At 35.9% G+C, this 102,856-nt stretch overlaps 4 protein-coding genes and 1 non-coding gene across 7 annotated transcripts; 3 read left to right on the plus strand and 2 right to left on the minus strand.

Annotated features, from left to right (window-relative positions):
• The first annotated feature begins 19,468 nt into the window (after positions 1 to 19,468).
• On the plus strand, positions 19,469 to 20,084 carry rmi2 (RecQ mediated genome instability 2). The gene is made up of 2 exons (XM_087809503.1): positions 19,469 to 19,749; positions 19,823 to 20,084. The coding sequence occupies exons 1-2, from the start codon at positions 19,476 to 19,478 to the stop codon at positions 19,975 to 19,977; spliced, it is 429 nt and encodes a 142-aa protein (XP_087665629.1). The 5' UTR covers positions 19,469 to 19,475; the 3' UTR covers positions 19,978 to 20,084.
• A 1,037-nt stretch (positions 20,085 to 21,121) lies between these two features.
• On the minus strand, positions 21,122 to 37,375 carry zc3h7a (zinc finger CCCH-type containing 7A). Of its 2 annotated transcripts, none has more exons than XM_087808929.1 (23): positions 37,202 to 37,375; positions 36,188 to 36,293; positions 34,556 to 34,595; positions 34,271 to 34,474; positions 31,941 to 32,099; positions 31,009 to 31,089; positions 30,880 to 30,936; positions 30,758 to 30,797; positions 30,365 to 30,687; positions 27,286 to 27,538; positions 27,178 to 27,206; positions 26,962 to 27,106; positions 26,725 to 26,883; positions 26,265 to 26,470; positions 25,303 to 25,403; positions 25,046 to 25,227; positions 23,874 to 23,947; positions 23,664 to 23,797; positions 23,485 to 23,590; positions 23,311 to 23,419; positions 23,121 to 23,254; positions 21,964 to 22,127; positions 21,122 to 21,894 (listed from the first exon to the last, which is right to left on the minus strand). In XM_087808929.1, the coding sequence occupies exons 2-23, from the start codon at positions 36,253 to 36,255 to the stop codon at positions 21,705 to 21,707; spliced, it is 2,958 nt and encodes a 985-aa protein (XP_087665055.1). In that variant the 5' UTR covers positions 36,256 to 36,293; positions 37,202 to 37,375; the 3' UTR covers positions 21,122 to 21,704. The 2 variants fall into 2 exon arrangements, with proteins under 2 accessions (XP_087665055.1, XP_087665054.1); XM_087808928.1 differs by lacking the exon at positions 37,202 to 37,375 and adding an exon at positions 36,373 to 37,191.
• A 2,337-nt stretch (positions 37,376 to 39,712) lies between these two features.
• pla2g10 (phospholipase A2 group X) lies at positions 39,713 to 44,130 on the plus strand. Its single transcript, XM_087809433.1, has 4 exons — positions 39,713 to 39,815; positions 41,313 to 41,475; positions 42,916 to 43,022; positions 43,812 to 44,130. Exons 1-4 carry the CDS (start codon positions 39,779 to 39,781, stop codon positions 43,958 to 43,960), a joined length of 456 nt encoding a protein of 151 aa, XP_087665559.1. The 5' UTR covers positions 39,713 to 39,778; the 3' UTR covers positions 43,961 to 44,130.
• A 4,747-nt stretch (positions 44,131 to 48,877) lies between these two features.
• trnat-cgu (transfer RNA threonine (anticodon CGU)) lies at positions 48,878 to 48,949 on the minus strand. Its single transcript has one exon. It is a non-coding gene; the product is annotated as a tRNA-Thr (tRNA).
• Positions 48,950 to 51,598: 2,649 nt separating this feature from the next.
• axin1 (axin 1) lies at positions 51,599 to 87,607 on the plus strand. Of its 2 annotated transcripts, XM_087808913.1 has the most exons (13): positions 51,599 to 51,835; positions 54,611 to 54,784; positions 56,802 to 57,320; positions 58,950 to 59,870; positions 66,644 to 66,769; positions 68,598 to 68,694; positions 69,262 to 69,393; positions 76,193 to 76,635; positions 79,274 to 79,420; positions 79,489 to 79,722; positions 79,784 to 79,891; positions 84,105 to 84,251; positions 85,187 to 87,607. In XM_087808913.1, the coding sequence occupies exons 4-13, from the start codon at positions 59,041 to 59,043 to the stop codon at positions 85,311 to 85,313; spliced, it is 2,391 nt and encodes a 796-aa protein (XP_087665039.1). In that variant the 5' UTR covers positions 51,599 to 51,835; positions 54,611 to 54,784; positions 56,802 to 57,320; positions 58,950 to 59,040; the 3' UTR covers positions 85,314 to 87,607. The 2 variants fall into 2 exon arrangements, with proteins under 2 accessions (XP_087665039.1, XP_087665041.1); XM_087808915.1 differs by lacking the exon at positions 56,802 to 57,320.
• The last annotated feature ends 15,249 nt before the right edge of the window (positions 87,608 to 102,856 follow it).

A 102,856-nucleotide genomic window follows, 5' to 3' on the forward strand; every position in this document is an offset into this window, starting at 1 on the left:
GAAAATGCGTAAAATGTCGTTTTTTGAAGGCTTGAAAAAAGGTCTAATTCGACCGATTTTTTTTTCTCAAACTTTAAAAAATGGCACAAAATCGACGTGTCCGAAAATGGAAAAAAAGGTCGGAATACTTAAGTATGATATCAGAAGCACCATGTGAGCGCAAAAGAATTTTACGGAAATGCGTAAAATGTTGTTTTTTGAAGGCTCGAAAAAAGGTCTAATTCGACCGATTTTTTTTCTCAAACTTTAAAAAATGGCCTAAAATCGACGTGTCCGAAAATGGAAAAAAAGGTTGGAATACTTAAGTATGATATCAGACGCACCATGTGAGCGCAGAAAATTGTTGCCTAAATGCTTAAAATGTTGTTTTTTGAAGGCTCGAAAAAAGGTCTAATTTGACCGATTTTTTTTTCTCAAACTTTAAAAAATGGCCCAAAATCGACGTGTCCGAAAATGGAAAAAAAGGTCGGAATACTTAAGTATGATATCAGACGCACCATGTGAGTGCAAAAGATTTTTACGAAAATGCGTAAAATGTCTTTTTTTGAAGGCTTGAAAAAAGGTATATTTCGACCGATTTTTTTTTCTCAAACTTTAAAAAATGGCCCAAAATCGACGTGTCCGAAAATGGAAAAAAAGGTCGGAATACTTAAGTATGATATCAGACGCACCATGTGAGTGCAAAAGAATTTTACGAAAATGCGTAAAATGTCGTTTTTTGAAGGCTTGAAAAAAGGTCTAATTCGACCGATTTTTTTTTCTCAAACTTTAAAAAATGGCACAAAATCGACGTGTCCGAAAATGGAAAAAAAGGTCGGAATACTTAAGTATGATATCAGACGCACCATGTGAGCGCAGAAAATTGTTGCCTAAATGCTTAAAATGTTGTTTTTTGAAGGCTCGAAAAAAGGTCTAATTTGACCGATTTTTTTTTCTCAAACTTTAAAAAATGGCCCAAAATCGACGTGTCCGAAAATGGAAAAAAAAGGTCGGAATACTTAAGTATGATATCAGACGCACCATGTGAGCGCAAAAGATTTTTACGAAAATGCGTAAAATGTCGTTTTTTGAAGGCTTGAAAAAAGGTCTAATTCGACCGATTTTTTTTTCTCAAACTTTAAAAAATGGCACAAAATCGACGTGTCCGAAAATGGAAAAAAAGGTCGGAATACTTAAGTATGATATCAGACGCACCATGTGAGCGCAAAAGAATTTTACGGAAATGCGTAAAATGTTGTTTTTTGAAGGCTCGAAAAAAGGTCTAATTCGACCGATTTTTTTTCTCAAACTTTAAAAAATGGCCTAAAATCGACGTGTCCGAAAATGGAAAAAAAGGTTGGAATACTTAAGTATGATATCAGACGCACCATGTGAGCGCAGAAAATTGTTGCCTAAATGCTTAAAATGTTGTTTTTTGAAGGCTCGAAAAAAGGTCTAATTTGACCGATTTTTTTTTCTCAAACTTTAAAAGATGGCCCAAAATCGACGTGTCCGAAAATGGAAAAAAAGGTCGGAATACTTAAGTATGATATCAGACGCACCATGTGAGCGCAAAAGATTTTTACGAAAATGCGTAAAATGTCTTTTTTTGAAGGCTTGAAAAAAGGTATATTTCGACCGATTTTTTTTTCTCAAACTTTAAAAAATGGCCCAAAATCGACGTGTCCGAAAATGGAAAAAAAGGTCGGAATACTTAAGTATGATATCAGACGCACCATGTGAGCGCAAAAGAATTTTACGAAAATGCGTAAAATGTCGTTTTTTGAAGGCTTGAAAAAAGGTCTAATTCGACCGATTTTTTTTTCTCAAACTTTAAAAAATGGCACAAAATCGACGTGTCCGAAAATGGAAAAAAAGGTCGGAATACTTAAGTATGATATCAGACGCACCATGTGAGCGCAGAAAATTGTTGCCTAAATGCTTAAAATGTTGTTTTTTGAAGGCTCGAAAAAAGGTCTAATTTGACCGATTTTTTTTTCTCAAACTTTAAAAAATGGCCCAAAATCGACGTGTCCGAAAATGGAAAAAAAAGGTCGGAATACTTAAGTATGATATCAGACGCACCATGTGAGCGCAAAAGAATTTTACGAAAATGCGTAAAATGTCGTTTTTTGAAGGCTTGAAAAAAGGTCTAATTCGACCGATTTTTTTTTCTCAAACTTTAAAAAATGGCACAAAATCGACGTGTCCGAAAATGGAAAAAAAGGTCGGAATACTTAAGTATGATATCAGACGCACCATGTGAGTGCAAAAGATTTTTACGAAAATGCGTAAAATGTCTTTTTTTGAAGGCTTGAAAAAAGGTATATTTCGACCGATTTTTTTTTCTCAAACTTTAAAAAATGGCCCAAAATCGACGTGTCCGAAAATGGAAAAAAAAGGTCGGAATACTTAAGTATGATATCAGACGCACCATGTGAGCGCAAAAGAATTTTACGGAAATGCGTAAAATGTTGTTTTTTGAAGGCTCGAAAAAAGGTCTAATTCGACCGATTTTTTTTCTCAAACTTTAAAAAATGGCCTAAAATCGACGTGTCCGAAAATGGAAAAAAAGGTTGGAATACTTAAGTATGATATCAGACGCACCATGTGAGCGCAGAAAATTGTTGCCTAAATGCTTAAAATGTTGTTTTTTGAAGGCTCGAAAAAAGGTCTAATTTGACCGATTTTTTTTTCTCAAACTTTAAAAAATGGCCCAAAATCGACGTGTCCGAAAATGGAAAAAAAGGTCGGAATACTTAAGTATGATATCAGACGCACCATGTGAGTGCAAAAGATTTTTACGAAAATGCGTAAAATGTCTTTTTTTGAAGGCTTGAAAAAAGGTATATTTCGACCGATTTTTTTTTCTCAAACTTTAAAAAATGGCCCAAAATCGACGTGTCCGAAAATGGAAAAAAAGGTCGGAATACTTAAGTATGATATCAGACGCACCATGTGAGCGCAAAAGAATTTTACGAAAATGCGTAAAATGTCGTTTTTTGAAGGCTTGAAAAAAGGTCTAATTCGACCGATTTTTTTTTCTCAAACTTTAAAAAATGGCACAAAATCGACGTGTCCGAAAATGGAAAAAAAGGTCGGAATACTTAAGTATGATATCAGACGCATCATGTGAGCGCAGAAAATTGTTGCCTAAATTTTTTTTTAAATGTTGTTTTTTGAAGGCTCGAAAAAAGGTCTAATTTGACCGATTTTTTTTTCTCAAACTTTAAAAAATGGCCCAAAATCGACGTGTCCGAAAATGGAAAAAAAGGTCGGAATACTTAAGTATGATATCAGACGCACCATGTGAGAGCAAAAGATTTTTACGAAAATGCGTAAAATGTCGTTTTTTGAAGGCTCGAAAAAAGGTCTAATTCGACCGATTTTTTTTTCTCAAACTTTAAAAAATGGCACAAAATCGACGTGTCCGAAAATGGAAAAAAAGGTCGGAATACTTAAGTATGATATCAGACGCACCATGTGAGTGCAAAAGATTTTTACGAAAATGCGTAAAATGTCGTTTTTTGAAGGCTCGAAAAAAGGTCTAATTCGACCGATTTTTTTTTCTCAAACTTTAAAAAATGGCACAAAATCGACGTGTCCGAAAATGGAAAAAAAGGTTGGAATACTTAAGTAAGATATCAGACGCACCATGTGAGCGCAGAAAATTGTTGCCTAAATGCTTAAAATGTTGTTTTTTGAAGGCTCGAAAAAAGGTCTAATTTGACCGATTTTTTTTTCTCAAACTTTAAAAGATGGCCCAAAATCGACGTGTCCGAAAATGGAAAAAAAGGTCGGAATACTTAAGTATGATATCAGACGCACCATGTGAGCGCAAAAGATTTTTACGAAAATGCGTAAAATGTCTTTTTTTGAAGGCTTGAAAAAAGGTATATTTCGACCGATTTTTTTTTCTCAAACTTTAAAAAATGGCACAAAATCGACGTGTCCGAAAATGGAAAAAAAGGTCGGAATACTTAAGTATGATATCAGACGCACCATGTGAGCGCAGAAAATTGTTGCCTAAATGCTTAAAATGTTGTTTTTTGAAGGCTCGAAAAAAGGTCTAATTTGACCGATTTTTTTTTCTCAAACTTTAAAAAATGGCCCAAAATCGACGTGTCCGAAAATGGAAAAAAAAGGTCGGAATACTTAAGTATGATATCAGACGCACCATGTGAGCGCAAAAGAATTTTACGAAAATGCGTAAAATGTCGTTTTTTGAAGGCTTGAAAAAAGGTCTAATTCGACCGATTTTTTTTTCTCAAACTTTAAAAAATGGCCCAAAATCGACGTGTCCGAAAATGGAAAAAAAGGTCGGAATACTTAAGTATGATATCAGACGCACCATGTGAGTGCAAAAGATTTTTACGAAAATGCGTAAAATGTCTTTTTTTGAAGGCTTGAAAAAAGGTATATTTCGACCGATTTTTTTTTCTCAAACTTTAAAAAATGGCCCAAAATCGACGTGTCCGAAAATGGAAAAAAAGGTCGGAATACTTAAGTATGATATCAGACGCACCATGTGAGCGCAAAATAATTTTACGAAAATGCGTAAAATGTCATTTTTTGAAGGCTTGAAAAAAGGTCTAATTCGACCGATTTTTTTTTCTCAAACTTTAAAAAATGGCACAAAATCGACGTGTCCGAAAATGGAAAAAAAGGTCGGAATACTTAAGTATGATATCAGACGCACCATGTGAGCGCAGAAAATTGTTGCCTAAATGCTTAAAATGTTGTTTTTTGAAGGCTCGAAAAAAGGTCTAATTTGACCGATTTTTTTTTCTCAAACTTTAAAAAATGGCCCAAAATCGACGTGTCCGAAAATGGAAAAAAAGGTCGGAATACTTAAGTATGATATCAGACGCACCATGTGAGTGCAAAAGATTTTTACGAAAATGCGTAAAATGTCTTTTTTTGAAGGCTTGAAAAAAGGTATATTTCGACCGATTTTTTTTTCTCAAACTTTAAAAAATGGCCCAAAATCGACGTGTCCGAAAATGGAAAAAAAGGTCGGAATACTTAAGTATGATATCAGACGCACCATGTGAGCGCAGAAAATTGTTGCCTAAATGCTTAAAATGTTGTTTTTTGAAGGCTCGAAAAAAGGTCTAATTTGACCGATTTTTTTTTCTCAAACTTTAAAAAATGGCCCAAAATCGACGTGTCCGAAAATGGAAAAAAAGGTCGGAATACTTAAGTATGATATCAGACGCACCATGTGAGTGCAAAAGATTTTTACGAAAATGCGTAAAATGTCTTTTTTTGAAGGCTTGAAAAAAGGTATATTTCGACCGATTTTTTTTTCTCAAACTTTAAAAAATGGCCCAAAATCGACGTGTCCGAAAATGGAAAAAAAGGTCGGAATACTTAAGTATGATATCAGACGCACCATGTGAGCGCAAAAGAATTTTACGAAAATGCGTAAAATGTCGTTTTTTGAAGGCTTGAAAAAAGGTCTAATTCGACCGATTTTTTTTTCTCAAACTTTAAAAAATGGCACAAAATCGACGTGTCCGAAAATGGAAAAAAAGGTCGGAATACTTAAGTATGATATCAGACGCACCATGTGAGCGCAGAAAATTGTTGCCTAAATGCTTAAAATGTTGTTTTTTGAAGGCTCGAAAAAAGGTCTAATTTGACCGATTTTTTTTTCTCAAACTTTAAAAAATGACCCAAAATCGACGTGTCCGAAAATGGAAAAAAAGGTCGGAATACTTAAGTATGATATCAGACGCACCATGTGAGTGCAAAAGATTTTTACGAAAATGCGTAAAATGTCGTTTTTTGAAGGCTCGAAAAAAGGTCTAATTCGACCGATTTTTTTTTCTCAAACTTTAAAAAATGGCACAAAATCGACGTGTCCGAAAATGGAAAAAAAGGTCGGAATACTTAAGTATGATATCAGACGCACCATGTGAGCGCAAAAGATTTTTACGAAAATGCGTAAAATGTCGTTTTTTGAAGGCTCGAAAAAAGGTCTAATTCGACCGATTTTTTTTTCTCAAACTTTAAAAAATGGCACAAAATCGACGTGTCCGAAAATGGAAAAAAAGGTTGGAATACTTAAGTATGATATCAGCCGCACCATGTGAGCGCAGAAAATTGTTGCCGAAATGCTTAAAATGTTGTTTTTTGAAGGCTCGAAAAAAGGTCTAATTTGACCGATTTTTTTTTCTCAAACTTTAAAAAATGGCCCAAAATCGACGTGTCCGAAAATGGAAAAAAAGGTCGGAATACTTAAGTATGATATCAGACGCACCATGTGAGCGCAAAAGAATTTTACGGAAATGCGTAAAATGTCTTTTTTTGAAGGCTTGAAAAAAGGTATATTTCGACCGATTTTTTTTTTCTCAAACTTTAAAAAATGGCCCAAAATCGACGTGTCCGAAAATGGAAAAAAAGGTCGGAATACTTAAGTATGATATCAGACGCACCATGTGAGCGCAAAAGAATTTTACGGAAATGCGTAAAATGTTGTTTTTTGAAGGCTCGAAAAAAGGTCTAATTCGACCGATTTTTTTTCTCAAACTTTAAAAAATGGCCTAAAATCGACGTGTCCGAAAATGGAAAAAAAGGTTGGAATACTTAAGTATGATATCAGACGCACCATGTGAGCGCAGAAAATTGTTGCCTAAATGCTTAAAATGTTGTTTTTTGAAGGCTCGAAAAAAGGTCTAATTTGACCGATTTTTTTTTCTCAAACTTTAAAAAATGGCCCAAAATCGACGTGTCCGAAAATGGAAAAAAAGGTCGGAATACTTAAGTATGATATCAGACGCACCATGTGAGTGCAAAAGATTTTTACGAAAATGCGTAAAATGTCTTTTTTTGAAGGCTTGAAAAAAGGTATATTTCGACCGATTTTTTTTTCTCAAACTTTAAAAAATGGCCCAAAATCGACGTGTCCGAAAATGGAAAAAAAGGTCGGAATACTTAAGTATGATATCAGACGCACCATGTGAGCGCAAAAGAATTTTACGAAAATGCGTAAAATGTCGTTTTTTGAAGGCTTGAAAAAAGGTCTAATTCGACCGATTTTTTTTTCTCAAACTTTAAAAAATGGCACAAAATCGACGTGTCCGAAAATGGAAAAAAAGGTCGGAATACTTAAGTATGATATCAGACGCATCATGTGAGCGCAGAAAATTGTTGCCTAAATTTTTTTTTAAATGTTGTTTTTTGAAGGCTCGAAAAAAGGTCTAATTTGACCGATTTTTTTTTCTCAAACTTTAAAAAATGGCCCAAAATCGACGTGTCCGAAAATGGAAAAAAAGGTCGGAATACTTAAGTATGATATCAGACGCACCATGTGAGTGCAAAAGATTTTTACGAAAATGCGTAAAATGTCGTTTTTTGAAGGCTCGAAAAAAGGTCTAATTCGACCTATTTTTTTTTCTCAAACTTTAAAAAATGGCACAAAATCGACGTGTCCGAAAATGGAAAAAAAGGTCGGAATACTTAAGTATGATATCAGACGCACCATGTGAGTGCAAAAGATTTTTACGAAAATGCGTAAAATGTCGTTTTTTGAAGGCTCGAAAAAAGGTCTAATTCGACCGATTTTTTTTTCTCAAACTTTAAAAAATGGCACAAAATCGACGTGTCCGAAAATGGAAAAAAAGGTTGGAATACTTAAGTATGATATCAGCCGCACCATGTGAGCGCAGAAAATTGTTGCCGAAATGCTTAAAATGTTGTTTTTTGAAGGCTCGAAAAAAGGTCTAATTTAACCGATTTTTTTTTCTCAAACTTTAAAAAATGGCCCAAAATCGACGTGTCCGAAAATGGAAAAAAAGGTCGGAATACTTAAGTATGATATCAGACGCACCATGTGAGTGCAAAAGATTTTTAGGAAAATGCGTAAAATGTCGTTTTTTGAAGGCTTGAAAAAAGGTCTAATTCGACCGATTTTTTTTTCTCAAACTTTAAAAAATGGCACAAAATCGACGTGTCCGAAAATGGAAAAAAAGGTCGGAATACTTAAGTATGATATCAGACGCACAATGTGAGTGCAAAAGATTTTTACGAAAATGCGTAAAATGTCGTTTTTTGAAGGCTTGAAAAAAGGTCTAATTCGACCGATTTTTTTTTCTCAAACTTTAAAAAATGGCACAAAATCGACGTGTCCGAAAATGGAAAAAAAGGTCGGAATACTTAAGTATGATATCAGACGCACCATGTGAGCGCAGAAAATTGTTACCTAAATGCTTAAAATGTTGTTTTTTGAAGGCTCGAAAAAAGGTCTAATTTGACCTATTTTTTTTTCTCAAACTTTAAAAAATGGCCCAAAATCGACGTGTCCGAAAATGGAAAAAAAGGTCGGAATACTTAAGTATGATATCAGACGCACCATGTGAGCGCAAAAGATTTTTACGAAAATGCGTAAAATGTCGTTTTTTGAAGGCTTGAAAAAAGGTCTAATTCGACCGATTTTTTTTTCTCAAACTTTAAAAAATGGCCTAAAATCGACGTGTCCGAAAATGGAAAAAAAGGTTGGAATACTTAAGTATGATATCAGACGCACAATGTGAGTGCAAAAGATTTTTATGAAAATGCGTAAAATGTCGTTTTTTGAAGGCTTGAAAAAAGGTCTAATTCGACCGATTTTTTTTTCTCAAACTTTAAAAAATGGCACAAAATCGACGTGTCCGAAAATGGAAAAAAAGGTCGGAATACTTAAGTATGATATCAGACGCACCATGTGAGCGCAGAAAATTGTTGCCTAAATGCTTAAAATGTTGTTTTTTGAAGGCTCGAAAAAAGGTCTAATTTGACCGATTTTTTTTTCTCAAACTTTAAAAAATGGCCCAAAATCGACGTGTCCGAAAATGGAAAAAAAGGTCGGAATACTTAAGTATGATATCAGACGCACCATGTGAGCGCAAAAGATTTTTACGAAAATGCGTAAAATGTCTTTTTTTGAAGGCTTGAAAAAAGGTATATTTCGACCGATTTTTTTTTCTGAAACTTTAAAAAATGGCCCAAAATCGACGTGTCCGAAAATGGAAAAAAAGGTCGGAATACTTAAGTATGATATCAGACGTACCATGTGAGCGCAAAAGAATTTTACGGAAATGCGTAAAATGTTGTTTTTTGAAGGCTCGAAAAAAGGTCTAATTCGACCGATTTTTTTTCTCAAACTTTAAAAAATGGCCTAAAATCGACGTGTCCGAAAATGGAAAAAAAGGTTGGAATACTTAAGTATGATATCAGACGCACCATGTGAGCGCAGAAAATTGTTGCCTAAATGCTTAAAATGTTGTTTTTTGAAGGCTCGAAAAAAGGTCTAATTTGACCGATTTTTTTTTCTCAAACTTTAAAAAATGGCCCAAAATCGACGTGTCCGAAAATGGAAAAAAAGGTTGTAATACTTAAGTATGATATCAGACGCACCATGTGAGTGCAAAAGATTTTTACGAAAATGTGTAAAATGTCGTTTTTTGAAGGCTTGAAAAAAGGTCTAATTCGACCGATTTTTTTTTCTCAAACTTTAAAAAATGGCAAAAAATCGACGTGTCCGAAAATGGAAAAAAAGGTTGGAATACTTAAGTATGATATCAGACGCACCATGTGAGCGCAGAAAATTGTTGCCGAAATGCTTAAAATGTTGTTTTTTGAAGGCTCGAAAAAAGGTCTAATTTGACCGATTTTTTTTTCTCAAACTTTAAAAAATGGCCCAAAATCGACGTGTCCGAAAATGGAAAAAAAGGTCGGAATATTTAAGTATGATATCAGACGCACCATGTGAGCGCAAAAGATTTTTACGAAAATGCGTAAAATGTCTTTTTTTGAAGGCTTGAAAAAAGGTATATTTCGACCGATTTTTTTTTCTCAAACTTTAAAAAATGGCCCAAAATCGACGTGTCCGAAAATGGAAAAAAAGGTCGGAATACTTAAGTATGATATCAGACGTACCATGTGAGCGCAAAATAATTTTACGGAAATGCGTAAAATGTTGTTTTTTGAAGGCTCGAAAAAAGGGTCTAATTCGACCAATTTTTTTTCTCAAACTTTAAAAAATGGCCTAAAATCGACGTGTCCGAAAATGGAAAAAAAGGTCGGAATACTTAAGTATGATATCAGACGCACCATGTGAGCGCAAAAGAATTTTACGGAAATGCGTAAAATGTCGTTTTTTGAAGGCTCGAAAAAAGGTCTAATTCGACCGATTTTTTTTACTCAAACTTTAAAAAATGGCCCAAAATCGAAGTGTCCGAAAATGTAAAAAAATGTCGGAATACTTAAGTATGATATCAGACGCACCATGTGAGCGCAAAAGAATTTTACGGAAATGCGTAAAATGTCGTTTTTTGAAGGCTCGAAAAAAGGTCTAATTCGACCGATTTTTTTTCTCAAACTTTAAAAAATGGCCTAAAATCGACGTGTCCGAAAATGGAAAAAAAGGTCGGAATACTTAAGTATGATATCAGATGCACCATGTGAGTGCAAAAGATTTTTACGAATATGCGTAAAATGTCGTTTTTTGAAGGCTCGAAAAAAGGTCTAATTCGACCGATTTTTTTTTCTCAAACTTTAAAAAATGGCCCAAAATTGACGTGTCCGAAAATGGAAAAAAAGGTCGGAATACTTAAGTATGATATCAGACGCACCATGTGAGCGCAGAAAATTGTTGCCTAATTGCTTAAAATGTTGTTTTTTGAAGGCTCGAAAAATGGTCTAATTCGACCGATTTTTTTTTCTCAAACTTTAAAAAATGGCCCAAAATCGATGTGTCCGAAAATGGAAAAAAAGGTCGGAATACTTAAGTATGATATCAGACGCACCATGTGAGCGCAAAAGATTTTTACGAAAATGCGTAAAATGTCGTTTTTTGAAGAATCAAAAAAAGGTCAAATTCGACCATTTTTTTTTCTCAAACTTTAAAAAATGGCCCAAAATCGACGTGTCCGAAAATGGAAAAAAAGGTCGGAATACTTAAGTATGATATCAGACGCACCATGTGAGCGCAAAAGATTTTTACGAAAATGCGTAAAATGTCGTTTTTTGAAGGCTCGAAAAAAGGTCTATTTCGACCGGGTTTTTTTCACGAAAACGTTAAAAAATGGCCCAAAATCGACGTGTCCGAAAATGGAAAAAAAGGTCGGAATACTTAAGTATGATATCAGACGCACCATGTGAGCGCAAAAGTTTTTACGAAAATGCGTAAAATGACTTTTTTTGAAGGCTTGAAAAAATGTCTATTTCGACCGATTTTATTTACTCAAACTTTAAAAAATGGGCAAAAATCGACGTGTCCGAAAATGGAAAAAAAGGTCGGAATACTTAAGTATGATATCAGACGCACCATGTGAGCGCAAAAGATTTTTACGAAAATACGTAAAATGTAGTTTTTTGAAGGCTCAAAAAAAGGTCTAATTCGACCGATTTTTTTTTTCTCACACTTTAAAAAATGACCCAAAATCGAAGTGTCCGAAAATGGAAAAAAAAGGTCGGAATACTTAAGTATGATATCAGACGCACCATGTGAGCGCAAAAGATTTTTACGAAAATGCGTAAAATGTCGTTTTTTGAAGGCTCGAAAAAAGGTCTAATTGGACCGATTTTTTTTCCTCAAACTTTAAAAAATGGCCCAAAATCGACGTGTCCGAAAATGGAAAAAAAGGTCGGAATACTTAAGTATGATATCAGACGCACCATGTGAGCGCAGAAAATTGTTGCCTAAATGCGTAAAATGTTGTTTTTTGAAGGCTCGAAAAAAGGTCTATTTTGACAGATTTTTTTCACTCAAACTTTAAAAAATGGGCAAAAATCGACGTGTCCGAAAATGGAAAAAAAGGTCGGAATACTTAAGTATGATATCAGACGCACCATGTGAGCGCAAAAGATTTTTACGAAAATGCGTAAAATGTCGTTTTTTGAAGGCTCGAAAAAAGGTCTAATTCGTCCGATTTTTTTTTCTCAAACTTTAAAAAATGGCCCAAAATCGATGTGTCCGAAAATGGAAAAAAAGGTCGGAATACTTAAGTATGGTATCAGACGCACCATGTGAGCGCAAAAGATTTTTACGAAAATGCGTAAAATGTCGTTTTTTGAAGGCTCGAAAAAAGGTCTATTTCGACCGTTTTTTTTTCACGAAAACGTTAAAAAATGGCCCAAAATCGACGTGTCCGAAAATGGAAAAAAAGGTCGGAATACTTAAGTATGATATCAGACGCACCATGTGAGCGCAAAAGATTTTTACGAAAATGCGTAAAATGACTTTTTTTGAAGGCTTGAAAAAATGTCTATTTCGACCGATTTTATTTACTCAAACTTTAAAAAATGGGCAAAAATCGACGTGTCCGAAAATGGAAAAAAAGGTCGGAATACTTAAGTATGATATCAGACGCACCATGTGAGCGCAAAAGATTTTTACGAAAATACGTAAAATGTAGTTTTTTGAAGGCTCAAAAAAAGGTCTAATTCGACCGATTTTTTTTTTCTCACACTTTAAAAAATGACCCAAAATCGAAGTGTCCGAAAATGGAAAAAAAAGGTCGGAATACTTAAGTATGATATCAGACGCACCATGTGAGCGCAAAAGATTTTTACGAAAATGCGTAAAATGTCGTTTTTTGAAGGCTCGAAAAAAGGTCTAATTGGACCGATTTTTTTTCCTCAAACTTTAAAAAATGGCCCAAAATCGACGTGTCCGAAAATGGAAAAAAAGGTCGGAATACTTAAGTATGATATCAGACGCACCATGTGAGCGCAGAAAATTGTTGCCTAAATGCGTAAAATGTTGTTTTTTGAAGGCTCGAAAAAAGGTCTATTTTGACAGATTTTTTTCACTCAAACTTTAAAAAATGGGCAAAAATCGACGTGTCCGAAAATGGAAAAAAAGGTCGGAATACTTAAGTATGATATCAGACGCACCATGTGAGCGCAAAAGATTTTTACGAAAATGCGTAAAATGTCGTTTTTTGAAGGCTCGAAAAAAGGTCTAATTCGTCCGATTTTTTTTTCTCAAACTTTAAAAAATGGCCCAAAATCGATGTGTCCGAAAATGGAAAAAAAGGTCGGAATACTTAAGTATGGTATCAGACGCACCATGTGAGCGCAAAAGATTTTTACGAAAATGCGTAAAATGTCGTTTTTTGAAGGCTCGAAAAAAGGTCTATTTCGACCGTTTTTTTTTCACGAAAACGTTAAAAAATGGCCCAAAATCGACGTGTCCGAAAATGGAAAAAAAGGTCGGAATACTTAAGTATGATATCAGACGCACCATGTGAGCGCAAAAGATTTTTACGAAAATGCGTAAAATGACTTTTTTTGAAGGCTTGAAAAAATGTCTATTTCGACCGATTTTATTTACTCAAACTTTAAAAAATGGGCAAAAATCGACGTGTCCGAAAATGGAAAAAAAGGTCGGAATACTTAAGTATGATATCAGACGCACCATGTGAGCGCAAAAGATTTTTACGAAAATGCGTAAAATGTAGTTTTTTGAAGGCTCAAAAAAAGGTCTAATTCGACCGATTTTTTTTTTCTCACACTTTAAAAAATGACCCAAAATCGAAGTGTCCGAAAATGGAAAAAAAAGGTCGGAATACTTAAGTATGATATCAGACGCACCATGTGAGCGCAAAAGATTTTTACGAAAATGCGTAAAATGTCGTTTTTTGAAGGCTCGAAAAAAGGTCTAATTGGACCGATTTTTTTTCCTCAAACTTTAAAAAATGGCCCAAAATCGACGTGTCCGAAAATGGAAAAAAAGGTCGGAATACTTAAGTATGATATCAGACGCACCATGTGAGCGCAGAAAATTGTTGCCTAAATGCGTAAAATGTTGTTTTTTGAAGGCTCGAAAAAAGGTCTATTTTGACAGATTTTTTTCACTCAAACTTTAAAAAATGGGCAAAAATCGACGTGTCCGAAAATGGAAAAAAAGGTCGGAATACTTAAGTATGATATCAGACGCACCATGTGAGCGCAAAAGATTTTTACGAAAATGCGTAAAATGTCGTTTTTTGAAGGCTCGAAAAAAGGTCTAATTCGTCCGATTTTTTTTTCTCAAACTTTAAAAAATGGCCCAAAATCGATGTGTCCGAAAATGGAAAAAAAGGTCGGAATACTTAAGTATGGTATCAGACGCACCATGTGAGTGCAAAAGATTTTTATGAAAATGCGTAAAATGTCGTTTTTTGAAGGCTTGAAAAAAGGTCTAATTCGACGGATTTTTTTTTCTCAAACTTTAAAAAATGGCCCAAAATCTACGTTTCCGAAAATGGAAAAAAAGGTCGGAATACTTAAGTATGATATCAGACGCACCATGTGAGCGCAAAAGATTTTTACGAAAATACGTAAAATGTAGTTTTTTGAAGGCTCAAAAAAAGGTCTAATTCGTCAGTTTTTTTTTTCTTAAACTTTAAAAAATGGCCCAAAATCGAAGTGTCCGAAAATTGAAAAAAAGGTCGGAATACTTAAGTATGAAATCAGACGCACCATGTGAGCGCAGAAAACTGTTGCCTAAATGCTTAAAATGTTGTTTTTTGAAGGCTCGAAAAAAGGTCTATTTCGACCGATTTTTTTCACTCAAACTTTAAAAAATGGGCAAAAATCGACGTGTCCGAAAATGGAAAAAAAGGTCGGAATACTTAAGTATGATATCAGACGCACCATGTGAGCGCAGAAAATTGTTGCCTAAATGCTTAAAATGTAGTTTTTTGAAGGCTCAAAAAAAGGTCTAATTCGACCATTTTCTTTTTCTCAAACTTTAAAAAATGGCCCAAAATCGACGTGTCCGAAAATGGAAAAAAAGGTCGGAATACTTAAGTATGATATCAGACGCACCATGTGAGCGCAGAAAATTGTTGCCTAAATGCTTAAAATGTTGTTTTTTGAAGGCTCGAAAAAAGGTATATTTCGACCGATTTTTTTCACTCAAACTTTAAAAAATGGCCCAAAATCGACGTTTCCGAAAATGGAAAAAAAGGTCGGAATACTTAAGTATGATATCAGACGTACCATGTGAGTGCAAAAGATTTTTACGAAAATGCGTAAAATGTCGTTTTTTGAAGGCTCGAAAAAAGGTCTAATTCGACCGATTTTTTTTTCTCAAACTTTAAAAAATGGCCCAAAATCGATGTGTCCGAAAATGGAAAAAAAGGTCGGAATACTTAAGTATGATATCAGACGCACCATGTGAGTGCAAAAGATTTTTATGAAAATGCGTAAAATGTCGTTTTTTGAAGGCTTGAAAAAAGGTCTAATTCGACCGATTTTTTTTTCTCAAACTTTAAAAAATGGCCCAAAATCGACGTTTCCGAAAATGGAAAAAAAGGTCGGAATACTTAAGTATGATATCAGACGCACCATGTGAGCGTAAAAAAAAGTTGCCTAAATGCTTAAAATGTTTTTTTTTGAAGGCTCGAAAAAACGTATATTTCGACCGATTTTTTTCACTCAAACTTTAAAAAATGGCCCAAAATCGACGTGTCCGAAAATGGAAAAAAAGGTTGGAATACTTAAGTATGATATCAGACGCACCATGTGAGCGCAGAAAATTGTTGCCTAAATGCGTAAAATGTCTTTTTTTGAAGGCTCGAAAAAAGGTCTATTTCGACCGTTTTTTTCACTCAAACTTTAAAAAATGGGCAAAAATCGACGTGTCCGAAAATGGAAAAAAAGGTCGGAATACTTAAGTATGATATCAGACGCACCATGTGAGCGCAAAAGATTTTTACGAAAATACGTAAAATGTCGTTTTTTGAAGGCTCAAAAAAAGGTCTAATTCGACCGATTTTTTTTCTCAAACTTTAAAAAATGCCCCAAAATCGATGTGTCCGAAAATGGAAAAAAAGGTCGGAATACTTAAGTATGATATCAGACGCACCATGTGAGCGCAGAAAATTGTTGCCTAAATGCTTAAAATGTTGTTTTTTGAACGCTCGAAAAAACGTCTATTTCGACCGATTTTTTTTCTCAAACTTTAAAAAATGGCCCAAAATCGACGTGTCCGAAAATGGAAAAAAAGGTCGGAATACTTAAGTATGATATCAGACGCACCATGTTAGCGCAAAAGATTTTTACGAAAATGCGTAAAATGTCGTTTTTTGAAGGCTCAAAAAAAAGTCTAATTTGACCGATTTTCTTTTCTCAAACTTTAAAAAATGGCCCAAAATCGACGTGTCCGAAAATGGAAAAAAACGTAGGAATACTTAAGTATGAAATCAGACGCACCATGTGAGCGCAAAAGATTTTTACGAAAATGCGTAAAATGTCGTTTTTTGAAGGCTCGAAAAAAGGTCTAATTCGACCTTTTTTTTTTCACTCAAACTTTAAAAAATGGCCCAAAATCGACGTTTCCGAAAATGGAAAAAAAGGTTGGAATACTTAAGTATGATATCAGACGCACCATGTGAGCGCAGAAAATTGTTGCCTGATTGCTTAAATTGTTGTTTTTTGAAGGCTCGAAAAAAAGGTCTAAATCGACCTATTTTTTTTCTCAAACTTTAAAAAATGGCCCAAAATCGACGTGTCCGAAAATGGAAAAAAAGGTCGGAATACTTAAGTATGATATCAGACGCACCATGTGAGCGCAAAAGATTTTTACGAAAATGCGTAAAATGTAGTTTTTTGAAGGCTCAAAAAAAGGTCTAATTCGACCATTTTCTTTTTCTCAAACTTTAAAAAATGGCCCAAAATCGACGTGTCCGAAAATGGAAAAAAAGGTCGGAATACTTAAGTATGATATCAGACGCACCATGTGAGCGCAGAAAATTGTTGCCTAAATGCTTAAAATGTTGTTTTTTGAAGGCTCGAAAAAACGTCTATTTCGACCGATTTTTTTTCTCAAACTTTAAAAAATGGCCCAAAATCGACGTGTCCGAAAATGGAAAAAAAGGTCGGAATACTTAAGTATGATATCAGACGCACCATGTTAGCGCAAAAGATTTTTACGAAAATGCGTAAAATGTCGTTTTTTGAAGGCTCAAAAAAAAGTCTAATTTGACCGATTTTCTTTTCTCAAACTTTAAAAAATGGCCCAAAATCGACGTGTCCGAAAATGGAAAAAAACGTAGGAATACTTAAGTATGAAATCAGACGCACCATGTGAGCGCAAAAGATTTTTACGAAAATGCGTAAAATGTCGTTTTTTGAAGGCTCGAAAAAAGGTCTAATTCGACCTTTTTTTTTTCACTCAAACTTTAAAAAATGGCCCAAAATCGACGTTTCCGAAAATGGAAAAAAAGGTTGGAATACTTAAGTATGATATCAGACGCACCATGTGAGCGCAGAAAATTGTTGCCTGATTGCTTAAATTGTTGTTTTTTGAAGGCTCGAAAAAAAGGTCTAAATCGACCTATTTTTTTTCTCAAACTTTAAAAAATGGCCCAAAATCGACGTGTCCGAAAATGGAAAAAAAGGTCGGAATACTTAAGTATGATATCAGACGCACCATGTGAGCGCAAAAGATTTTTACGAAAATGCGTAAAATGTAGTTTTTTGAAGGCTCAAAAAAAGGTCTAATTCGACCATTTTCTTTTTCTCAAACTTTAAAAAATGGCCCAAAATCGACGTGTCCGAAAATGGAAAAAAAGGTCGGAATACTTAAGTATGATATCAGACGCACCATGTGAGCGCAGAAAATTGTTGCCTAAATGCTTAAAATGTTATTTTTTGAAGGCTCGAAAAAAGGTCTATTTCGACCGTTTTTTTCACTCAAACTTTAAAAAATGGGCAAAAATCGACGTGTCCGAAAATGGAAAAAAAGGTCGGAATACTTAAGTATGATATCAGACGCACCATGTGAGCGCAAAAGATTTTTACGAAAATGCGTAAAATGTCGTTTTTTGAAGGCTCAAAAAAAGGTCTAATTCGACCAATTTTTTTTCTCAAACTTTAAAAAATGCCCCAAAATCGATGTGTCCGAAAATGGAAAAAAAGGTCGGAATACTTAAGTATGATATCAGACGCACCATGTGAGCGCAGAAAATTGTTGCCTAAATGCTTAAAATGTTGTTTTTTGAAGGCTCGAAAAAACGTCTATTTCGACCGATTTTTTTCACTCAAACTTTAAAAAATGGCCCAAAATCGACGTGTCCGAAAATGGAAAAAAAGGTCGGAATACTTAAGTATGATATCAGACGCACCATGTGAGCGCAAAAGATTTTTACGAAAATGCGTAAAATGTCGTTTTTTGAAGGCTCGAAAAAAGGTCTAATTCGACCATTTTTTTTTCTCAAACTTTAAAAAATGGCACAAAATCGACGTGTCCGAAAATGGAAAAAAAGGTCGGAATACTTAACTATGATATCAGACGCACCATGTGAGCGCAGAAAATTGTTGCCTAAATGCCTAAAATGTTGTTTTTTGAAGGCTCGAAAAAAGGTCTATTTCGACCGATTTTTTTCACTCAAACTTTAAAAAATGGGCAAAAATCTACGTGTCCGAAAATGGAAAAAAAGGTCGGAATACTTAAGTATGATATCAGACGCACCATGTGAGCGCAAAAGATTTTTACGAAAATGCGTAAAATGTCGTTTTTTGAAGGCTCGAAAAAAGGTCTAATTCGACCGATTTTTTTTTCTCAAACTTTAAAAAATGGCCCAAAATTGACGTGTCCGAAAATGGAAAAAAACGTAGGAATACTTAAGTATGATATCAGACGCACCATGTGAGCGCAAAAGATTTTTACGAAAATGCGTAAAATGTCGTTTTTTGAAGGCTCGAAAAAAGGTCTAATTCGACCTTTTTTTTTTTCTCAAACTTTAAAAAATGGCCCGTAAAAAGGTCTATTACGACCGATTTTTTTTACTCAAACTTTAAAAAATGGGCAAAAATCGACGTGTCCGAAAATGGAAAAAAATTTTGAAAACACAATTTTTGAAAATTGGAAATAGAATGTTTCCTTTTGTCCTTTTGAAATTTAAGTTGCATGACACATAACTTATATCGCAGTGAAGGAACTTCGTTTATTAATACAGCAATTTCAAACATAGAAGGTTGCATAAACAGCTTTCCTAATTTCCCTTCAATATAAAGTTAAAGCTAATCTTTGGAACAATCTTCCTCTCTCTTTGCGCTTGAAGGATCTACTGACTCCTTTAAGAAACATCAAGCGTTTTTATTTGTTCAGGCTTTTCCTTGATTTTCTGGAACTCCTGTTGTGTTATCAGTTTTATCTTGCCCTTTGAAGTATATACTTTATCGAGTATTGTTTTGTTTGTTTAAGCGCTTTGTGACCCTGGTCTGGAAAAGTGCTATACAAATAAAAATTACTTGCATACTTATATCCAACTATTATTAATTATGACAAGAACTCACCTGAAGAACAAAATACAGTGACTAATGTATTTATTTGTATCAATCTGCCTGACTTACACATTTTAAAAGGTTTAATGTATTAATAGTATTTATCGTTTTTATAACGAATATTATTTTTGACGCGGAAACGCAGTTGCGCGTTGACAACTTCCGGTGTCGTAATAATGGCGGGAAAGTCCAAACCTCCTTCCTGTACTCGCGGTTAATGGCGGCCGCCAGTCATGCAGAGACCGGACAGCCAGAGCTCGGACAGGAAGCGTCCTCCGCCGGTGAAGCTGCTCTCCTCTCAGCTGAGGACCGCGGAGATGGGCGGCGACGGCTGCGAGGTGCGGCTGGGTCGCGGTAAACGGCTGCGGGTGTCGCTGGTGTGGATGCAGGGCACGGTGCTGGAGGTCCAGCCGGACCAGGACTCGCTGCTGCTCATGGACGAGAGCGGCACGTTCGTGGTTCAGGGGGTAAAGGGTGTTCCTCGAGGGAAGCCATGTTTGTCTCAAGGTCGAAAAACGCAACTATTTACCACGTGTATGTATTTATATTTAATAATTTCCCGCGTCTAACTGTGACGTAGGTAAATACGTCATGGTGATGGGGGTCGTCCAGAGCGCGTCCCCGGAGCCGCTCGTGCACGCGGTGAAGATGGCGGACCTGTCGGATCTCGCCGCTCTTCACAGGCGGATGTGGAAGCTGGAGGTGCAGGAGCTGCAGGAGATCCTGTCGCCATGACGACGACAAACCATCTCCATTTTCACTAAACTTTCATTGTTTAAAAACCACGTTTGTGAAGCACTGACACAATATTGTTGTTGTTCGTATTAAAATGTTCAAAAATGTCTTTACCTTGTGGAGGGTTTGTGAGCAGATCCATGGGATGATCTTGTAGAACAGGGGTGTCAAACTGGTTTTCACCAGGGGCCACATCATCATAATGGCTCCCCTCAAAGGGCCAGATGTAACTTATAAATGTAACTAAATGTAAGCTAATGTAAAATAAATGTAACTACTGCTTAATGTTAAATGACTTTGAATTTATTACTTGAGAGGGGGCATAACTACTGTAAAACCAACAATTGTGAGCTGCTAAAAACATGTGTGATGTAGTATTTTACAATTAAATAAAAATGGCTGCACACAGCCTTGCATGTGGTGCACTAAATAAGATATACAAGGTAAGGCAGGCGGGCCACATAAAATCACATGGCGGGCCACATTTGGCCCGCGGGCCTTGACTTTGACACATATGTTGTAGAAGGTTTGCTAGGAGAAAGCATTAATACATGCATCTTTAAGACAAGGTCCATTAATTACACATTTTAAATGAACACGTAAGATACGTTCTTTTATCCAATATTTTATAGCTTAAAACAATGCAAGGTGTAGTACTTTGTGCAACAAACACACACAAGTAACATATCCATAGACCTATGGATTTATTATGTTTTTTTTATATTCGTTTGTATGAGTTGCTGATGAATACAATTTGAAATGGCAATAAAAAGGTCTTAAAATGAACTTGCATTAAGCTGTAGGAGCCTGACATCCAACATTGTGGTTGACGGAAGACATGAATTAAGCCAAACATTCACACACATGTCACACTCAAGGGGGTCTGGACTTTATAGGGGTCTCAAAAAATCCAATCAGATCCATCTTTTCATGGTGATCTATGAAGAGCAAATTGTGTTGTCAACTATTTTACAGACTATTAATAAGAGTTCAAGTTATGATGAAGGAAAGAAAGTCTTAGACCGAATATTTTCTATATTTGTCTCAAGCGAACAGTTCTTGTTATTTGTGTCAAACAAAAAACATTTTTATATAAATATATGAAAACAAAATTGCCTTTGATCCAAAAAGAATAAGTGAAGTGAAAAAAGTTTTGAATTATTTTATTTAAAATGTTTTTGCGTTTCCCATTGAATAAAGAAACGACCTAACCACACATTTAAAGTGCTTTACATTAGCATTGAAAGAAACAACGTTGTTAGCATCCTTAGCTCACGTTTAGCATGTAAAGCCAGATCAAACGTCGACGACTGGATTCCAAAAAATGCTTTATTTGGCGTGGTGTCGATTAAATTGGTTATATAGATACCTGGAGGATGACAACGCGAACGTATGCTGATGCTTTAAAATAAAAGAAGAATTACTCATTTCCATTTCAAACTTAAAAACCTAGTGACAGGGTAAAAATGTACGATTTCCGTCCGTCAGGAAGCGGGTCTTGTGGGACTCGTGTGCGAGCTCGTCCACCGGTTCTACGGAGCGGTGAGTAGCAGGGTCTAAGCACGAGGGGTTCCAAGCCCCTGCTGATCAGATGAGAGTAAACCAGCCACCAGTCGCTTTTAAAAAAATCATGCTTTGATCTGGAGACTTTTCACCAGAGATCAAGTCATGTCTGAATCAAGATTTTTCTTTTCTTCTTCTCACAACTTAAGAATCATGGCGGTTAATTATTTAATGTCTTTAAGGAGAAAACTGTATTTTCCAAAATCATTGTCATTGGGGGCTATAAGGTGATCTTTTCTAGCTTTGGCAAGTTTCATCAAAAGGAACTCCCGGCGCTCCATCCACTCCTTTAGCTCCTGCTCGCCGTGAGCCAGCTTACACAAGTCGTCCTCGGTGCAAGTCCCTTTGAGGAACCTGTGGAAACACGGGGGTCGTGATGAGAGGCTCTGGGGTGAGACGGTTGTCATGGGGTGGGGGTCTTACCTGTCGCACACTTTGAAGGTGCCGGTGGGGAAGCGGTACTGCCAGCAGTTCTGATCGTCCTCGGAGTTGAAGACGCGATCCTTGTGTTTGTCTGACGTGATGTGCTGCTGCCACTGCTTCTCGCTGTTGCAGTTCTTACCACAGAGCCAGCAGTGGTTACCGGCCTGAGCAGACGGACACACACTTGTCATGAGCAACACACTTTACACACATGCTTGTTGTATTTAGATGCGTTTGTTTATATTCTTGTGATTATTAAACTCCTTTTATTTACCGTTTTTTATATTCAACAGCACAACGAGTCAATGCTTTCACATAACTGGCGAAAAACTACTGATGGTCTGATGAAGCTTCATGAAACGGTCATTATTTTCAGTCAACCAGATGGCAGCATCTGCATTATTTTCTGTTCTAATAAAACATGTCATTTTTAAACTGATGGCGCCACCTACTGACCTCTAAACAACATGACATTTGCTTCATGAAACTTCATCAGCCCATCGCTAATAAAAACATTTTAAATGTCGATAATGTTTATTATCGTTCACATTTTAAACTTTTTATTTATACATTTATTACCACGATTTTTTTCCTTCCAATTTATTTAGTATATTATATTTAATTTTATTTTTAATAAATATTTTTATTTAATAGTGTTTCTGCATATTGATTTAAATAGACTATCCGTTACATTTCTATGTAACATTTCACATTTTAAAAATAAAGACAAATACAATATAATTTAAAAATACATTTCCTTTTTTTTTATATGTCATTTTAACATTTTAATTTCTTGAGTGTATTAAATAACATTTTTATCATTACTTATCTAGATATTTCCTTTCATTTGAATATTTTTTTAAAACATTAATATTGGCAATCTTAAATGTTTCCATATTACAAAACAAAACCAAAAACATAATTACAACATTCTTTATTTATGATTCAATGCATCATATTATTGGTTACCGTTTTGTTCAATCATAACAAATAAAGGCATTTTCATTTTATATATATTTTCTCCATATTTTTATTGACCTTTACTTAACAAATATATTTTTTTTAAATAAAAATCGAATTAATTATAATTACATAAGTTGATTTTGTTTATATATCTGGTATCCCTGAATGACTATGTTACGGGTACGTTCACTGACCAACTCCTCAGCGTAGTCCGTGGGCATGTGGATCTGCTTCCCGTTCTCCCTCACAGAGTTGATGGACATGTCGTCGCTCCAGCCGGGCTTCTGAGACAGCAGCCACTGCTCGTACAGAACTTCCATGTCTGGAACTGAACGGACCGGGATCAGCTTGAGGCCCGCCACGCCGGACCTCGGAGGAACTTACTGTTGCTATCCTTCATGAAGGTCCAGAGGTCGCGCTCCTCCGCGCTGTGGGCGAAGGTACAATTCCCGATGTACTGGCACTTCTTGCCGGCGGTCACGTGCATGCAGATCTGGAGGTGGAGACACAAACGTGTCAGACAAAAGTGACGAGGAGCGAGGAAGATGATTAACGGACCTCAAACTGGGACGGGATGGGTTTCTTTGTGGGGAGGGCTCTCATGGCGATCCACTTTTTCCTTTCGTTGGAGCTTACTAGCACCACACGTCTGTCCTTCGCCCACCTGCAGGAGTGACACGGTTAAAACTAGTCCACCTGGGCTTTGCTGCCCTCTGGTGGTCGCTCAGTAGACTCACGTGTGCCTGGCCTTGGCTGAACAGAACTTCTTGCTCTTGTCGGCTTCATTAAGTTGCCCGTTTCTCCAGCACTGACTACAAACAAACATCATCTTCAGATGCGCAGGCCCGAATCTTCTCTGTAGGTTGACCAGCTGTGGAGAGATGTCAACTTTAGATTAAAGTGTTCATGGCTACGTAAAAAAAACAAAACTAAAAGGATCTACTCACTGGAGCTCCCTGCATTGACGACGCTCCATTCCAAATCTTTTTGGCTTCTTGAACTATACCTTCATGTGTGATGCCTGCATGATATAAATAACACTTAATTCAATATTTTCCAGCAAATATTTAAGCTTTTATACCAGAGTTGGGCAATAAAATGTTAGCGGCTGTTGTGAGGGGCCATCAAGCATAAATAAACAAACGGAAAGTATAAAACCAAGCCAAATATGCTAAAAATAATTATACTATCGTATCTTATATACATTCTTTTTATGACAAGAATATATATATAGAAATGAAAAATACAACCAAATACAAAATAAAATTCTCATTTTCTACATGACCTTTCATGAGGACCACAGCAATACGGACAGAGGGCAGCATGTGGCCCCTGGGATCTATACTGTGTTTGGACTCTATTCTATATTGAATCCCATAATTGTTGTCTTTGTACTGGGAAACTTAACAGGCAGGAGTGGGAAATGAAATATCCAAAGGTGCCACATAATACTTTTTAAGGGGCTGAAATAGAGAATAAATTATTTGATATGAATATACATTAGGGCTGAACGATTATTGAAAACAATATAATAGCGATTATTTTCCAAAATATTGCAATTGCGATTATATATACACACGATTATTTTTTTCCCATGTCCTGCCACGCATCTCAATTCAAATATATAAACCGATGTCAGGATGTTAACGTGTTGAAAACACTTTATTCCGTTTCTTTCATTCATCTGTGCTGCCATCATCCTATTGGTCGAGTGGTTCGTGTGTCACAACTCACTAACTATCGTGTTGAATCGAGTCATACGGAGGTTTGAGGGTTTGGTTGTGAGGCTGATACTACATGTTGTTCCATATTGTTGAGACACTGGTAGCATTTTAACCACACAGTTGTCATAAACTGCTGCTCTTTAGCTTCTGTTGACTAGGGATTGACCGATAATCAGCCGGATCGATTATCGGCTTCGACAGTCGGCATTTTGAGGCATATCGGCGGCCTTTTTGATAATCCTACGGCCGATAAGAGATCAATTTAAAACTGTTATTTTGGCTCTGATGTAGCTCTGCTGTAAACTCAAGAAAAGTGACTTTATGAGTGCTCCACATCTTTTCTGTTTAAGCTCCTTCAGACATTGGTGGAGACGAATGTGGTGAAGGAATCTTACCGAGCTCATGCTGCAGCATCCACACCTTCAGCTCGATGAGACTGTGGGCATAAAAACACTCGTCCTCCCTCACGCAGCCGTATCTGACTTCATGGCGACAAAGGTCCAGTTGGCACAGTGGCGTCAGAGCTCGGATTTTGGAATAGTGGACTGCATTCTCCTTCAAAATGTGGACCAGGCACCTGAAAGAAGAGTGGCAGCGAGCGTCAGCGTCAAAGTGTGACGATGAATGAGAGGATTGAAAGTAAAGGTCGTACTTGTGCTCCTCGAAGTCGTGTTTGGTGACTGGATGAGAGCAAAGTGAAGGGTCGTTGTTGTTGGTTTTGCTGATGATCCGAGGTTTGTGGTCAAAACAAATCTGTCAACACACAGAGTTATTGTCATTCAGCAGACGACACAGTATCTCCAGTTTTTCCTTCAAATTCCTTCCACTGAAACCACATTATCACCTGACGCAAGTTGAATAATAACAAAAGTGAAAGTTGGATCAATGTCAAGAAAGATAAATAAAAGAAATTAATAAGAGCAGGTTGGGAAAAAAGCAACACACACACACACACACACACACACACACACACACACACACACACGTTCGAACACAGAAAATAATGAAAATAAATCCACAAAAACATGTACAATCTTCTCTGTAAAAAGGTGACGGTCTATCATCAGTAATGTCATAGTGAATACCAGTTCAATGACACAATAACAAAAAATATTTGTAAATAATCATGAGGAAAAAAGCAGCATGTTCCCCCAACACCAGCTTGTCCACATACACAAGAAATGTTAATAGGCTAGTAAAAATAGTAAAACCTTTTAAAATAACTAGAAAGACTTGCAAATTGGAGTGAAACAAACACTCCAGTTGTTAAACTATTCAACAACAAAAAATTAAAATGAACATCTTTATTAATTGAATAATTAGTTGAATTGTCTCTAGACTCCTGCTGCCCAAATCTCTTTTCTCTTATTTATCCTCCCTCTTCCTTTTCTCCATCCATGTCTACCCTCAACTCCTGTTCCCACCCTCCCAGCTGCCACAGCACTAGGTCTGGCTCTGCTCAAAGTTACTCTTTCTAAAAGGAAGTCACCGTCACACTGTGTGTGATTCACTCATTGTTGATTTACTTATTGTGGTTCACTGCAATCTTTTGTTCTTTTCACCTACAGTCTTACTCTTAGATAACTATGTTATGACTTGGCACTTGACACTTACCCCACAAAGAAACATGAATATCCCTCGGTGCTCTAGGAGGATCTTCGGTACCGTCAGCCTCACGTTGGAGTGACCTCCGAAGGGATCGAAGAGGTTCTCTCGAGAGATAAAACCTTTACGCTCCAGACTCCAGACATCAATCTCTTCTTGGCAATATGCAAACGTACAGTGTCCGGGATACAGGCACTCTTTCCCCACCGCCACCTCTGCAACAACAAGCTGACATTTAAGGACCGGCCGGATTATTCACGACACCGAAATAGATATGATGACGAATGAACAGAGAGGCAGGTAAAGCATGACAAATGCATCCTGTTATGCAAAAATAAGATAACGCTCGTTTTTTTTTAATGTTGGAGGAAACTGGAGTTCCCAGAGGAAACCCTCGCAACAGAGGTGACAAAAAAACAAAACAACAATCGGCATTATTTTCCACTTCTTTCATACATCATCACTTTACCTTTACAAATGTAATACGGTCCTACATATTGGGTTTTTGTGGGTCTTGGGCGAATCATTTTCCATGTTTTGTCTGGCAAATGTTTAAGTCGACCCAGTAAAATGTCCTTTTTGCATTTATGCTCTTCACTATGAAGCGTGAAATCCAACACACCGGAACCTGTGGGTGTGAAAAAATAAAAATGATTAGATGTGCACAGGCAGCTTTTCAGAAAACTCTCCATCAAACTATGCGCACCTGTTCTGACATAGCAGACCAAACATGCTTGTTTGAAATCGTGTGTGTCAGCTAAAGGATTTTTGGATGAATCCACAGCGACGGGCGAGCTCTTCAGGTCAGGCATACCCACCGCCATGCCCATGGGAGTTTCTTTGTGATTCAACTGAAGCAATGAATTAGGGATTAGAAAACTCTAAAACAGGCCAAAAGTAGTTTAAAAAAAAAAGAACCTACCCGTGGAATGAATGAGTTTCTAGAATAATCTAGAAATTAAAAAAAAAAAAAAAAAGCTTTTAAAAGTCAAACATTTCACACACGCTGATGTTTTCCAGTCCAACATACCTGTTCTGAAGTCCGCCATGGAGAGACTATCCAGCGAGTCCATGCTTGCTGGTAATGTGTCAAAAGTGTCCAGGCCAAAATACTGGCTGGATCCTGACTGGTGGTAAAGTGGGGGCAGGTTGACAGTGCAGTGCTGGGAGCTGTTGTGCATGAAGGGGCTGATGTGGGAGGGCATGAGGAATGGACTAGACAAGGAACTGCTCGATGAAATACTGGTTGGCAAAGGAAGAGGTCCCTTCACTGTAGGTATGACCTGAGAAATAGGAGAACATTATGTTATACAAGACATTTTAATTAACATATGGAGCTTAAAAAAATAAGAAAATAATCTCAAAATTACTTTAAAATAGGTTTTGGTTTCACATGACGTTGGAGAAAGATACAGACATGTTAAATGTAAGACTAGCACAGTCACTGTATGAAGTATTTAGCCACATTAAATTACATTTTAGGATGTTCTACAGATAAAAACGTGCGTCTAAGGGTGTGCGATATGGACAAAAAAAAAAATCGACATTTTGGAGGATTTTGGTGAAAACGATAATTAGATGACATTCTTTAAATGCGTTTGTTCACAAATGTATGTTTTTTAACAGACGATACCAGTGTTACCAGAATATTAAATGTTGTGTACTACTGTGAAATAACACTGGTCACGCTTTAAATAAAAAACCACTCTTTTTTTTTTTTTTTAATAAATATAAACTTGGTAAATCAGTACAATTTAACTTTATTCTTCATGCTTCATGTCGTCTTTATCTAAACACCGTTTACCCAATAAACTGCAAAAAATGAAGATGGCCTGTGTAACAATATACTATAAGAAAGTGTGCAGCTCATTAAGAAAACACTTTAATTCCAGCACTAAAGGAAATTAACACTTTTGTCGAATAAAGAATAGGGAAGGAAAATGTAGTGCAACAGTTGGTGTCTAAAATGATCACGGGTATCATTATTATCATGGTATTGTTGCAACATACAGTGGGAAAATGTTCAACGGTACTGCTTCAAATATGAATAAGGGTTTGCAAATAAATGTAAATTAAAAATACAGCCAGAGATAATCATATATTAGAACAAAAAAAACGATTTAACAAATCAAATAAACTACCACGTCTGAGTGAGAGGGAACTCACCACATGACATATTTCTGTCCCCCAAACTTGAATCATCATCATTACGTGATCAACAAGTTAAGACAGTAGGGTTTGACGTTGTAATGAAAATAATAACATTTGTCATGTATTTTTTGTTAAGTTCATCATTGAGCTTCGTAAAGTTATTCGATTAAGATGAAAAAAGATACGCTGGAAGCTTCTGTCGTCTCTGCGGGACAGCAGAGTTAACTTTCTTTCACGTTTCTTTGATCTGCTCATAGTTTTGAAGTGATGCTAAACTGCTTTTTCAACATTACCCAAAGTCATTTGCATATTAAATAAAAATTAAATAAATGTATATATCACTAGAACAAAAATGGATAAATAATTGTGAACGATATATACCGTCCACCCCTAAATGTGTCACTAAACAAAGCAGACTCTTTTTTAAGCAATTCGCATATTTAAGCAACAAACACCAATACAATTGCTTGATAAATCAAATATATTTAAAGGTTTAAATATACAAGTTCAATAATGTGTTCTGAAGGAGTGCAAAAGTAGATGCCGTGTCCATCGCTCCTCTTTGGCATTGTCCTCAATTCTTCAGCTTCAAGCAACTATTAATAATCAAAGATCCGATAATATTTAAGCCAACAGCGGCATCTACCGAGCGTGAACAAAGATGAAAGTGCTAAATGAAGTTTCATCAGCCAATCACTACCAAAAACTATTTAAAAAAAAAAGGGATTCTATAAAATTATAAAATGTCAAAAAGATAGCTCACCAAAGTACAATTTTGCTAAAGAAATATTTTCGATGCATTGCTTAATTTTAAGCAATCCCCTTTACACTGCAAACATAATAGTTTTATTCTCAAATACAAAAATAAATCAATTAAGATTTAAGAAATGTATTGTTTTAAAATATACTTTTGAGGAATTGAGTTATTGGTTTTCATTTCATTTTTTTTCCATTGTGTTGTGAAAGTAGTAAAGTTATCTAGAAAAAGAAACCAGCTGACAAATGTTTGTATCAAACGCAAACCAAAACTTAAAATGTGTTAAAAACCTTGTATTCACTTGACTTCACTTTAACTCTGCAAATATCCTCAAGTGCAGGGGAAAGCCGTTTTAAATACAAACGTATAATTTTTGAAATCTTGGTATTTTTTAAATGCTCTTTCACTTAATTAAACATTTATGGTTTATCAAATAAGTTGATGACATTTTCAGTAGAATCTTGATTCTACTATGTACCACTAAGATTTTATCTTTAGAAACATTTTTCAATTTCTTTGTTTACATTTACTTGATTATATTTTTTAAAGAGGCTCGCAGCCAGTTTCTAGCCCACAGCTTGGTAAAACTGTAACGTCATTGTAAAATGCAAAGAAAGATTTTCTATTAAGAATAAAACCCAATTTAAACGTTTACATTCTGTGATTGTTAAAAAACATCTTGATTTAACAAAGTTTAAATTATGGATGTTTTCTTGAAATGATGTCTTCTGTTTAAGCTCCTTTTTTATATAATAAAAATACAAGTGTGCACAATATAAACAATTAATTCACCAGATTAAAGCTTAAATAAGACTGGGAAGTAACTAAGAAATCCATCAAACAAGATTTTCATAATAATAGTAGTAGTGGAAGATAACAAAACAAATCAGTTAAGTCAGTGTTGCTTGTGAGTGAAAGAGGTGGCACATGATATTTTAGGTAGATGACTTATGTCTTAGACATTCGGGCCTGTGGTTTCTTTATCAAAGAATCAAGTTGCAGTTTCGCTTCGTCAAGAGAAGTGATTCAGACACGCATGTTAGGGTCACCAGGCCAGCTTCAAGTTCCTAATTTATGTCTCTAACATATATGACGGCCAACATGACCAGGGACAGAATTCAGTGATCAACGAGCATTTGGAAATGTATGTAATGTTTTTCGTAGCAGGCAAACCGACTTGAATGAAAAGGTGACCTCTTACCATGGAGTCATCTGGCCCGGTTTGGTCCAGGAGGTCGTCCAGGTCATCCCCGATGATGTCTGCGTCAAAACTTTGAGCGCTCTCGAGCAAAGAACAAGGCGTCATAGTCCTGCACCCGTTAACAAATGTGGGCACTGGGAGGGGGACTGGCGTGGGGACAGACTCGAACCCGGGCGGCTCAGAGGGGATACTGTTCTTCTTGGGAAGGTCGTCCAACACAAGGTCATTTAAAGGAGGATGCACCAAGGCCGGCGGGGGCTGGATCGGTGCTGGGATCGACACTAAAACACTGCCATCCTGTATCTGAGGCACTTCAGTAACACCTGAAACAAAGTTAGATTTTTACCAGAAGGTTCTCCGTTAACAAATCGTAGTCTCTGCAAGTTAATGTACCTGTTTCTATTTCTTCAACTGAAGAGAAGCCCGAAGGAAACTAAACAAGTTAAAAGGGGAAACAATTATTTTAGTTTAAGACTCTTCAGATCTTTTCAACCAGGAAGTTGCTGGGTCATTACCTTATCATCACAAGAGGAGTCTTGATAACTAGATCCTCTTGAAACATTCAGAACCGGCTGCAAAGGACCACGGTCTGATAAACGCAAGTTCCTAAAACGAGCTTCATATGCATCATTTTGCATACATACCTTAGTCCTCACGTAAGCCTTGCGAATTTTTAATCCTAAACTTTTGGCAAGATCCTGAGTAAGCTGTATTACACTTGGGTCCTGAAGGGAAATGGAAAAAAAAGGGTCACATTTCTGAACATCAAGTCCAGATTTTCTATATTTTAGGATTTAAAAATAGAATCACCAAAAAGTATATTTTTGGCTGATAATCATTTGTACAGTATATCTGAGAATATAACTATTATTCAAGGCCAATGACCAAAAGTGTTCCTAGGATTTTATAAAATCCTGGATAATTTATTTAAATAGAACTTTTATAGAGACATTGGGGACAAAATAATCGAACAAAACATAAAATATAAAAATTTATGATATATTTATGATAATATGAATTTACCTTAAGTTAAAACAGCAGCATTAAGAACTGACAATGCATAAGGACGGAAATAAAAGTTATTGATTCCGATTCTGATAATAGCTTCCATAGGATATTAATCATCATAAATCTGTGTAAAATATCTCAACAAGCTTATAGTTAGGTGCGGCCTATATGTTCACATTTCTTTCACTTCTAAAAGCTCTAGAAGTCAATGTATTTTGTTTTAACTGAACTGGTGTTTTGTTTCTTGTATTAAAATGTTATGATGTATATTAATTATTATAGTTTTTATCATTCTAATGCCCTGTTCTTGGTCAAGAATCTATGCCAACCAAATTAAGAAGCATTTGCTGGAGATAATGATTAAAGAAATTATTTGATAATAAACATTTACCTCCATTAATAAAATGACTTTCTCCTACTTCTTAATGGGTTACAAGTATATCCAACACCTCACAAATCAACTGCAAATTTGACACATCAATGTTGAACTTTGCACAACTTTTCAAATTTCTTTTTTTTTTTTAAAAAGGGAGTATTTATAAATTCTGGATGACACTTTCAATCTCACCTGAGGCACCGCTAGAGAGCATTTGGCAACGGCCTCATAGGCCTCTTTATGTTTCCCCAACTCCTTCAAAGATTTAGCTTTCCGGAACAGTGCCTTGTAGTTACCGTCGTTCAGCTGGAGAGCTTTTTCGCTGTCTTCAAGGGCTTGATCATAGAGTCCCTGTGATGAGAACATTAAACAGTCAGAGACTGGATACACAAGTGTCCTATTTGGGAGACGAGTAGGTGGTGCCCTCAGTTTACTAATGAAGTGAGATTTCAATAGGATAGTCGTTTTAAAATAAATAGATTATAAAGCTGAAAGTGACATTGCATGGTCTCTAAAATGCAGGACAATGCTTCATGAAGCTCCACCAACACGTCACTTATAAATGTCCTTAAACACAAAGTCACAATCGAGCGATTCAAATTGAAACAAGATGGGGAAATTATAATAATGCTTAGGTGACTCATCTAAAAAAAAAAATGAGGCGGTTAGGTTTTGCTACTGATGAAATAGGCTTGGCTTATTTTCTTGTTCGTTAATTGATGGGTTTTTTTAAAATATAAAACTTTTCATATCTAATTATTTACAAGCATGTACATCAACCTCACATGACACGGTTCAAAGTTGAGGAGGAAGTTAAAACATGTTAAATCAAACAGAAGAACAGGTTCTTTCGAACACAGAAAAAAAAAAATTACATTTCACCAGGAATTGTCATTTACGCTCTTGCTAGTGATCCAAGTAGAGGAGAAAAGCTTAAGGGTGGCAACACAGGAACCTATTGCACCATGTGTTAGCCAGAAACCATAAATATAGACACGACTTACGCACCCTGGAAAGTGGAATGGACTCATCCACGATATTAATACCTCCAATTAATCACATTTCATGTGACAATGTACAGCGCCTTCTTATGACGCATAACTACACTACATAAACTACACACCAGACTTCATAAAATGAAATCAAAGAAATAACAAAACAGAACCAATGTTATTCGACAGGGACACCAAATAAAACATATAAGCAATTAATAAAATCTAACAGCACTTTTGGTTACCGTAATTACGTTTCAGTAGTAATTTGGTGATAATTGAGTTTCATTCGTTTGCTGTTCAACAGAGACACGCCCAAGTATGACATCTGTGTTACGTGCCGTCTTCAGGGCTTGACTCATTGTCAAACTGGAAGTGCAAAATGTGCCCGGGACAGTAAACTGTAACTCTCACATACTTTTTTTTTTTTTAAATGTATGCTATGGTTTGACAGCAACAGATGTACAGACTCACCGTCTAGTGAGGAAACAAGTTATTATACAATAGAAAAACTGATTAAGCGCTCCATTCCAATGAGCCAGGTAATCGTTTACATGACGTGAAAATGTTGATTTAGACTCCATACAAATATGACTTTTGTGGCTCATTTCTTCATTTGCATGAAGCCACTGGTCCACTCAGACTCATTTACATGAATGACAAGTCTTCACCTGCTCGATATACGGCCTGTCAATGTTCCATTGCAAACGTGGTAAGCTTGTCATCAAAGCACAAAAGCCTCATGTAGGATGACCTTATTTACATTTTAACCAAAACATTAGTGGAAGGAACAAGTAATCCATCACGTTCCTGGGTCTGTCTGTCGCCCCATTATTCCGTTACACACCAGGAAAAACCTCAGACGTGACAAGGTGACTGTCAAAACACGCTCTCAGAATCTCAACCCACTCAGTAAACAGACAAACAAAAGAGCAGATGCTCGGGTGTCTTAAGTGCAAATCTGACAAATGCATGAATATTTACATAACACACACCCAATTTAGAAATATTTAGATATACATCACCCCTCAGTTCATGACCCCGAACTAACGACTACAAGTTAAGGTGACAGGGTTTAATAATCGCAATGCAAAGAATTGTTTTACTCCAGCTAAAAAAAAAAAAGTTTAATATAATAACAGGAAGACACCAGCCAGTACTAGGTTTCGTAAAGCAACTGGAAAAAGCAAAGATTAAGGTACTTATTATTTATATTATATTATATTATTAGTATTTACCCAACTATGGCCAGAGGAAGGCAGTAATTAATATTGTTTGTAGCATTTATTTACCTCAAATAATATCAATAATAATCAGTGTGAATGGCTTAACATCTCTTACCTATTAATCCTTTATCCCAGGTTTATTACCAGCAAGACGTGGTAACAAAAACAGATGATTTAAAATGTACACTTCCTTTAATCTAAACCAATCCCAATTTTAATTCAAGCATACGTTGCTTTTTCTTCTTGTGTTAAAAAACCTTGAATTATATTGTTCTTCAGAGTTGTAAAGTATGGTGTTACTTACCGGAACAACGTTAAGGTAAGCAGCAGCTCGATTGGCGTACAGATTTTCCAATAGACTTCGTTCCATGAAGATGTCTTCAGAATCTGCGTATTCTGCTATACTCAGAGATTCCGTGTACAGCTCTATGGATTTTGTCCACTCGCCCTCTTTAAAAACATCGTTTCCCTCACCAAAAAGATTCAAAACAAGCTCCTTAATGAACACCTGCGATGGTTGGAAAAAACATTGGCATTAATGCACAGTGAGAGTAAAATCCCTTTAAGTCTTTTGGGGGTTTGCACTTACTTCATACTGTTCTGGACTTCCAGGAAAAGGAAGAGTTGATCTGCAAAAATAAGGTAAAGAGACATGTGACACAAGGTGAATGAAGATAGTAAAAGTAGTTTAATTAAGAATGACAAAATATGTAGAAAAAACAAATGTAATGTGATAATTTTAGCCCAAACTATACATCCCATTGCACATATAATAAAGTCTCAATTGGAAAAAGCTTGGAGTTTTGAATACTTTATTTTGTTGAATGTATTTTAAGTAATGTCAGGGAAACAATACGTGGCTATGTATCGGCATGTCGACTTGTTCTTGGGGAACATTTGAGGGAACTTTAGAGTGTGTCCCAAACACAAATAATAATGATTAACATATTTATATAATTCAGAAAACCACATTTTGTTGCTGTGACTTCAGCTTTTACTTTACATATTTGCAGTTTTAGTTCTACGAAATAAAAACCAAGATTGTGCAGCTCGTTCTTAAACTATGTCACACCTACTATCACTTTTGTTTCTACTGAAAATTATTTGTCACAGCTTTTGGAAGCTTGAACCTCATCGACAACCTGCTGATGCTGTCATCACAGGAAGATAGATGTGACCCTGGTCTAGAAAGGCGCTATATAAATAGAGATTATATTATATATTATATATATATTATGTTATGCAAAGTAAAGAACATTTACTTTTTTGGAGGATTTTCAAAGCGGGTGAACAAACCCGTGTTCAACGATTGGCATCTGTGTATTGAAATTACACCCCCTTATTTTGCACATTTATTTAAACTAATTAATAACAAAAATCAATTTAATGATGATGCCAAAACAGTTGGGAACTGTGTCTTAATTTGTTGCTTTAATTGAATTTGAAAAATGCATATACAGAAACAGAATATAATTAATCTGGATTGTATCATTCTGTGGATAATATGTTGGTATATTGATCAGTCACCGCTGTAAACATGTGCACATCAGAGGTTGACAATTTAATTTCCTCAGGGTACACATCTTTCTTTTGATGGACCATCAAGCAAAAAGTATATCAAGTTATAAAATAAAGCTAGAGTAATAATGTTATTGTACATAATACAACTTTTATTCAAAATTGTTAAAAAAGCACCGATTTCCAAAATGATGTTTTGTATTCTCTAAAATCTTTCGGGGGAAATAAGGAGGGCAAAAGACCTGAAATGGAAAAAAGAAACAACCTTATAGTTAGAGACTATTCGTGAAAATATTATTAATTATTATCCCTCCTGATGGATCAATAAAGTTCTACCTAACCTAAAAATAAATGCTCAATATTGTTAGTTTCTACATAATCTTTGATCTCGTGAACCACACTCTGCCCAGGTCTTGTGTACACAATACAACTTTTAATAAGATTAAAAACTCATTTTGTAGTGTGGAGAGGTGGTATATTTAAACATGACGCATGTAAGTAAGTAATTTTTATTTGTATAGTGCTTTTCCAGACCAGGGTCACAAAGCGCTTAAACAATCAAAACCATATTCAATAAAGTATGTGGTGCTGCTCTACATTATAAATAGAAGCAAGTAAACGCTCTCCTTATTCACCGGTTTGCTAAATGATGATGATTCAATATGTACTAAGTGGGATTAAAAATTAAAAATCACAAACTTACTGAATAAACTGGAGACCCTTTTCGATGTCCTGCCAGCGACGACTTCTGTCCTGACATGCTCCCGACATGTTGGCGTATTTTGATGTCCACTCCTGGATTTCAGTGCCTGAAAATGTAACACAAAATCTTAATTTCTTTTCATTTGAATCCACCACAACAAACCGACAGCAAACACAAACACACACCTTCTGTGTCGTTGATGTGGATGTGAAAATTGTTCAACCGGTTGACAGATTGACTGTTTAGATTAAACTGCAGTTTTTCGTTGAAAATCATCATCAGCTCCATTCTCCTGGACTTCATCGCGTACATCTTCCGCATTTAGAAGTGACGACAGGCGTGTAGTTCCGGAAATAAAAGTTGAGCTAATTCTCATTAGCTTGCGAAGTAAATATCGTCGATAAAACGAATACTTCTTCACCTTAAACTGAGTTACACGTGTCCACGTGTAATACACACGTCGGTGGCAACCGAGTGTGTGCTTGACTGGAGAATAATATCAAATACAAGTGTGTAAAATGTGATACTTGACGGAGGGAAAAGTAGCTTCTCGTGAGATTGGAAGAGATGTTTTTTTTAAGATCTTTTTTTTGACGCGATACAATATATTCGGCGTCAGTTATAGCCACAACTGTTTGGCAAGGGTTTGTCAAAAGTTTTAATTTATAATATAAACGCAGTGATGTCATAAAGCGGGCGGTGACGACACGACTTTATTCGAGCCTTTGGCTTTGTTCTTCCCTTTATATATAAAGTTGAGTCTCGCGCTGAATAAACATTCGTCCGGACAGAAGCGACATTAAGTTGTTTTTTTTCAAGGAATCCTTTTAAATAACGTGTTTTCTCTTGAGGTGCGTGACATTTAACGCACATGTGCTACATTCGCTCGGGGAACCTGGAGTTATTTTTCTCGCACGTTAGCCAACGTACATTTTAACAGCTTTGACAACAAACGTGAGGCAAACTTGACAACACGACAGTGATGCCGTCACGTTAAGCGTGGTTTGTACTCACGTGAACGGGTCTTTATTCCAAACAAACCCTTCGTTTCCACATGTGAATGGAGGGGAAAGTGTTTTTCTTTTTTCTTTTTTCGTTTTCGCTACAATAACTGAATGTGCTTGTACGGCTAAAGGCCGCCCTTTACTGCTTCTTCTCTGGTGGTGAATGTATGGGATGGACACAATGGTGCTGCCACCTACAGGCGAAGGTCGCGCACTACCAAGGAAAGTACAAAAAACTGTATTTTTTTCTTCATATATGTACATAAATAAACAATTTAATAACTCACATTACTTGTTTTTTTTTACTCCAAAAGAAGTGGTGTATAAAACTAAAAATCTCACTGGATTTTCGAATATCTTTTCAATAATTTAAAGTTATCTTTTCCTTTTTTTAAATTAATAAATAATTCTGTTCTTTCTTCTCCGTATTTTGGATATTCAATTATTACTTGTTTAGGCTTTGGGTTTTTGCTGTGTTTATCATTGTTCCAATTCGCTTTTGTATAGCCATGTATCAGTCCTTTCTTCTCACCAAAGTTTTCCATCGTTCTTTCCTTATCTTTTGTCTTCATTTCTCTTCTAGTGGAATGATAATGTAAGTTTTACCTTTCGTTGTTTCCTTCTTCACAATTTTGTCATCTGTTTTAATTTCCCTTAACCCTACATAAGATGCCCTGGACCCCTTTCAGTTTGCATATCACTCTAACCGCTCGACTGATGATGCCATCTCCAATTTCATTTATGCTGTATGTCTTAATACATGCATATTTGACAATAACATAACTTGACTTGACTTGATAAGCTGGTATCCAGAGAAAAGCTATTATTATGTCTGTTTTGTGGATGAAGTACAGTGGTCAAACCAAATTGAATGTAAAATAAAAACGAGTTTATTTTCTTTCAAGCAGTTCATTTAAATTTAAATTAGAATTAATTTTATTATTTAACTTAAAAGCTTAACATAATAATTAAATAATTGGGAATTATTACATTTTTATATGTACCCTTTAACTTACTCATTTTATATTATATTATTTTATCTATTTATACCATTTAATTTATTAAAAAACAGATTGGACTGGATTTTTTTAGCAATACTGGTAATAATCGTTTTCTGATTCTGCGCACAAGTGCATCTTCCAATGTTTAGTGTGTAATCGGAAAAAATCAATTGCTAGAAACATTTTTCGAGGTATAGATTTTGTTTTGTCGTGCAACTACTCCAACAACAACTGCTTTTTAAATTTAAAATAATAAAATAAAATAGATGTTAAGAATCATTTGACCTGGACACCCTATTAATATAGCCATGGTGCGAATATTGAGAATGTGGGCCTGGAGCTCCATCTAGGCCACACCTGGGCGAGAAAGCAGTCCATATCTAGCCCCATGAGGTCAGAATTGTCAAGTTTTGAAGTTAAAAAATGTAGTTTTTAATTGCCCACTTTCGTTAATTGGTGCCCTCTCTAAAACAACATTCATTATTAGTAGGATTATTATTATACATTTCACTATTTCATGATCCAATTCTAACTATGTTGTCGCTTGTTTTTTTTAACTTTTCAACTGATAGCGGAAAATAATGATATATCTCAATTTAATTTATGTTTTGATATTGTTTGCTCTGATGTCTCTGACTTTGAAAAGTAATTTTGAAACAAAAGTGTGTTTTTAAAAATTAGACTGATTTTTTTTATTTTTTTTATATATATATATATATATATATATATATATTATTCAGTATTATGTTGTAAAATCAGGTTCTTTGTCTGAATGAAGGAAATTCAAGGTCAGGTTCATACATAGTTCAAAAGAAAAGATCGTACCAGATCCCACATGAAACTGATAAACAGATAAAATATAAGATATTATAATATCTTTCAAGATTCCCTTGTTTTAGTAACCAAGATGTCAGTAGGTTTGTTGCACGACTTCACCACTAGAGGGCTGTAGCTCATCTTCTAATTTTACCTTTGAAAAAAACTACATTTTCACTTAATCTTGATTCTTACCTTATTTGTTTCTGATTTAAAACTTAAAAAGTAGTGAATTTCTGAAAAATCTTGTGCACCAGCACCGGTTTCAGCTACTCTGTCCAATTGAAATGTATCAAAACAATTGTACCTAAAAACAAAAAGCCTTAAGATTTAAAACTAAACTTTTTATTTTGGAGAATTGAATCACACTAGCTCTGTTGTCAAAGCCCAAACGCCTGATGAGTAACTGTAGTGGAGGGTGTAACAAAAGATTCTAAATAATATGACATCTATCGAAGCCAAAATGTTTAACTGTGACTCGAAAAATAACCGCTTTGTCAAACATATCTGAGGCAAAAAAAAACTATTCCTTGCTATAAACACTCATCATGAGATCCTCACATTCAGACTAAATTACAAGTAATTTACCTTATCTACACAATTCAAGTTATTCACAGACTGTGCTCCTCCTTTTTCCTCCAGGGGAAAGCTGGGAGTGAACGTGGCGGGATTAGCTCACAGGCCGATTATTTAAACACCCTCTAAAAAAAGCCAACAACACACACCAACAGCAGAGGAGCAGCACGTGAAGAGCCGAGCAGCTGGATGAGATGAGCATGTTTCAGTGGATACTTCTGCTTCTGTCAGGTCAGTCCAGCCACCGCCAAGTATTTTAATGATCTTAAAGTACTTGGAAAGGAAATAGTGAGATCATTTTTTTTTTTGCATAAACAAACATAGAACTATTTTTCTTAAATGACACATCGGGAAGTGTTTATTCGTCATGATCACATGACCACACGAGCACATAGATGCAGTTTTACATGCAGGAAGATAAAAAGATTAATGAATACGTTTATATTACTACATAAAATAAAATAGTTTCGCCTTCTTGTAAACCATAATTGTGATGTTGAATGTGTCTCTTATTGTAAGATACAACAATATTAAGGATAAATAAACCACCAGTTGAGAACCCCTGCTGTGAAGCATCACTCTTTCTGTTACTCTTATAGACTTTGTTATATAAACTCTTCTCACAGTCTTTCCACCCTGACTTCACTCTCTTCTTAACCTCCCTCATTTCCAGCATCATCATCACTTTCCCTCTCTCTTGCCTCTACAGAATCAAAATCTGAAACAAAAATGTCAGTATTGTAAAAACAACACAGGACTTTGTATTCTGATGTTTTGGATACAAAAATAGAATTAACGAAATACAATAAAGTGAAATAACATGAGTTGATTACATAATATAAAACTTATATATATCACAAACACCTTTCTTGACCCAGAGATAACACAAGGGTTTACCTACCTTGATTCTTGTTTCTCATTCCGTTCATTTTGACACACGTTGCCTCTACAGAATCAAAAACAGAACAACTTTATTGCTGTTATTTATTAAAAAAAAAAAATAGAACACATGTAATGTTTTGCTTTCATAAACATAGAAATAAATAAATAAATTAGGATTAAATTAAATAAATAGATGAAATAATATCAATTAAACCTATCGGCTCACATAGTAGTTAACAGTTATTTAAATAAAATAATTTCAATTTTTATTATATAAACAATATCTTATAGACTCTCCTCTTAGTCATGTACATTCTTTCCACCCTACCTTCACTCTCCTCTTCACCAACGTTGATTCTTGCATCTCCACTGTTTCTTATTCCTCTAGTCCAAGAGACATAATCAGGAGAAGTTTATTTCCATTATTGTAAACACAACACAGGATTGTTTTAATGGATAAATTACAATCTAATAAAACGGGTGACGCATATATAAAAGTTTACACTAATTTAAATAAAATAAATTATATCTCCCAAGATGCTAATGTTTTATTTAAATCAAACGAATAATATATCTTCAATTTTTAATACAAACTATAAATAAATCATATCCTGTTTAATGGAATTTTAGGAATTTTATAGAATTTTACACACTTTAACTCCAAGTTTTTGTTGAATAACTTTTAAAAATGTGTTTTGTGTGACTATAAATAATAATGTTTAAATCATTAAAGTTAATTATATTTAATAAAACAGTAATTTGCATTTTACTCTTGTGGTACATGTTCATCCTGCTGTTTCTAAAAAATTCTTGTTGACACGCTCTCTGTGTTGTCGTGTCCTGCAGTGTCGGCGGCGGCGCCTCAAGGGCCACAGCGCTCCAAGAGGGGTCTTCTGGAGCTGGCAGGAGCCATCAAATGCAGCACCGGCAGATCGGCTCTGTCTTACGCCGTGTACGGCTGCTACTGCGGGCTGGGAGGTCAGGGCTGGCCCCGGGATAGAGCCGACTGGTGAGGTCAACCCGACTGTGTTTCTAGAGTTGACACCCAAATATAAGAGCCATACATTATGTGGCAGAAGGATGTTGTTGAAGCTACATTTCTGAGGCGACCCTTTTCTACTTCCCGTGTAATTTCATGTTGGGCGTCCGTGATCTAATGAAGGCTTTACCTCCAAAAGATTCCACACCTAAATCCTAATTTCCTCTCTCGCCACGAAAAGTTCAAGCCCGCGCAAACCACTTGACTTTTAAGTATCTGTTGCGCCTGCTTTAAAATAGTCACGCTGCAGTTCTGACCGCAGAACTGCTTCCATGTCTGCTCCCAGTTTAGTTTAGTCCAGAACAAAACATGCTTCCACACGCTCGCCTCACTTGTTTATCTGTGGACAGAAACAAACTTGTGTCATTCATCCACCCATCATCTATCATCTATACTTTTATCTATTTAACTGTCTATACTTTTATCTATACCGTTATCTATCCATCTATACCTTTATCTATCCATCCACCTATACCTTTATCTATCTATTCAACTCTCTATCTATTTATCTATCCATCCATATATACCTTTATCTATTTAACTGTCTATACTTTTATCTATCCATCTATCTATACCGTTATCCATCCATCCATCTATACCTTTATCTATCCATCCATCTATACCTTTATCTATTTAACTGTATACTTTTATCTATCCATCTATCTATACCGTTATCCATCCATCCATCTATACCTTTATCTATGTATTCAACTGTCTATCTCTTTATCAATCCATCCATCTATACTTTTATCTATCCATCCCTCTATACCTTTATCTATCTATCCATCTATACCTTTATCTATCTATTCAACTTTCTATCCCTTTATCCATCCATTGATCTATACCTTTATCTATCTATCTATCCATCTATACCTTTATCTATCTATCCATCTATACCTTCATCTATCTATTTAACTGTCCATCCCTTTATCTATCCATCCATCTATACCTTTATCCATCTATTCAATTGGCTATCCCTTTATCTATGAATCCATCTATCCATAATGAATCTATTCTTCCATCCATCCATCTCTAATCCGTCTTTCATCTAACGTCTGTCCATTTATACATTTCTTCATACTTAGATTTATCCATCATCCATAAATCTATCTTTCCAGCTATTATCTATCTATCCATTCGTCTATCCAACCATCATCTATTGATCTGTCTGTCTATCCATTAACCCATTTACCCATTTACCCATCCATCCATCCATCCATCCATCCATCCATCCATCCATCCATCCATCCATCCGTCTATCATCTAGTTAAGTCAATGTTCTTCACCACTGGTACTCGCAATCATCTTTCCTATGTACGTTTACGTATTTATCCTAAATAAACAGATTTAAAAAAATGGTTTATACACTTATGTGGTGAATGTCATTTTAAAATCCACTGCTGTGTTCAGGTGCTGCCACAAACACGACTGCTGCTATGGAGATGCCGAAGCTTTCGGCTGCAGAACTAAAACCGACCGATACGAGTGGACATGTGACGACAGGACAGCAGAGTGTGGTATGTAAATATCAATCATTGTATTCTCCTTACGCCAGCAGCCAAAGGTACTTTATTAATAATAAAACCAAACATTCAACTGTTTTATTTTGTGTGTTTTATCAGTTTTATCTTGCCCTTTAAAGTATATACTTTATTGAGTATTGTTTTGATTGTTTAAGCGCTTTGTGACCCTGGTGTGGAAAAGCGCTACATAAATAAAAATTACTTACTTACTTACATAAGTATAGCTCTTACACTACTCAAACCAAATTGCACAAGTCCTTCACGGGTGTGACTCTCAAAGGTTTGACAAGTTTGACAAAATCTACATGATCATGGACTCTTAGCAAATCAGAGATCCATCGCAGAGACGTCGTCGACGTGGTGGTTGTGGAAAGTTACCGCAGTTGTTTTCTTCTAGAGAGAATCTGTTCCACAGATGACTTATGCAGTCTGTCCTTGGGACCAGAAACTAGCTGGCACCATCAAGAGATTGTTTTATTTTTCTCAGTGTAAGTGTAGGCCTGACCTGACCTGAAGAACAGCTGAGCACATGGAATTTAATGCAATGCAATGATTATTTAATGTGAATTAAACGTGAAAGGTTATCAGTTAATCAAGTGACTTTTTAATATATACATATATATTAAATATTATATATATAAGTACAAATTACTTACTTACTATTCTAAATGTCCGTTAAATCTAGATGATCGACACAGTAAAACTTGTCATTTTTCAATTTCCGAACAGACTGTCGTGACGTCGCAGTGATAATGTCTCATCATGGGCTCTTTCTCACCACAGATGATTTGAAGGACAACTGTGAAAAGCTCTTGTGCAAGTGCGACAGAGAAGCTGCCAAGTGCCTGAGAAAAGCCCCGTTCATAACCAGATACGCTCTCTGGCCAGACTTCATGTGTGGAAGCAAAGAGGTGATGTGTAATATATACTGATGGCTTTTACACTCTTTTTCTTTTTTACTGATACAGCCACAGAAATATGGATGTTTTTGTATTTTTTATAAAATGAAGAGCTTTGTAAACAAATTGACTGTATGAAACTGTATTTTTTTTTTCCACAACAGTTGTGCAATAAAGAGATTTATACATTTGAATAAGTTGAACTTTAAGGTGTGAATGTTCTTGATTTTGTTTCAATTTGCTTCATCCTTTCAGTGTTCAATTCATTCAAAATGTACCTACTTCTACCTCTGATACTTTCTTTTTGAACTGCACAATTGAACCATGGGCTCGCTAGTTTAGATTTTTTTGTTCTTCTTCTCACACTTATTTTTACCTTTACCTCTAGATTTTTATGCAATTGTGATGACATTTTATGAGGGAGAACATTCATCCAGTAGGGCGTAAAAATTCTAAATTTTCTTTCCAAAACAAATAGTTGTAGTAATAAGCAGATTAGTTAAAAGTAAAAAAAAAAGAAAAATACGTACATTTCAATATTGAACTATAAAAATCACTATGATTGGAATATCTTTTAAAATTTTAATGATAACAATATTCCAACTTATGTTTTTTTTTAGGGATTAGCCACTTTTCTTAAGCCTTGCTCGAGATTGTTACCGTTTAAAATTTAAGCAAATACCTACAAAACACATTTTCTTTGAATTCCCAAACAGACCAAGGGTGTGTTACTTGTAAATACTTTGAATTTAATTGACATTTATTCAATATATTATTATTTAACAGCCTCTGGATATTCATGTCGCCATTACATAAAATATGAAGAAAAAAAAAATACTAAGAAATGAAGTAACTATGTCAAAATCTTTAAAAACCCATCAGGAACTCGCTTGCAAAAGACAGCATTTTCATCATTTGCTAACAAGGCCATAAACATCTTAGAAAATAATTTGATTATTGTGATTAAATCCAACATGTAATCTCCAAAAATGTGTTTTTGCATGATTACATTTATTGTTTGTTATCATATAATAATATATTATATATATATATATATATATATATATATATATATATAATATATATTATATATAATATATTATTATCATGATTTACATGTATCTGTTTTGAATTTTAGTTTTGATTTATTTCATTCAAAATGTGATATTACTAACTTTAAATAACATGAATTATCCATAATATTCAAATACTTTCTTGAGAGGGAACTAGCTTAGAGCGTCACAATCCCACCCTGAGGTAAAGAAAATACACAATGAAAGGTAAAAGTCACAACTACTGTTAGGTTGTCGACCTCACACACTGACGACACTTTTCTAAAATAAATGAGAATTCTGAGTCACAGATGACTCACAAACTAAAAAAAAGATTTTTCTTTTAGAATCCTTGACTCTCTTCAGGGACGGAGACTTGGTAGCAAACAAAAGGAAAAGTTGTTTTTCAGTCCAATTATTCAGAAAAGGAATGTAAAAATATATAACTATGTTTTGCTTCAATAAACTACTTTGAAATATACACGGCAATTAAAACACGTCTCAAAGTCACTTTCCTCTCTATAATCATAGTCAACAACACTCCCCCCTGGAATGATTCTGCAGTTTAGAGTTCCTGCCCTCGTTTAATTCCACGGCAGAAACACACAGCTTCTTTGTTGACCGAGCTCATGCGTGGACTGAAATGGGAGATGATGCCGTGGTGCTGTGTCCGAAGTCCCGTAAATACGTATCTGGGTCACGGCCCACAAACACTTGCCCGATTGTCCGCGACCTTCGGTGTACAGGAGCTCGGAAGTTCCAGGAATCATAGAGTGCATTTCCTTTTTGGATGCATTGATTCAGTCATTTGAGATGAAATATTGATATTATATATCACGGTGAACTCTTGAGAGGTTACGAACACTCATCGTGGCCCATTAATGTTATGTTTCAGGCATGTAATGTATAGCTTGAGCTATGTAGTATTTAAAATATTATGTATTTATTCTATTTATAACATATTAGCACTATTGTTAACTCATTTATATTTATACTTTATATACATCAATGATTATATGCAATACTAATAAGGTTATTTATTTATTCTGTTTATACTATATTGCACTATTTTTAACTTATTAATATTTATACTTTTTTTATATACATCTCTCTGCTGTGTTTTTTAACGGTTGCCAAGCAACGAAATTTCGTTGCCAGTTTCACTGCTGTGTTTTCTGTGCAACGATAATAGAAAAGAAAGTCTATTGTGCCATTTCAGTCTTTGATATTTGAACAGATTATAAAGTCACATGGTTATTTTAAGACAGTGGTGAGCAATTCAATTTTCTCAGGGGCCGCATTTTATAACAATGATGGGTTTGAGGGGCCACTACGCAAAATCAAAGGAGCGAAAAGTGTAAAATCAAGTAAACAGAATTAAAGCTAAAATTATCATTATATCATACTTGTGCTATATAACTTTTTTATCTGCAGCGAGAATTCTGACAAGCTCTAGTAGAAGAACTCACATTTCTCCGATCCTTAAAACTCTTCACTGGCTGCCAGTTTCTTTCAGGATCAATTTTAAAATACTTAATTTCAGATCTATTCATGGTCAGACTCCTCCTTACATCAGTGATCTGATCCAGACTTACACCCCAGCTCGGGCTCTTAGGTCTGTGGATCAAAATCTACTGATAGTTCCTGAACACGGTTCAGGACCAGAGGAGAGAAATCCTTCCAGGCTGTTGCTCCTAAGCTTTGGAACCATCTTCCAAGACATTTTTATTTGTGCTTTTCCCTGATTTTCTGGGACTTCTGTGTTTGTCTTATGTGTTTTGATCTTTTAAAGTATATATTTTAACTGTGTATTGTTTTATATTGTTAAAGCGCTTTGTGACCCTGGTCTAGAAAGGCACTGTAGAAATAACCATTACTTACTTACTTTTAAAAATATATTTTAATGTTCACTTAATTCTTTTTTAAGGGGGAAATAAATACAATTCAAAATTACAAAGAAGGGGAACAGTCATAAAAAAAAAAACTTACAGTCATATTTAGCTATCAGTAATGAATAATAGAAATAACTACAAAATACAATTGTTAGTTTCTACATGATCTTTGACCTCATGAGGGCCACACTTTGCCCAGGTATGTTCTAAGATTACAATTTCATTTTAAGCTCTTTTTAATACTAAACTTTTATAAAAAATATTCATGGTTATATTTTTTTAAATATGTCTCATAATGTATATTTTGATCAGGGAAATCAAAGAGGCGTCGCAACATGTCTGCCTTGGTCCTTGGTTCTGTTTTTCTATTTCTTATTATGTGTGTTGTCTTGTTTCATTTTTGATTCTGTGCCGGCACCACAAACAAGCTTATGTAGTGTTTACTACACTGGCAATAAAAGTTTCTCATTCTGAAATATATAGAGGATTTTTTTTCAGCTTACACACTTCCCTACATATTCAAAATATAGGTTAGGTAAGGTAGAACTTTATTGATCTAAAGTAAATCGTTTTTTCCAATTAGACACAGCAATACAGCAATTATTCATAAGAATAAGAACAAGAACAAAGAGAAATAAAGAGAAAGAACAAGATGATACAATCTAAGGCTAAAGATAAAGATAAAGAACATAGATCAAAGAAAAATAACAAAGATAAAGGATACAAAGACTAACATAGAACAGAACATCATGAAACTTTTACTCCACTCCTGCCCCCGAACTCACAATTGTAAGTAAGTAATTTTTATTTGTATAGCGCTTTTCCAGACCAGTACAAACTAATAGTCCGAGGAATGAATGAGTCCCTGAGTCTACTAGTTTTGCACCTGGGAAGGAGCATTCGTGCTCCATCTGCTTCTCTGCTCACTGATGACAGTGTTCAGAGGATGACTGTCATCATCCATGATGGACAGTAGTTTGTTCAATGATCTCCTCTCAGCAACTGTCACCAGTGAGTCCAGCTTCATTAACCGTAACCCTCCTGATCAACCTGTCCAACCTGTTGAGACTCCTCTGGGACACATTCCCACCGACACACCACAGCATAGAACATGACACTGGCCACCACAGACTGGTAGAACATGCAGAGGAGCTTCTTGCAGATGTTAAATGATCGAAGCCTCCTCAGAAAGTACAGTCGACTCTGAACTTTCTTATATACATGGTCTGTGTTGCAGGACCAGTCCAGTTTACTGTCCAGCCTCACGCCGAGGTACTTATAGTTGTCAACTATCTCCACCTCATTGCCTCTGATGGACACTGGACGTGGTTTTGTCCTGGACCTCCCGAAGTCTGAAGTGTAGATGGTGAAGAGGAGAGGGGCCAGTACTGTCTTTGTATATATTGTATATAAATAAATAATTCAAATTATTGAAGTTAACTGATATTACAAGGTTATAGTTACATTACTTGACGCCAATCTCACGCATTGACAGCTTTATTTAATGAGTTTTATCGTTACATTTATTTTAAAGATGGATGAAAAAAGTCTAAAAGAAATTGGAAGAAACATTTTTTCAAACCAGATTATATTACTGGAATCCTACCAAAGGATGACACACACATCCCAAAGTTCCAGATAGTTGTTGAGCAATGTTAAGAAAATAAGTCGACGCCCTTTTTTCACTATAGGGTGAGACTTTCTCACCTAGTCCAGAAACTTTATTATGGTTTAACCACGACTGAATCACACACACATAAGTGGTGTGACCAAACTTAACACCTCATATCTTGCATTTTACCTTATTTCAGATAATATATGATAAAATACAATAGTCAGCTTGTACTTTCAAAAACATTCTGTAGCTTGTTTTAAAAAAACAAACTTATCAAGTATGTTTGAAAGATGACGTGTACACTCACCAGCTTTGATCTGGTTTTCATTCAGACCAACTTAAAGTCGTGAATCTGTTGCAATCTAAAGAATGTTTTGTCTGACTCGACAAAAGGCACGGACGGGGTTCGAACCCGCGATCTTCGGTTTACGAGACCGACGCCTTACCACTTGGCCACCGCGCCTGCGCCGATGGGAGCAACGATATGGTTTATGTAGGTTCACCTTTTACAGCATCTTTGTTTTTAAAAGACAATGATGTTGTTGTTGTTAGCTTATATCAACTTAGATTCACTTGTAGAGTCTGACGATCTCTTAAAATACACAAGAAGAGAAGCGTACATCGTTAAGATCGGAAGTAGTGACGTGATAAATCCACACGAGGACGCTATTCACTTTACACACCTGGCGGATAACAAGAAACCACGTTTTTAGAACCGCGTTTTGTATATTAATATATAATATTTGTACAAAGCAAATTATAATCAAGTTTAAAAACAAGTCATGTATGTCTTGCAAAAAAAAAAAAACTAAACCGGAAACCGTTGGTCTACATCGTTTTATTTTGACGGGAGCTCCAGGATCTTCACCAAAAACATGCTAAAACTTTACCTCATTGTCTAGTCAGATTAAATTACCTATTTGTTTTCTCTCTTTCTCCAAAGCTATTGGGATCATATGTGTACTTTATACTCTGATTCCTAAAAGGAAAAAACGAGTTAAAACTCTTGCCAGTTTTTTTTGTCGGGGAGGAACAGGGGAGATGAGAAAACCCTCAGGCTGTTTGAAAAATAAATAAGACTCCACTGGGAGTGTGTTCACAGAGGAAATCACAGATGTGGAATTTTATAGCTTTATTCGAGAAAGAGTGCAGTATGAAGGCCAGCATGAAGAAGTACATTTTCTTATGAAGTCCATCCAAAAAGATCGTGTTATATTTATATGGACGATTATTTAGAGTTAAAACGTAAACTAAAAGAGCTTTAAACTATATCTATTGTTTCGTTAAAAACATTTTATGTGCATTTTAATTTTGGGTACAACTTAAGGTATTTTTACTTGGACAGATATAATAGAAAAAAGAAGATATAGATAGATATTATTTCTAATTTTGTAAATAATTTGTATATTTTTAAGATCGTTTTTATTTTATTTTGTATTATCTCTTGTACTATTTCTTTCTCCTTGCACTTTATTTTCTTCCAACTGCGCTGTTGTGAAAGTGTGTTTCCCCTCTGGGGATGAATAAAGCCTTTCTATTCTATTATATTCTATTAACCACTTAATTTATTACTTTAAAATCTATCGTACGGACAACTTAATGCTTCTAGGCATTCCATGTTTTCTTTCCTGTCTTTTATTCACATGATACACACAAGTAACTATTTAATGAATTACTATTGTTTTTATAATTAGTTTTTATAATTAGCTTAATTTTTTTTCCCACAATGTTCTTTTTAGTACTGCTTACTCCAAACAATGTAATTTTTATTTTCTGTCATCTTTCTTTAGATATAATGCCAATGCTTGTAGCTAAAATCAATGTAAAAAATCTAGATATCAGAAGTTTCTTCCCTTAAATATATAATTATTTTCTTGAAACTAAAACAAATGTATGTTATTTATATTAAAAAAGATGTATTTAGGTAATGAATGTAATATCTATAAAAGTTAACTTAAGTACAGTATTCAAATTTTCAGATCATGTATATCAGCACATTTTGGATATAAAATAAAATGTCAAACTTTGCAGAGTCATCATGTCTGATATGTCAATACACATGACTCAGAAATCAGAAACTATTATTTCCAGTGTTGTAAACACAACACTGGGATTGTTTGTGGTGACATTACACCAGAATAAAATAATATGAATACAATTAAAATAGATTGATAAAATACATGGAGATTTAATAACAGATATATCATATATATCAACAAAAAAATAGCATATGCTGACATGACTGATTTCTAAAATTCAACAATTGAATATTCTTGCCTCTGATTCAAACATGTAATACTGGACAGTAATAGTGATCGGTAACAACTAAGAAACGGTGCACCATGTTGAAAATGACAGTATTACTTTTGAAGGAAAAGTATTTGAAAGCTCCAGAGCTCGGGTTAAGATTACCCGTGGCCAACAAAGTGGGTGTAGCATGGGGGGGGGAATTGGTTATTGTGCGAGGGGTGTCTGGGATCTGACCCTGCTCACAGGCAGACGGGCGAGTGTGAAATCCATTTGAGAGGTAAGCAGCTGATAAAGCCTGTTAACAAAAGACAACATCATCTCTCCGTCTTTTTCGAGTCCAATTGCTTTTTTGCGGATTGGTCTGTTGCCATGGCTACATTGCAACACGGAGCGAAGACGACTCTCCGTCGAGTAAGTACCAAGAGTGTGAGAAAGTAACGCCGGCGGGGCGGACACGGGATACGAGGAGATGCACGCCAGAAATTCAACTCCATTCATTGTCAATAGAGAGAGAACAAAGTCCTGAGTACGTCGGGATAGGTAGAGGTGAGACGAAGAAACAGGATATTAAATACATGGAAAAACCAGCATGCAGATGGAGAATACTAGCTTGAAACAAGGCACACAGTTCAAGTTAGGAAAGTACTCGATGAAGTACTCCCAGTCCCATTCGCTGATACATCAGAAAACTTGTTAAAATCAAAGGCCTGAGAAGTTGAAATGTTTTTGTGGGCTAATATTATGAGGGAAAATAAATCCGGTCAGTGAATCGGCGGGCTCGGGAAAAGGACAGCAGCCAATGCGGCATGTTCAAAACACCCCCCCCTGCTGGGCGGCCCATGAGCCCGTCGATACGGTGGTTTGATGTCGGAAGGAGCAAAAGAACACCCCCCACAACAAACACAGAGAGGGCTGGAGCACAGAAAGAAGGCTAGAAACGGAGAGAGGCATCGACAGATGGACTCTGTTGTGATTAAAGATGGCGGCGTTCTTCACTGCAGACGTCGGAGGAACAATTTGGAGCCGTAACACAGCGGTGGGAGTAGTCTACCGCGATGAACCACCAAACCGAGAACCACACAGTGAGATAACCCAGCAGGTACGATGATACGAGTCTGTCGGCGCGAAAACACCGCTGCTACCACTTTCCATTGTGTTGTTCGTCCATCTGCTTTTACCGTTATCTTTTCTTTTTCTGTGACACTTCTGTCGTCTCATCATAAGCAAACCACGTCATTCCAGATGACCTTCTAATCTCATGATGAAAACCATGATCCGAGGTCGTCGTTACGTGGAATTTGTATATATTTTTTTATCGGTGCGATATTCCCCCCTTTTTATCGAAGGGCCTTTTTATCTTGTAGTTTGGTAAACACCAACTAAATGATGAATCGTGGCTCACTATAGAGGACGTAATCCAATCGAATGCTTTTTTAGACAAACAGAGGCCGGGACAAAAGACACTAGCAGAACTCCGGAATATATTTTCCGGTATATTTATCAAACGATAAAAACTCTTGAGGTATGAAACGATTATTAAAGATATCGAACCACTTATTTATGTGTTTTTTTTTCATTTCAGAAATCAATTGCTTTAGACTTTAAGTGAAATATAAACCAATTTTTAAAGAAATTGTCAAACATCTTAATATTCTTTTGTTGATCACAGACTCCTCAGTAGACATAAGCCTGTTTGCTGCATGGCCTTATGGGAGATCCACACTGACAGGTGGAACAAAAGAGCAACGCCTCCATCACGAGACATAATGTTGTCTGGTTACAACAGAGGGAAGATAGAAATATATTTGGGTGAAGAATTTGTATGCTAATGCTAACTCATAGGTTGGTAATAACCAAAAAAGTAGGTATTTTGTTGGAAAAAAACGAAAACAACCAAAATTATTGATCAGAAATGTTTCTGGACTCCACCCGTTCCTAAAGTCAATACAAGCTATGCATGAGTTTACAAAAGGAACTATTAGCTGAAAGACTTTAACCATGATGGTAATGTTCAAAACACCCAAAAAGACTATTGTTATGATCGACTTGTTGTGGGATGATTTGGAAATTCAGGAGCCAAGGTCTCAAACTCACAAGTTCCTACAGAAACTGAGTTGATTTCATACTCTTCTTAATAGTCAGGATGCATTACGCTCGACTTTATACACAATAATGCTTAAATAATAGTATCTCTTTTAAAACTGTAATGTAAAATTAAGGTAATTTTAAAGTCACTACTTGTTGGTAACAGTGCTAGGTTATATAACACTTACAACCTATGTTTAACATTGTGTATATTGTATTTGTGGCAAAATAAAATAAAATAAAAGCTACTATATTAAAAACTTACATTCAGTAACCAGTCCAACACGAAATTACAGACAGAAAGGGAGGAGGGAAAAAAACTATATTCTGAAGACGTCATAAAGTGGATTTTGTCTTTCTTTTGGATAAAACGACCAACGATATTTGATCAAAAATGTTTGTACATTAATCCACTAAGTTAAACCAGTAACGAAAGTCAAGCTATGCATGGATTCACTTTGTTTGGTCTTGTCTTGGATTCACATTTGCAACAAAAAACAATATTTACTGAAAGAAACATTTCTAACTGAACTTCTGTTCAAAACACCCAGAAAGACAAACTGTATGATCAACTTGAAATGTTGTTGTACGATATAGACATTTTCTTGCATTCATCGTTCAAAAGCACGGATCAATATATTTTTCTCCTGATGTATTTCCAAGTTAAAAACGAATTTATTCAGCCAAAGAACTACCTTGAGTGAAGTATAACTACAGAGTACTGACTCAGATGGTCCTAGTGTTTGTTTTTATAGCAGTCGATAATCCATGGATCTCCAGTCGACTTTGACGTTAAACCCACTTTTTTTTTTTTACCTGTACGACTCACTAGCTGGAGACTAAAAAGCTTAAAACATAAGAGCATCTAATATTATATTTTCTACTAAACATGACACAGGCTACTATTCCATCACTTGTTCAACCATCAATCCTTCTAAAAATAACCTGCATAAACAAACCCCTGAGTATTGACCTGCTCGACTTAACCTTCCTTCACATAGAAGACGTCAAATCCCCACAGAATGATATGGAGATCACACGTGTCAACCTCAAGGCTGGTTAATGTTCATGTTGATATGTTGACCTATAACATCCCGGTGTTGAATATGTGTCAAAAATTATACAGATGTAAATAAAAGTAAAACTGACGAAGAAGTTGTGTTAAGAGCGATCGATGGAGAAGGAAAAAGACAGAGATCATTAAGATATATCGAGACTCTATCAAGAAGAGTAAAAATATCACAACCGGACTCATAATTCCTGGTTTATATAGATGTCTTTCGGCCCAGATCGTAGATATGTTTGAAATCCCAAATGGTCCTACTGTGATTAGTAGTTGAGCAACAACTACGCGTTGATAGAAGTCTTACCAACCAATAATTCTGCCTTAATTTTACGTTACTAGACACATTTTAAGTAAAACACTTAATATAGTGAATTACTATTTCGAAACATCTTCTAGTCTAGACTTTCCAAATTCAATTTGAGAAGGAATTCCTGAACTTTTGGCCTGACCTGATCTATGGGATGCATTTTCTAAACTGCTGATGTATAAATCTGAACATTCCTTGTTAATTTGGACAGAACGAGCATTGTCTTGAAGGGTCTTTTCCTTTTGGCTGCTACAAAATATTCCAGCGCTTTTACTAGTGGACACCAAAACCAAATTTCATTCGTTATCAAGTCTTTCACCAGAAGAAATTGAGCAATTCTATCCACAATTTCCCCAATTTGGTACTGACTTTAACATATTGTTTAAGGTCTTACTCAATGTTTTTGTCTTCCTCAGGATCAAATGGAAGGAAAAGAAGAATTGCTCAACACATTTGTTCATTCCGCGGAGAGCTTTGATTTGTCAATGGTGCTGATCTTCTATCCAAACTGGCGGAGAGACTCCGCGATGGAACCACCAGAGACTCGTTGTCCTGCAGCCAAGAGCAGGTGCAATGCATCCAAACTCCAGGTAAACTTTTTTTTGCAAAACTCGCATCATACAATGAAGCGTAGAAACACAACGCTTTGAAACGGTTCCCATTCTATTTTGGGAACTAATTACATTTCTTTCAGAGTAGACCATTCCAAGCCACTTCATACACACCTTTATGTGTGTGTGACTCTTTGATAATGATTTACTTTAAAAGGTATTCAGGATAATTATTGAGTAAATCAGATTTTTATGATAGTACCAGAAATATACAATAACAATAGACTCTTATAATTTAATGTAACAGAGCTTAGCGTAGCATAGCATACCTCAGTGTAGCGAGCATAACATAACACAATAATGCAATTATCATTACACTTGAAGGAGGGACTGAAGAGCGAAATAAAATAAATTGGTGTTAAGTTGAAGAATGACGTTTTTTTTAAGGAGCCAAGGTCTAAAGCAGGCAAGTTCCTACAGAAATTGATTTGACTACACACTCCTTTTAGAAGTCAGTTAGGATCCATTACTCTAGACTTTTTAAAACAACAATGCCTAAATATAAAGAAGCTGTCAACTGTTTTTTAAACTGTAATGTAATATAAAGATAATTTTAAAGTCAATTGTATTTAGAAAATTATATTTTTGCAATTCAAAATGTTTATTTTGCATTTTCTGTTTAAATAATGCAATTTGTAACAGAAACCACGGGCCATATGAACACTATTAAAGGGACAGAAATTCCCGCAAATCACATTGTATTTTTTATCATATTTCTCTTATGGTATCATTTTCTTTTCATTTTGGTGTTGCATTTAAAGTTCCGGCCGCTAGGTGGCAGCAGTCATTATGTCCTCCCCAGCTAAAGAAACAATAAAATCCTCTGAAATCCCAGAGTTGACTGAGGATGAACCAAAAAAAGGGTGAAATAATAAAATTCCCCTAAAATTGTTCTGAAAATTGCGTGTATCGAAAAACAGTATATTGTATTTAGTACTTTGGCAAAAATGTGTGCATTTAAAAATGAGAAAAGAGGTCAGGCACTAGCTGAGATTCAAATAACTTAAAAAATAATCCCAACTGCAGCCGACATGAGAGTGAGTAGAAAATGAGTGGAATTCAATTCGGGAACTACCGCTTAAACTCTAAATACAACTAGTTGATAGTGGGTAGTTGTCCTGAAAAAAATTTCCAAAAACTATTTCACAGGATGAGCCTTCAATACCGGAGGGATATTACAGAAAGGTCTGTGTATTAGCAAGAATCTGGCAATGCGATACATATTATTATACATGTGTGACGATACGATATATTGAAAAATAATGGGATTCTGTAGAAACAACGATCGTTTCTTTTAAAAAAATAAAAAAAGTAAATAAATGTACAAAAAACATCATATAGCATAGTAAACAATAAATTATATTACATGCTTAACATCAGACATATTAGATGCTCATGAATTACAGTCAGATGTACACAAAATCCTTAACTCAATATTTTTGTGGAGCCTAGTTTCATCAGGCAAGAGGCGGGGGACACCCTGGACAGGACGCCAGTCAGTCACAGGGCACACAAAGACACAGAACCATTCACACACAATCATACCCACGGACAATTTCTCCAAGTTATCACAGTGCTATTGTATATCGATACAATATCAGGAAAAAATATTAGGTACTTTTAGGTACTTTAGGTAGAACTTTATTGATTGAAATTGTTTATTTTTCCAATTAGACACAGCAATACAGCAATTTTTCAAAAAAATAAGATCAAGAACAAAGAGAACTAAAGAGAAAGAACAAGATGATACAATCTAAGTCTAAAGATAAAGATAAAGAACATAGATCAAAGAAAAATCGATATTTATTAGTATTTTCGATGTGTTTTTTTGTGATAAAAAAAATTGATCTCTGTTCATAACTACCACTTCAATGCAGTAATACATACAAAATAAAATGATCAAAAACATTCCCTACACGTTTTATGCGAACGAGTTCTACTCATGACATCAAGAGGGGTCACATTGCAGATGAATGGGTTTTTTTTTTCCCACCAGCTCCAGGGTGAGATCAAGAGGGAGGGTATGAAAAAAAGAACACCCGTTTATTACCATTATTATCCTCATCCCTCCATCACCTGCGTCTTTACACTACACGACCACAAGGGCGTCTTTTTTGTCCGAACCTCGTCATTATCAGGGATGGAAGGAGAAGGTGAGCCTTCCTCCTTTTCCTCCTCCTCTTCCTCCCAATCCTCCTCCTCCTCCTCTCTCTCCTCCTCCTCCTCCCTCTCCCTCCCTCTCCTCCTCCTCCTCCCTCTCCTCCTCCTCCTCCTCCTCCACGCGAGCAGCGGCAATGTGAGCGCTGAACGGGCGAGGCGCTGTGCATCCTCGGTGAGAGCAGCGGCGAGCACCCGTCATGGAGACGCGGAGGACCAGACGCTCTGCTTTGTTATCCCTACAACCCGGACGCTTTTTTCTTCTCCTTCTTCTTCTTCTTCTCCGCGCGACCATGACACGCACGCTAGCGACAAGTGTCGAGCTCAACCGCCCGGAGCGGCGACAACATTCCCGCCGGTGAAGTATTTTTTCACTTTTTTTTTTTTTTTCTTCTTCTTCTTCTCCCACCACCTTCTTGTCGGGAGAGATAATAATAAACCCTCGTTTGTTATTATTGCTATGTTCCGGGGAATTATGCTAGGTTATAGGGGGATAGGGGGGGGGGCGTTTGTCCGCGCGGGTTAGTGCGCGGAGGCAGCGCGGATATTAATAGGTGAATAGTGTGACAAAGTTGTTGCACTTGCTGAGAGAGAGAGGCCTGCTGCCCGGAGTTTGTTTCTGGGCTCCCCTCCCCCCCACACCAGCACCCCGCTCTTGCTGTTCTTCCCGGACACAACCATGGAACGAGGGGTCCCACTTTCCCCCCGCTGACCTCCACAACTAGTCCTTCCGCGCACACCTGTGACCGCACAACCGTTATACCCACGTATCACTGCGCCAGCTGCGCGTCCAACCCATTGTACTGTCATCTGCTAATACTACAACCATTTTTAAAAATTTTTTTTTTAAATTTTCTGACGCACGTGCAGCTCACACCCCAGGACTGCGTAGAAAAAGAAAAAAAAACAGTGGTTGCCATTTTTATCTTTGTTCAATCAGAGGGAACATGTTTTCTGTGTATTGGACAAGACAAGGGAGTGGGTGTGCCCTGCAGGGACAGTGCAAGCAAACACCAATAGCATAGAAGGGATCCTCATTGTTATGGCTCATAACTTATCCATTTGAGTGGGTTTTTTTTTTGCATCGGACACTCACAGGGCTTTGTTGTGGCTCGTGCTCGATGAGGTGGTAAAGATACATCTTTTCATCGTGGGAGTATATTGCAATGTTACTGCCATACATTTTTAAATTATTTTTGATCTAATCTGAAGCCGTATTCTGTCAATAAGTGCAGACATTCAAACACCTACTGTATTGGTTTTGTACGCATTCAATCCAGATTTATAGAAACGGGAATATACAAGTTATTTATAAGTAATTCTAAGATAGATAGATCATTTATTGATCCCCTGAAGGAGAATGTGTTTTGCACCAATAACACAATCATCCATAAAGAAAAGAAACCGATGAATTCTATAAATACATGCATGCTTTATTTATTTTAAAACTATTCAATGCTTTCCTGTGAAAATGTCCTTCATTTTGATATGTTATTTAATTGGAGATATAAAGAATCTAGTGTCTAATCCATAGAATATAAACGTGTTACAGGCTTTAGCATAAAAAACCTTTAGTTAACCTTGCTTTGCTTTATAAGGCCCCGAAAACTAGCAAATAAATGACGTCAAATTGTGTTGAAATGTGCTCCTGCAAGTGTTTATTTGCAATGTCTTTTACAGAAACATTTTCTCTATGATACCCAAAACACGTTAGCACCAAATGGTTGGATCTTCAAGAATCATTAATTAACACGTTTTATTTTAGTTTATGTATGATTTTGTTTTGTTGGAATATGATATTCCAAAATTAATATTATAAATGCTAATTCATCATTCATTCACATTGACATTAACAACTTTATTGAAGCCAATTTTATTCAATCGTTAACATGTTATTATTGTTTATAAACCTTAATTTGATAATTTGACTAGTGATTTGACATTTTTTCTCATTTTGGCTAAAACATTATGTTCTTTTTCCCTACAGGAGTTTACTTGCTGTGGTGTGAATCCAGGTCAACATCTTATAATCGAAGCGTTTGGCCTTTTTGGGGTCGTGGTAATTGGATGCTGGGACTATGAGCATCAGCGACAAAGGGGGCTTCACTGAGCATGCTCCCCGACCTCCAGTCCCTGGTGAAGAAGGCGTGCTGGTGTGCAGCGATGGACGCCAGCCCAGCGGTTTCTCTTTGAAAACCGAGAGCCACAAATGTGAGGCCCCCGTCGCTACGCCGAGGAGGCCCGACCTGGACTTGGGGTACGAACCCGAGGGAAGTGCCTCCCCGACGCCGCCTTACGTGAAGTGGGCGGAGTCCCTCCACTCCCTCCTCGACGACCAAGATGGCATCCGACTTTTCCAGACTTTTCTCAAGCAGGAGAAGTGCGTGGACGTTCTGGACTTCTGGTTTCTGTGCAGCGGATTCAAACTGGAAGCTTACGACAGCGACGAGGACAAACGGGTCAAGCTGGCCAAGGCTATTTATAAGAAATACATCCTGGACAACGGTTGCATCGTCTCCAGGTATATCAAACCTGCCACGAAATCCTTCATTAAGGACTGCGTGCTCAGGATCCACATTGATCCCGCCATGTTCGACCAGGCCCAGACCGAGATACAAGCTCTGATTGAGGAGAACACCTACCCTTCCTTCCTGAAGTCGGGCATTTATTTGGAATACGCTCGGACCGGAGGGGAGAGTCCTAAACTGTACAACGATGAAAGCCACATCTCCGAAACGGGTCTCTCGGGCTATTTTTCACCTCTGGAGGAGGATTGGAAATGTGACCAAGATCCGGATAAGCAGCCTCAACCTGAACCCACAACCAGCCACCGGCTCACTCAGAAGCTGCTCATGGAGTCGCAGTGTGTCGCCAACAGCGCGAGATTGCAGGAGAGACCAGAGTTCAGGTAAATTCCCCAGGCGAGGTTTAGAAAAAAAACTTCATCAGTCGTACTTCATAACTTCTAGCTGCGAGCTGCTGAATTAGAAATAAACCTGAGTCCTCCTCACCAGCATGAAACGCCGCCTGAAGTTGAAACTGAAATAAGTGCAGCACGAGAGACAGCAGAGATAAGAGGAGGGAAGTGTCTGAAGTAGTTCTAAGGAGTTGCAGCAGAGGTGTTGAGAAAATGTTAGAGGCGGCAAAGACTTTTTTTTTTTCCCACGTATTTTACAAGGTTGCCTCTGTGTCGGGTTTCGCTCAGAGACTTTCCCTTTGGACTGGGTGTTGTAATGAAAGAGCTTAACTTGATTTTCACAAGGGAAGCAAATTCATTTCCTGTTGAATGGATAATTATGGCTGTTGCCTTCTTAGTATTCTTGTTTCGGCTTTAAGTTCAGCCTTTAAAATAGCGGAGATCAAGTCGATCTCCGATTGAGATCAATCACAGATCGACTTTAAAAGAAGATTTCAAGTGTCAACTGATAAGGTTTGGATGTTAATAACATTTTATCTCCATCATTATCAGTTAATTGATGTCACATTTACAGTCAGGAGGAGGAACACTTGAAAAATTCTTAAATATTCTCCCTAGTATGATGGATGGTTCTACACAGTTGGATAATAGTAATGGTAGATGTGTATTTGCTATACACCATTGGTCCGGGGGGGCATTTGTTACCGGGCAGCACAGAAATAAAAGTAAAAAGTTTTATTCATTTTTACTATTAAAACAGATTTTCTCTGAAATAATAATGGTATGTGTCTCTTGACTATTAAAAACATAAGCTTCAGAAACAAAACTACAACTTCGAAGTCGTAATTCTATATAAATAATGCCTAAACACAAACATTCTCACACATTTGCAAAAAGTCTCTAAAAGCGAGGAGACACACACATACAGAACACCATTGTCGGCATACAATCAAATATATGTCGATAAAAATATACAAACATCTTTTTAATGCACTTAATAGAATTTCTTTTTTGGTCCTGCCATTGTATTTTCACTTTTTTCTATATGAACGTCGGTGTGAATATAATCCTGACTATTAACGGGGCCGAAGTACAAAAAAAACTATTTAAATGGTTAGCATCCGTATCTTTAGCAGAAAAGCTTTAGCACCAACGCACATGTACTGCGGGCTCATATTGGTTGTACAGTGGCTGAATCATAGCACTTTTAATTGTGATTTTATTGATTTTGTGTGTGTTACTTCTAGTGGGAATTTTAAATGTTGAAATCTTCTCTCTATTTTCAACTGTTTTCGGTACCTTATTTATTTCCAAAGCGCAAATGCATATATGCACATATATCCTTATTTTTGGCAGTTTTCACCTAACTTTGTCTGAAACAAAATGCAACGAAATCTTCTATGCACTTGTGGATACTTGAACAACAATAAATTACGTCCTAGTCTAACTCTAACTAAAAAACAATATTGAGTCTATAAGTATTCAAATCTAATGTGGAAAAAAAACCCTAACTGTACTTAGACAAATAAAAAATATATAATGAGTAAAGTAAGTAAAGTAAAGGTTATTTGTAAAGGGCATTTCTAGACCAGGGTCACAAAGGGCTTTACAACAAAAACAATATACAGCTAAAATAAATGGCTGGATCAGATCACTGATGTAAGATCTGAAAGTAAGAACCAGAATTTTAAAATTGATCCTGAAAGAAACTGGCAGCCAGTGAAGAGTTTTAAGGATCGGAGAAATGCGAGTTCTTCTACTAGAGCGGGTCAGAACCGCTCCCTGCAGAGTTTTGTATAAACTGCGGGCAAGACAGCTTCTTCTTGTTTAGACACGAAATTAAACTGTTACAATAGTCTAAACGAGAAGATACAAATGCATGGAGGTATAATAGAATAGAATAGAAAATATAGCTGAATATTCTATACCTCAATATTCTATAACTGCTTTAAAGCAATTACAGTTCTATATTACTATTAAGAAATACCTGCTTAGATGTAAACTATAAATTATATATATAAAACAATTTTTTATTAATGACAAAGAAACATGAAAAAGAAAACAGAAAAGGAAAAGAAAAGATTGTGGACTGAAACACACACTTATGGTAGTAAATAAGAAGTGGTTTGAATGATAATAAAAATGCAAAAGTGTATATTTATGCAGCTCTCTAAATTCCCAGATGGTATGTGAATTTACAGGCATACGTTTCCTCAATGTATGCATAAATATCAATAATAATCAAGTAAGATACATAAATTTAGCATAATTTAATCCAATAATAATGCATCCCCCCTCGCTGTCTTATTATTATTTATCTGATCAACAAACGTACATAGCTATAGAGTATTAAATACAAGGCTTACTGGATTTAAGTCTTTTTAAGTGTAAACGTAGCCAGTATTTGTTTATCTCCTAGAGGGAAACCTAATCTCCTAATTTGTGGATTAAGATTAATGCAGGATAAATCAAATATAGCAATTTACCAACATATTGAGATGAATTTAAATCCATCACATTGCAAGTTAAAAACTTACAAATACATCCTGATTGAATGAACATCTTTGGTCTGTGGCTCTTGCTTTCTCTTCCCTCCAGTGTCTGGAGAAGGAGATTATTGTGCTTCTGTGTACGGTAGAAACATAGGAGATAACATCTGAACTTCAATCAGGGACCGACTGTGATCTGTGTTTGATTGTGAACAGGCTTTAGGTGAAACAAGGTGTACCGTGGCTCACAGTCTGCTGCTGTCTCGCACCTCCAGGTGTAAAGATCATTGCTGATAACATCATTTTAGTCTCTTCCTAAATAATAAAGGACCTAGAAATATTCTTATAAAATCAGCAAAGAATTAAAAGGTAGTCGTAGGACATTTGGTGATTTATTAAATTAATTTACAGACTTCATGGTATTGCAGACTGTTGTTACAACTGTCTAAATTAACTAAATTATGATAAAATTATGAGGCAAAATAAGATATTTATTGGGGGAAAATGTGTCCGAATAAACAATCGGTCTCAAGCAGCTTTAGTGTGTTTAAAATAGCAAATTCAAAGTTAAACTTTGTTAGTAACAAATAGTTTGAAAGCTTGGTGGCAAAGCTTATTACAACTTTTGGAGTGATCTATTACCAACAATATTCCAGTCTCCAGGTTAACACACTGTCAAAAGTCCAGTGATTATTTTTAGTCACATCCTGACATTTCACAGTGAATTCGATCACTTTTTATTCCCATTTCAGTCTATATTTTCTGTGCAAGTTTCTGTCCTGTGATGATATTAAGGTGTTTTGCAAGGCTATCAGATTCATTAGCATTATGTTAGAAACTAGCTAAATTAAAGTACCACAGTTTAGTCATATGCTACATTTTTACAAAAGTTAGTATTTTACATGAAAAAGATTTTGGAAGGTAAACTAAATCTAGGGTGACCATATGTCCATATGTCCTATTTTAACCAAACATGTCTATCTATCTGAAATAATCTGTGGTTATTATTAAGGTCTTTTTGTGTTACGGCTGCAGTAGCAGACCTCCGCTCTCTAGGCTCTTATTTTTATTTAATAAAGGTATTTACTCTGTTTACACGACTTATTGAACAATATTGTTATGGGTAACAGATGTGCAAGAACTGTTCTCCAAACGATGAATAAAAACAAATGTTAAACAATACATACTTTTCTTTTTGTTCAGTTTTGAGTGAAATTTCCCCTCTAAGGACTGATAAAGGAATATTATCTTATCTTATTGTGAGTTACAGCAAAAAGTAATGACTTCACTTAAATTAGAAACTGGTTGCCATGGAGGCAAACTTTCCTCCATTCGGACCCCTTGTTGTAATAAAACTGATCGATCGAGAGATCGAATAAATACATTGCAACACATATGAGCTAGTTGTTGTTTTATTTAATTTCTAATATATATTTTTTTCTATCATTTTTCTATTTTGTAATAATACATTTTTATTATTATTGTATCATTTGCTGGCAGCGACTGGTAGAGATGCAAAACTGAATTTTTATTGTAAAGCACTGTCCAAACAATGTTATACTTTCACATTAAAGAGATTTTATTCTATTCTTTTACCAAATTAGAATCAATAAAAAACTATTAAAGTCCATAATCCCTGCTGATAAATGTGTTGTGTAATGCTTCAGATAAACAAGTATATATTTTTTAAACCAAATAAATTCAGAATATGCATTGGATGAAATTAGAAATACATTAAAAAAAATCTTCCTCCTTGCGTAGTAGTCATAAGTAAGTAAGTAATATTTGTAGAGCTCTTTTCAAGACCAGGGTTGTGTCCCCTTTGCGGGGATTCAAAATGGATCCCTCTGTTAAATAGGATTAGATAGATAAATAGATAGACTTTACCAATCCCTCTCGAGATCTCCTTTAGGAAATTGGGTTTTCACTTCACAGCAGACTATAGTTTCATAAAACCAAAAACAACGTAAAACTAAAAAGAACAAAGTGCAAATAGAAAAAAAACATGAATCAAAGGAAATAATGCAAAGAAAAGCTGCCCCCAAACTCAGAATTATACATTCTAACAGCACAAGGAACGAATGAGTCCCTTAGTCTATTAGTGTTGCTAAACTAAGAGTTATTATAACTGTCTTTATCTTAGCCTTTGAGTGATACTGCAACAAGAATCATAACAGCAGTGTTGACAGTAAATACCATGCTAGCTCATGTTTGTTTGCTCAGCAACTGCGCTGCAACGACAGCTGCCGTCGTGACCCAGAATATACGGCGCAAATCTAAAGCTGGAAGCAGAATATATTGCTAAACAAAAAGCCAAATAAATCATCATCTCTGTCTGATACTTCCTGCTGGAGAGTGGAATAGCGTTAAATGCTAATGCGGTCACAGAGGGCTCCTGCATTCTAAACAAGGAACACGCTGGGGATAAATGCTTCAGGGAACTCTGATTTGAATTTGCCTCACATCTATAATTCATGGCTGTGAAGTGTGATCAGCAATGTCAATGACTGACAACGTGAAACGGCTGCTCCATCATTCCGCTCGTGCTCACAGGCAGATGTGGGTCAGGAAAGATGCACACCATCAGGGCTGAGAAGACACTGTTGCTTAAGAAGTGTGTATTTTAAGAGGATGATGAAATGGGTCAAACCAATTGCAGAAAGTGGCACAAAAGAGTTCATACCAAGCAGAACATCATTGGATTAAGATTTAATGTTCCGTGGATGGATGAAGCAAAACAGTTTGAGACAGTCGAGAATGAAGAGTTTATTTACTTTTACCCGAGGCTTGATTTCAACGTGAAATGAATTTACAAAATAATTTAATGTAAAATACATTAGCATTTCTCATCCTCTCTTTGACTCTTGTGTTTGTCTCTGTGTTGTCTTGACCTTTTTAAGTATTTATTAGGGGTATTTTTTTTATTGTTTAAGCCCTTTGTGACCCTGGTCTTGAAAAGCGCTCTTTAAATACTAATTACTTTCTCACTAATATGTTCAGCTTTCATGGACAATTATTCTACTTATTTTCTCTCACGTACAGAAAGAAACCCATTAATTAAAAAAATATATACATTTATGATTAGACGGTTTGTAGTAGTTATGTTGATGCTGATCAGAAATAAATTATTTACCAACATCATTTTTTTAAAACTACATTAGCTCATGTTGATATGAGTTCAGAGTGAAAGGCTTGCTTGCGGATTGCATGTGATTAACTAAGATAGGGGCAATTAAAAACAGTTGTATAAGCGAAGCCCATTTGAAGAAAAGATTATGGAGGTCCTGCACTAAAATAATGAAAGTAACAAAATAAATGACAGGGAGTGAAGTGATCCTTCGCTTCCCACCCCATGTACTGACAAAACAGTGAACTAAAGGGCAAATAACGTGTTAAAAAAAACAAACTCTCCTGACTCACTCACATGTTTCAAATGTTGAATTCCTCCTCTCCAAAATGCAGTAAGTCACTCATCATAACCATGTTTTGAACATATTACTTTATAAGGTTCTCCCCGGTCTGAAATCTGGGCGAACAAGAGGTTACGAAAGCGGAGTCCATTATGACATAATAATGTCTTCACTCCTCCTCCAGCCAGCTGTAATCATGCCCCGCTTTGTTTATACAACGAGTCCCTTGGAGGTGGAGACTTCCAGTATGGATGACGTGCGGTGACAAACCTAGATGTTTTAACAATCACAGCAGAGTGGGTGTGGTTATGGTAAACAAGATTTAATCTCCAGATAAACAAAGTGTTTTCAGTGGGCGGGGCTTAAGCACATTTTCTAATGTAAATATTTCAAAGAAAAGAGAGTTTTGTACAAACAAACACATACTTTTGAGTAAAATAGAGTCCAACATTTATTTAAGACAAACTTAGATCAAGCTGCTCTTCAAGGTAAAAAACAAAGATGTAAAGAAATATATATATATTAATAAAAATAAGTTGTTTCTAAATATGTATTAAATGTTTAAATATGGGTCCTCACTATAGTTCAGTGCTGGCTGAGATACATCCAAGTATACTTGAAACCATTCAAAATTCTTAAATAGTTGATAGGGAATTAGATAAATAGATATATAAATACAGAAATACACATTTTTAGCACCATCAATTAAATACACTTAACAAAAGGGATACAAGTAAAAACAAAAGTATAGTCTTGTAATAGTACTCGCTACAGTTATTCTCCCACTTGCCTGTGAACTCAGATGTATTTATAATGGAATGTGCTTCCTTATTCCTAACAGCATTTCTTATTGTCTGTGCACCAGACAGGACTCGTGTTCAGAGCCAATCCACCCGTTCTGCGTCGCAGCTCCAGCCACCAGCACCAATGACAGCGAGCAGCAGAGCATGTCCAGTGATGCCGACTCGCTCTCTCTGCCTGACAGCAGCGTGTGAGTCGACCTCGTCCTGCTAACACTCACACATCTGAGTTTCTAACAACCTTCAACTGAATGTTATGAGTTTCAGGCTTCAAATAGTAAATATATATTTTAGACTTATAAGAAACGTAACATTTCAGAATTTTTAATCAAAGTTTGGAAAAACCTGAGCTGTAGCACAACCTTCCATCCTTCCATTATCGCCGTCAGCACACGATATGAAATAATGAAATAAAATATCAAATAAATGAATAAAAATAGAAATTAAATAAAATAAGAATAGAAATAACTGACTAATATGTAAAATATGAAAACATCACATTAAAATTAAAAAGAAAAATCATTTAGAGTAATTAGTTCAATTGTAATATCACTATATTTGAAGTACACGTCATTACTTTATGAAATAAAGTCTTATTTTTTAAGTAAAACATGTTTTAAAACTGCTGAACATTTGGAAGTATCGCGTCCATATTGCAAAGGTTGTGGTATAAGTCGGGGGGAAAAAAGGGTAAAAAATAACAACCCTCTTGTCAACCATATTTTTTGCTGACTTTTAAGTGAATAAATGAGGACAGCAATTACAAGTTTACGGATGTTAACATTTGCTCAGATTTTTCTCTCCTTAGAAAACCTGGAAAACAAGTTTATATGAAAAATAAACCAATAAAAACTTGAAAACTTGAATGGAATGACAGGTATGCAATGAATAGAAATGCCAGTTAGAGAGAGTTGTACTGATATAAACTATATGACATATGTAAATACAATTTAGTATTTAATATATATTTTCATATTTTTGTATATATTAGGGCTTTAAATGGAACCATTTTATTTTTCTGTTATGTTTTTTCCGTTTAATTTGAATTTATTTTCTCAAGAATATAAAGGAAAATTCTTTATCTTATAAGTTACAGCGTAAAGTAATGACTTTATTAAAGTTAATTGACCAAATCTGGTTGCCATTGAGGCAAACTTTCCTCCATTTCGACCCCTTTGTTCTTAACCGTGGTTTTATCTCGGGGTCATGGTGACCCGAAGGCCCCCAAAAAACAAATGTGTCCGTGGTATCCCTTGTGTTGAACCCCTGGCGCTGCCATAAATACATATACAGTAGTGGAGGTCGTTCAGCTTTACCCAGAGACAGAACAAAGGGATACCTCAAACACTTGTTTTCTGGTCCTGAGATAACGCAAGGGTTAAAAAAAAACCATTGCAACACATAAGAGCTTTTTTAGTTTTAATTAATTTATATTCTTTTTTTTTTAAATCTTTTTTTGTATATTTATTCAATTTTTATTTTTTTTTAATTTTAAATTTCATTTTTTGTATTGTTTATTGTGTCGTTGTAGCAAAGAGAACATCATCGTACAGCGCCGTCCAAACCATGTTGTACTTTAACATTGAAGAGATTCTATTTTATCCCCAGTTTAGAAAATCAAAACAAAGTGACGTCACGTTCATAGAGTCACGTCAAGTCACGTCTTCCTTTGATACACGCGCGACCTTTGTTGAAAGATGAATAAATAGCAGTATTATCATTATATAGAATCAGGACACGTCGAGGTGCCAGAATGTCAAACATAAGGGTCAAGTACATACAGACCTCTCAAGATAATCTCTCACTAAAACAGTTAAGACTACATTTGGCGCAGCGTAAACACACAGGAATCGCGACTCCTGCTGTTCCGACTAATCGACACTTAAAAAGATCCTTTTTTTTTTTTTCTCCTTTTTTTTGATATTGGAAAAGGGAGCGAAAAGCCTAGGAGTACCGAAGAGGGCCTGTGATGATTATTCATGAGGATGGTTCAGTTACCGTCTCTGTTGTCAATTCCAGAGATGGGGTTCCACCCTACAGAACCCACAAACAGCCTCGCCGGGAGATGCACGAAGGCGCCAAAGCCAACGGGCGACTGCGGCTGCCTCCCTTGCCAGTGAGTCGATCTCTACCTTTTTTTTTTTTTTTTTTACATTTCTGCTCCACAAGTCTGTCGGGGAATATTTTAGCGGGTGCAAGAATAGGTGCCGAGAGAGCGAGAAGGAGGAGGAGGGAGGAGGGAGGCTGTCTAAATATCAGCGTGATGCTCTGCTAAGCTGTGAGTGGTGAAGGTGAGCAGACACAAAAACCTCTTCCCCTGTGACAGCCTCCCTCTGAAGACCTGCTACAGGAAACCCCCCGACTCTAATTAGGCCTGGGAGTCAAATTAAAGCTCCACATGCAGCCCCCCTATTAGGATGCAGGGATTGACTGCACAAGTCTCAGGAGCGCAACCCGAGCGATTCCCTGCCCCGACAAATGAGTCATGACCTCGCTCCGGTATCAGCCGCTAATCCAACGCTGCCTCTTTTTTTTTTTGTTTAAACCTCCACTATTTTGTGTTGAACTTTGAAATGCAGGTCGAACGTGGTCACAGATCTACGCCATCATTATTGTGATCGGGTATTCTAACAATGCGCCGCACAAAAAGCGTGAGAACAAAAGATTTTTATTTCGCCGACAGAAGGAGAGAATTCCCAAGAACATCCAAGTGGAGCCGGAGAGGTTTGCCGCAGAGCTCATCAGCCGACTGGAGGGGGTTTTGAGGGAGAGGGAGGATCGGGAGAGGCTGGAAGAGGGACTGCAGACCCGCCTGGTACGTTCACTTTCTTCATACTATTTATTAAAGAAAATACTATAAATATTTTGGCTATTTCCTCAATAATCAGCATTAATCATAGCAAAAACAGCCTTAAAAATAATGTTTTAAAATTTAAAAATGGTTGTTATTTAACTGTTAATATATACAATTATTCATATATAACACTAATAGACTCAGGGACTCATGCATTCCTCGTGCTTTTAGTTAATCTTTGTACCGATTGTTTAAGCGCTTTGTGACCCTGGTCTGGAAAAGCGCTATATAGATAAAAATGACTTACTTACTTTTCCTTCCATCTATGTTCTTTATATTTGCACTTTGTCATCCCTTGCTCTTTGTATGTATTGCAAAGTATGAGCTGCTTTATAGTAATGTATTTTACTTTATTGAATGTATTGTATTTTATTAATCTCATTTAATTTAAAATATTTAATTTCTTTATTCTGTAATGTCACCTCAAATAATTCCTGTGCTGTGTTCACAACAGTCACAATAATATTTTCATTTATTTTCTGAATATGACTGTGAACAAAACATTGACTATAAAAAGGGACTTTCTTTTGATCTTTTATGTTTAACTTATTCCGATGGGCCAGAAAAAAAAAAAAAAAATATATATATATATATATATATATATATATATTTTAGTCCTTAACAAGGGACTCTTAGCACAAATATAAAAGGATGAAAGTCAAAAACATTCTAAAAGAGAAAATTCAAATTTTTCCTCAGACCTACGGAGCACTGCAATAATGCAGTCGAAGGGTCTCATGAAACCGGCTCATACAATGTTAAAAATGTCTCTTAGATCAGGGGAAAAATGCTTTCATGTGTTTAAATGTTCAATGTTTTGCTGATTTTTCCTTTCTATTATTCATCATCCGATGTTTTGGCCATTCGGTTGGGAATATCGTTGGCATTCTGGGTTTTCAAGATCTCAGTGACAGTAGTTCTCAAATGAAACACAGCCATTAATACTGTCAAATATTTACCGTTATTAAGTAAGTGAAGACAGACCTCGGCCATGCCAGCCTTGGGTTTTTATTCATATATATAATAAAACATACTAGGCTACGCTAGTTAGCATTTGAGTAGCATTCCCTCCCCCAAGTAAGACCAGTAGGTTGCCTTAGGTTTAAAAACTAGTGATGCTTGATACCAAAAGGGCAACAGGTCTTACATAAAAGGTCAGATTGAAAAAAACAGCTTCATTTTAGGGCTTAAGTTACACTTTGGTTTTTATTTTCAATAAATATTTAACTGAAAGACTAACATTGAACATATATTTACATTTAATAGTCATGTTGAACTAGCAGCCAGAAAAACATACAGGTAAAGATTGTTAACTCTATAACTAGTGTTATCTCAGGGTCAAGGTGACCCGGAGGCCTGAAAACAAATGTGTTTGAGGTATCCCTTGTGTTGTCTCTGGGTCAAGGTCAACAACCTTAAACTTTACCTTAAGATAAAGTTCTACCTAACCTCCCTGGCTTCCATTAATACATATGCAGTGGTCTTGACCCAGAGACAACACAAGGCATATCTAAAACACATTTGTTTCCGGGCTTCTGGGTCACCTTGACCCAGAGACAACACACAGGTTAAATAAAAACTTTGAAAATAATCAATTAAAACAAGAAAAATCTGTAGAACCATGAACGATGAAGTGTTAAATTCTTTAAGGAGGCATTGGTGAAGCACTGGCTATGTTTCAAAATGTGTGGTTTCATTGTTTGTATTGAATAAAACCTAAACCATGGGTGTCCAAACTCCTTTCAAGTAGATTGATAAAGTGAAAAAAACAAAACAAGGGCCAAATGTGAACAATGTTATAATTATACCAATAATTATCTCATTCAGGACTTCAAAATAAAAGCTCCCGTGTCTTGGATCAGAAAGACAAAAACATTTTCAGTGTTTAAGCCTTTGGTATTTTTCCCAAGCTTTTATGCTTGTCTGACATTGAAAGATATCTTACGGTTAAACAATATATTGTACAAAGAAGATATAAACAGCATGTTGTTCAAATCTGCAAGCAAAGTTTACAGATAAAAATAATTTTTTTTTACTGTGACGCAAAAATGTTTTTGTTACCTTGATAAAAACAATTGTGAGGCTTATCTTTCATTAGCCATTTTGGCATCCTGTCGGTGCAGGTATCTGCCAGCAGCACCGCCTTTAATGTAGGCTGTGATCGAGCGACTCGGGTCTCGGGGGTCAAAGTTGACGGTGGTATTTAAACCCTGCTCTATAAACGAAGGATTAAAGATTAGAACGACAAATGAGACTTGTGTCTTCCTGCCCTCAATGAATCAATTTTTTTTTTTTTTAGTCTGCAATGACAAAAAAGCCACAACAAAACTATTATGAATCGCTTGGAGAACTCCGGCGTTGGCGCGACAGCGATCTGGCGTCGCCCATGAATCGGATGGCGCACCTGCACACTCGGCCTTTTGAAAGCAGGGAACAGTGTGACGCCGCTTTGATGCCACTTGAACGGCGATGAAGCGATAACCGCCATCATAGATAAAAATCAGCCACAGAACACGGAGCCAAGCTTGAAGTCTCCGGGGAGATGAAAGACAGATGAAAAACTAATTTAAACCGTGTAAATTCGAAGAGAACGAGCCAATCGCAATAAAGTGGAGCATGAGTTGTGTTTTAAGACTTGAGTCTGTTTGCTGCTGTAAGAAAAAAAAACAAAGCGGTTGTGCGAGGAGTTCACTTGTGGTCACGGCTCTGCCACACTTCCTGCTGAGAATAGAAATGTGGCTTCTCTCCTTTGGAACAAAAGGCATTGTGGCCCAGTTATGAACAGATTAATCGGAATACAGAGGAGCTGCAGCTTGCTATTCATAAAAGTAAAAATTCTCATGTCAGCTGGATGGTCATCACTTGTCCGAATTGAATGCTTATTTGGTGTAAACATGATTACGGAGCACGCAGGCGGAGAGGAAAGAATAGTTCTCTTGTTCTTTGTAAATCGCATCTACTTCTTAACCTGCACAGGATCAAATATCAGCCCAACACTAGCCTTTTATTCGCTAAATCCAGTTAAAAAACCTAATTACCAGAAGTTGTTTGATAGTTAAAATAAAGTATATTTCATTCTAATACAGTTTTGGTCTGTAGATAAGCTATCTTAGCAAACACAAGGAAACCGGTTTACCTAAAGTAAGTAATTATTATTTGTAAAGCGCTTTTCTCAGAGCTTAGGAGCAACAGCTTGGAAGGATTTCTCTCCTCTGGTCCTGAACCGTGTTCAGGAACCATCAGTAGATTCTGATCCACAGACCTTAGAGCCTGAGCTGGGGTGTAAGTCTGGATCAGATCATTGATGGAAGGTCTGACCATGAATGGATCTGAAAGTAAGAACCAGAATTTTAAAATTGATCCTGAAAGAAACTGGCAGCCAGTGAAGCGTTTTAAGGATCGGAGAAATGTGAGTTCTTCTACTAGAGCTGGTCAGAATTTTCGCTGCAGATTTTTGTATAAACTGCAGGCGAGACAGCTCCTTCTCGTTAAGACAGGAAACTGTTACAAGGAGAAGAAAAAAACGCATGGATTATAAGATCCAAAACGTGTTGTGACACCATTTTTGGTCTTGCTAAAACGAATGAGGTCTTTTAAAAGAAGTTAACTGGCTGTTTGTTTGCACTTTGGTCACTTTTGCTATGCATCGCGGAGTGCGTTTGTAGCATTAGCTACGAGCTAACCTGCTTACGTGTTCCGATACCCAGTGACATCAGTTTTTCACAACCATCTCCATTTGTTGGAAGAAGGGTTTAGAAATAAACAAAAAAACCGACAGCAAAGTGGAGATTGTTCTTTTTTAGACATTAAGGGTCCGTCCCATTAATCTCCTTATTCCTCAAATTTGTTCCTCATTCTCAAAACCTGCGCTCCTGGTTATTGTATTTAGTAGGTAGTTAGAACTTTATTCTACCTACGTAACTTTGCTTTATTTACTTAGTGCAAGTAAATTGTCCAAATAACTTGGTTTCTTTAGTTTTCTTTATTTTAAAAAAGCAGTTTAAAAAATAAAAACAGGTGATCAGAAAAAGAGTATAATAATTCTACTTTTCTTGAATTCCGACAGTTGGCTAAACAATACTTTTTACAAAAAAGTCTTGACATATTTTAGCAGACTTGCACTCTAGGACAGTTGTTTCAATATTTGACATCCCTGTATCCATTTTCTTTTTTTTTTCCAAATCACATTTTGCGTAACCATAGTTATTTTTTAGTTTATAGATCAATGAGATGTGTGTCCATTTTCGTGTTGCAATTAAACTTCTAACCGCTAGATGGCAGCATCCATTACAAACTTCACATTTAGGTTACATTGACTTTATTAATCCCTCTGGAGATCTCCTTGATGAACATTGAAATCCCACGAGATATCTGCTATGGCTGAGGACAAGAGGATACTGAGAATGAGAGGATACAGTCGCTCGACTTATAAAGCTGATGTTTGGACATATTTTGGTTTCAAAACAAATGAAAGCAGTAAGGACTTCGTCAAGAGTCATGTGGTCTGTAGATTCTGTAAAACCAGAGTCAAGTACTCGACAATACTACACATATATCCTTGTTACTACAGTGTCACAATATATCACAATATATCATATCTTCGCCTCTGTATCGTGATGCGTATCATATCATCAGATTCTTGTCAATACACAACCCTAATAGTCCTGTCTTTGTTTTACTAAAATAGTGTCTCCAGCCTAGATAACCCTGCCTTTGTCCCATAGAGTATAAGTACCCTTTATGGGATGTGCACGATTACGACAGCACAAACACAGGTTACATAATGTTGTCATTCATTGTTTTGACAATGGCCTCCCCACAGTTATTGGCATACCATTTTGATTTTTGCGTTTTCAGTAACACCATTGTTGCGGGTCTTGCTAAAAAAACCCAATGACGTCTTAACTCCACACAGAACCTTGTATGCAAACTTTTGTTTGACCTCCGCCCCCTGTGGTCGTGTCACAACATTTATCCTCTTTGGAACTCCTTACGAAGTCAAGCGACAAATAGTCTTTTGAAGGTGAAAAATCATAACTCGCGGGACAAATCTACCAAGACCACTTGAGGCTTTAAGTGATCTTGATTTGTATCGTGACCAAAATGTATAATAGAAGCTCTCAATATATCATCGGCATTTAGAGTAGAAATATTGAAATGGTTTTGAAAAGGGAAACCTGATGAATAAAAAAAATATTTTGGTCAGATTTCAACAGTATTGAACATTAGTGGGATTTTGGATTGGCCAGATATAAATACTCCCCCTTGTGGTCGTTTTAAAAGGACTCATGAGATCAATGCTTGACTGCAGTATATTGAACTATTTTTTTTATTCCACTAACTCCCCTCGTTCAGCCCAAAAAAAAAAAAACGCATAAAATATTAAAAGCAAATGGCTGCACTTTTCAGTGTTGTCAATTAAAGGAGGCAGCGGGAGTTTTGGAACAGACAGAGAAGCTGTGTGATGCTTTTTTGACACGATTGAAGCAAATAAACGATGAGCGCACGGCAGAGAGAGAGTTGCAAGCGATTGGCAGCTCATGAGGGCAACTTTATTTCATTATTAACGCACACTTTAAAGGAATCCACTGGCAGGAAACTAAAGCCGGATCCCCACTGTTGTCTTTCTACCAAAATCTCCCTCTGTTGTTCCTCTCGCAAAAGTTGTTCTGGCTCCTCTCGCAGCGAAAAGGAAAACTCCCCGCCGTGATGAGAAGACGATGGTGGATATAGTTGGACTTAAAGGACGACCGCTGAGTTTGCTATTGTTTGCACAGGGTCACAGATTGCACCGTTTCTTCACTGCTGGCTAAGGAAGTGTAACTACGTGGGAGTTTTTTTTGTAATCAAACATAAATAATAATAATATTAATAATAATGCATCATATTTATTGAGACACAAAGACGCTTTATAAACAAAGGACAAGACTATAGTAAATAAAACAAAAAAAATACGAGTAAGCATTTTTTGAACCTCATTAAAATTAAAACAAATAAAGTGTAATATTGTGTTGTCAAGTTTTAATCAATATCATGGAAGAACCTTTAATCTTGAAAAAAGTAACCGTGAAGGAAAACACATCAACTTAAATGTAAGATTTTGTCTCCGATTGACGTATCACGTTAAATGCCGCCATCTTCTGGTTGAAATTGACAATCGCACTTTTTAAATCCAATTTTATTTCAGTTTCATTTTACTGCTCAGCGTGGTAATGGTCTGAAAAAAAATTGGACTATGTAGTTTTTTCGCTCAGTGTTTCTTAATTTTTGTATCTAATGACTTATATTTAATCTTTTTTAAATGGTGTTTGTCTACATGGAAGATCTATAAATGTCTTACTTACAGTGTCTAGATCCGGCTCTTGCAGTTTAAATGGGACAATTCTGACAAAGAAAAATTATAATGGGACATAATTTACCCATTAAATGTATATATATATATTTTCATACATTTTGAATTATTAGTTGATTGTTTGATTGAATATATATTGTTGCTGGAAAGTAAAGAGTTAATTATAATATGTTATATGTTATTCTCAGTTTGTCTGTCAAGGTTGTCATTTCCTCACCTCAATTGTTTTACATTCTTATTGCTTTTCGAAACCCTTTCAAATGTTCCGCACTCATTTTGAACAACCTTATTTTGAACTAAAAGGGGTGATATCACACAAAAACAAAACAAACATGGAAAAATTGTTAATGCCCTCTGAATAACCTCGCCTTCGCTGAATCATGTTACTTAACCGTCAACTTTCTACAGGACGAAGGAGGTGAAATCTTGCCCACTGCATCGTTGCTGCCTTGCATCATCAACCCCTTCCTCAAAGACAGCCACGAGGAGAACCCCGAGAACATACTGGACGACCACGTCCAGCGCGTCATGAAGTCTCCCGTCTGCCGGTCCCCGGGAAATGTCCCTCGACCCCGCCCGCTCGACGGCGGCGTCGTCTCGGGGGTCACGGACGCGGCTCCCTGCTGGGGTCAGGGTAAGCCGCAGTCGTGGAAGCGCGAGGGCGGCCACCATCACAAGCAACAACATCGCGGTCACCACTCGGCGTCCGTGAAGCCCAAAGAGCAGGCGGAGTGCGACAGGGCCGGTTGGATTCAGGAGAACATCCCGTGGGGCGCGAGTCAACACGGGTCGAAGACTCGCTGTTACGCCGATGGAATGGGATCTACCTTCGTTGAGAACGCAAATAACGGGTGAGTTGTAACATTTGTCGCTGTCGGTACCAATGATGGTAGTGTTTTCACGGTCGAGTGTTTCAAGGCGTTCGCTAGATCAGTGTTTGCCAAACTTTTTGAGTGACATGATACACAAAACATTTATGTATCGGCAAGAATTCGGCGAAACAATATGTGTCACGATACAGGGACAAAGATACAATATATTGCGATACTTTGCCATACCCTAGGACTTGGAACAAATAATAGATTTGTAGTATTGTCCGAGTACTTGACTCTGGTGTTGCAGAATTTACAGACCACATGACTCTCTAGACCAGACCTGGGTTCTAATGCATTAGCAAATGTATTTTGTATTTATTATTCATTTACATTTTTGCACTTATTTACATTTTCCCTCTTTTCTTGAGTATCATTTTTTCGAGTATATATTTATCCCTAAAAACATTTTTTTAAGTTAGTTGAAGAAATGTTTTGAAAAAAACTCATATATACAAGAATAAAATTGCAGCTTATTTAGCTTAATAAATGTCACGGCCTAATGACAAATGTCCTTTTTTGAGGGATTTTCTCGTCTATCTTTTTGCTTGGCGGCCCCTAACAACATTCACAGAATTGAATGTGGCCCTTGAAGAATTATAACTGCCCACCCCTGCTCTAGACAAAAGTCGTAACCGCTTTCATTAGTTTTGAAACCAAAATATGTCCAAGCATCAGCTTTAAAAACTGCAGACAGTTATGTTAACTTTTTATTTACCATCCAGGAGCCGGACAGCATGGAATATATAATCTTAAATGATGGTTACTCCATGAAAGTATAAGCCATCTAGAAAAGTCATCATATCGGTAACCGTCGGTAGAAATGCAGGACTAGATAGAGTAAGAGTAAGTCGATTATTAGAAAAAGCAAACGGTTACTGAGTTTAACGAGTGGGAGTGTTGGAGTGTTTTTAAAACTATATCGACGTTAAAAGTTTTTAACCTTGGAACGAGTTAGAGCAGGGGTCTGCAACTTTTTTTGCGAGCTACTCTTAAGGGCATCATGTGAGCCGAGTGTCTACCATCAGTTTGTTACACACTTATGAAATAACTTGTATATTATCATGGATATGAAACCCGGTATAGGTACAATTTCGGTCCCCCCTAAAAATTCTGTCCCCCCACTTCCTACGTGATGACGTCACGTGGGCATATCCGAACGTCTCTTTAAATGTTTTTTATGGGTTAAAGAAACGTCAACAGAACGTTTACATGATACTTTTTACCTCATTAAACATTTATATTGACAAGAAGACGATCTTCGTCGACATGATCACTTTCCGTTCATTCATCTCCTGGTCTGACGACACACGTGACTTTGAGACCAACGGAAGTGACCTCACTACATGAGACAAAGCCGCTGATTGGCTGAAGCTGTTTTACTAATAATAACGCACAACTGTACAATGCAATACAAACTTTCGAGTTCCGAAATAATTCGCTTATGTACATTTAATAATTGAATTAAATCGGGAAGAAAAAAAACCCAAATGAAAACTAAATAATTACCGAGGTGTTTATGAACAGGTAGAATGAGTTATTGAAAGGGAAATATTCTAACATTTTTGTTATTTGAAAAGCGAATTATTTCGTAACTCGAATATTTGTAATGCATTGTACAGTTGTGCGTTATTAGTAACAGCTTCAGTCAATCAGCGGCTTCGTCGCATATAGTGCGGGCACTTCTGTTAGTGTCAAAGTCACATGATCGACCAGGAAATGAAAGAACGGAAAGTGATCATGTCGACGAAGATCGTCTTTTTGTCAATATAAATGTTTAATGTGTGGTAAAAAGTATCATGTAAACATTCTGTTGACGTTTCTTTAACCCATAAAAAATATTTTAAAAAGATGTTTGCATATGCAGCGTGTGACGTCATCACGTACGAAGTGGGGGGACAGATTTTGTAGGGGGGACCGAAATTGTACCTGCACCGGTTTGGACAGGAGGCTCCTGCGATCCAGTAAGAACATTGAACCACACACACCACACGGGTTCCCCTCACACACGTGCACCTCTGACCAAGGATTGAATGGACTCTTGGGTGGGACCCTGAGTTCATCTCATTGATGATAAATCTGATTTGGTTTTCTTTTCTTTCTTTATTTCAAACCTGAGTGGTTGAATTGTTTATTTTTGATACAATTGTATATTGCCTTTAACTTTGGTTAGAGGAAGTTTTTTGTTCATATTTGTCCGTCTAAATATATAGTACTATTGAAACTGAAATATGTTATGCGTCTTCCATTCCTGCATCTCCTCCATGAGCTGAGCTAGACTTCTGATCCATCTAGCACTTTCATAAAACTAAGAGTAAGCGTATATTCTAAACATGCTACAGATACACTAATCACAATATTGATCCTCCAATAATAACAACCAGTAAAGGAAACACAAAATAAAACATAAGATGCTTCAACCTTTGGTCTGCAGGCTATCTGGTGCCTGTGGGTCCCACAATGGTGACCCCTGAGTTAGCGCCTAGTATGGGAGCTTCGTTTCACATTTTTGATACGACCAGTTACACCAAGAGCGCTAAAGGGCGACTATAACTCTGATAATCCTTCTGATTAAGATGTCATTTGGTAAATTCATGTAGAATCATTTATGCTGCAGGATTAAAGGCGGCCCACAGGGTGGTAAGAGGTCACTGAAGAAGGGAGAGGACGTCCCGGCACCTGTAGACGAGATGGAGAAGAACCACAAGATCCTTTTGTGGCTCATGGAAGGACACAAAGAAATGGTCCGTCACAAGAGGAACGGGTCAGTGATTCACTCGCTGTTGTCGATGAGAAACTTTTTATGTGAACCTGCACTTTTGTATTTGTCAGAAGTACCACCGGGTCCAAGAAGGTCCCGGGCCTCGAGGGGAGCTGCCCACTAGAGAGACCCAGCTCGCACCTCCTCTGCACCACCTCTCACCCGCGGAACAACGTGCAGCCGTCGCATCCCTTCATCCAGGATCCCACCATGCCCCCCAACCCGGCTCCCAACCCCCTCATCCAGCTGGAGGAGGTCCGCCGGCGCCTGGAGGAGGAGACCCTCCAATGTGGGCACAAGCAACGGTGAGATTACCATCGTGACTCTAAAACCCACACTCGGGTCTAATCGTCCGCTTTCTATCAGGTACGTGATGGAAGTCATCCAGAGGGGGCGCACTGCAGTCAGGGCTCCACAGATCCCTCCGCAATCAGTGGTACCCGAGGTCTCCGACAGCGAGAGTTCGGATTGCGAGTGAGTCCAAAATACTTTTGTTAAGTGCCGGCTATAGTTGCGTCAAACCTTTTACAGCTAAAAGTGTAATTTCCTGCATTTTATTTGTAGTAGTAAAAGGAAGTCTCGTGATTCTGGAAAAAAAAGCAGATGGTGGGGAAGAAGAAAAAAGTGAAGGAGGAAGATCAGACAATGACAGCAATACAATCCCTTAAATTACACAATGACAAAATTAATCCCCCCCAAAAAAACAAAAAAAAACACAGCCTTTTTTGGATGACTCTAAAGAACTAGAAGAAATTGACTAGTTTTGCACATCTTAAGACAAACAAAGGTTTATTTTCCTGCATCAATGAAAATCCTTGTTGGCAAAAGTTACAAAATATGCTTTTGATTTGTAAATAGCTTTCATCACCAACTGTTTGCGTCAAAATACACAACTGTGGAGCTTTGCTTCATAAGAAATTGGCAAGAATGAAGTGTTAATCCCAACTATTTTTGATTTTGTGAACACAAAACTAAGTAAAATAAAAAGAAAGTTACATCGAAAGAAAGTATATAGTGCACTAGTATTTTCAGTATCCGTTTTGTGTTGATATGCATTCAGATTTTAAATGTATTTAAGTGTACACAAATCACGTACACCCAAAATAACCAAAAATGCACCATTTTTCAGCCATCTTTCTTGTATTGACTGATCAAATAAATGTTTAGCTCACACTTGGTCTGGTGTTTCTGTCACAGCTACAGGGAACAAGTAGACCAGTTGAAAGTCTTTCCTTCTCCTCTCAAAGGAGCTAAAGTTTCAGGGAAAATACTTTTTTTTTTTTTTAAATGTCAGAAATGTTTCGTCCTGGGCTACCGAGCAAGTGGAAAAGGTCCCAGTGGGTTTTCTTGCTTGTAATGGCAGATGAAAAGAACTTTGGACGCCCACAGGATGAAAGTTGAGCTCGCTCTGTGAAACTCGGTGCGTCTCCCAGTTTAGCCCGTTGTGAAGCACAGCTGAAGATTTGAAAGTCAGGCGTTTCAAAAGATGTCCCCCCCCCCGATCTCACGCCGATGACAAATAATCAAAGGCGGTTGAGTCATACGAAGTCGGTTAGATTCTTTCTTTTTTAAAAAAAACATCTGGGTTATTCTTTGTAGTCTGTGCCTTTCATGAGATCTGAAAATGCGTCAAAAATGTATTTAAAAGTATAGAAAAACCAGAAGAACATTTTGTACAATGTCCCTCGTTTATTGCGGGGGTTCAGTTCCAGAAACCCTCGGCATTAAACGAAATCCGCAAAGTAGCGACTGCTCAATTTTTGACTCGTTTAAACTAAAAACAATTATTTAAACTTCAAATCTTAGCATTACATATGAGGTACTTTCCTTCTAAAAAACCCTCTTAGTAACTGGGATCTGAACGGCTTTTTAAAATGCTTTGCCGCCCAGCCAACCAATCACAGATATGAATAGAGTCGAGTATCGAACTTCAGTTCTTAGAGTATCGAAAACAATCTTTGTCTTTCGGTGCCAAATCAAATCAAAACTGAAGAGAAACTTGACAAGTGACGAAGGCAGTGAACATAAGATTGATTTTACACTGGTTAGCAATTTTGCAGTGGAAAATCGCATGTTATTTATTTTATTTTATTCTTTTCAAGAATTGTACTAGATGTAATATAATTTTCCTTTTTGTTAGAACTGTAACGTATCAATCAGGAACCGGTTGAAGTGAAGATATCAGTATCAGTCCCGGTACAGAACAATTTGATCGACCCCCAGCACTAGCTATGGGATCACTGATAAGTACACAGTTGTAGAGCGTGAATACAGTATTGTAGCGACCAATCATCCGCCACTAATAGAGCAGTGTGTATAACGGTATCACGGGAGTTCACTTGTTTTGCTGGCACCATAAGTAAAGTGTGTGCGATAATGAGTGCCTCCCACTAAGTTCTGTTGTGGTATTGAAGTTTATCTGTTGTAGATAAAGTAGTAAAGTAGATCACCTGTAACAGTGTGAACGATGACAAGGAATTTTGTAGCTTTCTACAATGTATGCAATATGGCGAGGGACCAATGTACCTCACCAGATCTTTATAAATACCCACTAAAATCCCACTGTTGATACTATCCTGTTATTATACCACAGTATCATACATGATAGACGATAGCATCACTCACTAGTGCAAATGGCTAAAGCTAGTAAGTTGATAGGTAGTGATTTTTACACTCTTTGTTTGCAGTTAGCCAGGGTACCCAACATTGAACTTCAACTGAAATAAAGTTTATTTTCAACTGTAATGTTAGACGAGGAACACTAAAATTAAAAGGTATACTTGCTAGCTTAGTTTAGCTTTATGGTTTTGAGGAGATGAAAACAAAACCCGGGGGCCACAATAAAAAGGACAATCTTATTCGGTAGATTCGTATGTGACGTAATGTGAGCTTTTTAAATTAGCAAATAAATCCAAGTAGAAATGTGCTAAAGATCTCATTGAGCATCAAAAATATCCAAAGAACATTCCTGGGTCAACGCAAAAAAAAAAGCTCATGATATCTGATTTCTTTTCAGTCGACGCGGGTGACAACACTCTTTTTATCGCTGTTGTCAGATCCCCGGCGAGTTGTTTTTGTCCGAGATCAACAATCACGAGCGCTCGTCTGCTCACTGGTCTGTCATAATCCAGCATGTCCTCTCCGCTCAAAGCAAAGTATTAAAGCCACGCCGTGAACCAGAAAACAAGAGGACACCAGTTCATACGCTCACTTTCTTTCCTCACACCCTGAGATTAATTAGAGAGGTCAGCTGACTGACTTCAGATCAGCCCGACATCTGCGTCACGGGGCGGCTCTTTTTTTTTCTGTGTCGGGGTCGGGTCAGGATACTGCAGAAAACAGTTGAGAATAGACGGGCTTTGTTTGGTTCACACTTTTCTTTCTGCTGCGCAGCCTGTGAAGCGTCGCTAGTTTGTTACCATTTGCTTTTTATTCATTTCCTCGCAAATCTTAGTGAGGATTTCACCACTTGTTTCACTAAAAATGGGCTTCAATGGTACAAACCAATTATTTATACTTATATTTTGTCAATTTTTCTTTAGTAATATTCTTTAGAAATAAACTGTTTATCTGACAAATGAATATAATAAGTTAAAAATGATCATAGTCTTATATAAAAAGAGAAGATCAATTACATAATTAAAGCTGGATTATGTATCTTTGTTTGCGAAACACAAATTTGAACCATTACACAGTAGAGTTGTCAAAAGTATCAAAATTGTAAAAAGTATTGATGCTAATTTTTTTTATTTATACTGACTCTTTTAAGAAACATCTTAAGACGTTTTTATTTGTTCAGGCTTTTCCTTGATTTTCTGGAACTCCTGTTGTGTTATCAGTTTTATCTTGATCTTTAAAGTATATACTTTATTGAATATTGTTTTGATTGTTTAAGCGCTTTGTGACCCTGGTCTGGAAAAGCGCTATACCAATACAAATTACTTACTTACTTACTTACTTATCTGTGTACGATACTCATCACTTCATGTATGCATAATTGCATCCTTAATTTAATTTAGTTGTTTTAGGCTAACTGGTCTTATATTCAAACTATTGTTTTAATTGTTATTTATAGTATTTTTTTTGGCCAATAACTAAAAAAAAATTATTTTACATTTCTATTGCTAACAAAAGTATATTTTTTAATTTGGGGATACTTGTTTTATTGTTTTGGCATCGAAAATTGAATATTTCTCTAAAAAGAATTAATCAAGTTGAAATTTTTAGTATCATTACAACCCTATTACACAAAAAAGTAAAAATAAAAATGTAGAAGACAAACTAAAAATATGTTAAAATAAAATAAAGAATTCATATAATGTAAAAGTAAAAATTGATAAATAACCATAAGTTATACTACTATTACAAAAAATAGGAATATTATGGAAAAAAAAGTGTATATGTTATAATGTAAGTAATGAAAGTAGTAAAGCAGTGGAAAAAATATTGCAAAGACGTACAAATGTAAATAAAGTAATCACATATCGGTACTAGTAATATTTAAAAGATGACAGAGGTTAAAATATTAATTTGTTTAGTTATATTTTCTTACTTCCACTTGTTAAATTGCCGCTTCATTTTTGTTTGAGCTGGTGCCTCCTGCTGGTGTTGTAGGGCGTTTGTCACGTAGATCATCTCATTTGAGTGTAAAATGTTCTTATACAAGATTCTTGTTCTTTGCTTTCAGACCGAAGGCGACCAGAAAGCCGTCATGTGACATCACGGTAGCGTACTACTTCTGTGGCGAGCCGATCCCGTACAGAACGTCTGTGAAGGGGAAAATAGTCACTCTGGGCCAATTCAAAGAGTTACTCACCAAGAAAGGAAATTACAGGTGAGTTTATCGTCGGTGCTGCTCTTTTGATTCAATAAAAAGTTGCAGGAATCAATCGTTAAATTATAGTAGAGACCCTGTGTCTATGTATTCTACCTTTCTACCCCTAAGAATTTACCATTTTATCTTTTAATTTATAGTTTACAAAGATGCTACCTTGAAAAAATGGCCAACAAGGACTACAAAAATGTCCGATGCTATGGGTTCCTGATCGATTTCAAACTTGGCTACTCCCCGATTTTTCTAGAGTAGCTTTCAACCAAAAGTGTTCATAATTATAAAACTTTTGCAAATGTAACATAAGATGGCTTTGCTGTATTTTTTTGGGGGCAGTCTTGATTTAGAACATAAAGAAAACTTTTTCAATGCTAATAATGTTCTCTTAAACGTTGAACGTTTGTCAGAATTTCCTTAAATATTTTCTTTAATGGAAAATCACGTGCCACAAACTTATTAAAAAAATATATACTTTTCAAGCTTAACCATTTTTTCACTTTACTCTAGAATTGGTGGTTTATTAACATTTGTTGACAATTGTCACGTTAGCTAAAATAATTGATGTTGTATTTGGCAAAATACGTTTGCATTTATCCAAATAGGAATATTTTATACCTTTATTTAGTTTTTTTTTAAATGTATTTCTTGAATGAGCTCTTACTCTACTCTCTTTCCAAAAAAAGTTAAATTTAATTTATGTTGAAATTGGCAACAGCTTGAGTGACATTTTACGACCTTTCACTGTTCAGACACCAGGGGGAGGCAGAAACAACTTTTTCAATCTTGTATACTTGAACCGGTAGATGTTTAGTCAAAGGGTTACAATTGTGATAGGTAAGCAACAGAATGGATTAAACAAAGAATGTTTTTTTTTGTTTAAGTTCACACAATTTTGACTTAAAAATAGCGAACTGAGGGAAATATGCGTCTCTTCACAGGTACTTTTTCAAGAGGGCGAGCGACGAGTTCAAATGTGGAGTGGTGTTCCAGGAGGTGCGCGAAGACGACACAATACTGCCCGTCTTTGAGGAGAAGATTGTCGGGAAAGTGGAAAAGATCGACTGAAGCGTACGTCGAAGAAGAGGACAAGTAAGTGCAAGACTGAAGAGGAAGTTGCGGAAGAGAACTTTGGAGTGTGGACCAGAACTCAAGACCTCATTCGCTAACGGAAGTGCGATGTAGCCAACTACAGTGACTCTTGGAGAGAAAAAAAAAAGTGCTATTAAAGCTGATTATTTTTGATATGATGCATCCATGTGTGATCACACTTTTTTATATGATAACAGCAGTGTACAGTTTGTGTTAAATGACAAATTTTATATCTATTTAAGTATTTAAAAATGCTCATTTACAATCCTGTTGATGATCAACGCAGCTTTTTTGTTCGTTTGTTTACCTGTGATGATAATTTATTGAAAGTTCCTTTTGATTTTGAATGCCTGCACTTGATTTTTTTTTATTTTTAATACGACTCAATGATTTTAGCGATTAAGCAGAAGGTCGTCCCAGTACTTGGACATGCTTTTAACATTTTCCTAATCAAATGTGATCTTAATAAGTTGTTCCACTGGCAACAAACTCCCAAGTTCTGGAATGAAACCCTTTAAAAAAGTTTTCTATAACTTTATTCACCAAATAATAATTGTAGGTCGCTATTCATGTCAAGAATAGGTCTGGTTGCCTTATCCGTGTCAAAACAATTCAACTAAAATATTGTATAAAATAATAATTTAAACAATTTGAATCATCTCAAGAGAAACTATATTATAAATGCACTCAATTAAATTGGAATGCTATTACTCCAGTAGCTAATGTTAGCATTTTTATGTAGCACTTCAGTCAAAGCTAGCTAGCTCTTTAGCATTTTAGCTTTGTTAGCACTCAAGGGAATATTCAGAAGTAACAAAAATAACAAGAAGAATCCATTATTAAATTGAAAAAAGAACTTAAAAGAGTATAAAATTCCCAACCATATTTTTTGTTTGGTATATTAACATCATGCTAAACAATACACTGCATTTATTTGAGCTTAGAAGCTTCTCATATTTAACTTAATACATACTTTTATTTATGAAATATTTATTGATCAGTGTTCATTCCATCATGCCATAACATCAGCAATTATACAGTATTATTGGCTGGTTAAAAAGTTTTTAAAATTTAGATAAAAAATACAAACAAACTCGAAGTCAGTGATGATGTAAAAATATTAAAGTAATTAATAGTTTATAACATACACACAAATATAAAATGTACTCTAAATGAGTATAATGCTAGCATAATTTCAAATATTTTTTAATATTTGATATTAAATTAAGAGAATATAACAGTATGCTTGTAAAACTGTCAATATAATTCTCATTTATTTGAAATAAAAAGTCACCGTTTAGATTTTTTTTTTTCCAAAGGTGGGATATTCAAGTACTCATTTTTGTTTATATCGATATACATTTAAAAAAATACTTATGATTTCCCAGCAAATTACAACCAGTTTCATGCAGTAAAATCATTTGATCAGTGTTTCTTGAAATTATATCAACACTGAGCACTAAAACAAGGTCAAAATGTAGCAATAATTGATGAATAAAGACACATTTTTCATCGTACCTAAAGGTTGTTTGAATAAAACTACAATCCTAGAGTTGGTCATTTGGACAACGTTGCATAACTCTTTAAATTAAGATGATTTTCGGTAGCGATACAAACCCCGGAGTTGAGCAGGACTGGAAGGAGCAGGACTGCTGCAAGGGATCAATGATCGCCGTGGACTGAATGCATAATTCTGATCATTAACTCGTGTTTTCGTGTGTATTTTCATACATTCGATGAATCGCTGATTGACGATCGGTTGCCTTCTTGTTCATCATCATGTGCCTGCACAGATTGAATATTTCTTCCACCCCCACGAGAGAAGATGTTGATAAAAGGCTGATTTAGAAAAGAAAAAAAGATGGAGGTAGAATATGGACTGGGTTTGTGTTTCGACATGTTGCTCAAGATCAACACGCGATCGACATGTGTGCGTAATAGCAGTCGTGAAATGCGACCTTTTATACTCAAGGCTGCTCTCGTCTGCCGGAACAATAACATGCCCTTGAGCATGACAACAGTAATGGAACCCGTCATCATTTCTCTCCCGGCGACAATGTTCTCGACGCGTCCGGTAACGTTAGCGAAAGTGAAACTTCAGTGCCTTTCCGATGATGCTAATGATGTCTGCAGCCAGGTGTAGGCGCTGCTGTTTTTTTTTTTCCCATGAAATGTTTTTCTGTAAATATGTGCAACATGGTGGGTCGTCAACCGACGTACTTCCACTTCAGATCATGGCGGCCGGAGTGACCTGGACAATAAATCATGCAATAAACCAACAATGGTCTTCTGTGTATGAGTTGATGCTGAGCTAGCGTCGTATCGTAGCCGAGAGTGTTTTAGAATCAATAACGTTGGCCTCGCTACAGTCCTCAGTTTCTACTTATCTTGCATAGCAACCCGAAAACAATGGTAACAATGTTGATTATACTCCAGTTTTTCAGTTACTGGCTAAACCGGAGGATTGCAATTTCCAATATGAGGCTACAGATACTCCCTTGTTATTATATAGTCTATGAACAAACCTTCAAAATAGTTCTTGATCCGGATGGAAATACAAAACACCACCATGACTTAATCTTTAATTTCTTGTCCTTTTTATCCTATTGTTATTGTTATTTTTGTTGTTAATTTAGTCTGTGCTACTAATTTTTGTATGCCAAAATAAAACAACATACTGTATGTAATGTGTTTATGTATTAGTACATGTGTTTATAACATTAATATAAATATTAGAAAACATTATTTTATTACATTTATTTATGTTTTATTTTGCTGACATACTGTTCGAAATTACAAGCGACAAACCCCCAAAAATTAAATTTGTGGTAGTAGAGCTATATTTTGTATTACACACTCAATATGTTATTATTTATTTTAAAAAAAACATATTGAGTGTGTAATACAAAATATAGCTGTACTGTTTTGTTTAGACTGTTTTAATTTATTGTATGATGTTTTATAAATATTTAGAGATATATTTTTTTCAACAGTTTTTCTTTTACCTGGAAGACATAAATCAAATTTTAAATGAATAAAATAACAATAAAAAAATTAAAGTGTCAAAATGTCTGAAATAAAATACTAATGTGGTTGGGAAGTTTAAAACAATTGTACTTAACTCTAATTTCCTATACAATTTGGTCAATTTGTTTGAGTACATACAAGCGTTTTAAGATTCGCTTAGAGCGTTTGTAACCATGGATCTATGTTTTGTACATTTGTTTGTAAATATAGAAGATAAAATTACTAAATCTAGAATAAATATATAAATCAATATAACTTTTTTGTTTTTAGTTTGTTGGTAAATGTAGTTTATTTTGTAGATATGTTTGAATAGTTTGTCAATTTTTGCTCTTCCTAAACCATGCACAATTGAGTCACGTGTCAATCTAAAACTGGCACAAAAAATATGAATATAACTTAATAAATATGTTAGTTTGTTGATTTATTTACCTGTTGGACAGCAGGGGGCGTTATCTCTGCAAGTATCGTTGCTATACAACAGCCTCGTATCCTCTACTGTGTTTTCTAATCAGGTTCTATAATTAATTTACATTTTATTTTAATTTAAAGAAACAACTGGAAGTATCTGGGGGACAGTGCTTTGGAAGCTGGATGGTGAATGCTTTTAAAAAGGACTCAAAACATACCTTTAAAAAAACGTGTACACCTAACAATATCAAAAGTAACATTATTGTTTTGTTTTTTTTATGTTTAATATCTTCATCTTGTTTTAAAGTCTTGATCCTGCATTAAAACCGTAGCACTTTGAGATTTGTTGACCAAATGTAAAGTGCAATACAAATAAAATCGAAAATATCTCTGAATTCAGCGAATGGTTAAGATATCTGTTTGAGTTTCAACGATTGTTGTTGAGCTAATGAACCATATCGACATCTAAACGTGGCAAAAACATTTGAAAATTGTCAGGGAATTTCTCCCGGAAAATCGGAATGAGAACAGAGACAAGCGTTTAGAAAAAACAAAGAGTCAGAATCCAGTTTTTACCACCAACAAGGAGTGGTTTGGGACGAGCCTTGCCTGTTTGTTATTCTAAACGCTTGTCTCTGTTCTCATTCCGACTGTCCGGGAGAAATTCCCTGACATAACTTGGTCCTTCGAGCCAGATAAGGGAGCTGAACTCGGCATTGTCCTCAAATCTGACGTTTACATGAAACACGATAAACCGCCATTTAAACATGTTCACTTCAAGGTGGGTCCGTACACGTTTGCTGCAAATGTACAGTTACAAAACTAAATTATTAAATCATTAAATCAATGTTTCACTATTAAACTGAACTGTCGTCAAATGTTTTTTGCATTCAATAATACAATGAAAATATATTTGATAAAGAGACACAATAATTATTTTATTTGTGGCACTTTGTTATTTCAAGCTCAGCACCCAATACAATTAAATAATAATAAAGTATAACAAACAACATAATTTATGAAAGTAACTGATCCATTTTATTTGATTATTAAATAATTATTAAATCATGTATTTGTTTTCAATTCCCCTCGGTAAAACCATTCAGAGATTTCCTGATGTTTGTTACCAGAACTTTGCTGATGACATCCAGCTCTGCTGCTCATTTAACCCCAGAGGCTGAACAGTTTAGTCAATTGTTTGCTAGAAATCCAGGCTGAGTGAAAACACTTTTCAGCTAAATGTGGACAAAACTGAAACTCTGGTTATTGCTCCTGATGAAAAGGTTTGAGGGTTGAGTCACTAATTGGGGGACTTAGGTCAGTCTCTCAAACTGAGCCTGAGAAAATCTGTTTTGTATTTGACAAAGACATGTCTCTAGTTCCACCCTGATCATAAACCGTTTCTTTCAACTGAGAAACATCTCTAAATTTAGGAAAATTATGTCACAACAAAGTTTTGAGCTTGTAATCCATGGCGTTTGTGTCTTTTAGACTTTTGTAACATTTTCTTTTTGTGTGTCTAAACAAGAAGGATCTGTCTCACCTGCAGTTAATACAAAACTCTGCAGCAAGAATTCTGAGCTGTTCTAGTAGAAGAACTCACATTTTGATCCTTAAAACTATTCACTGACTGCCAGTTTCTTTCTAAACCAATTTTAAAATTCTGGTTCTTACTTTCAGATCTATTCATGGTCAGGCTCCTCCTTACATCAGTGATCTGATCCAGCCTTACACCCCAGCTCGGGCTCTGAGGTCTGTGGATCAGAATCTACTGATGGTTCCTAAGGAACGCTTCCTCTCCCTCTGTTTGATGATCTACTGACTCATTCAAGAAACATCTTAAGACATTCTTATTTGGGCAGGCTTTTCCCTTATTTTCTGGGACACCTGTGTTTTTCTTATGTGTTTTGGTATTTTAAAGTTTATATTTTAACTGTGCATCGCTTTTTATTGTTAAAACACTTTGTGACCCTGGTCTAGAAAGATCTTTACAAATAACCATTACTTTCTTACTTACATTGACCCATCAGCAACCACAATGAGGTTTGAAGACATTTCTTCAAGCATTTCTTTTATCCTTAAAATGTGTGCAGAATCTTAAGAATCTCACAGGGACAAGTGAAGGTAAAGGTTGTGGATAACGGACGCTCCGACTGTAACAGTGATTTCTCAAGGTAGAAAAATCAAGGTAACATGATTGTCAAGTCTTTTCTCTGTAGCCATGATGATTGTTTTTCCTCTGCAGTACTGGATTCTTTTTTCCCCCTCAAGGATAAATATGTGAGAAGAGGATCGATTGAAGGAACTCAGCGAAACAAAGTGACGAGGACGATGTATCTAGATGCAAAAGTGTTTCTCAGAATTTCCAGAAGAAAATACATCAAAATCTCGGACAAACATTCTAGTATAGTTCCCACCCTTTTATTTACCTTTTTTATTGTGACCTTAGTGAAATATGTGTTGCCACCGTGCAACAAACGCATTTTGAGACACTTTTTCTTTTTCCTTTTGTAAAAAAAATGTGTCTTCATTTGATTAAGAGATTATAAATTTGTTATTTAATTGAATATTTAACATATTTAAAATCCAATTTTCCAGATATTAAAGCTAAACAGTGTTGCAGGGATCTTACCTTAAAATCAGCCTAGCATTCAGTTTAAAACTATTTGTTTCACAGTACTTTTGTTAAAGAAAACTGTGGTTAATAGTGGTTTAATACCAAGCCGTAGAGCAGGGGTCGGGAACCTATGGCTCGCGAGCCAGGTGTGGCTCTTTTGATGATTGCATCTGGCTCGCAGATTTCGGCTTTTCAGATAAAACATAAAATATTATCACTTGTTTCAGGGGTGGGCAATACGTCGATCTGTTCGAAGCTGTTGCGAGTAGATCGCGTGATTTAATAAAATATGATATAAGAAAATAGTAAAGAGAGCTCTGATTGGCTGCTGTGCATGTCAATCAAATGGTTATTGTGCCGATTGGTTGAAAATTTGATTGACATGAACAGCAGCCAATCAGAGCTCCTGCCTCTTCCACTGAACGCACGGAAAAGATCATATGAATCGAGAATAAAAAGAGCAAAACGTGCGACAGTCATTTTACGCAATTCAGAAAAACGATATAGAATTATAATCTTGTTTTTTTTAAATAATATATCGAACAAAATAATGCGCGTTTGATCGCTTCAGGTTCTTCTCTACGAGAGTCACAGAAACATGACGTCAGGTCCATCAAAGTTAAGCTGCAGGTTTCAATGAAAGCGCAACAAATGCTGGTTTTCCTTTTGTGATCGCGGTCCTTAAAACACACTTGCATTAAAACACCATCACATGATGACTATTTGTAAATTACCTTTATCTCACAAATATAATAAGAATACGCAGAAACACAAACACGTTAAACAGGTGCAGGTGAGACACACAATGACGTCAGAGACGATCAGACAAAGCGATGATGATGTGAAGTTACTGATGAACAGTTTTATTCTCGTTAAACTTCATCTGAAATTTAATTAATCCACTTGTGTGATTCATATCAGACATGTTTAAAATTAACAAATATAAACTGTTAGTTTGAATTCATGTTTTCATTTGTTTTTGTTTTTTCATGATCACAGAAATGGAGAAATTTTAGTCTTGTGCTTCATTTAAATATGATGGACATATTGAAATGGAGGCATGGAAAGGGATGAACCCGTCTGAATTCTTTGTTGATTTTGATGAACAAAGGAAAAGGGCTTGAATTCGTGTCAAGCACAGATTCTTACATCTGAATATTATTTATATGGCTCTCACTGAAATAAATTTCCAAATATTTTGCTTTCATGGCTCTCTGAGTCAAAAAGGTTCCCGACCCCTGCCGTAGAGGAATAAAAATAATCTCATTTTAATTTATCACATTTCTGTTTTATTGGTAAATACTGTCTATTTATTGGTAACTACAGAAAAGTAAGCAACATTATGCTGAAAATTATGCCAGTGGTGCAAAAAATGTCGGGAGTCCCTGGTTTAGACCCCATTTAACTACCAAAAAGAGCAAATCTATCGGGAACTGTTGTGCGAATTTGCCCTGCTTGGCCTTGGCTCCTGCAAGGATTTGAGTGATGTCTAAATCATGATTTTTACAATATATTTAAAAACAGTATCGTTTTCATATAATAATTTCATTACCAAAGATTTGTCATCTTCGTAAATTTTTGTTGTTCTTTGTTCTTATTTTGATCTATTTTCTTTATACTTGCAATTTGTCATTCCTTGCACTTTGTTTGCACTTGTTCTTGCTTTTATGATGTCTGGAAACTCAATTTCTGTCTATCTAAAATAAATAAAATTGGTAAAAGAAAAAAAAACTGTCTTTTATGAATAAGTAAGATCTTCTTCTAATGTCCTCGACTGAAATATGTAGATTTATATTTACAATAACATTCAAACGTTCTCTTAATTAAATTGAACGTTTAAAATACAGTATGACAAACATCTTAAAGAGTTCATGGAAGAGACTAGTCATAAAGAAAACCCACCACCAGTTTCATAAATCAATTCACATAAATGTATTGATATATCGTCATTGACCTTGAAAAAAGATGGATTTATTTGACAAGCTTCAAGGTGGGAACCGTCAGAGCAGCAGAATTTCGCAGAAAAAACAAGATAATAAATAGTGTGAGTCTGTGTGCTCCAGTGGTACAAACAGAGCTTTGTTGTCGATGAATGGCAGTGTTATTTCTCAAGAGCACGTTTTCTCTTTTGTTCATTTAAAATTAGCCTCAGATATGATCTTGTTGATAATGTGATTAAAAAAAAAAAAGGGTGAGTGACTCATCGGCTTGTGTTTTCTTATTAATACACAAGAAAAGTGGGTACATGTCCTTCTCCTTTTAATTTTTTCACAGCAAATCCAATAATTATTTTTTATTTTCCAGTGGATTTCTTTCTTTAAGAGAAGAAAAGTGGGTACATGTCCTTTTAATTTTTTAATGTCGTTTCACAGCAAATCCAATAATATTTTTTTATTTTCCAGTGGATTTCTTTCTTTAAGAGAAGAAAAGTGGGTACATGTCCTTGTCTCTTAATTTTTTAATGTTGTTTCACAGCAAATCCGATAATTATTTTGATTTTCCAGCGGATTTCTTTCTTTAAGAGAAGAAAAGTGGATACATGTCCTTGTCCTTTCAATTTTTTAACGTTGTTTCACAGCAAATCCGATAATTATTTTTGATTTTCCAGCAGCTTTCTCTCTTTAAATCTTCTAATGCTATGTTGCTACTAAAATGCTAACGCCAACCATCTGTGAGGTTTTACCAAAAGCTATTTTAATGTCATATGCAACAATTTTATTTCTTTATATGGTCAAAACGATCAATTCTCTCTGATGTTTCAATACATTTTACATCTATTTCACAAACTTTCTTCTACAGAAAGTGAAGCCACAAAGAAGCATCAGTCAAAATGAAGGATCTTCAGCAGAATTGTCAACAAACTTCTACAACTGAGGATGTGGCTGTTAAATCCACGCTGAGATTAAATATCGAGAGCTCGTGTCAAACTACTAAAGGATCGATTGAAAACTCTGAAACTTCATTTTATACTTTAGATTTAAAGACAACTTTTTGATCTGGTAAAGTAATTTAATTGTTTCTTTTTCGATTTTCCTTTTTATAGCAATTTTATTCCCCCTATGAAAATATAACTTTATAACTTTACCTCAAAATTCATAAGGATAATCTTTTACATATACATTTAAAATATTGAATTAATTATGTTTTTGAAAAAAATAATTGTAGATTGAATGGTCGAATTTCTTTTTTTTAATATAATTAAAATGAAACATTCCAAATGTTTAAAGATTCATTAAAAATGTATGTAATTGTTTACTTATTCCTCCTCATCATCCTTATGCTTAAAGCTAAACATATAAGTAATGCCTGAACTCAAAGTAAAATAGAGGTAGAGTATTATTAATTGCCGTGCCAACACAGTAACGCGACTGTAATATCCTTCAAAAATGTCAATTTTCCAATCCAGAGTGAATTATGGCAAGAAATAATTGGTAAAAATCTAAAAGTCAATCTCACTTCTTGACATTTCAACATAACAGAAGGTTAAAACGTTTATTTATACAGTATATATATATATATATATACTATATATATATATACAAAAAACAAGCTGATCTAGACCATTGTTGCCGTGGCAACAGCAAAAGTGGTAACCCATCAAAGTTCTCTGTTACGTCAACAAGCAATTCCTGCAAACTTGACTAACAACACAATACGTTGACATTGTGTTTTAACGCCGTCGTCGCAACCTAGTTTTCAGAATGAACCTTAGGCTCGGAACATGACGTCCAACATGTCTATTATAGGCGCCCACTCTTGATCCCAGAGGAACATTATCTCACATGAATCACATGTTTATGCTTCCGTTTTTCCTCAAATTATCCTCCGATGTCAAAGACCCATGTTCCCGACTAGATGGTGTATAAACACAGAATGGAGGCAATAATGATCTGCAGAATAGATGGAACATTAGCAACATGTCAACATCACCCTCGCTCTTCAATATTGCTGTTTATGTGATATAACAGTAATTATGAAAACAATATTTATTGTGATGATTTCATCAGTGAATACTTGTCATGCATGTATGATGAGAAGTTCGGGAAATAGCTGGAGGGCGAAGAGACGTCAGAAGGTTCTTATATTTCAAGGTAATTCTCTCAGAATTCTGTCTCCACCCGGGAAAAAGCTGACGAGAATATGATGGTTCGTCTACTAACATGGTTTCTACACAAAAATAACCTTCACTGACCACTGAAGACATTTGTGAAATACCCAGAGATTTTGATTTCTAAAAAGTCAATCTATTAAAGCAACAACATGCAAGTTTAAAAATGTCGTTTCTGGCGACCCCACAGGTCAGAAAAGTGTAACTGCAATTCCGTAAAAAAAAAAATCACTTTTGTAGCATGTGCACTTTTTTTTTACGAAACACAACTTAGTCTATTATGGTTAAGTTTCTGGTTTAATCTTCCAGATCAATCAAAAAGTATCTTATTACTTCATATCAAAACAATCGGACCCACTGCTGTAAAGTAGTTTGGTGGTCACATGACACTCGTCAAATCGTCAAAAGTATGGCTTCAAGAGTCATCACTGCTAAAAAAAAAAAAAAATTATTACAGAATGTCCTTTTAAAATGTAAAAATGTGACATATTATTGCTTTAATTTGAAAACTGGTGGAGGGAGGAGAATGGAGGATGTGAAGGTTGTTTTGTCTTATTTGCTGTTTTTCGTCCAAGTCATCTATAAAAAAAAAAAACATGAAGTAGATGTTGATCGACAGGAGGAGTATTCATCTGGATTGAACAACGTAATTCACTCGGCTTCTAACCACTGTACATGACTGGCAAAACAAAATTAACCTTGTTATGTCCATAACTTCTTATCTCATGCAAATTGTTAAATTGTTGCTTTCCTAGTTCTTCCGATGTTCAATTTTAAGTCTTTATTCTAAAATAACAAACAATTATTTTTTTTAAAAAAAGAGAAAAATATAAAATTAAAAGTATTTTTTCAAACTAAAATCAGGAAAGAAAATTCTGATAAATAAACAGGCGGGTGAAATTACTAATAATAAATATATAATAAAACTAGGAGAATCATCAGAAAAAACCCATTGATCTATTAAAATGGTTAAACTCAAGATCCACCTTCATAATAATAATTTTCCTCTAATGATTATTCAATTAAACAGATGATGTCACACTCTGGCTGAGGAACATTTCTACTTTCTTATGTCAAAGTTATCGCTTAAAAACTCACGTTATCTTTATGGTGGACGTCAGTATGATGCTTCTATAACAGCAACACAGGAACTGCATTTACAAAATAAAACAAAACTGTTGTGAACAAATCCTCCCTTTTCTGACTTCTTTAGTGAGTCCTTCATTTAATGGATTTTAATGTAAAACATTTTTTTTCCTAGTTCCCCAACAACATCTGCCCTTATGTTCGCTCTTGGTGAAGAAACTAGTCTTGAGTCCATCGAGGAACGATCATAAGAATGTAGAGTAGAGTGATGAAGACGGGGTGAACATGTGGGTGGTGAGTTCAAGGACGTGTAGCTCAAAGAATGACCTGAACTGTCAAACACACACAGATGAATACAAATACGGCCCGTAGTTCACAGTTTTATGCTTCAGAAATCTCGAAAAATGAATTGCATTAAAACATTTTCCACTACTTTCCCTGGCTAGATGTATAACACCTGTATGTTCCATAAAATCATAGTATTTAAACAAATACTAGGTGTGAATAAAGGGGGAGCTTGAACCACCGTTTCGTTTCTGAAACCTTCATATTTTGACAACACAATACGACACTGATGATGTCACAGTTGACAAGGTCGAACTGAATTGTGGGAGTTCCAGTTATGAACCCACAACATTTTTATTTTATTTTCCTGACCTTTTAAAAATGACGGGAAACCGTGCCTGTGAGAAAGTCAACCTTTAAAAGATTTGAGGTCCCAGATGGCAATTCTAACCAAAAATCAGATGATCTAAAAAAAAAAAATCGAATTTTTAACTGTCCTTTTGTACTGCAGATGACCAAGGTTTTTTCTTCGTCCAAAAAACATCCAAATACATCCATGAAGGTCAACTGTAACACCCGTATTGTATATGAATACATTACGGGCCCGACAAGATAAAAATCGTTCCGTAATTAATTAAATAAGTCCATATTGTAAGTTTGTTTGTAGCAAATCAAAGTCTTTCAGTGCAAGCTCGTAGTGTTTGTGTATTTTAAAGTATTCTGGTGTCCTCGTAATACCGAAAAACCGTATGAACATACACTTTTACCTGTAGCTCCAAAAGGTGAACAAAATACTTGCAAAATACTTACAACCGTTAGTCGACATGAAGGTGAATTTTGTGCTTTTGAACTGTCACTTTAATTTCAAATCAATCAATATCTCTAAACGTATGGGATTCAAGCTACACCAAGCATGTCGCCTCCAACTTGAGGCAACCATGTGTTCTTCTTGTTTTTGGAGTTTATATGTTCTCTCCCTACAGAGGTTGAAGAGTACTTTAAATTGTCAGTATGTGCGAGTGTGTGACTCCCCAAACCGTTTCTACGCTGCTAACAGAAACAGAAAATGAAGTAATATTTGCTATATTTAAAGACTTTACTCTGTAGTCATAAACCCAAAGGATACTTTGTACTGGAACCGAGTCTACTACTCGCACAATTGTCGCAGCTTTTACTTGCATTGTGCCCTTTTTTCCCCCCATTTTCCTTCAGCGTCTGCAGCAGAAGCAGGAGTCTCTGGAGGACGCGATGTGTTTGTGCTCAGTTTTAATAACCACCAGGAGTCCGGCAGCACGCGGCAGCAGCCATCATAGGGTTCTTGATGAAGCCATCATAGGGTGCTTGATGAAGCCATCATAGGGTTCTTGATGAAGCCATCATAGGGTTCTTGATGAAGCCATCATAGGGTTCTTGATAAAGCCATCATAGGGTTCTTGATGAAGCCATCATAGGGTTCTTGATGAAGCCATCATAGGGTTCTTGATAAAGCCATCATAGGGTGCTTGATGAAGCCATCATAGGGTTCTTGATAAAGCCATCATAGGGTTCTTGATGAAGCCATCATAGGGTTCTTGATGAAGCCATCATAGGGTTCTTGATAAAGCCATCATAGGGTTCTTGATGAAGCCATCATAGGGTTCTTGATGAAGCCATCATAGGGTTCTTGATAAAGCCATCATAGGGTTCTTGATAAAGCCATCATAGGGTTCTTGATGAAGCCATCATAGGGTTCTTGATGAAGCCATCATAGGGTTCTTGATAAAGCCATCATAGGGTTCTTGATAAAGCCATCATAGGGTTCTTGATAAAGCCATCATAGGGTTCTTGATGAAGCCATCATAGGGTTCTTGATAAAGCCATCATAGGGTTCTTGATGAAGCCATCATAGGGTTCTTGATGAAGCCATCATAGGGTGCTTGATAAAGCCATCATAGGGTTCTTGATGAAGCCATCATAGGGTTCTTGATGAAGCCATCATAGGGTTCTTGATGAAGCCATCATAGGGTTCTTGATGAAGCCATCATAGGGTGCTTGATGAAGCCATCATAGGGTTCTTGATGAAGCCATCATAGGGTTCTTGATGAAGCCATCATAGGGTTCTTGATGAAGCCATCATAGGGTTCTTGATAAAGCCATCATAGGGTTCTTGATGAAGCCATCATAGGGTTCTTGATGAAGCCATCATAGGGTTCTTGATGAAGCCATCATAGGGTTCTTGATAAAGCCATCATAGGGTGCTTGATGAAGCCATCATAGGGTTCTTGATAAAGCCATCATAGGGTTCTTGATGAAGCCATCATAGGGTTCTTGATGAAGCCATCATAGGGTTCTTGATAAAGCCATCATAGGGTTCTTGATGAAGCCATCATAGGGTTCTTGATGAAGCCATCATAGGGTTCTTGATAAAGCCATCATAGGGTTCTTGATAAAGCCATCATAGGGTTCTTGATGAAGCCATCATAGGGTTCTTGATAAAGCCATCATAGGGTTCTTGATAAAGCCATCATAGGGTTCTTGATAAAGCCATCATAGGGTTCTTGATGAAGCCATCATAGGGTTCTTGATAAAGCCATCATAGTGTTCTTGATAAAGCCATCATAGGGTTCTTGATGAAGCCATCATAGGGTTCTTGATGAAGCCATCATAGGGTTCTTGATAAAGCCATCATAGGGTTCTTGATGAAGCCATCATAGGGTTCTTGATGAAGCCATCATAGGGTTCTTGATGAAGCCATCATAGGGTTCTTGATGAAGCCATCATAGGGTTCTTGATAAAGCCATCATAGGGTTCTTGATAAAGCCATCATAGGGTTATTGATAAAGCCATCATAGGGTTCTTGATAAAGCCATCACCGGGAAATGTAGACCTCGGTGCCGATTCCTGGAAGACCCAGTTAGACACGAGGAACAAGAGAACGGCTCCTGTCGACGAGCAACAACATCCTTGAAAATTAAAGACACTTTCTTATTGGATGATTAAATATTTCATGAATATGGGTCTCAGGGGAAAAATGATAATGAAGGACAGAGTTAAATGATGCTGCAGAGCGAGATTGAAATGAAGGAATCTTTCAACGGTCGCACACTTGTACCCCCAGGACTGCTTTAAAAATGCACTCGTAGAGAGAGATTCATTTTTACTGTTGACTTCATAATATATAGAATCTATTTTCTCGGCTCTTGAGGCAATCTTCGCTTGACAACAGAGTGTCACCGTGCAAAAAAATTGTTAGTGAAGCGTCTTTGTTCAAACCTGTTTTTCTATGAACCCCATGTCGTCTTCTGAGATCAAACACTCTCACTTCACAGCTCCATGTAAAAAAAAAACCAGAATATTAATATGCGCGTCTATTAATCTTTGATAGCTAGATAGGATGGATGGATGGATGGATGGATGGATGGATTATTCTCTATAAATCCATACCATAGTTATCGCAATAAAAAAAAATCACCCATATGTAGATAGAGATTTATTTTCATATCGCCCCATTTCAAAAAGTTAAAATTGTATCATAATAATGAAGATAAAACAAAGATATTGCAATAATTGTGTATTAAAAAAAAAACATCCCTCTTTCTAGATAATTTAATCATGGCTAAAATAGTTTTTCTATTTATTTATATATATATACAGTATATATATATATATATATATATATATATATATATATACAGTATATATATATATATATATATATATATATATATATATATATAAGCGCACAGGCACAACCACCTGTGTGTACACATACAAACATGTGAACAAAAGTTCATGTCGAACAACGTGGATGATACAGAGCAAGAAATATAAATGTACTATATTAGTAATGTTGCTGTAATTGTTTTTATTAAATAAATAATTGTATGTGACTATACAGCAGCATCACCACAAATAAAGGTTTGTATTGATAACCAGCACCAGATTGTTTGACCTTCCTCACAATTCAACTCCAGGTCGATGACGAAGAAAAAGAATAAATGGACACATTTATATATACACCTGAAGCAGTTTACTTGCTGTTATTGAGCCAGTATGTTGCTTCCTGCCTGTACATCGTAAAATAATGTTGCTTTACCCGTGGATGGATCTTCTCTCATTTCCACCTTCTAAATATATGCGTGTTTTTTAAATAAATGGTTATTTCTCGACGTTTTTCCCGGTCAACAAAGGGAAAACAAGACTCGAGCTGACAAACACGCTATATAAAGTATGAAAGGCTTCGGAACTTACTCCGACTACGAGTCAGAACAATAGTCAACAATATTACTAAAAATAAAAGAAACAAAACTTACCTGCGAATGATGACAGCAGGTGGAAACTTCGGCGTGCGCGTCAGTCATTGCGTCCGTGTGGAAACCGATGTTATGGGGAACTAATAACTCTAATAAACTCCGCAGCACTGGTGTGACGCGTTTGGTCAAATAAAATGAAAAACACGAAAAAATACATTTGAAAAAAAGGTAGGAAAAGAGATCTTAAGAGTCGTTATAAAGCCATGATGTAATATACTTTATTTCAGTTTTATATATTTATTTGTTTATATATACATAATGTAGCTCGATATACTTTATTAATCCCTCTCGATATATATCTATATCTATATGTATCTATAGATATAGATATATATAGATATAAATATATATATATATATATATATATATATATATATATATATATATATATATATATATATATATATCTATATATCTATATATCTATATCTATAGATATATAGATATAGATATATAAATATATATATACATTACAATCCCAAATTATGGTATAGGACTATAGACTATCTGAAGCTACTGTCATAAAATGGCAAATAAAATAAAATATAGATTTAAAAATATAAAAACCATTTCATTGTTAATACAGTCAAAAGGCTGCTTGGGTGTACGCTCTACTGCAGACCCTTTGACTGTATCTATGCGGCCCTCGTAATGTCAAAGTATGTCCATGTATAAATGGTTCTAATGCATTTAAAAAGTGTATTTTGTATTTATTATTTATTTACATTTTCACATAACACTTATTTACTTTTTTTGCTCCTTTTTATGTGTATGTTTTGAGTTTATATTAATCCCTCAAAATCATGCAAACTGACTTTTTAAGCAACAGGAAACACACTTTGAAGGACACATTTAAAAAAAAATGATGCATCATACACTGAAATAAATTATTTATTTGGCATTTGAAACGGTCATTATACTCTCCAAACATCTGATGGATATTTTCAATTCAATTTATTTATTTATATATATATATATTTATACTTAAATACGGAAATAAATATAGGTATTTATTTAAATAGTTTACACGTAACGGCTGGATAAACTGAGCCACAGTATAAACAAGTGAAGGAGACATACATTGAGAAACGTCAGGCAGTAACATCGGATCAGTGAGTTCAAATATCATGAGGTAGAGCACGACACTGAGGCTGTTTCATGACTTAATAATGAAGCCAGTCAAACGCTGAAAGCACAGAAAAACATCAACAGTAGATACATAAAAGTCAATCTGAAAAACAGAGAAATATCCAACACCCAGGAGAAACATGCTATGGTTAGAACCTTTACAAAAAAAACAACAACACAAAGCAGCAGATGAGCTTAAAAAATCTGCGATACAGTGCTGATTATTATCGATTTCACAAGGAAAGACCATCTGCATGCAACGCACAAAATGAGACAAAAAATAATTTCCATATTCACAGTAGCTGTTGACATTCTGGATGTCCGCGACATTCTGTTTAAAAAGTGCTTTTCTGGAAACTGCTCTCTCTCTCTGTCTGGAGCCATATCAAAGTGCTATGATTAAGGCAGATGGTGGAATGAAATTCTGAGGACAAATACAATTGTTTCATTTCTCCGTGTAAACATGAGTTCTTACCCCAACAGTTGAGAATAACATCATGAGTAATTCCAATCGTTTTTATATTCACATGTTACACAGAGTGTAACATTTGTTTTGGTAACATCTGTG

The sequence above is a fragment of the Callionymus lyra genome, chromosome 15, assembly GCF_982586985.1.
Source record: "Callionymus lyra chromosome 15, fCalLyr1.hap1.1, whole genome shotgun sequence".
Taxonomy (NCBI): domain Eukaryota; kingdom Metazoa; phylum Chordata; class Actinopteri; order Syngnathiformes; family Callionymidae; genus Callionymus; species Callionymus lyra.

Excerpts from the sequence above, each read along its gene's own strand:
- rmi2 (XM_087809503.1), top strand. The coding sequence starts at position 19,476 with ATGCAGAGACCGGACAGCCAGAGCTCGGACAGGAAGCGTCCTCCGCCG. Across the intron at positions 19,750-19,822 it reads GAAGCCATGTTTGTCTCAAG|GTAAATACGTCATGGTGATG; the intron begins GTCGAAAAACGC and ends ACTGTGACGTAG.
- axin1 (XM_087808913.1), top strand. The coding sequence starts at position 59,041 with ATGAGCATCAGCGACAAAGGGGGCTTCACTGAGCATGCTCCCCGACCT. Across the intron at positions 69,394-76,192 it reads AGGGACTGCAGACCCGCCTG|GACGAAGGAGGTGAAATCTT; the intron begins GTACGTTCACTT and ends AACTTTCTACAG. Across the intron at positions 79,723-79,783 it reads CAATGTGGGCACAAGCAACG|GTACGTGATGGAAGTCATCC; the intron begins GTGAGATTACCA and ends GCTTTCTATCAG.
- zc3h7a (XM_087808928.1), bottom strand. The coding sequence starts at position 36,508 with ATGCGGAAGATGTACGCGATGAAGTCCAGGAGAATGGAGCTGATGATG. Across the intron at positions 32,100-34,270 it reads CTTACCTTAACGTTGTTCCG|GGACTCTATGATCAAGCCCT; the intron begins GTAAGTAACACC and ends TTCTCATCACAG. Across the intron at positions 23,420-23,484 it reads CCATCCCGTCCCAGTTTGAG|ATCTGCATGCACGTGACCGC; the intron begins GTCCGTTAATCA and ends CTCCACCTCCAG.
- pla2g10 (XM_087809433.1), top strand. The coding sequence starts at position 39,779 with ATGAGCATGTTTCAGTGGATACTTCTGCTTCTGTCAG. Across the intron at positions 39,816-41,312 it reads GATACTTCTGCTTCTGTCAG|TGTCGGCGGCGGCGCCTCAA; the intron begins GTCAGTCCAGCC and ends CGTGTCCTGCAG. Across the intron at positions 43,023-43,811 it reads CGACAGGACAGCAGAGTGTG|ATGATTTGAAGGACAACTGT; the intron begins GTATGTAAATAT and ends TTCTCACCACAG.